Consider the following 144,179-nt stretch of genomic DNA (forward strand, 5'->3'; position numbering starts at 1 on the left):
ATGCCCGAGCAGTATTTCCTTACATGAGTCAACTAAGGCTATCAGTCTGCTGAATGCATATGCTTGAACAGAGTGAAATCAATTCAGAAAGAAGATAAACAAAATACACCTCATGAAAGATAGCCTCGGTGGCCGCGGGTGTAATGACATTCAAACACTGATAGAAATCAGTAAACACTCAGGAGCATAAAAATGAAAAGCAGCTCCGGATCGGGACAAACACTGGAAGGAATAAAGAAAGCAAAAAAAATACAGTGACGACTGGTGGAAAAACAGCCACCTTGAAGCAAGGGAAAAGGTGAGGAGAGAGCGTCCACCTTGAAACGAGGGAAAAGGTGAGGAAGACGATGCTTCTGGAGATAAAGACGATGATGAAGACGAGGAAGTGGAGGCACTGTGGCCATTTTGCGGTATCACTGGTGCCAGACATTCTATCTGGGGGGACATGTAGCCTCCATGCGCTTGTATGCCACAGTGGTCACACTAGGAGTCGGCTGGGGAGCAGAGGATGAGTAATTTTAAACCCCATTAACAATCACCATATTTATTTATGAGGCTGGGGCTGGCTTGGTATGTATTGTTGCCCACACTTCCTTACTTAGAATGAGTCCAGAGGACAGATGATCCTTGTCTGAGGCTTCCTGGGAGGAAGAGAGGCCCCACTTCCTTGTAGACTCTCTGATAGCATGAATTATTGAGAGGGTGTAAGGAGAAGAAGCAACTTAAATGTAATATGTGGCCTTGTTATTGGCTCCCACCTTTTGTAACCTTTCAGTTTTAATTAACACCGTGGGATAAAGCGGGGGCCGGGGTGCAGAGCGGAGGCTGGTGCCTGTCTGGTGCATATCTGTGGCGGTGGTAGTGTTGGTGATCGGAATGGTGTGTGTACGTGCATTTTGTGTGTGTGCATACATGCTTTCGTGTACAAGTGCACACGCGTGCATACTTGTGTATGTCTGTAAGTTTGTGTTTGCGTGCATGTGTGTGTTCATGAGATAATGGTTGTCAATAACCAGCCATCTGGGGACTTTGGCCATTTCCCCCATCTTTCCTCCATTCCCCTTTCACTGCCCATTATCCCCAACACACTCAACAAGACTGTGGATTAACTTACATCTTTATGACAGCCATGGATGGTTGTGATCCAAAATACTTTGATTGTTAGCCTGAATTCAAATGTTTCCCCTTACTGTCTCAGCACCACACTTTGCATCGAACCAATCAAAAAAACCACAACGCAGCTGCGTGCTCGTCCTCTCCGACATAAAGGGGAAAGTTCCCCCTGATCAAACACGCTGTGTCTGATCCTGCCTGTGTGTCCTCAACAACAAGTGCTGCCAATATGGCTGCCTCTCTCCACTCCCTGGGCGGGACGCTGCGTCACCGCCGCGCCACAATGACTTCAAAGCCCCCGGCGCGCCACACACAACTGACGGACAGGCGAGGAGGCTGCCCGATGTAAATAAACACTCAGGCATTTTACCATCAAAGGGGTTGAGCCATTGTTGTGGTCAGTGTTGTCTCACATGTGTCATGTTGGATGATGTGGCAGGGAGTGTGTTGGTTGTTTTGATGTACAGTGGTGCTTTTCATGACCTCTTAAAGGGTTGTGGGGAACAGGGCGTGTGTTCAACCACAATGCTGAACCTCTATTGATCAAAGCCAAGTGTCAAAACAGACGATTGGGTGATATGGTATCAGAGGATCTTCATTTTAAAACAATCGAGAAGGGGCTATGCTGCTTTCTTCGGGCTTTTAAAGATCTTTTGACTTCTTTCTCTCACAGACATGTTTCCACTGTGATACGAGGAGTCTTTAACAGGATTACAAAGTATTACAAAAAATAAATAAATAAGCAAACAAACAAAAAATAAATCTTTACTTCTCTTTATTTTTACTGGCTCACAAGGATCATTGGACATCATCTCTAGCAGAGAAACTATTAGACACACAAAACCCATTCTACAGCATTCAGCCTCTAAAAACAGGGTTTATGTTTCATGGTTTAGGTCTCCAGGCTGTCATTCAAGAGGTTTGTATTGTAAGCAGTTTTTCTTTTGCCCCCTTCCACCTTTCTTTGTGTGCCACTGGCGACCATCATATTAAAACACCTTTGTTTATGTTTTCTCTCTCAAAACCGCCTCTTCTCGCTTTTGCCCAGTTTCTTCAAAAGATGTGTCATCTTTTTACATGATAGGTCTGGACCTGCAGCAAAGCCCCCCTCCCCCCTGTCCAGCTGTTTTGTTCCGAGGGTAAGGGGTGAAGGCTGGGGAGAGTGATGGGGGGTCAATATGGGGAAAAGAGTGAGGGGGCGGAGGGGGAGCACAGAGCGATCCTCAAAGGGGAAAATGAGCAGAGGGCTCCTTCTCATCCTCAGTCAGACCATGTTAACCATAAAGATGTGTGTGTGTGTGTGTGTGTATGGGAGAGAGAGAGCAAAAGAGAGCGAGAGAGAAAGAGAGAGAGAAAGAGAGAGAGAGAGAGAGAGAGAATCCACCCAGCCCTCACAGTAAAGGCATTCCCATAGCAGGTGGTCTGGCTCAGCCGCCATCTGGAGGCCTCGATGGCCAGATAACCTTCGCTATTTACAAACCCCAAACTTTGTTTAGACAAACCCTCTAAAAGCCATCTGATGGCCAAAAAAAACGTCAGGCTCTTTTTTGTTTTTAACCATCGAGACCTGGGAAAAAGGAAAGTCATGCTGAATTTCCCCAAAACCACGATGAGAATACTTCTGTTGGGAATACGTAAATAAATAGTGAATTAGAATAAGAATGTGCAGTTACGTCTCAGACATTTTGCATACCAGAAATCAAAGTCCATACAGTGGAAATTCACGGGGCTGCGTATGAAGTAGTTTCTGCCTATACCCCTCCCAAAAGTAAAAATAATCATTTTAATTTAAACGCTGGGAATATAAGCAAGTGTAATTTTGTAGTATGGGAAAAGGTTTGACAGAAAATGTCTGAGAGAAATTAACAAAAAAATCTGGCAAAACATTATGTCATCTTCAAAATCATTTCCTTAATTCAGATAATTTTGTTCCTATTTGCTTTGCATTTCCTTAATTCTCTGGGATTATCTTGCATGAATACAGCCAATCATCTCAAGTGGATATTTCCTCACTGAGCACAAAGAACCTCACAATTTTAAGTTAAACTCCTGAGCTCCCTATGTAATACCCTTCGGCTTTGTATACAGCAGGTGAGTGGCTGGTTGTGGAGTTTTGCTGAAAACTAGGTCATTTACATTGGAGGCACACCTGAGTTCAACACACTTTGAATTTTGTTTGAACATCGTTTTCCCCATGCAGCTTCTCAGGGCTCAGTGATTGGGAGTGTAATACAGGCCGACTGCATTAAAGCCATTTCCGCTAAGTGAAATATGTGTCCCGTCAGTGCGGCTCATTCATTATTTATCCGTTTGCACACATCTGAAACAAACATGAAAAAAACAAAGCTGTTTATGGCCCTATGGGTTGGAGGAGCGCTCGCTGATGTCATCCAGGGGATGTGCGGCACGCTGATTTATTCTGAATGTTATTAACCTTTCCCTCCCCGGAAGGCTTCGCTCACCTCACTTATAACAAGTCTGAGTGAGGGAGAAAGGTGGGGGGAGCGGATGATTGAAAGGGGAAAAGTGTATCAAGGATTGGGTTGCTTCACGTTTGTTCGGGTCACTCTGGGCAAACCCTGTTTCCCCCAGTTCAAAGCAGATAGCATGTGGTTTTTCACTGTCCTGTGAGTAATTATGAATGGTAAAATAAAGTCACTATGATATTGCCATAACTGGGCAAGCTCGCTGTGGATGATTTCCAGATGTCGCTTATGCACTAATGCATTTGCTACAGCAATAAAAATACTTTCGATTATATTTTCATTTCAAGAATAGCTGGAGCTATCATTGCAACTGGAACAAAAGCACATGAAAAGGCAAGGGAAGATCAGAGGGAGATGATGAGAGGGTGAGATTCCAGGAAAATGGCATTATTGATAGAATTTTACTATGGGGTGAGAGAGGGGGAAAGAGCGAGGGGAGAGATGGACTGTGGCTTTCACTCTGCAAGTAGCCCAGAATTTATCGTCTCGTTGCAGGAGCGAGCAAGGAAATTAAGTGATAAGAAAATCAATTGCATACTCCTGGATCCATATAAATGTTGCTAATGTTTAAAATTCCCAGCAAATGTGCAGAGAATGCAGTGTGGAGGGGAAGGTAGGAGGGAAGTAGGAGGGTGAAGCAAGGGGTTGCAAGAGAGAGGGGGGGGGGGGGCAGAGGGGGGGGGTCGAGGGGCGGGGAAGAGAGGGTCATCAATCACGTCTGGGTGACACACAATGAAATCTGACCGCAGCCCAAGATGTTTTAATACGGCATCCATTAGAGCCCTCAAATAAATTGCAATTTGGAAAACAGAACATAATACCGGCCAAGTTTTCCTCATCCATCTTGCAGTGTGTCATGTAATGTAATTGCGTTGTTAATTTATCCAAGAATTTCCTTGGTACACCATTTCATCCGCATTGGTTAATTTCCCTGTAGAGTATATTTTCTCCCTTTCCCTCGGCCGGCCCTCCCCTCCTCTAGCTGTATAGCTAGCGGGGGCAGAGTAATGTTTCTGCTTAGCATGGCATTAGTCGAAGGGCTAATCAAAGCACTGAAGTCTGTGACACTTTATCAATGCCTGGCTGCGTTGGCTGTGCGCCGGCCGACCTCGCTGTAGTGCAGATCCAATCAGGCCTCCACTGCCTGTCATTATGTCTCTCTGACAGCAGGATCACTCAAAAATGCCTGTGGATTACATCAATATTATTGACAGAGTTTGGGGGCATTTAAAGCTGGGCAGCAGCACCAAATGCATGGCAGAAGACTGACACTTCCTGTCTGTGGGCCAAGGCAATAGAGCAAGCCTGGGAGAGGATGAGGCTGAGAGATGTATAGGCATGACCAGGGCAAATACAAAAATCAATACACCCCCTAAAATAAAAAAGAGAACTAAAACAAAGAGATGGCGTAAATTGAGGGCAGTGGGGATTACTTTGATGAAAGCAGACGAAACTGAAAACTTTGCAAACAATATTGCCATACCTCAAAATTCACCCACTACATCAAAATTGCAGTCACTTTAGGGGATTTTGTTTGAGTGGAAATACAGCGGCTGCATGTTGCAGGCCCACAATAAAGACAAGAGAAGCACCTGGGTGGTTTAGCTCTTCTCTTAACATACAGCCATTCTCCTCATTATCAATGTCCCGGTCATTCCCTGTCAGTGGTAATGGGCTAAGGACCTGTAATGCAACAAAAACACTCCAGAAACTGTGTTCATTCCTAAAATGTCTAAGTCCAGATGAGGGATTGGCACGTTTTGACGTCCCTCCACAGCAGCATGGTGTGATATCCACAGGTGCTGACCCTTGTCTCGGTTAGGGGAATAGCATGGATAGCGCATGGAGGGGGACTAATAGGGGCCTGCTGTTGGAGAAGCCTCTCCTGGTATCTGGGAAAAGCTGGGGTGTTTTCTTACCTCCTGTCACCTAACTGGGGATCATGAGGAGGGGGCTGGGAGGCGAGGGTAGGAATGCCCCCGCGGGGAGAAGCGGATGGGGTGGATGGGATACTTTTGTCTCACCCAGCGCAGTCCCGAACGCAGCTCCTCTCCCATCAGACCCATGAAGGTAGAGCGAGAGAGAGAGAGAGAGAGAGAGAGAGAGAGCGAGCAAGAGGCCTGACATGATCAAAGGATGACAGGAGAGCTAGAGGAGGAGAGTCGACCAAAACAAAGGCTCATTCTAAAGTTCCCTTGTGCAGGTTTCCATACAGGCTGACAGAGAGGGAGAGACATGGACTCCACCCCTCCACCGGCACTCATACCTGCCAATGGACACATCACAGACAACCAATTAGCCCCTGCTATCTGATTCATCTGTACGTTTTACATACAGGGAATATCTGGCATCAGATTCACAATGTGTGTGTGTGTGTGTGTGTGCATGTGTTTGTGTGTTGGATGATTTCATAGTTCTGCAAATGGCTGTGGTCAGGTAATTGCAGTGGTCAATGCTGGAATGTTGGCTATTTTTGGTCGCATTCGTCTATTCACTCTGGCGAAAAGAGATAAGCTTTTGCATTACACTTAAGCCATAATTCAGAAGACACTGGCTGCATGAGTCAGATACCTTCAAAGAGCATTTGAGGCTTTATTTGAAGCTGATCTGGTGATGCTGATGTCCATTTTGCTTAAAATTAGAACTACTCACCACATGGGACAGGTTGCCATGCATCCAGCTGAGCTGTGTTCTCTGTGTTCTACAGATCTATCATTAAAACTTCAGTGGTTTACAGAGAGGAAGTCTCACTACTTCCAGATAAATCAGTGAAATAAAGACAAAACCTTTCATGCATGTCCAAAAAGCTGCGGCCCTCCAACCTCACAAACCTCAAAGCCAAGGCTGCAGAAAGACATATTTATTTTCATGGTTTTGAGAGCTATAATCTAATGTCATTATGTGGATTTGGCTGAGCTGAATGTCTACATCCGAGTTGAATGGTTATAGTTTTGAAATCAGCACTGAAAAACACACATATCAATTTAAAAAAAAAAAAAAAGGCCCATACATATGCAACCGGGAGCATTAGCTATATGCGATAATCACACATTTCAATTTTCATTTTGCACTCATCAAATTTGTTTGATCAATAGATTTCACACAGTTCAGAGGACGAATCTGGCAAGGACAGAGGATTGACAGGCAGCACTCAGCATCCTCACCAGAACACCAACCCTCATCCTCCGATTCAGAAGGATATATTCTTATAGATGAAAATGATGCTGCATACAGTTTGTGGGTTTGGTTTTCTGTCTGGGTGGTGATGATCCCGTCTCATCCCAGAAACACCTCACAACTCATCTTCCTTTAGATGGATGGATGTTTTCACGGCCTGGCCTTAGAACCCACATCCCCAACCCCCGACCCCCAAACCCCACTATCTCTCCCCTCTATTTTTTTGTTTTTGTTTTATAGGAGTAAATGATGTCTCAGGAGGAGGAGGAGGAGGAGGAGGAGGAGGAGGAGGAGGAGGAGGAGGAAGAGGCGGTTGCTTGCTCAAATCCCACCACCTCAGATGAAGAGCAACTATACCATGAGGGGGGGGAGGCCTTGAAACGTGCACTCCGTCTATTTCCTCCACACAGCCTGTCACGGCCAATGCGGCTGAAGACGACAGGAAGGGCAAACAAGCACTTGTACGTCCGTCACCGTTCTGACAGGTGAAATAAAAGGTTGACAGGACTGAAATCTAGCTTGGCCCTCCAGACGTGGCCTCCTCAGCTCTTAGTCCAGACTAAGGAAGGGTGAGAAATAAATTAGTAATAGTGCTTTACCTGTCAACAACACAGGCACTCCTGGCTATCGACCCACCGGTGTGTTCAAGGAACACAACTCTGCACCAATCCGCATTCACCTACACTCTAAAAGTCAGCAGTGCACTAAAAAAAAAAAGGTTTCCATCTTTAATAGCACTAACATTGTACAGATAGTGAATTTAGAATATCTGAGCAATTTTTGAAATCTCTCAACAGTGGAAGAGTGATTTGTGTGTGGGCATTTTGTGTGTGTGTGTGTGTGCGCGGAATCAGACATTTCCAACTAAAGATTACAGTTACAAGCAAGTGGCCCATATTCAGTCTCTAAGTATTGAAGTAATATCCTGAAGAGAACACAGGTCCGGGTAATTATAGAAAGCATTTCTATAGTTAGCTGCACAGTGGAGCTATTTGTGTGACATAGTCATTACTCTCTATATTACCATTCAAAGCAAAGCCTTTTCATTTAGTCCTCTTATCCATAGGAAAATCTTCTAGCTTCAGGTGTATCAGATATCAGCCAACCTCTGAAATTAGCAGAGGAATTTGTCTAATTAAATTTGCAATCAACTAAGGTTTCAGCCCTGCAAGTCTCCTTCCATTTGTGTTCTTTGTAGTACTATTAAGAAAAATAAATGTGTCCACGAGCATGTTAAAATAATTCTGTATGACTGAAGTTGTAATTTGTGGAAATCCAAAACCTTTCTATATATATATATATAAAAAAAACATTTCCGCGTATTTATCTGGTTTCAAAGCTATCAGCTATCAACACTTACTAATTTATAGATGTAACGTTTTGTAATACAGCATGCTTGGTACATTTAGATGGCTCTTTGCAGGATGCTCTATTCCCCTCATTTTTAACCATCAGACTTCATGACCTCCTAAATCTTTCTGTGGGATTCTACAGGCTGGTAAAATGGTTATGACCTCTTTATCTGTTTTATGGACTCCCTGACCATTTCAGATGGGCAAAAATCAATGACATTTTTGACCGAAATCAATGGAATTTACTGGCGGTAATTTGAACATGCAGGGAAATAAGGGTGCTGGGGAATTGTGGGCTAGAAAACCGCTACCAGGGAGATTTCTAGCTTGTCAATAAATACTATACTTGAACTTCAGATTGAATATTTGAAATCTTGCAAGTTAAAATAACCAAATCATTGATAGTGAAGATAATCAAATCCGTACTTTGTTTTTTTTTTTTTTTAGAGCAGCTTAACATTCCAGAGCCTAGACATATTTTGTGAGTCCTCAATTTTATGAGTTCTCAAAAAGCAGACTAATTGTAATGCAAGGCTTCAAAGAGGAAGGGAGAGGGCATCTTTTTATATGACAAGACAAAGACATCATTGATCATTTTGTTGTGAAAGCCACATCTTGGTAATCCCTCTCTTCCTCGTGCCGTCGCTGCACTGTCTAATGATGCACAGATTGACACCGAGGCCCCTCCTCCCTTCCTTTCCTCCTCTCTGCCCATCTGTGTGAAAGATCCTAGCGTACAATACTGCTTCTGCATGTTCCCTTAGATGTGCCTCCCAGCCTGGGAGAATAAAGGATTAATGAGATAGATTTATCTTTTCTGGTAATACACCCGCCATTGTTTTCTCCATGCATGTCCTAAATGCATCCCAGAGTGCCTTGGGAGAGGGTTGCATCATTGAGTCCCATAGATCAGTGGTGCGGCGTTCTATTCTACATCCCCATTTCCCCTTAGAAAAAAAGCAAGACATGTATGCATACACATATATTATTCTCCCACCATTTCAGCACTTTTACGAGTTTGTTATTTTGAGTTTAAAAATGAATATACTGAAGTATATACTGAACTGTCTCTGATTTTCAAAGCTAGAGTTTCTAAAACACAACAATATTATTTCTATAATATTATTGTTTAACAAAAACTTTGTACTAGCATGTACCAGCATGTGTCCAATACAACAGTTTTACTAATGTTCCAACACAATTTCATTCAACAATTATATTAGTAACAGGATATAAATAAAGGTAAAAGCCCCATGCTTTCAAGTATATAGGTGTAATTAGGAATAGTCTTATTTTATCCTATATTCATGCCATATCTAACCATAAAAAATAAGGTCTATGTTTTTATGTAGCAAGATATAATTATAGTAGGCCAACAGATTTTCATTTTATCAATTAAGTTAAATGACTTCATTGATCAAATAATTTCCTCAAATGAGGAACAAAAATAGAGAGATGGGTTACTTTAATGCTTTGCTCATTACTCCTCAATCCGTATCAATACAAACTATGATTATGCGACTTACTGAGACTGCAGACAGGGAACTCATCAAAGAGCGATCTGAAACAACCTGGAGCTACTCATATACATGGATAGACAATTATAGTGTCCTTAGGAGAGTAGTTAAAAAAGGCTAAGAGTCAATAATGACTTACATGTTCTTATTTGGTTTTGTCAATGCTTTTGCCCTCACTGGGAAATTGTTTTGCTGCATTGCCTCAAGGTTGATGTAAATTAGCCAAGAGTTTACATTACTGCCATGCAGATGAATATTTGAAAGCTTCATCTTGGAGGGACAATTACTCCATTTATACAGATTGTCAGTGCAGCACCCATTTACACTCAGATTAATTGGCTATAGTACAATTTTAAATGAATTTTTGATGAAAAGAAAGATTATCTTCACATGTATTGTTTCATAAAATACGGTAAAATTTATCTTTCTTCTATTCATTTGCATAGTATGGTTACAGCAGGACATCCTCATTTGACTATCTGAAGAAACGTAAAAAGCCCTGTCAGGACCATCACACGTTTGAATAGTCAGCTGCTAAAAATGAGAGGACACACTGTAATTATCAGGGCATGAATCACTCACACAATCCTCCCATTGCCATGCATTCCTGCCTGGGTGGCAAACCAGAGAAAAACACACACTGACCCAGAGGACTGGTGGGTGTTCTGCTAACAGGTGAGGACCCAGCTTTCAGCACGTACAGATCAGGTTTCTGAAGAAACCTGGGGAGAGTGCAAGAGCATTGATGACTGTTAATGCTCCATGTTAGAAGTGTGTGCGTGTGTGCATATGTGTGTGTGTGCGCAGCGGCCCAGAGCGAATCAGGCACACATCTACCCCCAAAGCCCCTGACCTCCCAGTGTGAACGGCAAGCGTTGTGGAAATTTACAGCAGGAATGATTAGCTCATATTTAAATGCGGCTTAACAGCCAACTTCCTGAAAATTTCACAGGGGTGAAGTAGTCGCTGGTATTTAGGCATCCCAGTGGTAGCAAGTCTTCCTGAGTGAGTGGCTAAGGGCTTCCGTAATTACCGATTTAGAACCTGGGAATTTTTCTCTCTCGGCAAGAGGGGCCTGCACGAGACGTCAAGGTGAAACAGAGTGAGATCACATCCAAATATCTCCACTGTGTCCTGCCTGCTTATTAAACAAGGGATTTCACTCAGAATATCCTCTAACTACAGCTAGATATCCAGTGCTGCATTCCTGCACACCAGACATGCAATTGCCTTAGAATGGAGTGAGTTTTTGTTCATTTTTCGGTACAATGTGGTAATGAATGAACGCCTGGCTTTCAGATTCTGAGGTGAGAGAGACAGCAACAGCCATGTTCCTGCTGAAACCCTTTTCTGATGTATGTAGGTGAGGAGAGAAGAGAGAGGCTAAACCTGCAGAACCAACAACTTCCAGAGGAAAACAAATGAGTGATCGCTCCGTCGGAAGACTCACCCCCCGATGTCACAGCAACACGCGTGGCTGTCTTAACTTGAAATGGCGAAGCAACCGAAGAGGGTTTCCTTCCCTCGAATCCCTCTCTCCTCTCCACACATGCACAGCCATCAGCAGGTTAATTAACTGTGAAAGCTGCTCACTTGAAACCTTAAATCACTCATTCAGCGTTCTGTCACGAGCCGCCAGCTTAACCACGCTGACGAGGGTTCCGCCTTGTTTACCCAACACAGGAGACAGCAGGGTGGAGATGGGGAGGGTGGGGATTTAGGTGGCATGGTGAGGTATTGCATGGGCATCAAATTTGGACCCGTTTCTACGAGGATGGCAGGGAAATGTCAGTGAGTGATGTAAAATGAATGGAAGAAATATACCCTTGGGTGTCACTATAAATGTGTTGCTGCTCTTTCTCATATCTCTGTGATTGCAGCCTACCACTCTTTGTGCTCTGTGAAATGTAATCTGTCGATTCAGACTGTTTGAATAATAACAGGTGGATCGGATAAGAGGGTCTTGGGTATTTTGGAGGTGAACCAATCCCACCCACTCTACTGACATCCTCCCTGAACACACACACATCTCTTTCTTTGTCTTAGATAAATTCTATACTGAGATATATGTAAAGGCTGTATTTATTCCTCCTTATCTCTCAAGCCGCCCGCTCTGCTACAGAGGATGGGAGCGGGGAATTCTCAGCATTCCACAGTGGAGGTGGCACGGACGTCTTGGGTGAAGTCTGCCTGCCAGGCAGCCATGCAGCCCCGAGCTGAGCTCCTTCACACCCTTCAGGCCTCTTATTATTCCTGCCTCCATAGGTCATCCATAATATCCAAATGTGTTTGCATAGGGAGGGCTGTGACGTTTGGCTGTTTTCCCTCATTAGTCAAAAGGCTGCGGTGGGATAGGCCTCTCTTTCAGCGCAAGACCCAACAGAGCGGCTGTGTTCATGTCTGCTCATTTCTCCTTTTAACAGGTTGGACATCTCAGAGGCACTGGTTCATTTTGTTCTCACTGCAGGGGTATTGACCAATAATGGCACCCAAGGGAGGACTGGACTAATATGTAAGAGCTTTCAACAACAGCACATATCTGGGCCACAGATTTGGATTCACTTTTGTTGTGAAAGAATCCATTCATTTGAGAAAAGGATAAGATGAAAACCAAGTTAAATTTTGATGTGTGGCTTGAAAACAGTGTTTCCCCATTGACTGCTAAAGTGCTGACAGTATTGACCATAAACAAAGAGACCGGCCCCGGTGTGAGCATGCTCTCCCCCTCTCCCTCTGCCTGCCTTTATAATCCTCTGCCCTTCCTTTGAAACATTACCGGGGAATATCACATCCATAAATCAAACCGTGCATCCAAATAATCTCATAAAGTTTTTTACAGTGTAATTCATGCTGCTCATCAGCATTCTTTGTTTAACATTTATGTTTATTGATAAATGAAGATAGGTTTAAATAATTCAGACCAAACATTAGCTGTGAGCAGAGAGATTAATAATTGATGGGGTGTGTGAAGGGCTGGGCCACTCTGGGAATAGATAATATTAGCTTAATGCAGGGCTGTGTGAACAGGGGAAGTGTAATGGACCCGCCGCCTTTAACTGATGATGGTTATTGTGGCCTGAAAGTTGTTACAAAAGGGGAAAAAGGGGTCTGAGTTGTGCAGAGGGGGGAGGGGGTTGTGGGGTGGTCATAGATTTGGCTCATAGGAGCTGACAGTGCAAATTGTGGTTTTAATAGCGGGAGGTTTACACATTCTACAGAGAGGCCCTAATGGCCAGGCCTGTGCTTAGCGTAAAGGGAGAAAAATGGCCCTGCGCTATTAAAATGAAACTTGAGAAGGTCCTCGCTCTTGGTTTGGTGTTTTCTTTTTTTTCCCAGTCGAACTCTGTCTCTCCATCACTCATTTTGATCCCCTCCTGTCCATTTCCTGCTCAGGGTCTCACTTAAGTTTGCCCACACACCCTCAACATAGCGGCTCACAAAGTGATCCTGTGCACTGACCCTGTGTGTGGCAGGCAGACTCATTTATGCAGAAAACTGAGGACCTGACTGGCTCACTTATGAGGACGGGGAATGAGGAGACAGTATGAGCTGCTACGGCAGATAATATGCTGAGGATAATCTCTGCATTACACTTAATGAGAATATATGAAGAGAGATTGAAAACAGGATTTGAAACAGGAAAAGTCTTCTGTATGTGTGTGTGTGTGTGTGTGTGTGTGTGTGTGTGTGTGTGTGTGTGTCTACAACATTCTCTGACCATCTAAGGCCATACTACAAACTGTTGGAGAAGTGCACACTACTGTACATACACAACAAAGCCATATTATCAAAGCATCATTATTTCTTACATACAAAAGCACAAGGCAGCAATGGTAGATATTACCCATATGCTTATGTTAATGGCTGCTCAGCGCCTGCAGGTCAGCCTGCAACAAAAGGGCCTCATTTACTCTCCAAGGGATACTATTCTTGTTGTGCCAGGCTAGTAAAAAAAGATGCGGAGGGATAATGTGTATCAAAGGCATAGGAGGACCCCTTCATTCTATATTGCTATCACAGCAGCATATTAGCATCTAAACAAAGGAAGCAGAATCCCCTGCAGCGCAGCAGCGTTTCAAGTGGTCACTCACAGCCTTTATTTATTTCTCAATCCGACACATTTTATGCTGAGTAGCAGGATTCAACACACTACCCCCCCAAAAAAAATCCTCTTGTGTCTTCAGCACAAAAGTGTTAAAGTTGCTGCTTCTTCTCTTTTTTCTCTCTCTACTCTCTCTCTCTCTCTCTCTTTTGTTTGACTTTATCACGGAGCTATGACAGCTGTCATCGCTCCTCAGCAGGCCTCAGATCTGCATTTCAAGGTTTGCAGGTTCACCGGTTCACCAGGTTCTGCTTGGGTAGACAACATAGGCAGCTCATCTGAAACCCACCTTCTGATGAGTCCCTCTCATAGACAATAGGTCACACATACATGCACAGCATCGACCAAAACAAGAGAGACCTTACAAACATTCGTGCCATCTTAGTTAAGTCTAAGTATTCTGCTATGAGTGGTTCTCATTATTGACAATACAGTTTCTACAATATTCCCTTTTAGGGTAATAGCAACAATGTTATAGTAGTGCTAAATTAGGATCTTCTCTACAGTTATCCTATCCATTCATCATAAATAAATATGTGATACCATTACTTGATCACTCTTATCTCCTTGTGAGACCTGGTGCATGCAGTGTAAATTGGCAGTGATGGATGAATGTTATGATACTTGAAGCGCTCAAAACCATAAAAAAAAGACATTTAAATTATAATAAAACGATGTAAAAACATGAGTGTTAGTCGTGCATAAGAAATTGTATTTTGGAGGAAACATATCACGGTATTGCAAATATGTATTGTTCATACCCCTGTGGGCTATGCAGAGGAATGCAAAAGAATTAAAGAGAGGGTGGTAAGCCAGAGGCAGGGGGAAGGGTCAGAGTCAGGGAGCAGAACAGAGGCTCTTTTTGAACAGTGTTGCTGATCTAAGAGCATCAACTACCAGGGTGAGGAGGAGGGATGGGGAGGAGAGGAGTGGGGTGGTTAGGGGTGTGGTTGATATGTTTTATCCTCATCAGTCTGCTCCCCAGAGGATTTGATGGGCATTTGTTTCTCACCAGCCCTATAAACATGATTACTGGCATATTCGGCACGTTAGGCCTATGGTCTCTGATATGCCGTGATGCAAAGCTCCTGTCCTAAATACTGGTGTCTGTCAACCTGGATAATTGCCATCCACTCCAGCACAATACCCTCACAATAACAAGGTAGAGCACACTAACCATGCTTGCATTCAACCTTTCAATGCTTGTTGCTCACATTCAAAGACTGACACCTATTAGAAACAAGTGCAGTCAATCATTTTCACAGAAAAGGCTTTTTTTCCTTTTCAGGGATAAAATCTCTGGGTTATTGAGAGAGCAATCAGGAGCAGACAAGATTCCACACTCCTGTTACAGTACTGACAGGAGGACTAGTTTGTTTTCGACCCTGACTCTCCTCTAATGCTGTGACTGTCAGAATTGAAATGCCCTTTATGGCAACTGTTTGACTGGTCAGCTGGTGACCTGCCTCACAGCTCCCTCTGAACACTGGATGCACAACATGCTAAGACTTACCCCACAATTTTGAAGATCTGACTTTGACAGCACATTCAAAAGGATCAATAATAACCTGTCAGGAGACAGCAACCATTCCCTCTCATTCAGTGTTAAAGGTGAGTTCGTACTGTACCTCTCTGATGAGTGGCAAGTGGATAGATGGGAGAGGAGAACAGAGGAAAGTTGCAAATGTGTCTGGCTGGGAACAGTGGGAAACAGTTGGAGAATGCCATTTCCACCACAGTGCTGTGTTTTTATTTTTTTCACAAAAAAATAAAAACATATGCCCTCTGTGGTTATTTTGTGAGTTGAATCTGTTGTCCAGGCATAAACATGTTCACCCACACACACAGTGTTTGATGGATGTCACCATTGTCTTTAGGTTGGTGTAGGACCTCTGGGCACGGCAGGCCTGTGCATATGTAACCAGGCTAATTTACACAACGCTCCCAGCAAGCTTTACTCCATAATTCACAGGCTTGGTTTGTTTGAACCCTCTTTCTCCCCATCAGAGAGCGCTAGGTCTGGGCTGTGCACAACTTCAACTCCCAGGCTCGTCTGGATAGCTGCAGGCCTAGTCGGAGATAGATAATAGACAAAAGGTACAAAGGCGCACATATCTCAATACATGCATGAGAGGAAAGTGCAGGGTCGTTATGGGTAGTCTGAGAAGGCCCCGGTCCCATCCCTTTCTCTGATGTGAGTGTTAAGGGTGACATGTCATTGTCCTCGTGTTCGGCCTAAAGCGAAGCCCTTTTTATTATCATCTCTGAATGCATAAACACTACTCGTCTGGACCTCACAACAGAGGATGAGGCAATTATAGACAAAACACCAGGACATCTTGAAATTCTTTTTAAATAACTTTTTTGTTCATTTCTTTCTTTTCTTTTAGTACCTCTGAAACACTCAATTTTTTTAAAGACGTCTCAAAAATTTGAGTTTGAATATCTTCATGGAACTAATGCACGGATAGATTATAATGATCCTCAAAGGATTTGTTTTGATGGCAATTATTATTACATTAACATGCTGATTATCAAATGCATTTAAATTAAACCCTTTCAATTAAAGCTAAATCTAGGATTTTAGGTTGCTGCTAAACGAAATCTTGGAGCAAAACAACCAACAGACATGAAAAGTGTTTATTTGCTCTCTCAACTACAAATGGGAGCATAACATTGGGAAGATCTTGACATGATATTCCAGACTAAAAGCAAAACTCAAATTTCAGATCATCTGTACCACTTTGGCGAGCCTTCAAAACAAACTTCACTGCCGCCAAATCTCAGAAATGTTACCACGGTTCCTCTGTTCCTCTGTGAGAGTGTGATGACGAGCCGTTCTCCCAGTTCACAGCACTAATGGTGTCTGTGGAAGGCATGCAGCACGGAGTTCCAGGCTGGCAGGGACGCGCTTAGAGCAGTACACTTGTCACAGCCCATCATATGAGCACTCCTCTGAACTGCAGCCGTGAATAATTTCTTCAAGATCCAAAAGTCTTTCTTTTTCTTTTTTTTTCACACTATCTTTACAGAACCAACCACCAAGTCCTTGTAACTATTTCAACACTTGCAGTGGAGAAAGCAAAGAGATGGAATACAGTAATAGTCTCTCTTTGTTTAACTGAAGAAAGTTTGCAAAACTGGGCTCAGAACTTGACATTAAAAGAAGAGCTTATGTGAGCAGTCAGGCAGAAAGAGAGCCAGGGTGGCAGGCTCTGAAAGGGATTGTGGGTAGGAGTTAGCTTATCTAATTGTAAACGAGCACACAAGTGTGTGGACACTCATCATGTACTTGTCAAAACATGGCTGCCTGTGATTTTGTTCTGCTGTGGTTCTGCTGCTTGCGAGATATTTTGTTTACATTGAAACTGGGCTTTTATGATTCCAGTTTGAAAATGTGATTGCGGCAATTACTATCAGATAGGTACAGCTGGAGAAACAACAAAAAGAAAACATTACAATTATTGCCTCACTCTTGAGCCTTACTTTCAGTCTTTGTGCATCATCTTCGAAGCAAGATTTGCTGGCAAGCACTTTTCCTATTGTGACCGCAGACACATACTGCAAGAACTGAACTGTTTTGCATTTGTTTACCAAATCTGGTAGTTTCAGATCTATGGTGAAGATGAGGGATGTTACTGTTAACAGTGTCATTCATACAATGTGCTGAGGGAAAATACCACTATTTTTCATTTAATTTCTTGGGTCATTTTTTTTCCAGTGCAGTTGTAATACTGTACTCGTTATCTACAGACCATTTTCTATTGCAGGATTTGTAGTTGTGATTTTGAACAAGATCCTGTTAATTGAAAGGTCACTTATTGGTGATGTAATCATGAACACAAACTACAAAACAACAACACACTGGAGCTAACCTCAGCGGTGTTGACAGATCGCACACCTGCTGTTCCTGCTGATCGCACTGACTCAAATGCTACTTATCCGGGAAATCTTTAACAAATTATAAGCCTGAAAAGAACAAGGAAGCTATTTCCCGTGAGAAAGAGAATGTCTTTCAATAGGGTATTTGATGGAGTTTCAAATTCAAATTGGATCCTATGGGCAGTGGAAAATAATGTGACTTTTAATTATGTATCTCATGGGACGCTGTATGCCTTGAATAACTGTCCAGATGGGTCTCAAATAGTAGAGAAATGGTGGCAATGCACCAAAAAACTGAGTAACACAGGTATTTTCCTTAAAGGGCCTCTGCTGATGAGAGAGGAGGGAGGAATGTGTCCATGGAGGGGAGTGAGAGAGCAGGCAGATGGGCACAGGCAGAGTGGTACCGGGTTCATGTTGCACTTGATTTCAGGCCGGTGGGAGGGAAGTGAGAGCTTAGGGCAAGCTCCCTCACACAGATGTTCACAAGCTGCTGTCGGGAGAACATCAACATCTCAAAGAAGACACTCTGTCCAGGAGGAACGGAGGGAAGGTCTGAGAGCGCTAATACCTAATACATTTGAAGGAGACAAATCCCCACTGGCTGACAATGTAATGACCTGCATGCCTAAATACTGCATTCACTGGCACATCCTCGCTTACCAGGTGTCATCGGTTACACTGGGGTCAGAGTTGAAGGAAGGAAGAGGCAGTTTTGTTTTTCAGCAACAGCCTGAAACTGCTGATGGATGCACTTCCTAAGTCTTAGCATCCCAACACGCAAGCTGGAACAAATGGTGTGATTGTATGCTAATGTTCTTGCTTGTGGCCATGCATTATCTGCTCAACAGAGCAAAAGATTAAAAACAACCTCTATTCACTTGTGTTTTGAAGAAAAAAATATTTGTTTGACAGCATTTTGCACTTCTCTTTTAATGCCACAAGGCATTAATGTCAAGTAATGAGTCAGACTAATCCTTCATTGGTTTCTGTGGCTTTGAGCATTAAAACTTGATGCGTCTCCTCACTTCCCTGTAAATGCCTGTGGACCTCTTAATGTGCAAGCCAAATGCCCTGCTGGGTTGGATTGACCGTAATGGATTTGGTCCAACGACAGATATCCAGCACTCATAAATTGATTTGATCTCTGAGGACACAGAGCGAGAGATGATATTTACAATTGAGACATCAATGGAACATGGACCACAACAGAGGAGACGGGGAAAGTCAATCCCATTGAAACAACAGCTAAATTGGCACAGGAAAGATCAAACGTGTTACTCAAGTGACTAGTTATTATTAACTAGTATCTCCGAGACTGTTTTATTTGATTTGTTGTGAGAGTCTATAGATGTGCATAACTAATTCAATAAACCCAAAGCACTTCACTAGGGTTAATAACTATGAAGTATTTACTTTAGAAATGGTTGTTGCTGGAGCAATTACACTTTGCCTGCTACAGCATGTACAAATACATATTATTATTCTTATTATTGTTAATACTATTATCAGCATTATTTAGGGTTAAAGGTCTGTAATCTATCACAGGGTCTATTTTTAAAGTCAGTCACTCAGCCAGGCAGAGTCAGATTGCTCATAAATTCAGCATCGAATAAAGTGATCAGATTACATTAAATGCATTTTTTGTATCCGCAGCCCTCTGCCATAAATTAAAACCATCTGAAAGCGTCTGGAGTGCATTTCATTTTGCCTTGATTCATGTGCTGTAATATAACCCCTCTCCGATTCCCCGTGTGGCACAGGACAGCGAGGCGAGTGAGCTGAGTGCGTCAGGAGATTAAAACCTAACCGCGAGATTGGACTCAGGATGTAGGCATCAGATAATATAGTAGAGATATAATGAAAGTGTAAACAAAAACCTGGCACAACGAGAGAAACGCCTGCTCATAAAATCTCCTTCCCTCTCTCACCCTTGTCTTCCTAACAAAAGAGATTCCACAGGCCCGGCGCCCTGCAAGTTATTAACAGTTGACTGAATTACATAGTTCAAAATTTAAACTGATCTGAGTTCTGTCCCCCTTTTCAAATGTTGGACATGTGTAGATGTCGATATGAGGGCATGGTAGACAAGGAACGTTTTGTATGGCAGAAATACAATGAATGCACTCTTGGGGATCCACAAATCACAATTTAATCATGAAACTGACCCATGAATATATTGATAAAAAAGGCATGATCAAAGATAAGACAATTAAATCACTTACATCTAAGTCTATGAGGATAGACTGTGATGTGCAAAGCGCTCGCGCTCTGCCAGCAGGCCTTCTCCTCTCTAGACTGGGTTTGCACCTTTGTGTCCTTGTGTGCCCGGCTGCCGTAGTGATAGATTGGTCGTCGCTTTGACGTTGGGAGCACCGCTGAGTGAGTCGCCAGCCGGACAGCTGTGTTGGCACAGACTGCGATCCAGGCTGCCAAGTCACAGAGCCTTTTTACCCCCGCTGCTCCCTGAGCACTGCTCAGTGCTTACCGTCAGCCCCTTCACTGCCATGCTTCAATGACAAAACACACGTCAGGCTTTAACAGCTCACTTTGCACCGGCTTGGCAGGCCAGGTCCGGTCTTTGTGTTATTGGTTAGGTCACCGGCTAAGGTGTATGCTAGGCCAATGTAGCACACAAGATCATATATAGTCTCTGAAGAGGCTGACGTGAATATTGTTGATATTAAAATATTGAACAGACTGACAAATCGAGTGGCTGTGATCAGCGCAGAAATCTATTTGATGAAATACCAAAGACTGTGTGACTTTGTTGACATTAATATCACCTATCTGTTATCATTTTATCTGATGTTTAAACAATTTAATACATGCAATGCATGTTAAACACGTGGCTGGGAGATACATCATAGTGAGCTTGTGGTGAAATATTGCAGTCTGGTTTCCAAGACCTTGAATTGAGACGTACTCTTAGTTACAGTAATTGAAGAAGTTAACATGAAAAATATAGAGGGATGTAATATATGATTAGCATTTTGCTCTGGCACCAGACTGCATTAATAAGAGATGATGAAAAATCAATAGTAGTCATTACACCACTATGCAGGATAAAATATTAACTAGTTTGGAAACTGACCTGAAGAGATTTCTTTCCCTCCAGCAGTGAAGGCTTGATATGGTTATTGGTAATAAACACCTACAGTGGTGCAACTAGCTGGGGAAATATCATATTTACCAAAGACAGGGGGGAGATGAGTGGTTAACCTTGAATATAATTAGGCCGACCTGCTGTCCTAAATGTTTTGTCAAACCAGTACAGGGAGACAAAGGTGTTTCTGCATAGAGTGTTAGGTAATGCAATCCATGGGAAATTCAGTTCATGCATTTGTATGCTTGTATTGATCCCAGACTCCAGATCTCAAAAAACATATCAAAAGTATCACGGCTTTGTGCAAACATCTGTCAGTGTCATATTGTATAGTATCACATGAATGAAGATACTTTGATCACTCCAAGCTACTTCAAGTGTGAATGCAAAATCTGTTTCTATGGCCTGTTATGATTGTCTATATGAAAAGCATAAGTCTGAAACAGGAAGCAGATGATGTCATTAACCAGATTCTCCATACATTGTTCCCCTTCTCACTGTAGTTATCCATCTACCGCTCCCCCGAGTCCGCCTCTCTCTATCTTTTGTGAATGGATTCCCAGCGGTAGGATCGACAAGGATTTCACAAACAATTTATCCTAAATTGCAGGAAAATTGGCTGCAGATCTTAGGGAGAGGACAGGGAAAAAAAGTAGAATGAGGTTAAGATGATCCACAGGGTATTTATTCACTAAGGCTCTCATGGTCGTTCCACAGGGTTCTCCCCTTTCAAAATAACCCACAACCCCCCTTTTCAACCCCCGACAGCCCCCCTTTCATTCGCCGTTTCAAATGTATTAATGGGCCGGAACCTTCCTGGATGATCTTGGCCCTCTCCCTAATGAAAACGCTCTGCGGCTGGGTCCCAGCGCAGTAATCAGGCCCTGGCCTCCAGAGCACCGGGGCCTGCAGCGTGCGGAGCAGGAAGAGCCCCAATGTGACCCCACACTGTGTCCCTCAGTCACCCCATGTTGCCCTGCGCCCTCTCTGGCCCGGGCCTCTTCTCCTCTAAAGCCCCCAGCGCCAGGGGCCGCAAGCCTAGATCTCTACAGGATGACGAGGAGAATCTAGTGGTTTGATGGACTGGAAACATCACCCTTCAACAAATTTACTGTTTATGTAAACTCAATGATGTGTAAAGCTCTGCAGTATAGCAGTTATGTTTCTTTTGTTGCAGGCAATTACAGCTTGAAGAAATCCCAAACATTTTGAATATGCTTTGATATACTGTAATGCTGTTATAGGCCGTTTGCTGCAGCTCCCTTTCAGGAAGATAAGATGCATCAGACAGTGTTTACTTTGACTTGAATTTGAATTAATCTTATCTCTATGAAGCAAAGTTACTCTTACATATTTCAAATAATTACATCATCTTTGACTATGAAAGCTGAGTATATGTTCCCCTCTTGGTATCTCAGATGCATCATCACACCAATACCCTCCGCTGCCGTAAACACAAGCTGGCCACATACTGTAAACACTGAAATAAAAGCCATCTTCACTTCTGCTCTGTGAGGTGTCATTTTGAAAGGCTGATGGGGACAAAACAGAAGCAGCTCTCTGTGTTTAGCCTGTCGGTAGCCGGCAAGCCTTTGTTTGGTCTGTTCTGACAGGTCTCCTTTAGTCTCCACTGTCTGTCCCCCCAGGCCCCAGCCTTCAGCCTCAAGGTAAGCCTGGCCAGATGTGGCGACCCAGGAACCTTTGCAGCTGCATGTGTAGCAGGGCACCAGAGTGATGGGGCAGTCGCCACGACGCGCATCATCTGTTTTAACTTGTCTGTCTTCCCTGACAGACCCGCTGAGTGCTGTTTTCATTCCCCTTGGATAATATCTTTTACAGTTTTGCAAAACTGTCAACGGACCTAAAGCGTTGAGCCCCACCTGCCTGTACTGTTGCCCATCACCCTAATCACAACCAGACACCCTCAAAGACGGGGCACTAAGGTGCTAACTACCCCACAGAGCTATAGCTAGCACACATTTGCTAGCTCACATTTTCCAACTGGGGCCTAATGGGCTGATTTTCTCAGATCATTTTAGGTGGTTGAAGCTCATATGATTCCGCTATCCTTTTCTTGCTTTGAAAAAAAATATATACATTCCACTTTAAGATAAGTGTAACACTTTGGATCCCCTTTCCCCCCAAGTAAACATGCAGCTTTTTCTATCTTGGGGTTTGGAAAAAATCTTTCAGACCAATTCTAACAAACACAGAACATCATAGGTGTGTAATAATCTAATGGAGGGGTGATGTCACTCAAACTCAACAACATTAAAGTAAGGTAAACTCTGAGGGCCATTTTCTCAAATCATGAAAAACGGCCCTCTTACTTCAGTTTATGTGGGACACATTTATGTGTGAGCACTTCTTCAGAGCAATTTATTTGAGAATAAAAGAAGAGTCAGCCTTCACATGTGTTAGTGGAGCGTGTGACAACTACACTATGGTCTGCATTTGTTTTTCTTGGGCACTTCCATTCTCTCTCTCTGACCTTGGGGGAACAAGGACCGGCGGGCAATTGTCTGGTGTCTTGACTAGTTAAGTCAGACATTTCGCTGCTCTACAAAGAACCACAGCCCCTTTAACTACTGAAGAAATTATGGGGAAAAGATAATGAAAGAAAATCTGTCAGATCTGAAGAAGTCTCAGCTTTTTAGTGTCAGTGCTCAGCCAGGCATAAAATGCTCCATTTAGACTCCTCTCCAGAAACAAAGCTCTCTGGCCCATCCTCACAGGTAATGATTGTCTGAGAATGTAGGGAGAGATTTCCATTTCATGCCAGCCCCCCCCCCACCCACCCCCCCCACCCCCCCTTTTCCACTACACATCCAACCTTTTCCCCTCCAGCCCTCCCTCTCTCCTCATATGAGACTGTAACGTTCAGCAGTTCAGCCTGGAGTTGAGAATCAAACTTGGCGAAAAGCAGCGGGAGATGAATCTCTTTAAGTCCCCTTGAACAACATAAAACAGCCTGGGCTTCCATTATTCAGGGGCCTGTGCTGCTTGTTTACAGTGGAGTGGGCCCGCTGCACCTGCACTCCGGATGGCCTGACAGCTTGATGGGCCCTTTAATGGTGATTCACTGGCCAGATCTATGGGGATAAAAATGGAATTCTGGGAGAGCAATCTAATAAGAAAATAAAGCGCTGAATGGTTGCCATGGCTGTTGGATGGGCTTGTTGGGCCATGTTCACTGGGCCATGCTGGCTGGAAATCAAATCCAAACTTTGATCTTGGGGCTTTATTACACGCTATCACTTCGGCTACGGGTCTCTTCAAATAGAGTGTCACAGGGTCAAGTAGATGGTACTTCAGTTTTACCTTTTAAAACTTGGGCCTTAACCTCAATGCTCCTCTGTAAACAGGAATTCAATTCTAGACGTGACTGGACATTATTTGGACGTCTTTGGCAGTGCACTTTTACTGTGAACTGTATATTCTCTGCAGAGCTGGAATAAGACTTCTGGCTGGTGCCGGGCTATGAAAGTATTTCTAAGCCACAGTCCTTCACACGCCCTGTGCTAAACACAGCTTATTGGGTATACTGTTGCTGTACTTTCTGTATTGCTATATATATATGTAGACTACAGCAAGCAGATTGAGCCCACACTGAATTTGAATTGTGGTGTAAAAATTGTGCAGGAAATGGCCACATCCGTTTTTCAACCAAAAATAAACATATAAATAAATGAATATTTTTTTTAATGTCTCATATCGTATGGTAGCTCATATTGATTTCTGTGGGGCAATATTATATAAGTCAAATTCAATTCAATGATCTATCTACCTATTTACTATTTTGGTAACGGCAGCAGCTGATGATGAAAACTGAGTTGGTTCTGCCCTATTTAATTCACATTTCCTGATAGGATAGCATGACATGACTGGTGCTTTCTGGATCCTTACAGTCTTGAATTTTGCTAATCGTCAGATAAATGATAGTGTGCTTGAAGTAAAAAAAAAAAAAAAAATGACTGCAAAAATTCGACATCATGCACACTGGCAAGGCAAATGGTTTATAAGGTTCTCCGGCCTCTTGGGCCCCGAGGCTTCAAGCCATGTGATGAACCAACCTTGATTCTCTGGGTAACTGGAGGAATTAACTGCCTGAGCTTCAACAGCAACCTAGCCTGCTATTCCCAGCCTCTCCTCCGTGAGGTGTAATGTATCCAGAGGCAGTCCAGTCTGTATGATGTTCAACAGCATGTACCCATTAAAGGCAGTGCTTGGTGCGGCGCACACACACACACACACACACACACACATGCACACACAAACACACATGTATACACACGTGCACACACACACACACACACAAGCACACACATCCAGGGCTCTAACCCACAGTCTGCATTGATCTCCCCTGTCATATATCATTAATGAGGGTATTAAATCCATGTTTAGGAAGCAGAAGGCTGGCTTTAAGTGGGGTTTGCTGGAGCAGCTCATAACGCCAAAGACCCCCGCTGAAATCCCCCCCAAGGCAGGGCCACTCTCTAGCTCTCTTTGGCTGAGGAGAACATTAATGGAGTGATGTCATGGTAGCTCATATCACTGTTACTGTCCAGGGACAGAGAGAAAACTCAACTCTCTGACCCACAAACTGACCCTGGACCAGCTGGGGATGATGGACAGAAAGCCACAAAACTATCACTAAATATTTTATGCAACAATGTGCCACCAACTTTTTGAAGAAAACAGAAAATTCCACTTCAGCTTGAATATACTACCAAATGTCATTAAAAATATTAGAAGTCATTGATTTACCTTGGTTGTCACTTGCCTTCACATGTGACATTGTAGGGAGCAAGTGAGGAGAGTATGGGTGTATCCTGATAGAATCCTTGTCATAATGTACACCAGCTGTATTGATCAGTCTAAAAATCTCCCCTATGCGCCTCACCCATGGGTTATCATAGCATCATTACCATCCGGAGTTTGGGGAGACGCTACAGTATGATACGGCAAATGGACTTGCTATTGATTTTGCGTGGCAGAGAGGGAGAATGGCAGATGGAGAAGACGACGAAAGGGAACATCTGGAAGGGGACAGGGAGGAAGGGTGTGTGAAGGGCCTCGGCTGTTAGACGATACAGGAGGCCAGTCAAAATCAAGTGCCATGTCGGAAAAGGGTTGACAGATTCAGTAGGACAAACACTTAAACCTGTGCTGTCCAAAGTACCAAAAATATGTTGAGATTTGGAAATTTCACATTCTTTTTACTTGTATTTCACATTATCGTTATCATGATTACCAACATTATTAAAACAGATAAACGCTCCTTTTCTTTTCTTGTCTTTAAGAAAAAGCGAAGGCTATATAGCACTTTCCACCACATTAGAAAACACCAACTTTGCTCTGACTAATCCCATTATGAGAGTGAGTCTTTGCTTTGGAGTGTAGCTGAGGTGTTAATGTGATAAACAGCGTGAGAGTTGAAAAAATAAAATGGGGCAATCCTTCCTTTCAGGAAAGGGATATCCTGAGGCACGGCTATATAGACCTTAAGTGCTGACAAAGAAGATATTGTATTTTTCCAGTAATCCTTTTAAACACCGCAGGGCAGAGGCATGCAGTTCATTCCAGACTAATGCAATGCTGTTAAATTTCATTAAAGAAAGACTGCTATTGTGATTTTATCATTCATATATTTCAATCTGTAACTGCAGACAGGTTGATGGAACAATATTCATATTCTGTGTACTTTTGGAAAAGGAAAATTCTGGAAAAGTAAAATAACGACAACCATTTCTTTCAGAATCCGGTCATCCACGCATGCCAAAAGGGCAATATTTTTTTCTCCTTTCTTCCCACTGGCTTCGTTTGTTTTGTTCTGCTTGATTAGCCAAGAATGCTGGAAACTGTATGTATTGTTTCCGCGCCATGAACAGTGTCTCAAATATTTGCTGTGCATTAAATACTTTAGCAGACAATCAAAATCCTTTCAGCACTCCCCATTACTGTGAATAGGCTTAGAGGGGAAATAATGTGCTGGGCATGCTGGTTTCGGAAAACATGTCAACAATTCATCGTCAGTGGAGTTTCTCACTGTCAGGTAGAGCTTACTAGGGGCTACGATTAGTACGGATTTGTGTGATGCACCATAACCTTGACACTGAACTGTGAAACAGCTTCACGCAACATTCCAAAGCACCTGTCAATCAACTCACACCTACAAGGATAAATATCCATCTGCTCAGGTGTTGCTTTGAAAGAACTGGCATTATGAGTACTGTGTGACTGCTTTAGTTACATCAGGGAATACTTTCGGGAGTGTATTTGCTGTATTTTCTGCTCTTACATCACAACTGACATCGTGGCGTGCAGAACTCAACGCTGCTGTCAAACTGACCCCCGGAATTGCCTATAGGGATAGATTCTGGATGTTGTGGTTGACTTTAACAGATATCGAGAAAGAGTGAAGCATTAAATATCTAATACTCTCCTCCCCCCTGGGTTTCACCTTCCTCAGTGTGGACCTTGAGAAGCTACAGCCAGCTGCATCGGATGTTGGCAGGGCCGCGTCCTCGTCATGAGACCCTCCGACTAGACCGTCTTCTCATTACCACCGGCGCAGGTGGATCCTCACTGTGCTCGGCGGCTGTTTTTCAAGCCCCGTCTGCTGCGAGAGCGCCATTAACAAGCGAGCGATAGAGGTTATGTGAAACGCGAGGGGGAGAGGAAACACATTTTTCAATACATTAAATTTCGGGAAGCATCTTTCACAAATGTCTCCGTTATTAGTTGACCTGTGGGGAGGGGTCGTATGAGTTTCACCCAACGTTCAAGGTAGGGTAAAAGTACTTCGGAAGGGCGTAGGTCAGAGAGCACTGGCTTTCATAAAACTCTGACTTTAATTACTCTTGTGCCGCTTACGCTTTGGTTGAACTCCGTGGTTGAGAGAATGTGTGTGTGTGTGTGTGTGTGGAAGAGAAATAAAAAGAGTACATTTTCTTCGTCTCCACCTGGTAACAGCAACTGCACAAGTTGTTCTTCAGCATTTGCAGCAGATAAATTGGATGCTAAGACAGATTGACTACAGTAGCCAAGAGGGAAACAAAAAGGACATAAACCAATTAACAGCTAGTCGTCTGTTTGAATTTATAGCAGGTTTTAAAGTGGACCTTTTCCCTGCCCAGAACTACACATATGCAGTGTTTCACGGCTGAGAAATCCAGGAAGTCTGGTTGCTCTGCCAGGGGAAGCCGGGGGAAGCCGGGGGTGTCGTAAGGGCGTCCCGCTGAGAGGAAAGATGGGCCGAGGTGTGGCAGAGTGGTCAGAGCACCTCACAGGGGAGCAGAAAGGATTTCACACCAGTTGTGGCCAATTGTTTAGTCTCATCCTCAAATTTATCACTGGTTATTAACAACTCCACCTTAACACAGGCAGGAGTATGAGAGTAAAAGACGTACCCACACTATACAGTATAACACTGAAAAAAGACAATTAATGCAGCTTATGTTCAACGGTAACGTTATAATTGTCTAGAATGGACTAAAATACGCTTTTTTAAAAAACACTGAAGGGGGTTTGTGTTGTCATGGGGCTAACACTCACAGGATTAATACCCCGGCCTCGCCTCCCACCATTCCTCTTGGATTAAGGCTTTGGCAGGGCGGCGGAGCTGTCAGTCACCGGCATGTCTGGACTCATCATCCACTAATCATCAGAGTTTATAAAAGTCCCTCACTTCTGACAGGTCGGGATGACTGATACCTCACAGCGGCAAGGCCCCTCTGTCTCAACATGCACTTTAGATCCCGTCAGAAGCCTCCCTATCAAAACAGGATGAAATGGCCACACTCCTATCGCTGAGTGTTTGGAAATAATTCCCCCATGGGCAGATTAATGAGCATTTTTTTTTTCTGGTTTCTGCCTTGATGGGAATCACCATGTAGACTTTGACAAAGGTTGGCATTCTCTTTGACGCCTCTTCGTGGTGCTGGGTGCCATCGGGGCCCTGGAGGGCGGGAGATGAGTGGCATGGCGAGGTACACACATGCCTGCTGGTCTGATGTAAGGGCAGTGTTTATGCGACATCATAAATATGCATGTTGCTTCGTGTTATACAGGGGCATTTATGACAGTGGAGTGACAGTGTTTTTCACTTTCAGAGGTCATTTACCTGTCATCCTCTGTGACAGTAGGGGACGAACAAGGCAGAAGACAACCAGGCTTCACGTCTAGTGGATGGGATCATTTTAAAGGCTTAGAATGGCTGAGGGTGTCTAAGTACTGTATTCATGAAATTAGTTCTTGGCACTTCACACACTGTGAATGCGATTACAAGTAACTTTTCTAACTTTGATGGTAGGATTAGATAGAGATTTTATAGGACAATGGTAAAGTTTTAAAATATGGCGTACATGCACACATGCTCACACGCTCACACAGACACACATACACACACACACACACACACGTGCACAGAGGACTATTAGCACTATTACTTCACAAAAACCGGCCCCTCTGGGAGATCCCCTGGATGGGAACACTATGCCTGGAACATTTTGCGTCGGGAACATGTGAAAGGGAATGTTTCAGATGTGGTGACCACAGAAAGGTCAAGAGACGTACAGGAAACAGAATGAAGAAGGAGTCTGGGGGAGGTAAAGAGGAAAAAAAAAAAAAAAAACTTGACTCCAAGTATTTATAATTCTAGCCCCAGGAATATCAGTGCACATTGTAAAAAGCATCCAATCGGAAATAAATCACCCAAGAGTGGCAAAAAATCAGGGCATTTGGAGAAGTGTTCTCCATTCTATTTATCGTTTTTTTTCCAATCACTCTCTCTCTCTCTCCTCTCTCTCTCTCCAGGATACCATCCATAAGCTGATTGGGGTTAATGCACCGGACAATAGGCGCAACGCTGCACTTCTGTTCCACATTACGCTCCTCTTTTGGGGCAGTATGGTGCTGCTTTGGAGTATACATGAGCCCTCGCCTCAAAATAATATTTCCCAGACCCCAACACCAGCCGCAGCATGTGGTATCACTCTGATGGGAGAGTAGCTTGGCTGATATCATCAAGCCTTCTGACCTGAAGCTTGTCCTATGAGCGTATGAAACCATTATGGAGCTCTCTGGGCTATGACGTTGCCTGCTCACCTTCTGTGAACTGTAGCCCCGCCGTCCTTTCTTTTTCTAATTTGGTAAATAAGCATAATTTATAATGCATGAGCACATTGCACAAAATTTCGCCAGTGGTAAAACAAAAAAAAAAAAAGAGATAGGAAGGAAAAACAGGTTACAGATTAAAGGAAGTTTTGAGTGCTGTAGAGTTAGAAAGTCCTAGAGAGTCAATTTATTGAGGTAAATAACCTTTTAAAGTACACTAATTAACTTTCTGTGAGGATATTTTACATTTGCATACAATAAATTTAGCAAGTAGGACAAAAATATTGCACATGAAGACAGTGTCAGAAATTAGCTGCCAATGTCAGTCTAGGAACTAAACATAAAAACATCAAATATAATGTTTATGTTTTTGGGTTGGTTTTTCTTTGAGAAAAACTTCACAACTGTGATGTCATCTTAGAGGAAAGTGGTCCAAGCAGAGATGGACGATCCTCTTCCTGGGTCAACATGGGGTCAGTCAGGGGAGGTGTTGATCGGCCAGGATGCGCACTGGACACCCATGTGCCCTGCACCCCCCCTCTACTCCCTGTCCCGCCTCAGATAGATCATGTGATGTGCAGAGCTATGTCCAAAAGAACACAGGTGCTCTGATTCGTCCTGCATGTTCAAGCACAAATCCAGGCATCCAGGGAACCGCGCTACCCCTCCCCAAAGACCATCTGCCCCGGGGAGACACTGATCCCGTGGATCTAATGTCAACACCAAGGGGCTGTTAGGGAGTAAGGGTGGAATCTTAAGTATTGAGTCAGAGGCTTGTGTGTGTGTGTGTGTGTGTGTGTGTGTGTGTGTGCAAGAGGGCAGGGTAGGGGTGCACTGGACTGGGGGAGGTTTTCTTTGAAATCAGTGAAAAAGTATTTCATCCATTTTTTTGTGCAGCAAAGGAGTTGATGCCAAACATAACAGCTGAAAAATATACAATGTATGCAATGAGATATGGGAAGTTGTTTCCTTTAACAAACAGAGCTCTGTTTAACTTTGCAGGATTTTTCTCCAAAGATGGATGTATTGTATTCTTGTTGGTTTTGCTCCGTCACTAGGTTTTATCAATGGTTAAAAAAATGTGTGTTTAATGTTATGATGTATCAAGTTAAATAGTGCAGGGAAGTCATACGGGGAAATAGAGTGACTACCAATCACGCGTGTCAGTTAGCTGAGAAAATGATAAAGCCGACCAAAACCAAACCCTGCTGTGCTGAGACTTACAATAGCTCACTGTTTCCCTTCTTAGATACATGTCTCGACGGCCTCCTCTCGCTGGGTCAGAGTGTTACATGGCACAAGCCCAAACACGGGCCTAAACGGAGAGGAGTGCTTAAGCCTCAGAACCCTGCTGTGGAGGGAGAGAGACTGTTTGGATAGGCCCTCCTCCTCTCATCCACATGGACTGAAATGTTGAATTGATGACCTCATGTGCGGCATGATAGATTTATCTCACAGCGCTGCTCCATCCCCCGCACCCCGTGCTCTCCGGCATGCCCCGAGTCCCCCGCCACAATATACAGGCACTCGCCGCACACTTTGAAGTTAATTTGGAAAAGCAAACAACTGCTCGGGCACTTGAACCTGAGTCCATGACAGGCGGAAACATTTATATGATGTTGTCTTTTTTGTCTGTTTTTTCCTTGTTTACTGAGCTAGAAGGTAGGAAGTGATAGCCTAAGGCTTTTGCTTGGAGTTGGTCCATTGTCAATGTGTTACGAGCTAACAGGATTAGCTCTGTATGTGTGTGTGTGTGTGTGTGTGTACGTACTGTATGTTGAGAGTAAATTGTTTTGGAACAATCTCAAATAGTACACATGCCCAGGGGGAGTGAAGTAATACTTACATATACTGTGTATATTTACTGTAAAGAAAAATCGAGCAGGGAGGAGGTGGTTGCTTAAAAACCGTTTCCCCATTCCTCTCACTGCCTGAGGCTGGGGCTGATCTGTCCCTGGCATGGGCCCCAGGCACTGAGAGTGGAGATACACTCCCTAAAATTATCAGCCTGGAGAATAAATACAACTCTATCATCGCTCAGCTGAAAGACTCATTAGGATGAGAAGGACAGAGGAAAGATGGAGGAGTTGGAGGATGGTGCATGGTGGTTGTGTGTGTGTGTGTGTGTGTGTGAGTGAGTGTGTGTGTGTGTGAGTGAGTGTGTGGGTTTGAGCAGAGCGGGAGAGAGTAAGATCAAGGGGGGGCACAGGAAATGATGCAAGACTGTAAAAAGACAAACTGTCGGTGATGCTTATTTTCACTGCTCTCACCACTATAAATGGACTGAGGCCTATGGCCCTGGAAGGTTGAGGCTGATGCCTTGGAAGTGGCCCGACACTAAAAATAGTCCCCCTGCCCTCTCCGAATGTCATTGTTTGAGTTCCGCCTGGAATATAGATAGTTCCTATGGGGTCAGGATCCCAGGAGATGGATATTTCCCTCATGTCCATATCTACAGAGGGAAGGAAAGATGAAACAACTCAAACCACACACTGATATTTCTGCCCACCACTGTTTGGAGTGTTTCCTGTCTGAAACCTAGCAGACCCAGGGAACACAGCCATATACAGGAGCAAAGCCAGCTCTATCCTGCCTCCAAAGTCTATCTTTAAACAACATAATGGAGAGAGAGAGAGAGAGAGAGAGAGAGAGAGAGAGAGAGAGAGAGAGAGATGATGGAGTCAGATAGAGACAGAGAGTGCATTTACACAGAAGAGCTACTGTAAAATAATTTCTCAAACGTGATGGAGGCAAAACAAGAGGCAGTAGACATCAAACTGTCAGTGTCAGTCTATATGGAGCGTCTCCATAAACTGCTGGATGCAGACAGGCCCAGCGTGAGGCCAGGGCCCCCAGTCTGTGGAGCGTTCCACTATAGCGGGCCCAGGAGAGGCCGGGGCCAGGTAAAGTACTATCCCAGCCGCAGCTCTGTCTTCTGCAACTAGAATCACAACCAGTCTAACGGAGGAGACAGAGCACTTCCACCACTGTCTCTCAGAGTCATTAACAACCTTCACTCACAAAGATTTATAACCTCATGATAAATGTGTGTGTGTGACTAAATACAATAAAGACACTTCCAAGGATAACAGTTTATTTTTGTTCCAGTACTGGCTGACTGTGTTTTTCTCTCTGCAACACTGAACAAAAATCCCTCTGTTTGCAATTCATACAAAATGCAAGACAATGCCAATTCTTGTGAATCATTTTCCATTTAGTAACGATTCCTTTGGACTAATATAAACACTCTAGATTTAATATGGGTACGTTTGATTGCACCTGTGCTTAACGCTAGTACACAAGAGTTGCATTGCTAGTCTAAAATGGAGGGGATTGTAAAAGTAATGGAAACCCATAAAGCGCATGATGTGCAGCATAAATGTGTAGTTTTAAGTAATCTGATAGGGACATCAACTGTAGCAAACCTGCAGTAAACACACATGCTCTCATGCACGCAAACACCCACGTACACACACACACACACACACACACACACACGCACACGCACCGCTATCTGGCAGAGAACACGGCAGGTAATCTGAAGCAGTGCCAGGTCTTAGTGCTGCTTAAATGGCTCCATGCCTTGAGGGCCTGCTAAACACTGCTCCCTTGGCTGAAGCCCTGGAGAGGAAGAATGAAGGAGAAATCAGTGGGAGAACTCATCCAGGCCTGCAGCACAGGCTAATACCACAGCTAACCCTCACCTGTCCATGGAGATCCCTACCTCCCTGCGTGCGTGCGTGGTGTGTGTGTGTGTGTGTGGGGGTGTATTGTGTGTGTGGGTAGGCATGTGTGTGTGCTCATGTGTTCGCTGAGAAAGTCCTTGCCAAAAGCACAGCTGCCTTCATTCTGACGCATGGTTCCATTCCATCTGATCTATCTATCCAGAAAATGAACAACCCCCTTTTTCTTTTTTCCTGTGGCGTCTTTCTCTCTCTCTCTCTCTCTCTCTCTCACACACACACACACACACACACACAACCGCCCCCCCTCCTCCTCCATCGCAGTCTCTCTCACTTCTCCCTCCTTTTTTCTTACTCCCCTTGCTCTTTATCTCATAATTTCTTCCAGTCCTGCTGTCTGTCTCTTCCCTCCAGTCTCAAACTGTGCCGGGGACACAACCTGGAGCCCCAGCCTTCCTCTTGGAATGCCATTAATCCCGACATTCCCATCTCCGTCTGAGTGAGATCATTAGACCGCTCACTGGCTGTGGAGTTAAGAGACATATTCTGATGAGAACATCCTGCTGTCCGCTCCTCCTTTCTCCTCGCTCCATCCTCGCTCCCTCTATATCTTGCCGATGTGGGCCAGAGGGCCTGGATGGATGGAGAGGCAGGAGAAAGGAGGTGCGGTCTGCCCAACTCCACTCTTCCTTTTCCAAACATCTGCAGAAAAAGAAGGTACTCTAGCTGCTAATGGAAAACTGAAAAGAAAGACACTGTTTGCTTTTTTTGGCACCGTGCACGTTTCTGAGGATTTTCTTTGCATAATGTGCAACTTGATCGCAAGCTGGCATTTGCTCGAAAATAAAAAGGAGGTTCCAAGTCAGAGAGTGCTGGGCAGGGACACTGTTAGTCAAGAGGTGGATGCCTCATACAGACTCCCTCTGGGTGTATTAATTACAGTGTTTGGTGCATCACACTGGATTGAACATAATGTTTAGTCTGAATATTTCCTTGTTGCAAAACTCTCATTTACTGCTTGGGGAATTGCATCAACAGTGAGAAAAAAGGCTACGCTATAGTTCAGATCAACTTAATGTGCATGGGCTCCCAGAGTCTGAGTCGAACATTGTTTTTCCATCATCTACTATAAGGCTAGAATGTGAATCCACTGAAATCAGTTCCAGTTGGCAACAGAGAGAGAGAGAGTATGAGTGTACAGGGCAAGAGCCAGTGACAGTCAGATTACTTCAGCTCCCACAGGGAGAGCAAGGGCACAACACAGCACAGCACATGTGACTGAGAGATCAGACTCTTTGCTTATTGATGAGAGCATGGGGAGAGCGGGCGATGAATGGAGGGAGGTGGAGGGTTGCAGTTCAATAGCCGAAGACCCGTAAGTCCCTCTTTGCTGTACAAATGGACTCCCAAATTTGCTGGTCTGTCGTCACTGAGGGTCTGGGAGGCCAGATGAGAGTGATTTTCTGTGGATGGCTGATTGTGCACGGATTCTTGTAGGGATATGCATGCTGCAGTACTGAAGAGGAGAATATATGTAGGTTATATAAACAGCTTGGGCACAGAGATGCGCTTGCATTGGGACTGTAAATGTCATCTGCACAATGAAAATTCAACAAAACTCATTTACAATTCTGAAGCCTGTTCTCACTTTCTCTTTCTGTCTCTATCATCAATAAGTAGCCTGTAACCTGACTTCTTTTGTAAGCATACCTATAACAAATAAATTTTTTAAAAGACTTTAAGCATTCATTAATACTAAACAATGCTCAGATGAATAATTTCAGCCTTATGTATGACGGTACGTTATTGTGGTATCTGATCCAGACCAAATGAACAAATAAGAACCTTTTACAGTACACACTCTGACTCAATTAGGCCCTTTAACCGAACCACAGCAAATAAATCACTTTGTTGATCAATGTCTTCAATAATTAAATGCTGGGCAATAGCTTTTCTGTTTGGCTGCTGTCAATACTGCTGAAATTTATTTCTCTCTGGCTGTACAGGAAGTCAATTTTTACAACCCTTCGATTTTCGACTGTGAAAGCAAATAATTTGAATGCAGCAGTGAGGGGGGAATTAAAGAGTCCTGCAGTGTAACTGCAGATTGTGATGTCTTTACAGGGGCTTTCGTTCTCTTTTTTTGCTGCAAGGTTAATCAATAGTTGAATTTAGATATACCCTGCAGTCCTAAACACCATACACAACACTCTAGGAATGTGGGTGAACAATGCCAGAGACTCTGCGCCGAGATATGAATATGATATAACCATCCAATGGCGGTGCTATCCGCAGTAGTAATCTAACATGATGAAATACATCCTCTGAAAGCATTTCAGAAAGTTTTCTGCAAGGGGCTGATTGTGTCTCATGCAGTAGTCTCCCTCTGGACAGGACTGTATATCATTATTTTCCCCTAACCTCGGGCTATTTACTACACTTTACACTGACGAAATAACTTACTTTCAATCGGCAACCCTTGCCCTCTTTGTAAGGTAATTTCCCATGCTGAGAACGCAGCAACCAGAGGAGGAAGCAAAGGGACAAATTATCCTCAGTGTCTAGACGGGTACACGGGCAACAACAAAGACTAACCTCTGTAGAGCGCAGATCTGAAGAACAGGCAGGCACACAGTCAAGTCTCTAGGCTGCAACCCAGGGTTTACACAAAGTCTACGCGATATTCACTACCTAACTGCGCTAAAGCAAATAATCACAACAAACAAAAAATAAATAATGAAGTTGTCAGGCGATGGGAAGGAAGAGTGTGTGGGGAACATAAATCACACAAGTATCACAATGCAGCGCCTCCTTCAGCATGACTCCCTGGGGAGGGGTCTGGGCAGACTGAGATCCTGGACTCTCTCACAGCTATGTAAATCATACCTGCCCTACTAGACCCTCCGCCAGACCCCAACAGCCCCCTCCAGACACAAGTCATGGCTCCCCTGCTCAACTGTTAATTCAACCCAGAAATCGCTACAGCCGCAGAACCCATAGCTCCATCCCAAGTCTCAGAGGAAGCGCTCTAACCTCAGCCACAAAGCCCCAGGTCTCTAACCTCGGCTCCTACGCTACAGCCCTAAGCCTTTAACCCCAGACCTAACTACCCCAGCTTCAGTCCTGATGCTGCAGTTCCAAGTCTTAGTAGCGTCTACTCTACACCCCTAAATCCAGCCTGAATCCAAGCTCCAGCCCTTTCAGTTTTAAGTCCAATTCCCAAACACAAACAGAAAATGCAGCATGAGAAGGCAGCACTGTCATTTAAACACCAACGCTCGGTGCTCGAAAGGACAAAAATAAATACGCACCTCTGAAGAAAAATATGGTGGGTAGGTACAGAGAGAGAGAGGGAGAGAGAGGGAGAGAGAGAGAGAGAGTTAAAACTGTTTAAGGCCATATTTGATCCTTCCAGACACTTCATTGGGAGCCCAGCAGGAGGAAAAAAAAGAGCTGTTGATGGAATGCAGCCATTTGGTTGACCCCGTGGCCCTCTCAGGGAGGAAGGCCGGAGACAGGTAGATATATGGCCAGTTTGTTATTGTGAATTCCAGATCCTGTGATTATCTCCGACTCGCAACCTTCTGGAGTTTTTTAATCTGGGGATTCCTGAGACGGTTCACTCGCAGCCGCTGACGTCGCGTCTTGCTCACCTTTCTCTGACCCCCCTCTTGACTACCCCACCACTGCCGCGCACACACACACACACACACACACACACATGCACACGCACACACGCACGCACACACACAACCTGCAGGATTCCCAGTTTAAGGAAAAAAGAAAGGAGGGAGAAAAAACAGCACCTTACAGATTCCAGGGCCAGGGTCAGGTTTCGTTTTAATGTCCGTTTACATGTGGATGGGGGATTGGGGGGCGCAGGGGGGGTGGGGGGGACTGGGGAAGAACAGGGGTTAGTGTGGAAGGGTGTGGGGTTAGCGGGAGTTCCCCCATGGCAGCCGTCCATTCTGCACATATACACCCGCTGATGTCACACACACACACACACACACACACACACACCACTCCTCGATAGCTGGATGACGAGAAGCAGCGGTTCACTCGCTGCCGCTGAAGCCGCCTCTCGCCTCACTGTTGACCGAGAATTCAAAATACCTTCAGCTCTCAAAGAGGGTGATGGACAAGACAAACAGGAGACCCCTGATAGCGGAGACTTCTAGACAAAAAGGAATCAAGTTTCTGCGCCTCGCTCCAAACGAGAGGCGGCTGATTGAAACCAGATAAGGTTCAAATGGAACTGTTAGGTCCAGTAATGAGATTCCCCGAGTGTATGTTTGGATTAGGTGATTACAGACCTTGCCTTCCTCCTCACAGTCACACACACGCACACTCACACTCACACACTCACACACACACACACACACACACACCAACGGCCAAAGCATTGAGCATCATAGGGGGAAGAGTTCATGAAATGGTGAGATATAACTCTGTCTTCCTTTCTCTGCACTTTTATAGGGAGGTGTAGTAGAACAAAAGGAAAATGGGTTATGAAAATAGACACAGCTGGCAGAGCCTAAACAATGGGCCAGCTGGTTCTTTTTGGAAGTAATGATCCTCTCGGCTTCTCGCAGACGTGACAGGGTCCGCCGAGTTACTGTTCTAATAAAAGTACGGCTAAGATTAAAAGAAGAGGAAAACTCAATAACGCAGCCCCCGCGTCAAAGAGACACCTGCTCTCATGGAGGTTAATGTCAGGTTCAGGGCGCAAACTCCGCTGGATCGGGTTAAATATGAGTGTAAAAAAAAATAAGATAACTTTCTTTTATACCATCCCTTAAAATATATATATATGTTTTTGAATGATATTAACCATTAGGGGATTTCAATATTTCATTTGAATTCTTTTCCAAAATGTAATCCATTGTTATACAGTGTGAATCCTCCTGGAGCACTTTCCCCCATCCCGCACTGGCATATAAATCTTACTTTCCTCCAATGTGCCCATGCACGGAGGCACACTGCAAAGTATATTGACATACGTTGAAAGTTTGTAGGCTTAAGTATTCAGAGAAAAATGTGGCGTGCATAATTAGGTGATGTTTCCATTTTTTAACTGCTGGGACAACACTGTCAGAGAGGCTTGCAGCAGCTCACTTCAATAACGGTGTGTCTGTGCATTGTTCTTTTGAAAAGTTTGTCACAGTGACAGCGTCACCGGGGTTTTTGACATCGCCTGTCATGCTGAAGATCTCTGCTGCCTCTGTTGCTGTCACTCCTTATCAGCACTCATTTCTTAAGTTTATGCTTGCAAATATTCAAAAACCATATTACCATACCTACCGCTGCCAGGGGGGCAGAAATGAAAGGAAGCAATAATCTCTCTCTTTCTTTATCTGCGAGCTATCCTTCAGCAAAGTACTCAATGCTAGGAATTTTCAGCAGAGGCTTATAAGAGTGAGAAGGATATTAATGTTTTGATTGTCATCTTTTTTTTTCAAAATGATCCAGCTTGTGTTCTCTATGGCAAACACTCTAAAGTTATTCTTTTAATACTCCTCTAAATTATTCTATTTTACCTCGGGTTAAATGGCAATGTCACAAAAGAGCGTATATAAAATTATTAAATGCAGCGCACAATAGTTTGGGGAGTGTGGGGGCGGCTTACATGCACATTTAATTGCATTACAAGACAAACACTTAGCACCATAATGCAGAATCACAGCAGTACAATTTCACAGTGCTTCCACACAAAAACACGCTGCCTGGCATGCATTTTGGCATATCCATCACAATACCCCTATCTGCAAGGTGCAGGGTAACCTGATTTAAGGGCAACTTATTGGATTTGTGGGAGGGACTGAGAGGGGTGGAAGGGAGAAAAGAAAAACAAAAGGGAAGGATTAATCACGATGCAGCGCTATGACAGTGCCTACAAAGGCGGCCATGAAACAGTTGCTTGACGAGAGAATGATTGCAGGATCTGCAAGTAACCGGCTGCCACCGGCGATGTTCTTCCTCCAACTCAACTTGTCAGGTGTAATCATTTTGTTCAGCTTAATGTTTTATGCAAATGCACTTGGGGAGAGTTTTGTCAGGGGGCTGGTTGTTGTTTTTTTTCTTCCTCTGTTGTGTGATGCATGTGTGGGTATGTATTGTGGTTACGTGTGTGTATGATGTGGTGTGTGCGTGTGTGTGTATGGGGGGGGGTCGGGGGGCTTCTGTATTTGGCGGTGTGTGTGTGTGTGTGTGTATGGTGTGTGTAGTATTGTTTTTTAAGCACTCTGAAAATATTTGCATTCCTCTGAACACTGCCTGTGTTGCCCTGATTATTTCCTGTATGCATCAGGGTTTTCTCTCATGGAGATCACACGGCTCAAGTCACATCACACGCTGCCTGGAGAGCTGGGGGCCAGCGCTCACTAGAGCCTGCCTGCTCCAGTCTGCACTCCTGCAACAGAGAGGAGAGGATGAAAGAAACGATGAGGGAAGAGGAAGAAGGGAGGAGAGGAGAGGAGAGGAGAGGAGAGGAGAGGAGAGGAGAGGAGAGGAGAGGAGAGGATTGGTTGTGGCTCAAGAAAGGTCCTGTATGTTAATTCTGTTCCCTGGCTGCAGATGGAAGTTGATTTTCCACAATGTATTGACAAAAAACTCAATGTATTGACATGTTCTCATTATGATATATAGAGGCATGTGACCCGTTTGTATGTTTTGGACTTTGATTGAATCCAATGCAGACCGTCAAGGTGACCAGGAAAACTCCCAAGAATGATCTCATTTGTCTGTTCAATCAGTATGTCGATATCAGTTGGTTTTTCAATTTTGTCACCGATAATGTGCTAGACCAGGGTTTTCCAGTGCTCTTTATGGTGATAGCTATGACAACTATACTATATTATCCCAGTTTTAAACCGACAACAGGTCAAAGATGTGAAAGGTTTCAGTTTAGATGGCGAGAGCAATGCCAGTGAATCAGATATGCCCAGACACGTAAGATCCAGCAGATGCAAACATCCAGCCATGCTAACTCCCTCAAATCAAAAATTGTTTCATCCATAAATATCCAAGGTAATCATCTCTAAAAGCTAGCGGAGGGAGAAGAAATGCATTGGCATGGACCAAACTTAACACGGCCCTCAGGTCCTCTTTATGAACTCGCGCCTTTTTGTACTTTTATTGAGCTATATCATTTTTTATGGTTCATCATCATCATCAGAGGATCTCATGTGAGAATCAAAGTCTAATGTCAGTGTTGAGGGAGGAAAGCAGTCAGGCTGAATGCAGTCTTAGCCCGGGGTTTCATTTTCAATCGTCCTTTTTTTTTTCCACACGTGCCTTAATTCGCTGCCAGATGCAATAAAAAGGATGTAGCCTGTGGAAAGCGAGGTGGCTGTCTTATCTAGACGATGATATTCACTGCCTTGCCTTTTTTATCACCTTTAAAACTCCCTCGTACTTTTACACAGCCGCCCGAGTCCTATATGGAGCCGGCTCACTCTTCTTCACTTCCCTATTTCAGTCAGTCAAAGCCAGAGGAGACGGAGTAAAATTCATCTATGCTTTTAAACACTTCAATGCTTTGAATGAGATTTGACAAATTGGAGGAGTTACGCTCATTTGTAATTCCCCAAAGAATATATGCCCCTGAACTTTCACTCTATAAGTTTAGGCTACATCTTGTTCATCATTGTCTTGCGCTGAAAGTTACTGTTTTGGATGGGAAGTCGAATGTTGATGAATCGTGACTTTGAAAATTATTTTTGTGTCAAAAAAGGAAAAAAGCGGTATGACTTTTAACCCCGGGTTCTGTGGTGCATCTCCCACGTGCATACAAGTCATGGTGAAAATATTTGAGGATCCTGTTTAAACTGACATGACCTATGGAGAGGAAATAATAGCACAGGGAGGGAGAGAGCAAGAGAGAGAGAGAGAGAGAGAGAGAGAGAGAGAGAGAGAGAGATCTTGGAGCTTGTTCTACTTTATGTTTAACTCCTTTCACTTCTTTTTTCCAGAAGCACAGTTTGTTTTAGCAGAAGATCACACTTAAATGGATACACATTTCAGTCAACAATGTTATTCCTGTGTCCGATGTCTGTAGAGTATAATACATATTTAAATATGAAAAACCGTATCCCAAAACCAGAATCCAGAGAAGTGACTCTTGAACCTGTGATACCACCAAGATGTACAATCTGGAGCTGCCCCATACACATTAAATTAAATTATTATTATTATTATTATTAAATTGGTAAAAATGGTAAAGGTGACTGTAACAGCAGCAAGGAATATTTTTTCAGAAGATAAGGCTATATTTCCATCTTCAGAACTGATAACATTAGAACAGAATAAAGCTCATTTGGAGCATAAAAGAGTTCAGCTGTAGATTTTGAAGTTTTTAAAAATTGCTTTACAACGTTGATCACAATACACAATCCATTACAGACTATCATACAGTATATTAATAATCCCAATAAATAAGACAAAACACAGTGCTGTGAAACTGAGATTAACCTGGTCAGTGATTCAGAAATGATGACTGTCTCAAGCCATTAACCAGTTAACGTTGCGTCTTGACTATTAGCCATCGGACCAAAAGCTACTGTGAATCTGAACATGGGCGGAGCCAGAAGTACACGCTGCTCTGTTTCTCATCAGCGTTCGAGCTAATGCGAGGGTTGTTATGGAGGAAAGGCCACCTAGCAACCGCAGATGGTCGCCACGTGCCGTCTGTCCGTCCATTCATCTTGTCAGCATGGTTCAGTGGGAGGGTTACTCAGGGACTGGACTCAAGGAAAACACCGCACCAGAGGAAATGACACTCAGGATCAGATGTGATGAATGGCTTCTTCTTCTCTGGACTCTTCACTGTATCTGCGATTGAGCTGCATTTGCTAATGATCCTAAATTACATATTAGTCTCCATTCTTGATTGTAATGAAGTGTGTGGCATCAAACATCAGCTAACAATGACAATATTGTAGAAAATCCACACAGCAATAAGTGTGTTAATTGTACTACTACTAAAGTAAGAGTACCATGCAGTTGTTGTTTCTTTCATTCTAACAGATACACTGGGATACAGGGGTGCAGGGCATCACTACACGCTGGAGAATCAGCCTGAGGCACACACACACACACACACACACACACACACACACACACATACGCGCACTTAGGCACGCACAAACACAAACACATGTACGCGCAAATGCTACACACACATTCACTCTGTCCTTGCTCTGCCATGCTGGTGTGTACTGGGGTTAATATTCATTCTTTTTGCTGGGTGGTTCTGATGTCCCTCCACCCATAAGTAAGCAATGAATAAACTGTAGCTTCCAATAAACACTGGACGGTGTGCGAAGTGGATTTGAAATATGGTAATAATGGTGTGTGTGTGTGCGTGTGTGTGTGTATATGCAAGTGTGTGCACGTGTCTGTGTGTATTGGACATCAGTCGGGCGGCTAAACCAGACCACAGAGGACAAGCAATGTTGCAAATGACAACAAAGGACTTCAATACCATTGCACAGGCAACAATAAAATGGCATCCATGGGCGCAATTACAGAATTACTAGAGTGGTGTACCGGCTCTTTCTCATTAGAATATTACCTCTGGCTCCCAACAGCAAGTTGAACCCCATTAAGATGACCTTCACTCGTACACTGCTCATTAAAGAACGCTGAAATGCTCTTTTTCATCTGTGGCCGTAATGAGGGGACCAGTGTACATACCAATATGGAATCTTATCAAGAAGGGCCCAGGCTGCAATTATGAGGACCTTTTGAAAAGTTCACTTCTATTATGCCCCTCTACCACTGGTAATGACATTGTGGCCATAATCGCTCCTCCAGTAAGTTAATATCAAATATGAAACCAGATATTAACGGCCCCAGAGAGTTTGTGCATGCTGTGTGTGTGTGTATGTGTGTGTGTCTGCATACATGCGCCTCTACAGTATAAGCGTGCGCGTCCTTCAGTGGTAATCTATCCCGCCTTGCATTGTGTCTTTAATCTTTTGATATTACAAGCCATTCATCATTTCATCCTGACACCTTCATAAAATAAAACATACAGTAATTAATTTTGTTAGACGTAGAGAGAGAGACAAAGTGGGAGAGAGGAGAGGGTGATGAGAAGATGAGGAGAGGATTATGGAGAAGGGGGTTTGGGAGTCCTGGATCAAGATTGAACATATGATATTTTATGCGCCACATCCAGTACAAAATTATTTCCAAATTTCGGATGTGTCAAATCAAAAGGAAGAGCTGTTGCAATGAAGCCAATGGGGTTTAACGCGGATGTGATCCACACATAGCACGCTTAATTATGAATCCTTAAATACATCTGATTTCTGATTTATCTATATGAATGCATATGATTCTACCATGCCTACCAGATTCAAACACTGAAAACAGGCATGTCAAAATCGGAGCATAGATAATATCCACTAAGTTATATTATGCTCCTTGACTGTGTGTCTACCATATGGTTCCACATGGATTCAATGATTTGCCATTCAGTGGGTTTTTATGCATCTGGTATGTGGTAACATGGCACTCTGCATATCTATCTTAAGCAAAGCCAGTATATTATGTCACATCAGGAAATATTACACAAGTGCACTAAAGCACAGCTTGCAAACTGGTTGGATTGATTTTGTGGAAGCGCACAGGAAAATACCATCATCATTTAATAATCCTAATTAATACAAACCGTTGAATACATTTTGTCTAGAATATAGAGAATATACAGTTAAGAAAGCTTACTGTGTGTACAGTGCTGTCTGTTTCAGGAGATCATTACTCCATCCCGTTTCTCCCTGACAGTTGTGGGCTACACATCGGCCCGTTTCACGCCGCTACGCTCTGAACCCTCTAACGGTGCTGCAGACAGCGGAGATGGATGCTTACACTGTGGAAAGTATGAAATTAAAAGGGAGCGTCTGATAAATTGACAGCAGGCACCTCAGGATAGAGAAGCAGGAGATGGGATGATCAACCTGACGTGAGGGTGGAGCGCTGGGCCGCTGAGGAGAGGCTGATGGATATGTGCTGTTCATACAGCTGGGTAAGATGTTTGGCTGTAAAAATGTTGCTGATTCTTTGTTTCATTTGGGATTTGCATGTGTATACTGTATGCACACTTTTTTATAGCTATAGGTATTATTTAGAAACCAATAAAACTGATGTGCCTGCCTGCGTTGCCTCAATACAGTTTATACATTTCTTGTTACTATATGGGGGAAAAAATGTATGCATTGATACATGAATGATATCTACAGAGCATTACAGAAAGGCAGAGCTTCTAAAGAATACATTTTGACACGAGAGATAACTTTTCCATGAATGATAGAGATAGAGGTAGAGAAGTTTTTCATTTCAGTTTCATATCAAACGCTGCAGCTTTATAAGCTGCTGGGACTGCTAAAGGGGTAAAATGTTTCTAATCAAAATATCTTAAAGCCACACGAGCCTACCAAAAGTCAGAATACAAATCAACTGGAGATAAAATGACCATTTTTCCTCACAGTAGAAATTGTCTGAAATACTGCCACAGACTTATGGAAGCCAGAAGCTTTGTAACTTGTCTACATGGCTGTGGTTCCCTCAGTAACCTGCTCCCTAGACTGAGATAGAGACTACATCTACTCCACTATTGTCACTTCAGAGCCAACTCCTTACTCAAAACATATGATATAGGATAAGAATTCCTTTGTTTGAATTTGGCATCAGACAATCTTAGGGGAAAGATTGTATCAGCACAAAAATACAATTGGGAGAGATGGCTGAGACTGACTCATATTTCTGTAATATTTCTGAATTCAGTTTACCATGATGTTACCTTACCCCTTTCCCAAAGATATAATTCTGTGACTGTCCCCAACTAATGTATCTGCATGGCAAAAGCACCTTTATATCCCTGTATGTGTACAGCCTTCCAGGTTGTGCTTGGACTCTATAGTGCCAGCCCCTTTATGTTTAAGTTTAAGGGGCGACAACCGGGACATAACTGTAACTAATTTCCCTAGACTTCCACTTCTCAACACCAAATGGCTAGAATGGATTTGCCTTTCCGACTATCCCTACTGCACACAAGGCTTTGTCCCTTTCTCTCTCTCTCTCCACTGCCCGGTTCCTCACCCCAACCCAGGTGTTTCCTATTGCCAGTCACAGTCCCTCTCGCCCCAACACCAACATTGGTTTAAGGCAAAGGACTCTGGGCTCCTTCCAGAGGCTTCTGACAGGCCATCGCGCCCATGTTTATCTGTGTGCATAAAACTGCATGCATCGTACTGTCTACTCGCTTGGCCTCTGGGGACAACACATGGTTTTAACATCAGTCCATCTCTCTGAACGGAGAAAAGGAGAATCTGTGAGGCCTTTAGCCATCAGGGGAAGGAGCTGAGATGTAGGACGGAGGACAAAAAAGCAGATTTAGTGTTCTCGAGCAACAGGATCATCCACTGTATACAGTAGTAACTTTAATTATTACTTTTATTGTCTTTCATTGGGAGCCTGATGGAACAAGTGCAGTGCGATTAGGCCAACCGTTACCATACCTGAGTTAATGGAAGCAGCATGCATGCAGTCATCTTGATAATTTAATTTGAGTGTGCCCCGAGGTGGAGCAATCTTTATTTCATCAGCTCAAAGCAGTTTATTTCATTAAAACGTCTACTTGTCCATCAGTAAGAACCTGTTCCTTTTGAGATAAGCTGGCGGAGTTCATCATAATTGCAAATGTTTGCACGTAATGTAAAGACCTTGTGGGGTCTAGTATTCTTTGAGATGAAAAAGGTTGTCATGCATACAAATCAGAACAAGTGACAGTAATTCCCACCAACATTTTCGATTAGTAGCAATTCATAAAGAAGTGTCAGAGTTGCTTGGATCTGCGGGGCATTCTAATTTGGCCACACAGCTTGTTTAGAGTCGTTGCTTTTAAAAATATTTTTTTATAATATAGCTACTGTATGTGCTTCCTCTAAAAGTTGGGAAAAAAATCGGCATAAAGTTTTCTTCTATTTTCTTTTATGTGACTAATATGTAAAAAAGAATTACTGGACCTAAGGCTTTCATTCAAATGGCAGTTATGCATGAAAATGAGTCGCATCCTCCTCCGCCTTCACTCCTTATTCCAGCTTCTGACTTCTAGATCTCGCCTCTCCCACACACACACACACATTTATAGTATGCACATTAATGTACACAGAAACACATGTATGCCCACACAAAACACACACACACACACACACATGCACGTCTACACCCACACCTCATGGCATGGCGGCTGAAAAGGGACTAACTGACAAAGATTGCTGGGTAATTCAAGCCAACGTGATTGACTTTATGATCACTTTAAAGCCGCAACTAGTCGTTATGCTTTCAAGCGGTGCCAAAAGTTTCCAGCACAAAAGTGGCAGGGAATCAGGGACGAAGGGAACAAGAGGTAGAAAACCCTACGACTGCTTCACTTCAGAGCCCACCTCCCTCCCCTCCTGCTTCCCTCGCTCTCCCCTTGGCACTTTTAATGGCATGGAATTATGGGCCTGCAAGAGCAGCAACAACTGTCTAGGTTTAAAACATAATACGTTGACAGGAGTGACACGGCCATTTTCTCCTCCTCCATTAGCGTTGAGACGTGGCCACCTCCTCTGCTCTTAAAGAACCAACCACGCTGGCAGGCCATAGTTGTCACACGTCACTTCCTCTGTCATTACCCGCTGACACTGACGGAATACAGAATACAGAATACAGAAAAAAAAATACAGAAAAAAAACATACAACATAAAAAAAAATGGAGGGGGGCTCTAAAAGTACTATTTCCAAAGTGGTCTCTCATTATTGTCACATTAATGCACGCTGATCGCTGGAGGGATTTGAACATTTGGAAACATCAATAACTAAAAGTCTCCGACCAGATCTGAAATTATAGATAAAAACAGTGTCTTGGGAGAGGGCTTCGCTATCTCGGACTCATTCAATACCAACAGAGAGAGAAAACAGATGGTTATCTTAAATGCCATGAGGTCATTCTTCACGTCTGTCAAATGTTGTATGACTTCATAACTCACTTATTGTCAGAACTTGCATTATCTATGATTTCTTTTCCTGTGAAAGTCATTCCTTTCCCAACCAATCATTCAGTAGTGTGCAGCGCAGCCTGCGAGACCCCAAACACATTTAGCACTAATCAGGAATAGCAACTCCGACTTTATGTTTAGGAAACGATACAATAGCCAACCTGATTTGTGAAAATGAAAACGAATCAATAGTAAGCAAATTGCCTTTCAGGCTGATGTTCACGAAAGTACTTAGTCCATGCAGCTTTATGCAAAAGATTATAGGCTTCCTATCACTTGGTACTAAAAGATCCAGGGCCCAGTCAGAGAGAGATACAGTGCTGCTCTTAAGCCATCAGGGACACTGGCCTCTGCTCTCATAAGTCCCTCAAATGTGTCGGCGGCATTCCCAATGATATCATAAATGTTATGTTGAAAAATCCCCCTCCGTCACCACAGGATCCCAGGCCCAATCCAAACCTTGTCTCATCCCTGATGCGGTGACGATCCGGAGCATGAAATCCGTCCCACAGCGCGAGGGCCTCAGCTTCTGAAACTGTAGATCTATCTGTCAGCCAAACACGTCGACCACATTCTGTGCTGTCCTCTTCTGTGGCCTAACTTTCTCGCCTAGAAAAAGACAGAGAGAAAGGGAGAGAGGGAGAGAGGGAGAGAGAGAGTGAGAGAGAGAGACGGAGAGAGAAAGAGAGAGAGAGAGGGATCTATAATTCAAATAAACAGGAAGAGGATTATAATTTTCAGTGGAGAATGTTGGTTTGTTGAGACCATAAATAAACAAGGTCTCTACAGGCTTTGGAGAGAGGAGCAGGACCTCCTTGTTCTGTTGTCGGTAGCTTGTCCCAAGTTAATATGGGTGTTATTGTTGTTGTAACAATATTCTCCCTTACATGCTGCGTTGTCCCAGTAGCATAGCAGTGCCAAAGCCTTTGTTTGGCTAATGTCCTGTGGTGGCTTCTGATTGGTCTAAATGACCTGTGACACCTCATTAGCTCCTCAAGTTGGCCTCCCCGCATCATATTATTAATGGGGACATTGAAAACAGCAGCCATATTAACCACCTCACACTTAATGGTGTTGGTTTTGATTAACGTCACCAACACTAAAATGACAGTGAGGTTAATGGGAACTTTGAACAGGACCCCTTGTGCACACACATACACATACTGTAAGCGCGCACGCATGCACACGCACACACACACAGACTCACACACACGTTAACATCGTTCCTATCTTGGCTGATATCATCTTACCGGGGATTTGGGTGGCTATCATAGTGAGCATGAAAAATAAGACTGAGCTGCCCAGGAAGCCTCCGCTGACTTGTCTATATGAAGCCTCATTAGGGACATTGATGGATGGGCTAGTGCCACCACCAAGCTCGCCCAGAAAAGCTCTGGGTATTATTAGTGTTTGTGTGTTTATAAACTGACACTTAATTACAGGTGCAAAATCATACCACATGCATTAACGAGTTACGGCCCATTGAGTATAATGCGGTCTGGGTATGGATATTTAAGAGAAAGAAGAAAGATCTTTCATTGGAATTACTGTACTGTGACCAAGAATCGGTCAACGCTTGATGATTTAATACTCAAATGACATAAGGGGAGAAATAAATAATGTGTGTGGAGATTTATAGAACCTTTTCGCCAGTGTTTTACAGCAGGAAATATAAATTTTCAGTCAACCAAAATTAGAAGTGCTTCCTGTTGGGAAAATAAATAAATACCCTTTGAAAATTGAAATACAGGAACTGGCAAGGCAGTAGTACTCACTTTTTTTATTTCCAGTTGTGGAAGCTCACAATGTTCCTCCAGCCTCTTCACTCTGTACCAATTATTGTATCAAGTTTTAAATAACCTCTCAAAAACCAGAGAAAAATAGTGAAACGGTATCTTTTTTTCTGATAAAGTGTCTGAAAATGTATCATGTTTTTATCAGTGGCCTTGGTAAAAGGAAAATCCTCCCTGTGCAAAACTGCTATAGCAGCAGTAAAGGAGCAGAAATCACAGTGTTAGAAAAATGAAATGCAGTGCAATTTTGTTTCCCCGCTCTAAGTTATCCAACTATTCAGCTTGAGTCCAGATGCAAACTCTGTTACTCTCTTGTTTTCATGTTCAGCCAGCAAGTTCGAAAGACAAAACAACCGAACAATGCAAGCATATAGGAAGCAGACCTTTAAGTGTATTGGCAATTTTTTTCTCTATATCTAGGGAATACCCTCAATACCTCTGCTTTCATAAAACATTCATTTAATAATATATATGTATAAAAATATATGTGAAAATGTAATTTCCCACGGCTGCATCAGAATTGACTTTACTGCGAGAAACAGCTGATTTTTATTTTACTAGTTTGGTTTATGTCATACCAAACCCAGTTTTCTCCCTCTTCACACACACTACTGTAGTTGTGTATCGGATTTACAGCTGATAGTTTACTTTTATACCAGAGGAGGTCATTCGATATGATATTTTCTGTTTCCTAAAATGGCTTCAGCCGAGGGCCCAGACGTATAAAACATACTCCTGACAGCGATACATTTCACGTGATGACACTACTCTGAAACAATCTCGATATTGCCTTTCCCTGTCATAAACAAAACCTGGCCGCAGTTTCTGCTCGCTGGTGTGTGTGTGTGTGTGATGGTGTGTCCAGTGTGTGTGGGGAGAGAGAGAGAGAGAAAGAGAGAGAGGGAGGGAGAGAGAGAGACCAAAACTCTCTTATTCTCAGTGGTAGACAGAGTAAGTAGATAGATTCACTCTGGGGAGAGGAGTGGGAATGGTTGTAAAATGCACAACTCCATGGTAACTGGAGGAGATGTGGCACTGCTGAGAAGAGGAAAAAAGTGTGTGAGAGAGAGAGAGAGAGAGGGAGAGAAAGAGCTGGAGACAGGAAGGAGCGAGAAAGGGAGGAAGGAGAGAAGGAGGAAGAGTGAAAGGAGAAAGAAAGAGCGAGAGGAAGGGAGGTGAGCAGACAGACAGAACAGGATGGAGCAGACATGGGGGAACTCTGGCAGGTGCTTCATCATCTGCTTAGGCATTCTCGGGCCGCCCGTAAACAGTCATTGGGCTTCTCGAGGGAGCAAGCTTCTCCATAACTAGCACAGGTATAAATCTGCCTCTTAGCCCACTAAATTAGACGCATTCTTGAGAGAGTCTCTCTCTGCAAATGCTGCACAAACCTGAGGGAGGGAGGCAGGCAGAAAATTAAGGTAATCCACTGAGGTTACTAAAGGAGGTGTATGCATAAGGTAAAAAAGAAAACCTATGTGAATTTCACCAGATGGCCACTTTGATCCATATGAAGAATTGTTCATGTTTTCCAAAACAAACCTGTACTGAATAGTTCTTTACATTGAGCAAATATTAATTTCCCCAATATCTCAAGGAGCTGTCGTTGCATCATGTGTAAGTGCCTGCTGTGGCTCAAGGCTGAGGCCCGAGTCCAAGGTCTGCGCTCTGTCAACTCCTCATAATGTTTATCCTTCAATAACACTCTCAAAATACTGACACACCCATGGCTTTTTTTTTTTTTTTTTTTTTTTACAATAAATTTTTGTAACCTGTGAAGTGGCGACATTGTGTGACAACATGACACTTGCATATTGTTTTTACACTTGTAGGAGTGGGTGAAGGGAGGAAAGGTTGGGGCAAAATATACCAAGAGGGGTGCTCTAGTGTTCTGACCACAGTTAAAGTTTGTACTGCAGGTGTGTGTGTGTGTGTGTGTGTGTGTCTGTATGTGCAGCCACGTGTGCATGTGATTCACCCCTGTCAAGAACATTAAGTTACAACCATAGCAGAACTATACATAGAATAGACATCCACAAAAAAATGGTATGATTTGTTAAAAGGAAATGTAAATAAGATCTCTAAAAAAAAAACTAGTTGTTAGCAGGCAAACTGTCACACACACACAAATATTCACACACATACATATACACACATACTTTTATACAACCTTATGCAATGTAAATGCCAAGTTAAGCAAAACAAATGAAAAAAGGCACTAAAAAAGAATTGTTTACATGGTGTATATTTACACTCCATATCTGCACCACTGAATGCTATCTGCTGCTCTGAACAACTTTTCTGAGGTCGGAGGTGAAATCTGTCATTGCAAACATAATGCTGGAGTGCGCTGCTGGTGTGTTGTAACAGGATGCTAATCTCCTAAACACTCCATATGTATTTGCTAAAACGTTGCCTCACTCACACCCTGTTTGCTTAAGTGTCACTTTACTCACTCCAGTCTTCAGAAAGTGCCCTGTGAGGCAAAGGAGGAAAATGCCGGCTAATAGTGATTATAATTTCTGTAATTGATAGATATTATCTGCTGTGCCTGAAAACTGCTTGGACACATCAACAAACTGTCATTATGACAAGATTGTGGCTAAAAAAAAAATGAGGCAATTACACACATCAGGACCATCACCTTCAGGTATTAATCATAGATAACATTTTAATGGGAATACGTACTGAGTTTCTCGGTGTGATGGACAAACATTATTATTTTATCCTTCAAAGTGTCTTTTGGTGATATCAGTATGAAGAGCAGATGAGCAAATTGGAAAACTTGATTTTTAATTTTTTTAAAGTAGCTGTAAAAGAGGACACAAGTACTAATTTAAATATAATATTATCAAAATAGAACTTAATAATTTAGGGTAAATAATTACAGCAGTTTCACCGCGGAAACTCGCAGATGGAATGTGCAAGTGGAAATCACCAGACTTTGCATTAGTCTAAGCCGGTAGACTCGGCCAAGGGCGTTGTCAGTCCTCCAGTTTAGCAGGACTCCTTTACTAGTTCTCCTCTCACAGAGTTTCTCTAAAAAATCCCCAGAGGACTTTTTAACATTCCAATAAAAGTATTTTACAGAGTGGCGTGAGTGTGAATTTTGGAGATGATGCCGTGAAAAGAGAAAAAGAGGTGAGCACAACATTGTTAGAAACAGAGTGAGGGACAGGGAGAATAAAGCAAAGGTGGTGAGCATATTTTACCCATAAATCAATGAGACACCATATTATATCATAAGGTAAACTGGAGGTGGTTTAATCATGCTGAGCAGTGAGAAAAAATTACCATCAAAATCAGATCAATGCACTCTGTGATTTAATACAGCAATGCACTTCAGTATAAATAGAATTTTGTAAAATAAATAATCATGCTTAGTTAAAAGTTTTTCAATTTGAACAACTTGAGTCTAAAAAATATATATATTACTCAATGAATTTCAAATAACAATTTTTAGTATCAGATTTATTTTTTGTTTTATCCCATGGACAACACTGCATACTAACTCAACCAAGCTATAATCAACCTTTGATACAATAAGCCCAGCGCTGACAGAAATAATCCACTGGCCACCTTCTTAATGAATAATTGATGCACATCTTAACAGGCTAATGAATGAATGTGGTTTAGGTTTGAGTGATAGCCCTCTCGTTGGAGAGCTATCCCAAGAGGCACGGGGCACTGGAGACGGAGGTGCCATCCTCTATAACCTGTATAATTGGTCATTTGACATGAGTGAGTTGACTGTGTGTGTCCGTACACTGCCAGTGGAGACTGACCCTTTTACCCTGTTGTTTATTAGCCCCGTCCCAGGTTATCACACCAATTAGGGCTGGAATAACAGCGATCAGGACAGGGAAACCAAAAAGTATAAAAATACATACTATTAGTTGGGAGAATGGCAGAGCAGCTCAATGATCTCAAACATGAGAGAGAATGCTCTTCTTTTCCTCCCTTTTTTGGAAATAATTATAGGATGGAAAAAATGACAGACAGTGAGAGGTTTCTCTTTTTTTAACACTCGACACTATTCTTGGTATGATAAGTTATGTTATGTGTATTTCAGCTTAAAAAAAAAAAAAAAGCTCTGTGGAGAGGTGACAAGGTTACAAGGCTGTTCCCTCTGCGCATTTGCGTTGGGCTTGTCCAAACAATCATACTTACATTTTAGCACTATTATGTGCACACCCTATTCCACAGGTCTGATAACATTCTCACTGCAGTTTCGGTGTGGCACTCTGACTAAACAATACCTTATTGACATGAGCTCCAGCCTCACAATGGCCACAAAACATCAGGGTTCCTGTTTTTGTTGACACTGTTTGAGCCCTCCATTGAAGGCAAAGCCACTGTGGACACAGCAATGCATAATTGGAGCTCTCTGTCATACAATACAACAAATCAGCCCTTTAAATGTTTGAGCATGATAAGGCAGAGAGAAGGCACACAGAGGGGGAGCGGGGGAGCGAGAGGGGGAGGCAGGTGAATGGAAGTGTGGAAAGTTGATGGAAGTGGAGAGTTAGAGAGACTACGGGAGTCAAACACCACTAGGGGACAGTAGTAAGTCATGGACGGCACAGCAGTGCGTGTGTGTGTGTGAGGGTGTGTGTTTGTGTATGCATGTGTGTGTGTGTGTGTGTATGTGTGTGTGTGTGTGCGGCAAACGGTGAACAAAAGACTTTCTTTGTTGCACTCTCAGATAATAAAAGAATTCAGAAATAGCTACTTGACTGCTTTACAAAAGATCTTGACAATGCGTTGGCCCGTAATGCACAGGAACAGCTCCAGATTTACATAATCATATGTAATGTAAACCACAACGAGGCTCCATAGCCAACAAACAAACTGGGTGACAGAGAGAGAGGGATCCACTTTCCCCTATGGACTTAATATACTTACTAAAAGTACATTTTGCATGATCTGCTCACAACAATAGGACAACGTTTGCAAATTTAGTTTCTGTGGTGATGATTCAACAGAAAATAAGCTTCTCAGGTATACTCCAAGATATACTCTAACCACAGTTAGAGTGCTACCAGTTTTAAGCAGGAACTGTAGATTATTTTTTTTTATTATTTACTACAAAAATGATTTATGGCTTTAATTAATGCAGTTTCCTGAAGAAATAAGCACACAATATGATGCTGATCCCACATTGACAACACTTACAACAGCAGAAATTATATCTGGTATAAAAAGGGAAGCCTGTGTTAATGAGACACAAAAATACAGTGTCCTTTTCTTTGACCATAGATCAAGATGAATGCTCGCCGTACCCCCCCCCCCCCCCCCCCCCCACACACACACACACACACACACACACACACACACACCCACCTCCCAACACACACACACACATAGAAGATTTCACATAGATAGTTGAGGAATTACTTCTTATATCTGCGCTCTTTATGCAGTATGTTAAAAAGGGGCATTTGTTTGGTGACTGGTTTAAGCAGAGAAGTTAACACTTCCATGTACCTCTGACATTAGATATAACTGTCAGGAAGGAATCAGTGTTTCTTTTTTGCTATGGTAACCAAGCACGTATATACAAAACATGCCTCCTCCTCCTCCTCCTCCTCCTCCTGCAGCAATTAAAAGCAGAACAATAACAATATTCACCAATGACGGCGACGTCTCTACAGTAGTTATGCCCTTCGTTAGTTTCACAATGCTCCTCATGAATTAGTTAAGTCTGTTAATTGCACATTTATTACACTCAAGGCCACAGAGAGATACACTAAATGGCTCTGGAATAAAATAACACTTGAACACATATAGGAATCATGAAAAATGAATTAAGCTTTTAGATTAGAGCTTAACCTTGTGAGGCAAAAATAAGACCAATAAATTTTATTTACATGCTATTACATTGTGTCTTTTAGAGCGAATGGAAATCTCAACCAATCAGATAATTGAAAAAAAACAAAACAAACAAAAATTACCCCATAAAATGTACAATTACTAACACATTTTACAATAGCCTAAATATATTATTAACAATATGCTTGCTGAACGGAACTGAATGTAAAATCATAGGTTAATAAATTGCAAAGTTAAATTAGAGCAACTTTATTTTCAAGTAAAAAAAAAGCTTAGAGCCCTAACCATTCGCCGTAGTTATTTACATTTATCTCAAGTGCTTCCAAAACAACATAGTAACCACCATATTTATTCAGAGACGGGAAAATAAGACAAATATCAAAATCATCCGGCAGCATAATCTCTTTGTGTTTACACTTTATCGTCGCCTTTTCTGATCTCCAGCGTGTTTCATTATGGAGTGACATGTTTGAGTGACACTGCGCCGGCTGTCACAGCCATGTGCTGAGGTTCCCTCTCATTTCCAGCACCAACAATAATAATGACTATTCTAGTGCTAGCCCCACTATTTGTGTTATTGTTGTGGGGTGTCAGACACAGGCCCTGACGTTTGCTATGCTATCAGCAGGAGTGTACAAATACAAACACATTTGCCTGAGTTATTGACCTTTATCTCCCCACTTTCTTGACAGCCTTCTCCAGTTATTGACAATACAAACACACGGGACGACGCATAACCTTTCATTTACAGAGCTCTCTCTCTTTCTGTCTTTCCCTCTCCCTTGCTCGTTCTTTCCCTCACTCCGTTTCTCTCTGCTCTTGCAATTTGTTTAAATAAGATGGGGCAGACAATGGTACTGCTCATTTCTGCCATTTCTCTTTCACTCCAAATTTCAGAGGATAATATCATTAGACCGATACAATGGCTGCTATTCAGCCCTAGATACACAGATATTTCAAGTATTCAATATAGTTTTGACATGCTGACATTAGGGCAGAGTGTTGTTTCCCTATTTGTTTGCTTACAATGTCAATACTACCATAAATCTTAGATTCCTAAGGCAAGATGTTTATCCTTATGACTTTCAAATTACCACAGATATATATACAGATGGCTGATATAGTCACACATACAACACTGGTGAATATGCTAAATATGCACAGATTAACATAATTCTGAAAAACTACAAACTGCTACTGTTGTGGAAAAAAAAAAAAAAGCATATATACAATATATAAAATTTAAGTTTAAACACATATATAAAATGCAGCTATATAGAGCAAGACAGATAGATGCATTTTAAGTGTAAACAACGCTTTATGCAGAATGAGGCACAAAATAATTATTCTGAAAATGGGATTGGATCCATAAACCCATAATAAACAGAATAATTTACTGCACCTCAATACAGCGTTGAATAACAATGGTCATAAAAACCACTAGTATTCCACTAATGATTCTCCTCGAGGATTTATTGTGTTTTTCAATGTGTGTCCTCTTGCATTTCAGTGTGAAAAATAGCATACATAAAATATGGGTGTCCCCACCAGCCAGCTACTCTGCAGGTACTTCAGAGCCCCAAAATTAAATTTTAAACAATCCAGACCAGTGTTTGGTGACCATGGTTAATCATCAAGAAACAAAGACATCAAACAATATTTGATAATGAGAAAAATGCCTCCAGGATATTAGGGGATGGGGAGAGAGCACAGCGTGAGCCTCGGCAGCAGAGCTAGGTAGAGAGGCCAGACCAGACACAAGCCGCATTCACATGTCTGTGTGTGGCGATGGTGGTGTCTCTGTGTGCATGTGTGTGTGTGTGTGTGTGTATGCGTGTGTGTGTGTGTGTGTGTGTCTGCATGTCTGGTATCCTCCCCACCTCCCTGAGCAGGAGGGAGAGGGGGGGTGGGACAGAAAACACACCAATGCGCACAGACACAAACACACACATAGACACACTGACACACATATACTCTCTTTCTACACAAACAAACACATACTCTCACTTTCTATCTCACGCACACACACATGTATGTACACTCACGCACACACACACACACACACACCTCTTATGGAGTTAAAAAGCCATTAAAACATTGCCTCTTTTTTTAAAGTTCATGACGAGATAATTAGAATTCAGTGCATGGAGCCAGTGGTGAGATTACAGCTTTGTGAAATTGTGCTTCATTTTGAACTTCACTGCATCACGACTCAACCCAATTATCTGCAGTTAAAATGGCTTAGTGAGGCTCCAAACTGTGATGCTCTCACTGACAAAAATCCAGAGGAAACCAAAAAAAGTTTTCTTTATAGATAAAAGTGATTTTTTCCAACTCTCCTAAAAGGCTAAAAGGCTATGCTTCTATTTACACTGCTAAATACACATCTCATTCAAGCTAAATATCATCATCGTGTACTACTCTCGTGTACATACTCTTTCATATATCACGTTAAAAAATGTGTTTCTTAATTGCAAATAAAACATTTCAACCATTACAGACATTTAAAAGACACAGCATTTTTAAAATACATCCATTTATATTTTCAGTAATCTATAACACCTTGGTTTCATTTTTCATCAGGCCAGAATAATTAGTGCTAACTGAAATCAGAAGTTGGGTAGACAGGGGAAGAGAGGGGGGGAGGGAGGGGAAGGGGTGTTGGGTAATGAGGAGAAAATGTTTTTTTTTTTTCCTCTTCCTCAGTCATACTATTACAGGGTTATCCTTGATTGACGCAGCGTTAACGGTTTGGCCAAATCGAGGCAGATCCAGCAGCCTAGGCCGAACGGCAGCATGTGCCGCCACCTCGGTCATGCAAATTGCACCCGGGCAACCCGTTGACTATGATTAATGAGCCTGGGCTGCAGCCTTTGTTTCCGCGTGCAGCCGTTTAGTGTGAAATACAATCCCAAAATATTATCAATCCCCTATTAATCCAGTAAATTTGTTCACACCACACATGTTGTTTAGAGCAATTTACAACCGGAGGTGTATGTGTTTGTGTGTGTTTGTGTGTGCATGTTTTGGGGGGGGGGTGAGCACAATTGCATTTAATTACATGTCCTCTAATTAAATTCATTAAAGGATAATAAAATAAATGAAAGAAACAGCTTTGAAAGCTGGAGTGAAACACATGTGTCTTGTCTCCCCTGATGTAAAATATGGATGTGGGATTTTCAGGGGCTGTCGTGCTGTTCAGGGGGGAATGCATGAATCTGATACCTTGCTAATACTACAGGCATTTCCTGGTTATGGCTTGCCTCATGTTTAAACTGTGATTTTTAGAGCTGAGAACCCAGACTCCCTGAAGATTGGAGAGCAATTCTGTGGTGCAGAGGAGTGAAGTCACTGACTTCACAAATAGAAAAAAAGAAACATTATGACAGTAGTGCTGACGATCCAGTGTAACAAAATGCTCTCTTTGTATGGTGAGTAATATTACTGGATATGGTAAAGAGGGACTAATGTGTGAAGAGATGGGAGCTCTTGCAATTTCCTTAAACAGTGTGATGTGTAAAGGAAATTGCACAACCTCACAAATCTTAGATTCATCTACAGAAGATAGGCTACTATCGATAAAAACTCTCTCTCTCTCATGCTCTTTCTCTCTCTCTCTCTCTCTCACACGCACACACACACATTCTCCCCTCCACAGCCCCACACTCTCCCTCTGCTGCAAGCGAAATGTAAATGTTTCCCAGGCATTAAGGTATATAAGTGCCATTAGTGGCACAGTGCTTAGCACTACAATGGTGTGCCGAGAGCAGTGGAGCAGAGATCAGTGCAGCGTCTCCTGGATATCAGAGGGAGACATCCTTTGTAAATTCATCTCCCACTGTGAGCAGGCTTCACAGCTGGTTAACGGCACTGTGTGTACCGCTGCCCTGTTTACATGCAGCCTCCAAAGCGCTCGTCTTTCTCTCTGCATCCTTTCCCCCTATCCTCTCCATCGCCTCTCTCTCCCCTTCAGCTCTCATCACAGCCCGCTGTGGCTCACATAGCCATCAAAGATGCAGAGACACACGGACACAAACTGACTCATGCAAGGGTGTGCGTGTGCACACACACACACACACACACACACATACACAGACACCTACACGCACAACAAAATCTCTGATCCCCTAGCCTTTGGAGCCATTACAGTACACTGCCTTTCCAACCCCTTCTCTGATTTTTATCTTTTTTATACCATCACATTACACTGATCCTTTTATACCTATTACACACGCCGCTCCCCACCAAACCCCCTGATCCTCTGATACCTAGATGGGTAAACTGCTCCTGCTGCCCCTGACCTCAGCCCTTTGTAGCAATCAGACCAGACTTCCTCAGAGGCCCTGATCTTATCTGGCCATACCAATCCCAGTACACAGCTCCCTTTTGTAGCCACCACAGAGCGCTGAGCCCTTTTAGACCCGGGGACTGTGCCGGTGAACACACAGCCCCAGACCTCAGCTCATCTCAGACATCATACTACACTGCCCAACAACAATGAGCTCTATTTTCTGATGCACCACAGGTCAGATAGAGCCCTTCTGCTCACAGATGCATTGTTCACCCACAATGGGAGAAAATAGCAGTGCAGGTGTCAAAGAATGTATGACTCTACAATACAATTATTTGATATAGTCATATGGGCTTGCAGATAATAATGCAAATGTGAGTTGATAAATACTTTACACATTTTAAGCAAATTATTTTGCTATGATATGAAAATTTCCTAAATTGTGGAAAGAATGTCTGACATATTATTTGATGTGATCTAAAATATACAGGAAGAATAAATATATCCTGCAGAAGAAAAAAGTGAAACTCACCATAAAATGACTTCAGGATCCTTCTGCATCTGTGTATGTAGACAGAATGTTAAAGAGAAAATCTATTAGGGCAGACTGAGGTTTAGCACTGCTCAGAGAGCAATTACACAATAACTGTAAAATTATTTTGATCTCAGGGGATATTTTTGACAAATTAGCCCTTAAAGATAATAGGGCTATTTCAGTGTCATCTATAATAAACACTCCAGAAAGAGCCACTCATACATTTCTGAAATCATGAATCATCTATTCATTATTTCTCAAAGATCAGCTTGCATTTGTACACAATTAATTATGAGTAATCTATGGCATGGCTATTTTCACTGAAATGTAAGAGCTTTTGAGTTGCAAGCTCAATGTTACAACTTTAGGCATATAGCACACACTTATTCTTTATTCTCAACAATATTCGTTTTACAAATCTTCTGAGTGTTTTCTACTGTATCATCAACCCAATCCCATTTAAGTGTTTCTGCCAGGGGCATTCAGAGTATAAACTGTTACAAGGGGAAAGAAGATATATAACAATCAATGATGTCTTGCTAGTTAACTTGTTACACTCTTAAATCTCCATTAAAACCATGTAATCCAGTCGGTGAAAAATAAAACAAAAAATAAAAAAAATGTCTTTCAATCAATGCACTCTATATGGAAAGTAATCTTTGTGGAATGAGCAGTTCAAGATGCTGGATTTTGGAGGTAGTGTAAAATGAAGACGCTCTGTTTCAAATGGGCCCTCCTCTTAGGGCTTGCAGTTCTTTCAACTTTCAATTTGTTAATTTCAAATGAAATAGAAAAGGGCGGCAGGGAGTTGGGGGTAGTCTATTAACAGCATATAACGATGAACAAAACAGCCAGGCCACTGAAGTTGTGTCTGTGGCTCCATGACTGCCCAGACAGGCGAAAATATATCAGCACTTCCTAGTCTATTTCCACATATTCATCAGTTTATTTTTAAATTTCTGTCTGAACCCTACATTTTATGTTACTGCAGCAGGCTACACAATGCGCGCATGCACTCACACACCTGCAGTAGGCTACATAATTTACCATGGTCATAGCAAAAGAGCATCCCTGTAGATTTAGGCATAGATATTTTGGTGTTGCTGCCTCCCAAGGAAAAAAAAAAAAGTACGTAAGTGCAGGTATAAAACCAATATCCTGCTGTCGTGAAAAAAGAAAGATGCTGTGAAAATATTTACACACCAACCCTTCTTAATGAGCAGTAACTTGAGTATAGTTATTACTTTAAGTCATACACATACACAACGCAAAGACGCACGTGTGCTCTCTCTCTCTCTCTCTCTGTGTGTGTCTCTCTCTTCCATGGATGTATTAAACTGCTCTCTTCCCTTCTCTCTCCCTCAAACAAGATTTTCCCCAACCGCACAGTTGATTTATTTCAGTGAATTTTCCCCTGTCGCACTTGAGAGAAGTTGATGAGTGCTGAGGAAAAGACTACGCCTATTCATTCCTAATACCTGCTTTTGTAAGCACCGCTTGCAGTCGACGAGAGAGAGGCAGAAATGCTTCGGGAGTGCAGTGCAGCATGTTTTCGTTAGTCCTCGCCCTCGTGCTTCCAAGTAACCAATCCACTGCCGCTATACTCAGCTCCAGCGACGACGCGGCCAATCAGAGTACAGCTCACACCAACGTCTCTGCTTCAACTTCCTAGCGGGAAGCTATCGGGAAACTGTACCTGGACAGCGAGCATTTATGGTAAATAAACATATTTACTGGTTAATTTGTGTCCTGGAATCATATTTGACAACTTCTTAAATAAAACATCCATGGCTAAAATCCTACGTAGGTTAAACATCAAGGTTGATGCTGTATTACGCCTAAAGTGTGTAGCGCTAACCATAACATGAAGCTAGGTTTGGTTAGCCATGCAGGTACAGCTGTTTTTGACAGCTGTCAGTCAGCTGACACGTTGTTTACCTCTCAAAACCTGACACAAGAGCATCAGTTCATCAACCTCTCGCTTATTTGTATAGATACACGGCCGATCAGAAGAAGATGAGACTGTCCCGAGCAGAATATAAAGAGATAGTGAGATGCATCGAACAGCTGAGACCTACGCGCCAGTGTATGAAGATGCTGAAGGAAAGATTTCCAAAGTAAGTAGTTACTCACTGGAATGTAAGTATTCATGTCTTCGGAGTGAGGTTAGGTTATATTTGTGAGTTTAGTTTTGCATCTCTCTCTGTCTCTCTCTCTCTCTCTCTCTCTCTCTCTCTCTCTCTCTCTCTCTCTCTGACTGGGGGAGAAAATGTGACCAAACTGCTGCATATGAACTGCCCATACATGTGCACTGTAAAGCAGTGTGAGGAATGGCCAACTGCACATAGCAAGATGTGTTTAGAAAAGAAAAAAAATAATTTCTTCTTCCTGCTTCTACTTCTCTCTTCTCAGTCTTATTGGTATAAGAGCAAGTTAAGGTAAACTCAGCGATGACTTAATCATAAGTCTAGTAGCCTACTATTAACTCCTGCTATAGTTCGCTCGGTTTTTTATTTTGCTTTTTGATGAGCACAGTTATTTAACAATTTAATTGATATGTCCATGGTGCCGGATTAATAGCAAAATGATTTATTCCCCTGTTCTTTGTTTTATCACCCATAATTAAATATTAATTCTACTTAATTCACTCATCATAACCACTGAATAATGCCTTACAGTTTTTTGCATGGGCTTCCATTACAGCTTTGGCCACTGTTTCACCATGCAGCTGCTGCGCATTCAGAAATCGAAGAGAGGGGTTAATGGTTGTGTTTGCGTTTCTCCTTGACACTGAGGGCCCTCTCTTTATTGAATGTAACACGTGTAATCCCCCAAGGCCACCAGGACACCACGGCTGATCCCGTCGAGGTCACTTACAAAGTCGCATGTATTTGGAGCTTCCTACTTCCATTGTGTCCTAATCACCAATCTAGAAGAAGGTATAAGGTCCCCAAAGGGGACACAGCCTACCTTGAGCTTGCCTTTGTTCTCACTGTCAGCATTTTACAGAATATGCCATGCTTACAAAGTGCATCCAACATCCTGTATGTTTAGGCACCAACACTAAGAACTCCTTCTCATGATTATTGTGAGATCCTTTCTCCTTTTGGTTTTCTAATCCAAACTTTAACCAACAGTCCAAATACCTTTTTTAGAGAGGTGGTGGTGGGGGTAATAATTAAAGGAAAACATTGGACCGTTTTCATTCCAATAATTCTGCACGATCCGTCCCTCCCGGAGGTGCTGGCTCTTTTGTTTAGTCTTGCCGGTTATTGTTATTATTTCGTTCACCATAACCAATCTTGGGGAGGCCCCTGCTCTTTAAAATCCCTGAGTCTCGTCACTGGGCCTGACAGACAGGCACGGCAGCAGTGTTTTCACAGCCTGCGAAATTATTCTGGTTGTCCAATCAGCTGAGCTGGGCTCTGGAGGGTTAGTGATTGGACTGGCAGGAAATCAGGCTCTTAAGACATAACATATCGACTAGGCCATCCATCATCTCTTAGCATGCGCTCAGGCACGGCAGTCAACCGCCCCCCACCCCACCCCCCTCCTGTCCCCTCGGACTGTGTGGGAGCCCTGCCACTGCGTAAATATTGGCCAGGCTGGGGCTGGCGGGGGGGTTGGAAGGGGGTGAGGGGTGGGTTGTGGACTGGCCTGCGCCGAAGGAGTGGGCACAAGATCGGGAGGGGGATAACAGTCAGAGAGATAGAAAAGACAGGTATCTTTGGTTATCAAATCATTTCACATTACACTGGATGACTTACAAATGATGCAAGCTATATTGAGTAATCTGTAGATTCATGTGTTGTCTACTAGTGTCCTGGTAAGGCTGTGCTGGTTCTTTTCAGGTAGGATGTGCCATATTCTTGAGGCAGAGGACACAGGCCTATTATTTTGTTATGTTATAATTTTATTATATACATAGCTTTTTTTCATAGCTTTTTCCATACATTGACCAGACTAACTTAGTCTGAAAATGTTGCCTAGGTCATAAATGGAAATGTATGCTGTTAATATTTATTTGGAATTAATGGAGATTAATAGGAGTGGCCATTATCCTCAAGCCTCTGAAAGCTTTTCTGAGTACAAAAGCATTTCGTAATCATTGCTTTTGATTGGTGACTCAAAGGGAGGAAAATCAAAACTTTGAACCAAATGATTGTGATAGGCCATTTCAAGGTAATTTCCACGGAAGGTCTGTCAGTCTTTCTGCTGTGCTATGAGTATGGGTAGTGGGAGGAGAGAGGGAGGGTCGCATAGACAGATAGAAAGAGAGAGAGCGATGTGCAGTCCCTCATCTGTAACGCCTGCATAACACAGATGTTGGGAGTCATCTGTCAGCCTGGCCTCTCTTGCCGGGCCCGAGCTGCTCTGAGGGGAAAAGAATTGGACACGGTGCTGTCACTTTTTACCCCCACTCACAATGGAGGGACATGCAAATATCAACCCCCATTCTTGCCCCCTCTTCCTTGCCCTCCTCTCAGCCAGCCGTGATGTCCTGCCTAGTATTTGGGCCGCGACTAGCAGCTACAATGAGAGCCAGGCAGGCAGCGAGGGGGCGGGAGGGCTCATCGCAGGCCGGCGCGGGGAAAAATGTGACATCAGTCCCATCAGGCCTTTCTCTCGCCACGTATTAGAATTGGAAATGATGGGCTGCTCTCTGAGGCCTTGCCTGACTTCCCTCGGGTCCAGAGGGGACCCCAGTCCTTCCACCCTTTGTCCCCAGAGAGAGTCTGTGTAAGGAGGGCGAGAAAAAGAGGGAGGGAATGTGAGAGTCCTCTGGCTCCTTCTGTGCTATATTATGAATGAATTTGGATGTAATGATTACTCCCCTCTTTAAAATGCCATTCAGCTCGTTCCTCATATGGCTTTCGCAAATTTCAGGGAAGTGTTTGTGGGTGGGTGTGCAGAATGAGGCAGATGCCTCTGTTTTGGAAAAATGCTTAAAAAGAAAAGTGTGAAGTCCCCCCCCCCCCCCCCATCACAGTCAATGTCTCTCTCTCTCTCTCTCGCTCTCTCTCTCACGCACACACACATACACACATACACAGCTCCCTGGTGAGGAGTCCCTGAACGTTTTTCGAATCGGGCCCTAATGTGCCGTTTTCATCAGCAGTGAGGCGGGCTGCAATATGGTGCTGTGGCTCGCTCTGGGAATATGAATGTTGATTAAGCATGCGTTCAGCCTTTTGAAATTCTGAAGAAGTGTCAGAATAATGGATGTTGAGCAAATGTCAAGCATTTGTTAATTTCTCTGTTATTTGGGGTTTATCTAGCATGATCTTGGGGAGGAAAGCAGAGGCCAGGGTTGTTGTGGCATGTGCCATTGATATGGTGATTTCTTGGCTACAGACACTTTGTTTTTGATGGTAATATCCAGGCTCAGGAGGAAGCTTAGGGACTTGCTCATTGATTATTTATTGTGGCTATGGTGTTTATCTCTCTATTACATGCTGGTTAAACCTAAGGATTTGGTAAAAGGCTTGATGCATTAAATAGACATGCTCTTTACGGATTTATTTTTACTTCACAGTTACAGTTCAAGGAATCACCAAAAAATAAAAAAAAAACTTGACTGATCATAGTTCTACTTTTAGGAATCATCAACAAAACTTGTATATTTATGCACATTTTTTTTATTTTTTTATTGTTCTTTTCTATCGGCGTAGTATGATTTACTTCCCATGTTTACAGTACAGGGTTAATTGCGGTTTTGGAAACCCCTTTATAGTTATGTTCACACAATTGCCAAAAACATAAAAACATTCAACCCTCACACTTTGAAGACCTGGGATTTAGCAGGCACCTGAAATCCCTTTAACTTCTTTGCAAACTACCCAAAAAAAACCCCCCAAAAATCCCTTAAATCACCTAATACCTTGTGGGATATGGTCAGGGATCGATGCTCCAATCAATTGGCCAGCAATCAGCATCAGAAGTGGACTTTTGGTGTCGAGCTTACTTGGATAGTCCAATTAAAATTTTGGAAAAACAGAAAATGAATCAGCTTTCATCAAACCACTAAGCATGGTGGCCCACTTACCTGAAAATTCACATTTACTACCATATATCAGTTACATGCATACAAATTAAGCTTTCAGTATTTTTTTCTGTTCAAGCAGTACTAAAGCTTGCCCAGATAAAGTCTTTAAAAGGTAAACAAATGCAATTGTTTATGGGGGGGGGGGACTCTAAAGACAAAAGCCAACTTTTTTAATACATACAAAATTATAAACAGTGTTGGTACTAAATGTCCCAATTGAAGCATTTCTAGATGTAGCTGTAATTTCCATCCTCTTTTCCATGGAATAGGTCAAACTGCTCTGTTGTGGCTGTTTTGAAGGTAGAATTCCATGGCTGTTGTGTAGCCTGGAAGTGGCAATGACATTACCCAGAGACTGATCCTGTGCAGAGACTGTGAGGGCAGCCTCCAGTGCACGGCCTCACACTTCTGGCTACCCATATAGAACAAAACACAAACTGGCAGTTGGGGCTTATGGGTACAACCCTCGGAGGCTGAGAAGCTGGCGGACTAATTCCACAGCTTTATGTGGTTAGATGAACATTGGAAGGATGAAGGGATGGATGTGGGCTAAGCGGAGAGAGGAGAGAGCTGGAGGAAGAAGAGAGGAGTGAGGCTGTGCTGAGTTTACAACTTCATGTCAGGCTAAGGAGTTCATGAATAATAGATGTAATCAATTACTTGATTAGGAAGCACAGGAATGATCTGCTTCCTCCTCATATCGTAGGGACGTTGTCCAAGCACACTCTGTAGATTGTAAGGCCTTTTCGGCTCATTGGGCTAAAAACACTGAGGTAAGCAGCCCGTTGCTAAAGTAGGGTGCGGTTTAAAGTGATTATAAGGGACACTGCAAAAGGGACACTGCATAATCTTCAAGGTTCAAAAAGCCTGCAATTATTGCATTGCCACACAGAATAAGGTGTAAATATTAGTAGAGGAAAATAAGTGACTCTGGAATATGGGCTATTCTGAATAAAAACAATGTATTAAGCGCTATATTTACAATAGTATGTATCAGCACTGTCCCCCAACCCCCTACCCACACACACACACACACACACACACAGAGGGAAACGTACAGGACGGTCTACCACAGTTCAGCTGGGCAGCTATGGTGGAGTCTCTTGCCCCAGGTTCTTTTTGCATACCGAGATCAATTGCAAAAGAAGAATGAAACAAATTGCCCAGAATGGTACAAGTGCCGTAGCCGTGCTTGAGGGAGTAGGCAGTTGGTCAGTGTAATGTGTTTTCTTGCCAGACCAGAGGATGCTCGCCACTTGACGGATAACATGGACCTCATTTTCAATTTTCCACGAGAGTTTGCAGAAATGGCAATGATAGTAATTACGCTATAACAATAGCAACGCGCCATAATAGCTATAACACGTTTTGTCACAGATGGCGTCATGGAGATCCCTACCTTTCAGGAGGAATCACAATTAGGGCGGTGACTGTGGTATCAGTCCCACTCTTTTTGCCACCATTATATAACAGTCCTGACATCTTGGGGCACCTCTGAAGACACAGATTTTAAAGATTGTAATAAAGTGAGGGTGGGGGAGGGCAGGGTGGGGGTCATATTTTTCTTCTATTAGGACAATTGTAGGCAGTGAGATGCCCTGTTGTGCTTCTGCTAAAGCCATTTCTGTCCACGTTCCCCCGCAGGCTGGTAGGTCGTCTCTGGCCTCCTCAGAGAGAGGGGGAGGGAGTCAGTATCCTTCAGTGCAGTAGAATATACTTTTGAGTTAGACTTCGGAGAAATCCTTCTGCAGTTATAGAGACTGGGAAAATATTTGATATGTCCATACTTAAGTTGCTTACTTTGGTCGCCACCTGGACATAATAATAATAATGATAATAATAATAATAATAATAATAATAATGAGAAGAACTAAAGTGCTTACTAGATTAAATACCATACTCATACATATTAAAATTATCATTATTATTACTAGTAGTAGTAGTAGTAGGATTATAACAGCAGCAACAGCAATAATAATCATAATCATAATAATAATAATGGTATTTAATCTAATGGCAAGAAGACACTTCAGTTCTACAGAAAAACAAGTAAAACCAACTTGAACTGTAAACACGCGTGCTCATTGTGCAAGTATTTGTTTGAAGCTGCATGACTCTGAGATGTGTGTTTGTTTCTATGTGTTGTCAAAATATATTACATTTATACATTAAGGCCTAAAGATTTTTTTTTTCCCCGCATTTGTCTTGCTGCTGATGACGGTAGGCTTAGCTGAGAAACAGATGTTAGCATTTTGCCTATCAGCATGTGTAATTAGATACATTTGCATATGCAGAATATTTAACCAAACCACATTCAGCTATTTTTCTCGATATAAAATCGTGATCTATAGGGAAGGAAATGCTTTATAATAGTTTTGTGTCAATATTTTGCTTTCATATGTCTCAGTTAAGAGTCCTAAGGTGAAGTATAAGTCCTAACTGTTCTGTGACAGCATGAGCCACTAATATGAAGAAAGATGAGTGGGTAATAGTTGAGTGAGGTATTAAAAGTGCACAATATTTCCTCACACTTTGTAAGACTCATTTCATCCATATATTTCCGCTCTCAAAATAGCTTCATTGCCATTATTAAAAATATGTGCCATGCCTCAATTAGCTAGTTCCATGCCCTGAAGAGTCGCACCATGCACCACTCTCTGCATGCAGATCCACCAAATGCTAAGTACTGTCGCAGCATATGATACCAATGCCATTAGCCAGGTGGCTTTCATTACCTAAATTACTGCTATCGTTTATAATTAATTATTTGTAAATAGGAAGATTCTGAATATAATTGATTGCTTGAAGATCTTCCCTCCCCTATTAATTAGCTTGACAGAAAAAATTCAAGTCAGTATTTTCACTGCTGTTTTTCCTGAATGCTTCAGACATTGATACACTCTGGCTAAACTGAGGAGGCGATAAGGCGATGCAACACTCAAACTTGACTTTGTCAGATTCATAACCAATGGACAGGCTAGCTTAATAAAGCCTAAAGCACTGACCAGACAGGCATACCAGCTCACTGACAAAGTGAAAGTCCCTAATTGTTTTAATCTAATCTGCTGCTTTACTATTTTGGGTGCCAGTGCATATTAATGCTCTGTCTTATGTTGTAGGGAAGGGTAATTAGGTTGAGAGTGAATGATTCCCTAACCGCTCTTCTGTCTCCCAACCTTCTGTTTCCCCATGTTCTAAATTATATCCAAGAGGGAGGGATTTTTTTCCTCACACAGAGGTCAATGTAGGGATGTGCTGCAGTGTCATTGACTCTTTTCTAAATGAATTTACAATCATATTCACTATTTGCTTTTGTAAATAAGTGCTATTTTCAGTCATCAAAGACTGAGTTGAAAACAAAGTGATCATAAACTAAACTCCTATTCATAAAATACAATTCTATCAAGTAGGCCTTTCAAATGTTTATTATATTAAAAAATGCAACCATAGTTTTTCATGTCTAGATAAACTAAAGACAGGGATTGATTAGCTCAATTATTTATCTAGACATCTTACTAAGGCATTAAATAATGAAGCTTTATCTGTGTATTTACAGATAGTCTTCAATTAGGGGTCAGGTCTTCCCAGGCCCTGCCATAAACAAGGGATTATTATAAGCTCTATTCTGGGAAATAATTGGTTTAATCTAATAATTACCTTCATCAAATGGCATTTTGGATTGGATGGCTCATTTTGCTTTTCCTTTTGTTCGATCTATTTTGGTTTTGTGATCCATTTTGACCTCTTCACTATCTGAAAGCTATGGAAATATAATAAAGGGGTGAGCACATGGGTACAAGATTTTATTAAGACTGAGTAACATTCAAGGTGAAAATCCAAAATCAGTTTCTCTCATAACATGCAGATATTGAAAATGTGATGAAGCCAGCAACGTTACTCTTAAATACTTCAGGGTATCTGCAAGGAAACTTGATGTTTTTCTACCTTAACCTTGTTACCTAGTTGTGAATCTTACTACTTTCACATTCTGCCATATCATAGCATAATACAATGTTCTATTCAGGGACTGATCCTTCTGCTCACAGTGTGTGTACAAATCTGAATTATAAGCTAATTATTAGCTTAAGGCTCAAAAAAGGAATTGTATTAGGTTGAGCTCAGTTGAGGAATATATTTAAGTGTTTTTGCATTGGTTTATTTATTTTTTTCTCACTGAGAGTCTTTAAAATCCTTGTATTATGAAGCAAGAAGGTGAATGAATTACATTGGAAATGTAATGCTACTGTTCAGCAGGCAAGAAGATCAGATCTCCATTGTAAGACTGCGCTTGGCTCCATATTTTAGCATGAATTGAGCATACTGTGCCCAGGAGAGCACAGGTTGGATATACATTAATGTAAAGCCTGCAGTAACTTACTATTAATGTCTGTTAAATGGAAAAAGGGGCATTATACAATATGGGTGCAGTGTAAAACTTGACAGACTATAAAACCCAGACAACCTTTGGTTTGGATCCAGTTAGCTGCACTCATCTCTTCATTACTCTCAGCTTTTATCCTCTTCAAATCTCACAATATTTGGCCCTGTTGTTTTCGCCTGTTTTAGTACTTAGTTGTTTTTGCTTAAGTTTTGATGTCAGCTGGCAAAATGTAGACTGAGGTGAGAAAGAAAAACAAAAGTCCCTAAAATTCTTACTGTTTGAAACAGATATGTTTTCCCAGATATTAAGAGCAGTTTATGTCCCTTTAAACTTAACAGGGTATAGATTTAGCAATTAGGCAGTAATCATGCTCATTATAGAGAGTAATCCATTTAAAACCTAACAGATGTCTGTTCCAACAGGGGGATGGCGATGGTCCCACGCCAACAATAAGCCTGTAATGTTGTTGAAATGCTCAGGTGCAAGGTTGAAGTGGGAAAGAATATTTTTTTTCTCCCTTAAGTGTCCACATGTTGACAGTTGACCATTTAATGGCCCACTTAATTGCAGTGGCCCCTTCGTCCCCACGCATCATTGTAAATTAATGCTGAGGTGGCAGTGTTTTGTCTGAGACTTTTTTCCCCCTTCCCCTTTTTCTTGAAACATTTTTTGCCTTCTCTTCTCTTGTAACTTTACTGAATCCTTGGTGGTTGATGGGACTCATCCGTATGACGGGTCAAACCCCAGAGACTTTGAATTGTTGAGCATTAGCTGTTCCGTAGCCAGAGCAGTAAAACTGTTTACTACTGACATCTGGAGAAGCTAACATGGCGGCTTTGGTGGGGTTAAGTCATTACAAACTGCTAAACTATTCCAGTGGTTGAAATGCTTTTATTAAGATATGGTCTCAGACTGAGACTCTAGACAGAAATCAATGCTTGAGATTCCTCTGGCTTTGTTTACATGTCACATGGTTATTTCATGGTTCATCGTGATTGATGTGGAAGGCCTATATGGACTCAATATTTCAATGCAGATAGGAAGCTCGGGCTTCTAGTCAGTATTTACATTCCATTCTCAGGTGACTTGTAAAGAAAAGTCCATTAAATGTAACAATCAAATGTACTGAGAGCAGTATATGGAGACACAAAACCACTGGAGACCATCGCAGAGCAGTGTGTGTGTGTATGTGGGTGTGCATTCCTGTGTTTTTGTTGATATGTAGGGTGGAGGTATGTACCATCCAATTAGAATAAAATCTGTCACTGCTTTAAATATTTTCAATTCAAAGGATGCTGTGGGGGTTGGGGATGGGGCATCGGAGGGGCTGTGAATCCCTGTCGGAGCTGCCTGTTTTCCAGGTTTGCCTCTCTGCCAGGTGTTTGACATTGACTGGAGCTGGAGATGAATGTAGCTTATGGCAACCCATGGAATTGACCGACTCCTGGGAGTCCCAGCTTCCTGCAGTGAAAGTTTCCATTTTCAAAGCCCATCAGTTGCAGTGGGAGGGCTCCAGAATGTCCCATATGCCAGCACTGACAGTGAGGCAGGAAAACTTTCTCCTATCCATGTACCCCCCACCACACACCGCTCACTACACAAACAAATACACACACACATATTGTTCAGTCCCCTTTGCAAAGAGACATCTCCCAAAAGAGGGCTCCCTCATTGCTAACAAACTGCATTTCAATATGTTGCTCTTGAGTGCAATGTTCCCCACAGCTAATGGAGTTGAACCCTATCAATTATTCGCATGAATTTGCTTTGTTTCTGTCCTATTTTGTTCTCTTTAGCTTTGTTATGAGTATCACTGCCTTTTGTGCCGTTTTACATCAGCACAAAATGCACTCAAATTAAAAACAACAATGATAGACTACTCCACTCGTGCTGGAGAGAGGGTGAAAGAAGATGGTATGTATGATTGAGAGAAAGGGGGAAAAAAAAGAGCACGCTATATTTTCTCATCTCATACCACACACACAACCTCCCCCTTTCTCCCACCCCCAGACCATCGCGGCAGGAATCCTTTGTCGGAGGTGTTCATCTGGAACAACTTTGCCACACTTGTTTTCATGTTCTTTTAGATTACAGGGCAGCCGGCCCCAGCTTTGAAGCTCCCCCTCTCCCTTTGTCTCTGTGCAATGCACTCTGGTAATTAACTTTGTCCTTCTTTTATTTGTTCCAGTCACTCGCAGTCCACTCTTCTGAGCATCTTCTCCCTGGAGTACCAGGTTAGAAGTTTTCTTCCTTTGTGAGCCCTGACAGGTGCCTAATTGAATGATGAATGTCCCTTTATTTCTTTGTAATTGAACTGCCAGCTCTCTGATTGGTTTGGAGGATCCCCCCCGCCCCCCTACAACCCCTTTACTTCGCACCCCCCCTCCTCCTCACGTTCACGTTGAGGGCCCTTGCCTGCCTGAGCCTCAGTGGATGTCTGCCAAGCCTTCCCATCCATCTGTCTAATAACATCTAGCCCCTGCTTATTTGGTGGACCTGTAATAAATTATGCTAAACCATTATTATTCTGACAATAATAATTTCCCCGTGTAGTGCGGCTGCGTGTGCTAAATGTTTGCTGACTCGCACTGTCACTGCTGCTTTCCACGGCTGACAGCGGATGATGATAAATGGCCGCTGCCGCCAGTGGCAGAAGGCAGCACAGGCAGAAAATGGAGTCATTTATCATCCCCCTGACAGGTGTCACTCACACCGCCCGTCTCTGTGGAATTACATTTTTTGTGTGTAGTAGTTTTTAAATAAGTTGTTTTTTAACCAATGCTCTTCCTCTTTTATCCCCTGTCCTCCTCCTCCCTCTCGGTGAGGATGGCAATTGAATCGCATGGAAATGTCAGGGTGTGGGATGTGGAATGGGGTCATTGTTTGATCGAAAAAGGGGAAATGAATACAAGGTTTGAGTGAGGGGGGTGGAGGGTGGGGGGGTTGAACAAGGTTGCATTGGCACACTTTGACCCTGAGCAAACTTATTGAAATTAAATTACTGTGACCCGGGATCTCTTGCGCCTGTTCATGTACAATAGAGCTTGAAAAAGCCTTGGCTGAACAACTATTTTTATTCATTTTATTCATGTGTACAGACGAGCTTTATGTTTTTGCCTTCTCGGGTCACACACCATTATTATGTGAAAATTGCTGGTGTACATTTATTATTATTATTATTAGCAGTAGTAGTAATAGTAGTAGTACTAGTATTATTATTAGTAGTAGCAGTAGTAGTATTATATGTGTTAAGATTGTTACTATTAAGATATTACCATCAGTATGCTCTTTGTAACAGAAAAGAACAAAAAGAACAATCTCAAGACACCATGCACCAGATGTTATTGAAAGCCACTACCAAAGGTACTGTATTATTGTATTACTTTTCTCTCTTTCTCTCCTCTCTGTCTCCCTCTCTCTCACACGCTATCTATCTTTTTCTCATCTCTCTCACTCTTTCTCTCTTTCATCTCTGTCCCACTCTCATTTACTCTGTGTCTCTCCCTTTCTCTGTCTTGAGGAAGGGACCTGCTAAAGTCACGCGATAGTAAGTGGACAGGGCTGAGAGTTTGTGGGCCACCATGACAGATATAATCTCCTCTAAACAAATCACCACCCTCAGGATTCATTCCAGACCTCCACTTGCACCTGCTAAGCTTTCACAAAGCTAAGGCTCTGTTTTCCATGTCAGAATGAAAGCAACAGAAAAAGAAAAAAAAACAGCAATTGGACATTTGCCTTACACAGGCTTATGATGGGCTGATTATCCGTAATTCAATGGAAACGAATAAATAAGAAAAAAGAAAAACAAGCTGTAGGGGGGAAATCTTCTTTGCATATTGCAATTAGCCTTTATCTAGCTTATTAAGTCATTGTTCTGGAGAAAACGAGGCTGGATAATGCACTTCTAATCCACTTACGACAACAAACCTCAGAGATGATCTGGGTAAGATCTGAGGGGAGCTGCAGTTTTAGCTGGCGAGGGAAAAAAGCCTTTTTGGGCGGCGGGGGTTAACTAACTATCATATGCTTGTCTGGCTTCAAGGAAATTTGAAGCCCTCCAAGCAGTGCCGTTTTAACCGCACCGAGCCTGCCATATGCCACCTAGGGCAAAGTCATCAGGGACATTAGCATGTCTTGGCTAGCCTGGTCTAGTCCCCTCTCCCCTTCTGTCTGCCTTTGTGGGCCATGTTTTTTTTCACTGCTGTTGTTGTTCTTTGTTATAATGAAGGTATCTGAGTGAAGCCAAGGCACGTCCCACCTCTCCCGTCCTGCTGGAGTTGGCCAATGAGGTAATGGCATAACCTCATTTTTCTTCTTTTTTTGTCCTCTTTTTAAACATTTCTCTTCCATCAGTGCTTACTTTATTTCTTTTTTTATTTGCGTGTTCAAATACACAACAACTGGGATATATAGATAGATAGATATATAGATAGATAGATAGATAGATAGAATGTTAGATAGACAAATACAACCTAAATTCACCATATTTCCAAAGTTGGCAGCAGTTTCAAATTTTCTACCCTTGTCTGTTAGTGATTATCAAAATTGGTAAAATGGTCTGCTCTATTATCAATTATTTAATGTAATTAGCTCTTACCTCCATTAAGCAGATGTGAAAATACTTTTGGTGTTTTATTATGTAATTTTCCAAATTGGCGTTCAAACACAGTTGCTGCAAACTGCGGACAGGTGAGGGCAGGGTCAGCGGTTAATTCCTCTCTTCATCACAGTCGTTTACTTCAGTAGCTTAGCTTGGGTTTTGTACTCTTGTTGATGTAGTAACAACAATTGCTGTATTATGTATTAATACATGAGTTCTATATTAAAAAAAAAAAAAAGAAGAAGAATAAATAAATAGTTAAATCTAGGTTAGCCAGTGGTACCTCATGAAAACTCAAATAGAGGATGGTGGGGGTTTGTGTAATTATTAGAAAATAGCCTGATGTTCTAGGCACTTAATTGTTACCCCTGACCAGGTTTCTGCATATTACATTAATAAGAATTAATCTGCTCAGTGACAGCTAGTGTCTCTTACATGCTGCAGCGAGTCAGTAACTTAACATTGCCATTAGGTTAGTCCCCAACTTTAAAAGGAGATACATTCACATACTGTTCCTACTCATTGAAGGAAATGAAGCAAAAGCAGTCATTTAATTAAGGGGACTGAATTACTCTAGATGTGTATTCACATTATGGTTAATTGATATAATTTCCTTTTAGATTATCATACTATTTTTATACTACATGTTAGCATGGCTTGTAAAGTCAGATACTGAAATTTGGGTCTTGTATTTTGTTTGTGTCATTTGAGTACATTGTTATTCTTGCAGTATCCTCTTATTTGAATTGTTTGAATGGGCTGTGTAACCTTTTAAAACATTTAAATGCCGATTTAAATTTTTATTGCTGCTTATACCAGGCAATGAGATTTTAGGCTTTCTAAATCTAAAATCAGAATAGTTCACATGCATCAGTGGCACCTCAAAGCTAACTGCCATTATTCATTCTCCATTTAATTGACACATGATTTTTTTTTTTTCCAAAGGATTAAATTCAGCTCAGAGATAACTGTCTATGAACCATTTAACTGTCATTTTAATATGCTACTTAACATTTAAACCAAGCACTCGTGGTCTCCCAGACAGCTAATTGATGTAGTTTCATCCCTTTATGAGACAATATATCTCCAACAGAGGGAAATGATTAACAATGATGAAAACTATTCATGGATTTTTTTGCCCCCAGAAGTCTTCCATGAATATGGATTCTAAACTATGAAGTCGCTGTTTTTTGTATGCTTTATATGGCGTTTCATGTAAAGGTCAGTTAAACATACAGGCTTTAGGCCAGAGGCGGTTAGGCCGTGTGTGACACCCGCTAGCATTGGGGGCTAATAAAACCAAGACCAGAGTTTTCTCTGAACAGTAATTATTTTCAGCAGGCATTCAAGGGCCTGTGAATCTTAGTCACATGTTAAACTCATGAAGTGCTGCAGTCTGACTTGAGAATGGAGATGGACTCATGATTAATATGAAAATTAGGGAGACGCAAGTACCTGAACTAATCAGGTGGTCCTTATTCAGGCTGGGCCAGCGTTGGTAATGTCGCCATTTTTCATGTGTCAGCCGTGATGCGGGTTACCGGGAATCTGACGCTCTCTCGTTATCCAGAGGTGTGAATGGAGTACAGGGCAATAAGTACAGAGAGGAATGGATTGAGAAGAGAGAAGAAAGGGAGAGAAAATGAGGAGGGTTGGACAGTAGGGAGAGAAAAGAGAGCTAGCTGCAGGCTACATATGCAAAGTCTGAAATGCTATCTCAGAGGTCTTAATGAAGATATAGATTCTCTGCTCACCCCTTAATTATTATAGACATGTTTGGTCCTTTTTACAAACTGCCTTCATGCAATATTATGGAGATGTTAACAAATACTACCGCTGGTAAAAAGACATTGTTTAGACAGAAACCTCTCTGCTCCTAGCGCTACCAGGAAGCATCACAGAAGAGATGAAACACTCCAATCTCACTACAGGCTGAGGGCAAATTCACTTTTGGTCCCCAATTATGCTAACAAGAGAAAATATGCTCTCTGGCTGCAAGAACGTTGCGTTTCATAACAAAGTAGCGAGGAGCGGCAAAGTCTACCAGCGATGTTTTAATTCCTTCCACACTGAAGAGGCTATGGAATTTAGCAAGTAATTACTTCAGCAGTGAATCACTTCATGTGTTTTCTTATTTGCACCTTATATTGTGTTTTGACAAAGTCCAAATGCAGCTCCATATGTTTGGTTTGCCTTTAAAGCCTATACATTTGTCTTTTTGCCTTTTTTGTTGCACTGAATAATCATCATACTGTGCTGGCCTTAAGCATAGCTGTTGGTTTTCCAAGCCATACTCTTATAACACTTGAAAAAATACGACCCAGTGTGATAGTACCATATATAAAATGTGTGGGAAGACAAGTGTTGATGGGGATGTGGGCTCTCAGGTTGGTTACCGGATTCGGTGCTGAATCAGTCAGGCAGACGGCCTCTGTATCAGTCATTAGTGCTCCCCTACCTGTCAGGGCTTCTCCCTGAACTCCAACCAAAAACACCTCACACCTCTCAAGGTGTCTTCATGTTCAAAGACCGCTGCAGCCATGGGTTCTCTCCTTCTTATTAAGGGTTGCAGTTCCCACAGTCCCTCTGGTGCGTCCTGTTTGGTTCCTGCGGTTTTGCCTTAGTAATCATCCTATGATTAAAGCTCTTCATTGTCTCTAGCCTCGGCATATTTTGTGCTGCTTTTTATATGAGATGAGAGCCTACCATCTTCCATTTGGTCTTGACAGAGGCGAAGGCAATTCAGCTGGGTAGCTCGGCTGCATAATAGGCGCTCTCTTGTTCCTGTGGGAAAGGTTAGTGCACAGCAAGGCTCACAAAGACCAATTTGCACAGGGATTGTCGAAAGTTGGGTCAAGGTTTTGAAACAGGATAATATCATTTACAGCCATTAGAATCATTATTATCTATGTGACATCAGCGTAAGGTAGACTGGCTGTGTTATTTCAGTGCCGTAATTCTCTGGTTCTTTGAAATATGTTCACACTTCCAACTGGATATGTGGGATTTACTCTGAAGGTTTCTCAATGGAGCAATTCTCTAGAGAGGAATAACAATTCCACACTACCTCTATTTTGAAATAGCCTTAACTCCCCATTGACGCCATAGCCTGGTTTTTATTAGGGCTAATTCTCTTTTTTCTTGTTCAATCTATATAAAGGTGGATCTGTCTCCCGCACTGATGGCTCGTATCATCCTGGACAGGTTTCTGCAGGACCTGGAGGGTGGAGTGTGTGAGTAACACCTTTCCATTTCCCACTCTATCTTTTCTATCATTCTCTCCATCAGTCTTAATTGTAGCACTTCGTCTTTTGTATCCCTCTCTGTTTGAGTCCCAATTCCAGTTCTAGGACCAACGTTAGCTGCTGTATTTTCAGCCTGTCCAAGCCTAATGAGAGACAGGCCACTTTTAGTTGTTACTGCAACCTAGGGCTCATGACTGGCAATTAAGCACTGGGAGGACCACCCACCTCTCACAACTGCAGTGTGGATCAATGCTAGCTCACCTCATCAGTGTTATTTATAACACCCCTGATTTCTTCCCTAACCCTCCTTCATCCCCCCATGCATCCATCTACCCCCTACCTTCTCTTCTTCCCTCATCCCCTTCTCTTTCTCCCACCCTACTGGGGTCCACTAAGGAAATTGAGTTGAGGGGAAAGTGTGGCAGAAAAAGCAAACCGTTCCTAGGTAGCGCTGATGGATACACTGAGGGAGAGCAAAATTCCAGACGCAAATATTTTTGTTGAAAATCTCACAGAAATTGTCCAGAAACTGTGTGTGAATAATTGCTTGGTGCATTGTGGTTGTTCTGTTCCGTTTTTTTTTCTCATGGCTGGAAATTTCTCAGATTATCTACTGTGATATTTTATGGCATAGTGGTCTAATTTGCAGTTACACTTAAACTTTTTGCATGTGACTTTAATTTATTGATTCAGTTGAATGATAAAAAAAAAATCTCTCTCTCTCTCTCTCTCTCTCTCCTTTTCTTTCTCTCTCTCTGAGACTCCCAATCTCACATGCACACATGATTCAATATCATTTCAATAGGCCCATCCAGAGGATTGGGTGTACATGCATGTGTGTGTGTGTGTGTGTGTGTGTGTGTGTGTGTGTGCAGTAGTCGGTGCTTTGAGAGTGAATCACATGATGTCAAAAAGACGTGCCTCCGATTTAATCAAGAAAGAGATTAAAGTGGATGTGTGTTATTTTCAACTTCGCCACAGCACAGCCATTTGTCAAAGTCAGAGATGTGATTGCTTTGGACCCACCGTTATCCACTGCCTGTCAAAATACTAGTCTGAGCAGCTTGTAGAACAGGGCATTCATCCAGGAGAAGCATTCCGCCTCAGATAATAGCAGACTGCATCCCTCCATCTCCATACAGTGGAAACATGCTCCAGTATGGCTCAGAATAGATTTGTTGCAGGTGAAACTTCTTGGATGATCATTGTTTAATTTCAAAACAGTATTGTAACCGTACAGTATCTGATGTTTGCAGGCTGGGGAGTTAAAGAGAGGCCTTTGATCTGTGAGGTGCTGTAAAGGGTCCTGGTCATGTTTCTTTATTTCCAAGCTGGTTTCAGTCATGACTACTACTGTAGGATAGTCTTTGACCGAGATTAGCCTAATTCAGCCTACATGGTGATTATATCTGCAGCTGTGAAAATAATCAAACTCTTTATATCAGATTATTTTCCACCATCGTAACTGGTATAAAATTGTTTTTGAATTTTATATTAAATATTATACATTTTATATTCATATACCAGGTAAATAGTCAAATAATGATGCCATTATACTGTACTTTTCCACTGTGGCCAGCTGTGAGGGCAGTGGCTGTGAGGGTGACTTCTGTTTTTGATGGAGCTTCTCTGCATCCGCTCTCAGCAATGACCCGCTTGGCCTTTGGCAATGAATTGCTGCCCACATGGGCTGCGCGGTCAAATCATCCAATCTCCCTGTGTGTATATTAGACTTTAGTAATGTGTTTCCATTATGAAACAATGCAAGGATAATTGTCTTTGCTGGCAATTAGCTAACAGGTTGGTTCAGTGCTATTGGCAGGCATATCTATCATGCCCCCCACCCCCAGCCCCAGACTGCACTGTTGTGTGTATGTGGGCGTGCAAGCGTGTGTATTTGTGTGTTTTTGTCTGACTCCAGAGGGAGGGCGGGCAGGCGTACTGCGAAGATCAATAGACTTCTATATAAGGGACATTACCCCCAACTGGGTGAGTGGCTTGCCTTTGCCTAGCACCATCTTTTTTTATTCCCCTTCTCTTTCCCTTTGCATTTAAGAGACACAGGAATGGGGCCTTTGGGACTGTGGAATATATGTACAATCACTAGTGCTGGATCAATACAGAGTTTTAAATTGTTTTCTGTCTCTTCCTTGTTTTGTTTAGCTGGCTTGTTGTTGTTTACCCCCCCCACCCCCACCCCCACCCACACACACACACACACACACACCAGCCCCCCCAACACCACCACCACCCCCAACCCCCCATCCCCCCTCCCTGCAGCAAAAGTATTGGAGAGAGCATCAGTCAGGCAGGACGAAAGGCTATCTGGTGGCGCATGTAAATAAATCAATACATTCAAAGCAGTTTTATCACGTATTGAATATGATATCAACATCCATAATGCTCCTTGTCTCATGAAAACAGACTGGGCAGTAGGGAGGGGAAAGTCATAAGCACTTTGTTTTTACACCATGGGAGCTAACAGCATGGGAGATGTTTTGCTATTTTGTATAATACAGTAGCTAGAATTGGGGTCTGTTTTTATCCACTGTGTACTGATGACTAGAATTAAAGCTGCACTAGGCATGACTTAAAAATACACCCATCCCCACTAACTGAAATGCTGTAGATTCACCCTATGTGCCCAAATTCATTTCAGGGGTGTCGGGTATGGTGACAGGAAATCTTCTCTGCGCACATGAAGTGATGAATCAAAAATACAAAAACTTTTTCTTAGGCAGCAGTGAACAAGCACTCTGTCCATAGAAAGCTAGACTCACCAATGATGATTCAGCCTGCTGCCAAGAGATTTTTTTTTCACCATGTACAAACCTACCAGCCACTAAAAAGAAGAAATTAAGTCCTGAAGAGTACGTGGTTTACTGACATTATGTTACATTATTTCAAAAACGAGCCCTGATATCTCCAACTACTGTTGTCCAGACACCACCAAGAATAATGTAAAGGAGAGGGACAACCTAGACGATTGGCACACAAAAAAAAACACTGGTATTTTCCTTTAAAGTATTAGAGTTTTAAAAGTTGACCAGAAAAATGACTAGAAAAGTAAATTGTAAAGTAAAAGTAATTTCTGATGCAACCTTTTCCTCACTGCTCAACCAATTAGTTGCACTTAGACTGCATACAGTTATATTTTGATCCCTGCTCTATAATAGTAGATGTTACCTCTTAGAACTCACTGGATTGGGGGAGCTCCTGCTCTTTTTTTCCCCCTCCTTCTATCTCTTCATCTTTCTCTCTATTCCTCCTTTGACACGACTTGATGTGCCTCTAGATTTAGACATACTTTTTTTTGAGGAGGCAATTTTGCTAGCTATTTGACCTTTTCCATTTTCCCAAGGCCCAGCTCCAGATTAGATTGCTGCTCCATGTTTTGTAACTATGTGATTCGACCGCCTTTAAGATTTATTGTCACATTCCTTTACAGAAGCCTTGTAGGCAAGGTTATAAATGTCCTGTGTTTGATGTTAACACTGTGAGAATGTTAGTGTCTACAATGATCTTTGGTTCCTTGACAGAATTCATAATAGCTTCAGTGTTTTGCAGATCAGATGTGTTGATAACTGAATACTGTATTAAGTTCTATCCAGTAGAATCTCAACTCGGTATCCACTATCGTTGTTATGGTTCCTCCTCTCTTGTCTTCAAGTGCTCCTCTCTCCCCCCTCCCACTTCTCCAATATGGCAGAGCTGGTGTGTATATGCAGCCTTTCTTCAAATAATGAGAGCGAGGGCACTTCATTAGCAAGGAGGAAGTAAAGAAGCATAGGCGGAGTGAGTGTTTGAGTGTGTGTGTGTGTGTGTGTGTGTGTGTGTGTGTGTGTGTGTGTGTGCATGGGGTGGGTGCAAGGGAGGTAAGCAGCAGCGTGGCACTTCACTTGACAAGTATACTAATTACTCCTTTTCAGCAGAGAAGCTCCAGTCAGCCTCTGCCACAGTCTAATGGCCTGACCTGGGAAGCCTCTTTCTATGGCAGAGCCTCCCCAGATCTACTATTACTACGGCTACACACACACACACACACACACACACACACACACACGCACACAGACACACACGCACACACACAGAAACGTAGAGTCTCATTTCACCGCTATCAGGGAGAATCAGGTGGAAGCAGATCAGTTCTGCCCCAGTAACCTCTTCAGGGACTGGGCTCCTCCTGCACAGGAGATACCACCTCATATCATCAACTAGCACCACCACACCACCACAGACAGTTAAAAAAACAACACTGTTTTCTTCCCCCTTCCTCTCCTCTCCCACTCTCCCTCTTTCCCATCTTCTTTTTTTTTCAATACGGGAGGATAAATTTAAAAGGAGTAAATTGGAAAATCAAATGAGGGCTTTAGGCAGCCGCAGAGATTTGCAGAGCTGTCGGCCAGCGTCTGAGAGCCTCATCCATCATGTCCCACAAGTAGTCAATTCCTCTAGTATCTGTAAATGTTTTCAGATATTAGCCAATTTATATGCTCCGAGATTCATCATGGAAAATCAGCTTTAGCGGCGCGCATTATCAGGACCCGTCTCTCCCTTGCTCCATGAAGTTTGATGAACGAGTGCCCCTCCACAGCTCAATGGCTTGTGCATGGGAACGAGGAGGGGGGGTTGGCGGGTTGGGGGGGTTTAGAGGATACAACTGGGGGTGGGTAAATGCCCCCCCACCCCTGGAAAAAGTGGGTTTTTTAATTAATAAACAAACTTGCAGAGGAGCTCATCAGTGTCAGGGGCAATAACGATCGTCATCCGTTATTGTTTATTACGGTCCTCCCTCAACAAATGTTGCTGTCTAATGAGGTTTCTCGACATTTTTTTTTGTATTTCAGATAATGACTTTTTCACCCTAGTGGAAAAAAGAGGAGTAGTTACAAATGACACAAGTAAGCGATGAGAAATCAAACCAAGGTTATGTCGCTGTTAGCTTGCTTTGTATAGTTTATCTTGTTTTGGAGGTACGTATGAAAACAGGCTCGTGATTTGTTTACATTGGCTGTTTTCTTTAGCAAATCCCAATGGAGGCGTAGTGTTTCCCATCTATTATTCTCCTCTTCTCTGTTCCTTCTGTTCAGATGTTGACGATGTGATACGGTGCCTTAGTCAGAATTTATACCAACATGGGACAATTACAGTAAATTTGGTGAATGTTTACAAGGTGCGAAGTCGTGCTGCAGGGCTTTGTTCTCTGCATCTGGTTTTCTTCAGATTATGCTTTTTATTTTCCTCTGCGTGTTTTGTGTGCGAGTCTGTGTGTGCCTTTAGTGTGTGTATTTAAAGAGCACGGTGTGTGTGTGTGTGTGTGTGTGTGGCGGGGAAGAGCTCAGGGTGTCATAGAGGAGTGCTGCCGTGCAAGGCGGGGGCGTCTTTAATAAATGTATGCTGATGTTGGAGGCTGCAACGATGCGAGGGATGCAAGGGCCCTGTTGTTATTTACTGCTGTGTTTGTGCACAGCGGCGAATCCTGGGCCTGCAAATGGCATTACAGCCTGTGATGAATGAGCATTAGGGTAAACTCATTTTAAAAGCACCCTGATTTATTAGCGGCCTGGCCTTCCATTTTCATCAGGTCAATGCTTGGCTGAAATTCCACAATGTCAGCGCCAAGGTCACCTCTTTATGGCTATTTTTAACCCCATCCCTCAAAAAAGAGCAGGAGAAAGGGATCCTATCACTTATCATGGCCATCTACCAAAAATATCAAAGGGCTGAACAGACGGAGAGAGAGAAGTCTAGACCTGGGGAGTTGTGTGTGTGTGTGTGTGTGTGTGTGTGTTATGTGAGAGACCAAAATGTGGTGGTGGTCAACCTCCAATTATGAGCGCTAGTAAGACAAGAGCTTTAATGGCTACCGTTTGCCTTCGGGGAGGTTTATTACACACTACTGTTTTGCAGAAGCAGCGTCAAATCTATAAAACGACCATTAGGAAGGGGGAAAAAATCAATCAAAATGCCATTAAAGTGGAATAAGTTGCCAATATTGCTGATGTGGTTGCGGGTCCTTTGATTTTCTTTCAGATTATTAGGCACAGTCGAGTAGTGACTTTGTTAAGGGAAACCAGTGTTGTTGGGGAGTAATATGTCTCCTGGCTTCATAAAGTTTGCTGCCTCATATTTCCCGCTTTATTGATTATCCATTATCATTTGTCATGAGGTGTCCTAACTCAAGGGGAAAATATAACCCTCTTTCTTCACCGCCGCCCGCACTGCACAGGAGCATGGTATGGATCTGCGTGTGAAGGTACCAATCTCTGAGAAAAATGAGCAAAGAAATAAAGCACAGTCCTGTGCCTTGCAGCTCTGAGAGGGAGGGGGGGTGTTGGGGGGAGGAGGGGGAGGGGAGGGGAGGGGAGGGGAGGGGAGGGGAGGGGGGGGGGGGGACCAGGGTTGGGAGAGACTGAAACAGAGAGGAGGGAGCAAGAGAGAGAGAGAGAGACGAAGAGACGGCAGAGAAAGATGGAGACAAAGAGGAAGAAACAGAGAGAGAGGAGGGAGTGCTGAATGGGCTTTGTTCTCCCTCCACCCTCCTCCCTCCTCCCTCTTTATTTCAACGTAAGGTAGAGTAGAGATGAGGGATCACAGCACTGTTTGTCCTTCCTGTGATAGTCTTCTCAAGGAGTAACACCTACAAAAGACAAAACCAAGGGGAAGTGAGGACAGATAAAGGAGGTTCTGAGGTGTTTACATGTTCTAGTAAATACATTTTTAATAATGAAGTTAAACAACACAGGCTTAATGATCCAGGCAGCATTTATAAAATCTAGACCTGTGTCTTTTCAGTTGACTCAGTTTCACTGGGGGGGGGGGGTTTAACTCCTTATTCTTATCTGTTTCTATAAATCTTCAAATAAGCTGTCCTGTCTTTAACAGTTATCTACACAGTTATCTAGATGAGCTTAGGAAGCTCCATGCAGTGTTGGTATATAGGCGCCATCCATGCCTGAAATGTGAATAGAAACATTCCTGATATTGTCAGTAATGCTGCAAGTCTGTCAGGACCGTGTGTATATATCACTAAAATGGCGTGCCTCAACCATTTCGTCACACAATGATACAATCCATTTAATCCAAATCTTTTTAAGAAATGATTTAAGGAATTTTTTGCTGTTGCAGTACCAGGAAATCAATCCAGCAGGCTTCCCTTGCTGATTTATAATGTTAGTAGAGCAGGAATGGGGATGAGAGATGCAGAATAGTCATCGTTCATAACATAGATAAACTACATGGGGCTCTTGTGCTCTGGACTGAAACATTTATCTATAGAAAATCTGTATAGACACCAAGCAGCCATCCAATGGACTAGCGCAGAAATACTACACTATCAGTGGCATGGTGAATAATGTTAAACCTGTCTTTTGTCTCTATATTTTCACTGTTTGCACTTTCACTGTTAGTATTGACTTTGTCACTTTCCAGTCCATGCAACGTTTAGAAAATATTTTTAACATCTGTAAGTAAGACAAGCTATGATGTTTGGTGTCATTCGCACAACAATGTCTCAATTCTGTATTTGTGTTTGTATCTCTCTTGTCTATCCGTCTTGTTCTCAGCCTCTAAAACAGTCGTCAACAGCATGCTGAAGGAGCCGTCATTAATTCCCAACCAAACTCTGGCCAATAACATCTACCAAGTAAGTGTTTTTATCTTTAAATTTAAACACAGACACGACCATTTTCATGTAAATTGTTTTGTGTCGTTGCTTGATAAACAAATTTTACTTTCAATGACATTTTTGCATATTCATTTTTATAGTATAAAAATTTTAAGTATCTATTGCTCATGTACAGCGAGCTTTTTAATGTCGCTGTTACTGTACCACCTGGCTGACAGACGGCATCAGCCGCTCATGTTTGCTGATGAAGTCACGTGAGAGCCGGCGGTCATGCCTGCCAATCCGCCGGCGTCTCCCGTGTTTTCTCCCTTCCCAACGCTGTTAAACCGGTGTATGGGCTTCCTCCTTTCACCCCCTCCCTGCACGCCATAATATTTCTTCCCCCTCTTTTCAGTGCACAATAAATGACTGCTGTTATGGACCGCTGGTAGACTGCATCAAACAGTATCCTATCCCATAAAATTTTAAGCCTGAAATTGACGAGGAGCTATTGAAGGGGATGAGATGTGTCTGGCTTCACCTGACATAAAAGTTCTGCTTCACAGAGGAAGTGTTTCATTCCGCCTGCCGCCCCGCTATCACCGGTACAGGGGCTGGAAGGCGATGGAAGGAAGAGGAGGAGGAGGAGGAGGAGGAAAGGAGAGGCTGATCTAAATGCATCTCCATGTTCACGCAGTGGATCAGGCCCAATGTTCTATGCCACAAGAAAGGAATCGGCATTCATAAGCCTTGTGATGTTTATCATATTCACATTTCTTTTGTTTGGTATTTTGTTGGCCACAACTTGTCTGTTATTTACGCAAATCAGGGGGGAAAAAAATTTTAAAATATGAATTCTTTTTACATGTTTTAAATTAATAATTCTGTTTCATTTGATTGCGTTTAGTTGTTATATTTCTGAGAGGCATCAGCACCATGGAGAGTTCTTGGCATGTCAGTCCAACCTGAACTATGCATATTTTATTCCACATTAGTTTTATTTATTCCTCATTCGTTTTAACTCCATTACGTTCTCAGTGTTTTTCCTTCCTTTGCTGCCCTAAAAATCTTGTGCTGCCTCTCTATATCTTTTCATCTTTTTCCCTCTCTCTTTTGCTCTCTCCCTCCCTCCCTAGTAGGGGCTTGGCCTGGACCATAAGGGCGGAGTTGGAGTCTAGGCTATTTAGGGGCAAGCAGCTGGGGAGCAGACCGGCCATTTCCTGGGGGAGGGGGCTTACTTGAATGAGTGTACATGTGTGTGCATGTGTACGTTTGTATGTTATTGTGTCTGTCCACACATTCATGTGTGCAGTGGGGGTGGGTTGTTCTGTTTTAGGTCCTCTGTTCATAGCCGGTCAAGCCTGTCCCGCCCTGCCCTCTGTCCTCATCCCCCCTTTTTACCTTTCTTTCACAATCCTCTCTTTAGTGTCAACTTGCATTCAGTCACTCCGCCACAGAGAGTTCATGATAACGCCCCACTACTATGTGCTTTGGAACGACTCCATCTCCACATCAGAAGATTGGCTCTTATGTGTGTGTGCCACTCAGGGTATGCATGTATTAATTGCAAGGCCTTTTGAGTGATTTGTGTGTGTTGGGGGTGGTATAATGCCTGAAGGAGTTTTCTCTTTTTTTCCCTTTTTTTTTTCCCCAAAAAGCAAATTATGCATATGATATCTGGCCTTCGTAAATGCAGAATGCCTTCCATGGCATCAGCCGGCATGTCTCCTGATGCAAAATGGCATTTATTCTAAAAGCATTTTTCTTTTTAGATTTTAGAGGAATGAGTCGAGTAGCTAGTCCAAGGGCTATATGCATTTTGCCAAATTGGCATTTTTTTTCAGCCTTCTGTTTTCCCTAAAAGTTCTGTCTTACTCATTTAGGTAATGCACTTGGGAGATTTGTTGTGAAAGCTGATTAAGTTTGACCTGAAAACTTCTACTCTGATTGTGGTCTCGCTATACACAGGCATAAGGAGAAGTGGCTTTCACTTTGCAGCAAGGTAGTGGTTGAGAGAAACGGATACTACCTTAACTGATGTCAAACAAATACACACACACACACTGTACACACCCATACTTGAGCGTAGGCTACACCTCCTCAACTCTGCACTTATGTTGTTACCACAGCAACCCACAAACCACAGCAAGCGAGGCTTGTGGTTTCCATAGCAACCCATCTCACAGGTAAAATATCTGATTTTGCTGCAGAATTTTAGGGAGGAACTTTTTTTTGTGTTATTTTATTTAAACTTAAGATTTCATTTTATTTCGTTGTCTCTGATGAGCCTACACTCCACCTAAATGTTTTGTGTGTCAGTATGAATAAATATAGTGTATACTTCTGTAGCTGTATGTTGGAATCCTTGACTCTTTGCCCTCAGTGCTATTGGCCAGGAGCACGAGGTACTGCTCCGTGACAAACTGCAGGAGAGGAACCTATCCTTCCTGGGTAAGCCATCCCCCGACCTTCTCGTCACGTTACTAAACTCAGTCTGGTCATGGCGTCTGTGTAGCCTTTTTGTAAGCTAGGTAAAGGGAAACCTGGACATGACTGATGCAGTGGATGTTATCTCCCATTGATTTGCTAACAACCAAGAGCTGTTATCAAATATCCCTGAATGTTTAATTTATACACTAGCCTATAATGAATATTTAAAGAAATAAGAGCTTCAAAGGTAGCTCCTAATGTTTGCTTAGCTGTAATGACTGATCCCCTCAGGTTGCCGGTCACCAGTATGATTTGTTTTCAGAAATGTACAAAAATTTGTACAAAATGTACAAATTACTTTTAATATTATATTAATGCCATGAAAGGGATCTTTCACTGCAAAAATACTGCTGCCATTTTGTTTGTAATGGGTCTTTTGTAGGGTTTTATTTAGGGACTTTGTTTTTTAAAAAGACTAAAACTTCTCCAATGCAGCTGTAATTTCTAATCGTCTTGGCCGTTTCAAAGGCGCAATCAAAATCACATCAGTTTTTTAATAATGGATTGTTTTCTAAATATCTTGTAGTTTCCTGACATCATTGTCTTGTTCAGACAATATTAAATCAAGGTAGAAAGTGTCCAGGTGTGAAATTGTGTAACAGAAATTTTTAACCCCCTCCCCCCACCCCACCCATCACCATCCGCATCCCATCACCATCCCCTAGGTCAGATGAGTGATGAAGGATAAAAGTCATTCCCTCTGTCATTAAGACCATATCATTTATTTGGGCCTGGAGTGCTGACCTTTCTGCAGGTCTGAGCTGAGGACTGTTCTAAAACTGTCAGAGTTCGGGGGGCATGAGGGCCACTGAGGCAGCCTCACCCCGTCTGATAAATGGATTGGAAATAAGCTACCCAACAGTGGGGACGGGCCATTAATTTTAATCAAAGGTGATGTAAAAAGGCGATCAGAGCCGCATGACAATGTCAACAGCCCAGTAGGTGTGAGGAGAGGACCCACAAAGCCCCCGTACCCTCCCACCCCACCAATCTGCGCCCGTATTACCCCACCCATGACGCCCTTCCATACCACCGGCCTCTGGCTGCCTCACTGACCTCGCTCAGCTCTCTTTCTCCACCCGTGGCTGACGCTGCCTCCTCACCACCGCCAACACCGCCACCCTCCGCCTCTCCTCAATTCCCTTCCATGCCCCATTAGTTGAGCTTGGCTGGAGACAAAGAGGCAGGCCCCTGGAACTGAATGACCTGGTCAGCCTGAGATTTAATGGAGAAATCAGGTGTTGTAGGGATAATGGCTGAAGCGCGCCAGGAGTCAAGGACAATGGCTGCAGCCTGTGCAGGCAGGGGTCAGGCTTACAGAGGCTATAATGCCAACCTTGTCCCCTCACTCTATACTTTATGAAGCTCTACCGAACTGCAAACTGGAGAGCAGCACCGTAACTGGGCTTTACAGGTTTTTGTGCAACGGCAGCAAATAAGTGGCAGATGTAGCTAATAGTTTCACTGCGCCTGCTGTCCTCTGGTGTTATGTCTTCTGCTTTGCTAACACCAGGGGTTTTGTTATCACCACCTTGGTAAGAGCTATTAGGTTAGTAGCCTGTGTGTGATGGACGTACAGTAGGCTGCTAACCAAACAGGTTGGTGCAGTGAAGAGTACAACTTAATATCAAGTAACATGCTGCATGCTTTTTTTTTTTTTTTGTAAATGTATCAGGACGTAACTGTTTCCGAATGTTAAAATGCTGCACTTTCACTCCTATAGATGAAAATCAGCTGAGAGTTATGGGCTACGACAAAACGCCTGACATTATCCTGGAGGTTCCAATTGGTTAGTATTTACATTACAAATGTCAACATTTTATTTGATGTAAAATAACTGCCTGTTAAGCTCAGCTAGCTCAGATTTTTTTTTTTACACTTTTCTCAAATATGATTACTCAACTGTCAAGTCTTTGTCATGTTAATACAAAATTGTATTTGATTTTTAGCGAATTACTGAGAAAACCAAAAGGAAAATATCACTTGTCCCCTCCGGATCTTGCTTCTATGCCTTTCTTTGTCACAGTTTTTCTGACTGTTGCTGTGTGTTTCTCTTCATGAAAAGCCGTGGAGGGACACATTGTCCACTGGATCGAGAGCAAAGCCTCATTCGGGGACGACCACAGCCACCGCACCTACCTCACCGACCAGTTCTGGAGCTACTGGAACAGGTAATTGATATTATTCTTCTCTTCTCTTCTCTTCTCTTCTCTTCTCTTCTCTTCCAATCAGTTATGGTAACCCCTTTTTGTTTGCTTTATCTTTATTAACCATATATTTGACTTTACTGTGTGGCTGCTATTTATCCCAATCTGCCTATTGTTTATTAACTTCTCCTTTTTCTGACCACTAACCACTATCAGCTTTTCTCAGTATTATGAAGGCGGCTCATATCTTTATCTAGCAACACTAACCACTTCCTCCCTGGCATAGGCCACACTAACCCCAGACTTCCACATTTGACATCTGCACATCACACTACTTCCATTCCAGGACCTACTTCAGCTCTCTAAGTCTGCGCTGTGGAGCCCCGGCCTCCTCCACTCTGGTCATTGGAGCCCTTTACAGCCTGAATGGCCTGCCTGTGAGCCTGATTGTTTTCCAGAGTACACACATTGTTTGGGAAGGGAAGCAGGGAAACGGGTGATTAATTCCTTGCATCTGTTGTCATGAGAACCTCTGGACAGGAACGGGCCTTCGTGGTCCCACGCTGGGGGAACAGAGGTGTGTGTGTGTGTGTGTGTGTCAGTGTGCGTGTGTCAATGCGAGAAAAGAATATATCACAGCACAACATACAGACCCATTTCATTGTCTCTTGAGAAAACATACTTTTCTTGCATCTACAGATAATCTTTAGAGAATCTCCCCATGGAGAACACCAAGGTTTTTTGTTTTTTTTCCACACACTACGGCGCTGTTGAGAACATGAGGTTTAAGGGGGTGCAAATAGCTGTTTGTGGATTCAGCTGTCTTTATTTCTGTAATTCCTGTCTGTGCACAGAGAAAGTGGCCATAATAGCTTCAGGAAATGGCGTACATTTGCTCTTCGGGCCGACTGATGGTGATTTAGGACAATCTTTTTAATTACATGTAAATAAGGTTAGACCTGCATATCGGTTTGCTGATATATTGGGTTGATATTGGCATTTTATTAAATATCGGATATTGGCCACAGCTACATAAAAACAGTCTATAAAACCTACAATTAAATTTTGTTTTCTTTCTATTTTATTTATGAATTTAATTTTGAATCCTTAATTTTAAGGCCTAATGCATCCTAGAGTCTCCCTGCCATTGAATAAGTGGGGTGGGTCGCTCTGCCACTCTTCATTAGAATGAGTAGAATGAGTTTTAGTGTCCCATGCTGTTCTAAATGCTGTTTCTGGCTTTTCCAACCTGCAAATAATACATTTCGAGGGGTAAACACTGAATACTTGTCATTTTTTGCCACAGAGAATGTCAAATTTAAAGATATTGAATATTGGCACAACATATTGGCTACTGGCAGCTTCAGCACAAAAATATCAGTATTGGTATCGGCCTTCAAAAACCCATATCCGTCAAACCCTAGATGTAAACCCTCGATGTAAAAAAGTTGAGTGTGTTTGAGAGGCTTGATCAATGCCTTTTGTAGTAAATAACTGGTAACTGCATTATCTAAAGACATGTATAACTGAGGCTTTCTGGTATATCTGTAAAAACGGTGTCCACTCAACCTGCCAGCCTAGATGTTTGGTAGGAGCTACAACACTGATTCAGCGTAGCAACTGGTGCCACGGTGCTCAGTGTCATGTAGGCCTCCTTTCACAAGTGAAGTAATCAGGCAGGGAGACTCTTAGTTTATTTGTGTCGGGGTACGGAGCACACATAGAGGGTGGGGGGGGGCAAGAGCATTCACGCATGGCCTCTCCATCCCTCCCACTTCCCTTGACCGGGGCTTCCAGACACACCAAGCTGAAGAGTCACCCCCGCTGCCTCCACCGGCCTCGCTGCGGCCCCGACCCCCCTCAGCTGTGACGGCCGGCTGACACATCGTGACATGGTGCTGGAGCACCGAGAGGTTCCAGACTCCTGAGACTGGAATCTCCATCTCTCTCTCTCTCTCTCTCTCTCTCTCTCTCTCTCTCTCTCTCTCTCTCTCTCTCTCTCTCTCTCTCTCTGTCTCTATCTCTATCTCAGTTCACTTCAAATCTGCTTTATTGGCATGACAGGACAGAAATCTGTGTCGCCAAAAAAAATATAGTGTATCAGTTCAGGTGATGTTATAGACATTAACAGATGCCTAATAATATTTAGACAAAATCAATAAATATCAGTGTTATCGGCAACAATATATTAAATAAATATTCAATAATAATTTGATTCAAATCAATTCTCTTCCATTCAGTTAATTATAATGTCCTCACTGTATATCCTCCCTGGATATATATAGGATCATATTTCTGGATTCATGGAGACCACAACACAGAACGAGAAGCTGTTGAGTTTGAGTGAATCACATGGATACTTTGATTCAGAAAGGTGCTGAAGTTGGCACTTAGTTCATATTTTCTGTTAGCGACACGGTTATGATTCTTAAAACAATCCTGCGACTGTCAGCCTATCAAAGTGATTCTATGCCAGAATAATTCTCTATTTACTGTATAATAAATGGTTATTTTAAGTAGAATTAATTTCCCAGTTTCTAAAGGCATTTCTAAAAATATGTTACAGTTGATGCTTATTTCAAAATTAAATTAAAGCAAATTGAGATAAACAGCAGATAATGGTTCCACAGTCAGAGAATTTTAAGCCTGCTTGGAGATGAATGACTTCCTGATTCACTCAGAAGCTGCCATCAAACCAAACATCTGATTTCCAGGGAGGATGATTCATCCGATTACAATGAGCAGTTAAAATGATGGAGATGAGGGATGATGCCAAGGTCATAATCAGCAGTGTGTTTTATTTTCTCAGCATAATATAGTTTTATTTGGAAACAGCCTGCTTTCAGATTGAAAAGCTGTCGTTTTTGATAATATTGTTGACCTCAGGAACTCAAAGTCACCGAGGTGTGACCTTAAAAAGGGCCCATCTTTGATGGTTACCATCTTTAGTCGGCCTCATTAAAGGCCTGGAAAGTTGTTGACCAAAAAAAAAAGAATGCTTGGCCTACGCTCCAGAACATTCCTAGACCATGAGGGACATTGCTAACATTTAATGAGAAAGCACTTAAATGATAGCTGTCCCAGTCAGTCAAGTCTGAATGATATAAGAGTCAAGTTTAAGAGAGGGAATTTTTTTGTTCCCATTAGGTCACATGAGTAGTAACATGGGCGGCATGACAACCAGAAGATCACATGTCTAGATATCCCTCTGTATAAATCTGTGTGCTGTCTTGGTTTGGATTGAAGAAAATGGCATCCGTCTGCCTTTGTTCTTGCTCATCGAGGTACTGGTGGCATTAGATTGGGTAAAGATATCAGAATACTAATGAGCTGATCGAAGGGTTAGGGTTAGACGGAGCCTCGGATATCTGCCCACGGGTGTCTTTCATTGATATTCACTGCGGCGGCCTTGTCCAAGTGTATTAAGGAACTGACAACGTAGATTCCATCATGTCAGCCAACAGCCCGGTCAGATAAACGCTGTCGTGTCAAAAAAAAATGTCAGTCCCTTCAGACCCTACCTTTTCCAGCACCCTTGTAATTTTTAATTGACATTTACTGCTGACATTTCAAAATGTGCCTCATCCTTTCTGTTATTGTTAGGCCTCATGCACTGTAGATGCAAGTGTTAATGTCTGCGCATGTGTGTGTGTCTGTGTGTTTAAAGTCGAAGTTGTGTGTGTAAAAGTTGAAGGCAGTGAATATGGGGTCAATGCTTCCTTTGTAGTCACAAAAACATCAACGTACAGAGAGAGGAAGAGAGAGAATGATGGGGTGACATCATCCTCCTTTCACTTCTCACTAGTGGTATCATTTCGTGAGACGGGTCCTGGAGGGCTGAGGGCTACGGTGTTCATCCATTCCTCCGTTCCCCCATTCCTCAAAGACAGATTTCAGCGCTCAACTCCCAACCTTTTGGTTTCCTTTTTGACTGACCTTGAAATGGCACGGCAGCGTTTGTAATTACTTCATTGCCCCTGATTGACATTTCCAGTGATTTGCTTATTTTTCATGAATTCCCTCTTTGCTTTAACTGAACTGCTTCACCCATAGCTCGTGTTAATTGTTCTTGGTTTGCCCTCAAGCCTTGCAGAGTGAGCAATGGGGACATGTTTTCTTGGAAGGAAAGAAAAAAAAAACACATAACTAATTTTCCCTCCAAAGCCCTCACCAACTGCATTTATCATCCAAACAATAGTCTTGCCAACACACTAACCCCATAATGAACCCCTCTTCAGTGGAGTGAGGGGTAATGACGCTTCACCTACAAGGCTCCCAAGAAAAAAGAGAAAAGGGAAAAAAAGGGAGAGAAAAACGGTCTTCTGCCGAATCAAACGGCGTGTTCAGGCCCAGTGCCTGGATGAGATGGCGAAGCAGCAGCTATTGGTGTCTTCCAGCCATCAATCTTAGCTGGTGGCGTTCCAGAGCCGGCGAGCCCTCTGCTCTGACGGATGTTCAGATAATTGAGTTATCCATCTCGCCCAACTATCAGAGTTGCATAAAAATTATTCACCTGCTGGTGAATATTAAACACATAATGAGCCTCTTGTGTGTTTTAGGAGAAGTGGGTAAGGTTAAACACAGCATGTAATGAAATATGGACCCTGGCGTGGCACCACCTTAACTGCCCCTCCCTGATCGTGGCATACTTAAATCAATTACGGTTGGCAAAGTTGCCCCCATAACTCTCCTTGTAGCAACCAGTGATCTGGCCTTGTGTTTGTCTAATCAGTTTAGCTTGCCTCATGCTGTTCCCAAGACCTATGCAGATAATGACCAGTATTTGCTGACTGCCTGAATATTTTTGCACTTGAATTGTTGGGATGTATTTGTCAAAATTATGTTTGATTAGTGATTTTGGTTGGTGTCATGTCATTGGTGTCATTGTTTACGGTGAATCATGATTCTGCTGGTGGTTCCTGTGAGCTTCAGTCGCTTAATACGTTGTTGTCAATCTGTAGAGTTCCTTAAAAGCTGTGCATCTGCAATGGAGGACAAAAGGCAGTGGAGCAGTGTTGATACTTGATGGATGGATGGATAAATAGATGGATCAATAGATCAACGATTAATCTTCATTGTCTTCAGAGTGTGTTTTCACAGCCTGTACAAAAAACACTAAAGAATCACCAACAATCAAAACATTAACACCACCGCCTTTCACATCAAAGCACCTCCACAAAGCACAAACCCGACAAAAAAAGTACCCACTATACAGCGTTCCTCTTAAATTGGCCTAATACTTGCCTTTCTTATTCCATTTCCGAGATGTCTAGTCTTTGCTTTTTTTCAAAGTCTGACAGCATCTCTTCTCTGAGAAAGTCTGGAAGTCCACTCACTATTAATTTGTCAGATTATGAGGGATCTTGGCGCCCTCAGTGCAGCAGTTGTGTACAATGGCAGAATCAATAGAGTAAATCAAAATATACTGTTTACCCCAAGACAAGAAAAAGATTTTCTACAACAAAGCCATTTTGCACCACAAAATAACAGATTAAAAGGGTAAATGTAGAGTTAAATAAATAGATTCAGAGCCGGGTCTCCTCTCCCTCCCCCATTCCCCCCCAACCCAAGACGATGGACGGCCTATGTGGAAATGAGCGTTGTCGCCAGCTTGCCCCCTCCCAAAGTAAATCAGCTGTGAGATTCGTAAACTGCAAATGTGTCAGAGTTGAAAATGTTAGCACTCTTAATGGAGGCTTGAAAAGGTTAGATCTGATAAAAAGCTGTCAGCCGTCCACAAAAAATGATTTATAGCAATATAATGGGACAGTATGGCTCATTTCTCCCTCATATGAAATGGGGGTTAAGACTTTTGGGTTTGCCGTTATACATCATCTGGCTTGACCACTTGGAAATTTGTTGAGACTTGAATGCACACACATGCATTATGTTGTATTTGGCTCTTTTGTTCTCACAATTTTTGGAAGTGTGTAATGTTGTATCAGAGATAATTTATGTCCTCCCATAATTACCAGGAAATATCTTGCTCATGCTCCAAAAGTGCATATCAATCTCTGTTCAAGTCTGATTTGTGCAAATGAGATTCGTGTTTGTCTTTTGTTTTTACACTTTTTGATGTACATAATGGAAACTAAGCAAAACTTCAATTAATGCGGAAGTCATAATTCTCAAGACTCTCATCAGACCTTTTCTACAACATTACTTATCTGCTTGCTGACACATTGGCTAACGAACAGATAGAAAACTGATTTATGTGATGTTTTATATTAGTTGACACAACTGCAATCAGACATCTTGAGTTCTTTGTGAACTTTTTCCAATTATATCTGGTACTGTATGCTGTAGGGTTTACAGCTGAAATTGCATGATAATTCTGTTATAGTCTCAGAACAGTCAATCCATTTGCTGTGACATCAAATTAATTTTTTGATGCAAGATATTGCACAATGTAGTCCTTTTTAATGGATATGTCCATCATTTTTGTTGAACTTCCCAAAGCAGTGAGGCCAGGAATGCCTAATTAATAGAGTGTAATGACTTGCTCTTTTGTAGAACAACCCTGTTGAGTTCAGCTGATTGTGCCTTTATCTCTGAACCAGGTGTTATGGCTAGACGCTGAGAGGCAAGGATCATTTGCTTTCATGTGTATGACTGGTTACATAGGAATTCAGGCATTTCCCTCTTTTTAATATCTGCGCTGTAACTACGGGATGTTTGGGTTATGTTTGCTTACATGGGCACACACTTGCAAATGTGCATAATGTGTATCTATGTACCTGTATGCGTGTGCTTGCAAATAGCCAGGTTATGTGGGCCCATTTCATGCAACAGTAACATAAGCCGCAGCAGTAGCGGGGCCGTCATAGAGCCGGAGCAGATAGGGGATGTCACCTGAGAGAGGGCACCCAGGGGCCGCGGCTGCTGCTGCTGATCCAATGAGGCTGGACATTACAGGGCCGTCCCCGAGGACAGGTACTGGCGCTTCTGGGGTGACAATGTGACACCTCCAAGACCTGTGCCCCGCCACACCGCACCTCACCTTCCTGTCAGAGACGCGGACAACAGAGAGGGGGGAAAACAGAGATTTCGCCATGGTGACAGTGGCCTAAAAATAAATGATATTCGCTATAATCAGTGATCTGATGTATGATGTGAGAGGTATGCGAGCAACTGAAGCCAGAAGTGTGTTCAAATTCTCAATAGCCTTCCTATTGTTATAAGGGTTGTTTAGGGCTTTCAGGGGGTATAAGGTTTTAAAATAATTTTGCTACCTTGTCCTAGAGTTCATATTCACTTAATATGCAAGGAAATACAAGATGTGGCTTAATTCCCCCCCTGTTTGTTTGGAAGCAAAGACATCAGCTTTTCTGGTAAAGTGTCAGAGCCTGTGACATTGTCTTCCTCCTGTTTATAATGTTACGGATACCCCATGCGGTGCAGGAACGTGGCCTCTTTTATTGTTTCCTTTGTTATGACATCCTCTTGTAGAATATTCCACAGCTAGAAAAATAGATATCCACAATGGTGGTTCCTTTAGGGCTTTGCAAGTGTTTCTTTTAGGGCACAGTAACACACAGAGGTGCAATGCTGGCCCCCAAAGCACAAGCAACTTGGAATACTAACGGCAAATGACAAGTCGTCTCTGATGCTTCAAGGATTTCATGCTTTTAAGGATGCACATTTGGGTGCATTGTTTAAGGCGTCTGGGGTGTAATCCGCACACTCAGGTCTCCAGCAGCCTCAGGATTTAGCTCTGGCTAAGCCTCCATGTCTCCTATTTATTTTAGTAGGGTTGTGTGTGTGCATTATCCAAATTTGTCATTTACCATTGAGTCTGAGAGCGGCTTTGACACGGCCGCTGTGTGTATAAACGAGGAGCGGGACAGAAAGCGGCACTCTAGCGATATATATCCCTCCTCCTGTCTATCCGCTTGCCTGTGACACTCTGAGATGGAGAAGAAAGCCTTAAGTAAAATGAGGCGCGAGCATGTCTGCGCCATGAATTCCTGTTTTGCTATGGAACTTTTTTGAAGATGAACTTACATTTTTTTGTCAGCTTTCACGATGTATGTCATCAGACTTGTAGAGACACACGTTGTTTTTTTTGGGGGGGGGGGTTTCTCAGTCTCACTCCCCTTTTCCCTTTCTCTTTTCCTTTACATTGACCTTCTGGGTTTCATTCCAGGAAGAAGTCAGCAGCATTTGTCATCTTTGTGAGATCCTGTCTGGAGGCACAGAGAGTAGTGGGCAAGGATTAGAATGGCTCTTTGTAAAACTCAATCTAACAGGAGAATTTTGATGGCTGGAATGGTTTTGAGCACACACAGGCCGCTGACCCCCCAAAGACATTCAGGCCTACGTTATACCAAATGCGACGGGAGACATGCTGTGTTATTTTCCTGACACAAAGATAGCCTTGTGACAAATAGATTGTGCGCACCGCGCAGGACGCTTGCTGTACATCACACACAGGCCTGTGTGTGCACACACATTGCTGTCGGACATGTCCACATCTATAGAAAGTTACAGAGAGATAACTGAAGATAGGAAGATAATTATAGGGGTGGTTGTTATCGTACGGAGGCTGTGCTTTTGTAGCTTGCTGACTGAAGCCATTGTAAAGAAAGGCCAAAGGGAATTTGAAGAGGATTTTTTTTTTTATAAACACATTCACTCCACATATACACACACTCAAGCTCAGTAGACATAAAGCTACAACACAAATATTTAATGCTTTTTAAGGACCCTCAGTTCATGAGGCCTTTTAAGTATTTCATTTCATGCGCCTCCACAGCTGCTTCAAAAGCATCTTAAAGCTGCCCTATTAAAGAGCTTAATTGCATCTTAACCTCTCAGAAGAGGGGGATGTCATCAGATGATTCCTCCAATGTCCTCCCAAGGCCTAAGGAGAGCATTGGACCATGAGTCCTGTGGCCTGTCACAGGAAATGAAGGAGACCAAGAAAAGGGGGGAAGAAAATAGCGGGGTCCATGCCCCTTGCCACGGCACGGCTTTACAGCTAAAATATAACCAATTGAATGGAAACAATCTGGTCTTTTGTTCCTCTATCAGCCAACATGGCTGTGACATTTTGTTTTAAGGAATAGAGGGCGTAGAGGGAGAGGGCTTTTATTTCTCCATGGCTCAAATGGATAGAAGGGGAATGCATATTTTAGTTCTGGCTGTGCGACTTCATGTCATGGCAAGTGTTTAACAGCTTTTTGGGGAGGATTAGTTTTTCCCTGGTATTTTTTTCTGATTTATTGATCTTTCTGGTGGCATTAAATACACTAGTATTATTTCACTGTGGGTAGCATTGGTCTATGTTTGGTATAGGTTACTTGTACTCCGGAGCTACTTGTATTTAAATTCATGATACATCCTGATAACCAGTTTATCTTAGCTTTGATTTATATTGGTTATTTGATTAGCAATGCCTATTGTGCTTCTGGGCAAAAAAAAAGCAGTAACCACTCTTTCTATTTCGGACCATACAGCAAAAAGAATACATTTACCAAATGACAGCTAAGGAAACAATGCTTCATATTTCTGCCTTTGTGTTTAAAGAGCAGCTCTGTGTGTACCAGATAGTGTGCTGGTACTCGTGGTCTGTGGAGGCCCATCACTCACAGTGTGGAGCTGGGCGCTTGTGATAAGTGGTTCCTTATAGATAACCTAGACAGTAGGCTTCTTTTTATAGGCTCACTGTCCCTCACATAACCTTGTTGTTTTCCCCGCCCATGCTTATTTTCTTTCTTTTCCAGTGATTTCACCTTCTTGTTTAGCCTTCAGACTTCTTTCTGAAGTTAACATCTTTTATCAGTCTTGTAATCCCTAACAAGTACTGAATGAATTTCCGTGTGGACAGTAGTAATCTGGAACAAATTTGGTGCTAGCGGAGACGTAATGCCATACATAAGGTACACACACATATAGAAGTATGTGCATGCACACACACTTTACATCTGTAGCACTACAGTTCAGATATTGCAAGTTTTCCAAGCAATATCCTGGCTGAGTGTGACCTCAGTGTGTATTGGCCGCGGAGTGATCCTGATGAAAGGCTTTTGGTGATTTATACCTAACAAAAAAAAAATAAAAGCTTTTGATATTCCAACCCAAGAGGGCAAGGTCCTCCCAAATGTTTTCCCTTTTTCTTGCCGAGCTCTTCCTGTATAAATCATAGTTAGCGAGCAAGCTTACTGTGTTGTACTCGGTAAATAATGTAATGCTTGTAAACAAAGCTGTAGATGAAAACATATGCCACCAAAACACCAATCAGCCTCTATATCTGTACCACAATAAATGACGTCAAAAGCGGGGAGGGATGCTGTTTTGAATTTGCAGCCATCTTGAGAAATTATTGTCTGTTTACCCTTTTACTTTTTTTTTTTTTCTTTTTTTTTTAAAAGATTAGTGGAATAATTTAGATATTGTAATTATCCACCCAAATAACTTACAAATAATGGTTTCAGTCGTTTGTTTCAGTATGTAAGACTTCTATCTGATTGTGCCTAATGGCAAGCTTTTTGACTGATGTACCATAAGTCAATGAATTTAAATACCAGATGAAGAGGTATTTATTTTTATGAACATTGCTTTATATTTCAGTATTCATTTACTACAGTATGTGGTTGCCAGAAACTCTGAAAGAGATACAAGTACATCCGAGTATTTCCTCACCGGCCTGGCATTTGTTGAAGAGCTTCGTCGAGACCCTCTTCCCCCTTCTCTGTTCCCAGGCAGCCCTCTCCTCTCCTGTCTCTGGTTTGAGTTTCACGTCTCTCGGCGGTCTGATTGCCTGATAGCTTAAACATCTCTGCCTGCCTATCCCTCGGCGGGAGTGTGTAATCAAAGACACATGAGGAGCCTGTGTCCAAGTGCTGACCTTCTGATTTTGCTCATCAATTCTGGGGACTAATGTACAAGATCTATCGGGTCAACAGATTTGTCTCTCCAAGCCGTGTCACGTGTATAAACCATTAGAAAAAAAACGTGTTTGGCTACTAAACCCTACTAAAACTTCTTACGATAAATGGTGTACTCACACATGACTGCTAATATGTTCTTTCCTCTCTTATGCTAATTATGCTAATATGTTTTCTTCTATTTGTGTACTATAAATGAGCATCATAAACCAGACCTTTGTGACCGGGGCTTGAGGGGTTAACAGGGGAACGGTATGATCCACATTCCAACTCCGTCTGCTGTCGATGTAACGTTTCATCGTAGGCGGGAAGTTGAAACGGACGATACCCAATCCTTTCCTTTGGACTGATGCAAGATAACAGGGGCGTACATTTTTGAACAAGTGAAATATAAACTCTGCGCAGAGTTTTGGGGCTTCGAGCCGCCCCCTTTGAATGGCGGCCACGGAGACGTCAGAGAAATCTATTTCTCATTTTGAGTGATATCTCTATCAGCTGGCACGTTCACACCATGAATCCTCCCCCATGTTAAACCCAGAATCTGTCTCTTCAATGACGGCTGTGTGTTTTAAATGACCAGTCTTATTTTTTGTTATGGGTGTCTGTGTGTCATGGAGGTTACAAGTGAAAGGGCAGAATAGAGCCGTCTGGTGAAAGGCCTCTGATAGAAAGTGCCACTTCAATTTAAGCACAGCTGCAGCTAAGCCCGGGCTGGCTCACTGTCCGGCCCGACACTTCACATTCTCTTCTCCTCCGACTGGAATGGATGTGAAAACTATTAACTTCAGACAGAGTTTGGCCCTGTCCATTTCTGATCCCATCCCCTTATTCACTGCTTATCTTTCTCTTGTTTTCTCAGGACTCTCAGCTCTACAAAGCCCGTCTCAGGCAACATTTACTTTTGTTTATTTAAGTTTTCTCTCTCTCTCTCTCTTTTTTTTTTTTTTTCTTTTTTTTTTTGTACTTGGGCTCGACATATATTCCAAAATAAAGTTGTGATGACATTAGACCCTTGCAAAAAAGTATTACTATCTACTGTCCCTCACCATTAAGTTAAATCTTATTTTGAAAATGATGTTTCTTGATTACATTTCCATTGGAGAGGCCAGAGGAGTACACCTTTCCTAATTTGGTGATGAGGGGGTTTAGCAGTTTGGGGAACTCTATCCCCCGAGCTGCTGACAGTCCTCCGCCCCCCGAGTCCCTGCTAAGGACGGAGCTCGTGGTTAGAGAAAAGACTACTGGCTCTGTTTTGAGTAATCGTTGTGGTTTGAATTAGAAAGGGGATAAATTCCCTGAATAATGATCGCAAAACATTTTGCTTCAGCTGCCCGGGTGAAACTAAACACGCTCGCGTAAAACTTTGAACCGCTCTCTTTTTTTTTCCCCCCGTCCGTTTTGTTTTCAAATTGTAGCGCTGAGTTCATGGGAAACTCGCTCCGAGGTTACCTGCGCCCCTGCAAAGTGATGGAAAAAAAATGATCATGGCCGCGAGAATGTTTTTGCAGTTAGTTGAAATATTACTAACCTTGTCAAATGTCATTTTGAATGAGAAAGCAAACATATTTTAATCAGGGTTTTAGAGGCAGGGCCTTTCAAACCGTTGACTCCGGGAGAAAGGGGTCAGCTAATTGCAACGTTTGATGTCATGTTTGGTCTCTCTCTCCATTTTGATGCGACTGCCTGGAAACTTATGCTCTCTCTATATCTCTCTCCCTTTGTTCTCTCTCACTCTCTCTTTCTCTCTCTCTCTCTCTCTCTCTCTCTCTCTCTCGCACACACTCACAGACAGAATGAAAAACTACTGAAAGGTCTTAGCATTCTCAACGCTATAATCTTCACAGTCTTTGCTTCTCTTTCCTGTCAGCCCTCCTCTCAACTTCAACCTCCAACCTCTCCCTGGATGTAGCTCTGAAACTTAGTCTGTTCCACATAGACCCGGCAGCGCTGAAATCTGACTCAAAATTCTGCAAATGCATGTGTATGGCGAGTGGAGTATATCAGCCCTCCGTCTAGGATCCATCTCTCAGACTGCCTGTCAAAATATGAACTCCGCTTTGGACCAAAGATATGTGCAAAGCTCTCCCACCAAGCCCTCCAACAGGCTAATCTTCCAAACGCACAGTCCCATATCTCTTTGGTTCTCATAATTACTGTTTTAACAGCAACAGCGGAGGGGGGGATATACATTGTAAATTGTGTTTGACAAGGTGGGGTTAGTGGTTTTGTCGTGGCTTGTCTTTAGTTATTACTCATACTTCCTCCTGCCACAGATAAGGTCTGCTGGTGAACATACCAAGGTGAGCATTGGCGCAGCGCCCTTATCGCCAGCATTGATTTAGGGCAAGAACCCAGTGACAGAGGTCATTGTGCAGTAAAGCTATCCATCATCCAGGTTTGATTTCTGCTCAGACCTGTCTCCAGGTTGTCTACACGTAGGTAGGCTGCTCACGAGGAGTAGAGGCCGCAGGAGGGTTGGAACGGTGGGAGGTGCGATCTGGAGGGTATCCTGAGGAACACTGGGGTAATGCTAACAGTCTGTTTAGAGAAGGCAAGAATTAAGCATTTTAAGACTGTTATTACAGGTTGACTTGTATATTTTAGAATCTTTTTTTAAATATAATTTAAAATGTAGGGACCTTTTTTTTTATCCTCTAATTACTGTATGGAATCCACAAGCTATTTATTTCACATTTGAAGGTTTGACATAGTTCAAATTTTTTTTACTATAAGCCTTAAATTTTACAAAAATGTCACCAATTTTTTTTTCTCTGGTAGCTGATTTGCCTGTCTTTCCACAGTTTATTTTGCCACTTAATTCTCCATGTGTCCTACAGAGATTTCCTGGGGATATGTTTGAGCTGCTCACATTTTCCTCTATTTAAATTCAAGGTAGTTCTCCACCCGTGGTAAATAAATTTACAATCATAAACACAGGAGATGAGTATTTTCCTCTTTGCAGGGGTATTTTTTCAGATGTCTGAAGATGGGTATTTATTGCTTTTAATGTTGTTCATGGCCTTCATGGCCAGACTTGTAACTTTTGGCTTAAATGTTCTATTTATCCTGGCATCAAATTGGGGAACTCATACTTTCAAATATGCTATGAGTCATAATATTGATTTGTCATGTAGGTTATTTATTGCGCTTTTTCTCTAACTTCTGTAAAAGTTGGAAGCTGTCAGAGATTCTCCAGGAGTGATTGCGTGTAAATGGTTGTGAAATGGCCGTGCTGAGTGCTGAGGGGAAAGGTATTCCTGGAGAATGTAATGGTCCCGTTAGTTTTGCTGAAATAGCTACCTAGGATGGTGGTGCTACTCATTCCAACCCTTCAGAAGATAGCTTAAGTAATTACACTTCAGTCTGTAATCAAACCCGTGTCAGGTTGTCTGAGAACCTGGATTTGTATGGTGGATTTCTGTTAAATACAAGGGCAGCTTAAACATTTTTATGGTTCTCTCCTCAAATTATAGTTTTTTTCCCCCCAATCCCCTCTAAAATGTGTCACATCCCATTACACAAATTTGGATATGCTAAATTAGCGAGGAGAGTGCTTACACCATGAATATGTTGACTTTTTTTGTACTGTGTGCAGAGGGTTAGCTTGTTGGGGGTTGGGGGTTGTCTTTAACTCTAAAAAGTTGTCTTGAATTTTCTCCCTTCGGAAGATGATGCGTTTTTGCAATTCAAATATTTGCTCATTCTCCTCTCCATTGCAAAGCCCCCTTTGAAGCGGGAGAGTTCTATCAGGACCAATGACAGTGTGAGTGTGCAGCGTGACAGCGCAAGAGGCAGCGCTGGACTATTTCTAACTGCATATTTAAATAGCAAGGAAATCCAAAATCAAAAATGTATGCAAATGATGGCATGTTTTGCATGCTGATATTTTTATGATTTGGAGGGCTTGCATATTCAGGTAGTGCTCAGTACATGCCTGGCTTTAGCAACATTAATCAGAATTACTTCATGTGCTCGCCGCATCCTTGATCTCCTTCTAAACAAACATTTCTGGGGGTGGAAGGCCTGCAATTTGGCAGATTTACTTTTGATGAAAGCCTTGGTTAATGTTTTTATGGTCTGTTTTAAGTGGAAAGACATACTTTAGGCCTTAGGCTTTACAGGAAAGTGGGAAAGCAGGAAACTCTGAATACTGTTAATATGATTTTTCTCTGCTGCACATGAAGGAAAGACCTAGTCACCTGATCTCTTTTAGATTCATCACAGCTAAATATATGGCTTCTTCATGTTATGTGGGAGAGCTTCTTTTCACGTAAATGAAAATCTTCTGTGGATTCATTTTACTGAGCATATGCACCAAGACGCTGTGTCTGGGGGTGCTTCTAGAAAGGGATGTGTGTGCCATATTCACCTCATCTCTAGCTGTTCATGCAATGAGCAACATATCAAGCCCAAGACTAAGCCCTCAAAATGGGCCTAAGGCCTGCCTGTCCTCCCTAAGGTATAGAAAATATAAAATAATTAATCGAATTGTCATCTGTATGAGCAGCCCTTGCACTCTGCACCCTATAATTCCAACCTCTTTCTCCCCCTTCCCCTCACCACGTTTTTTTCCTTCTTTTTTTTTCTAAACAGCAATTAATCTCATTTTTAGTCCAATTTCCAGCCCTCTGCTGGAGTCAGAGCGAGTCCCCTGTTTTGTTCCTATTTGGCTTGGTTCCTCTGCATAGTCATTAAGGGCCCAATTAATGTCACCCTTTAGCTGAAGAGTGCTCATTTTTATTGGGGAGCTGACAGTCGCCGCCATGAGTGCCGCAGTGTAATATGCATTAATTGCCCCGTAACACTGGTAATTACCAGTTCTTCAAGCCTCTCAGTAAACTGTCATGCCCAGACACGACTGCTTTGAAATAGATTACTCATTAGGGGGACCTGCCCTGTTTTCCAATGGGGGCTCGCTGGGTTGGCATAAAGACGGAAAAAAAATCTGGTGCTTGAACAAATAGTTGCCAAGAGCAATTTCCTATTACAACTTCCCGGTGACGGCTTTTCTCTTTCTTTCTTTCTTTCTTTTTTTTTTTCTTCTTCTTCTCAGATGGCATTCCAGCCGTCAGTTGAGGTGAGGATCAGAAGTAGAGACAGAGGTCCATCACAGATCTTGCTGATAGCGGCTGGTTTGCCTTCTCTTCCCTCCTTATATGAACACCTGCCCCGGGGATCTCACTATTCAGGATATTCCCTTGCTTTTAACACAGTTCTCCTACCTTGAATATTTTTTTTGTTTTCTCTGATATTGCACAACATTGCCCTTAATGCCCACAGAGTATATAACTCCATTGAAAGTGTCAATGTTGTTGCTTGATCTGGGGCATTTTAGGGCCTCTGTACATAAGATCAAGGCAGCGTTGATGTTAAGAATTCTTGTTCAAATATTGATGCTGACCTTGCTTGGGTCTTGTGTGTGCAAACTGTGGAATCTCGGCTTTAAACATTAGACTATGCTTCGCAGTTCCTGAAACGTGTCCTACGTAACTGGCAAAAAAGGAATTGATAGTGAATGCAAATAGATGAATTAAAAAAAAACGGTTAGAGGACAAAAGCTGGGGATGTAGTGTGGGTGTCGCCGTTGTACTGCGATAAGATAGTATAAAGGAGAGACCAAATCAAACAATGTCAGCTATCGCACATCCTCTGCAGAGAGAGGTGTTGGCCTGTTTAGTCATGCTAGAAACAATATTTAGATTTCACCACAGCTTTGTAAACGCTCCAAGTGTGCACTGGGCAGATTTCTCTCTCGTCCCCATTCTTTTTTTTTTTTGTGTCATTACCCATTTACCATAGCAAGGAAAAGAACAGAATGTGAAGACCAGAGAAAAGCCTCTCTTGCGCGCACACACACACACACACACACACACAGCTTCACAAAGGTGCTGCTTTTGTTTTATCTCCCTTATAGCACCTGCTTCAGGCAATCTGCTCCCACTCGTCTCAAATGAATTTTGTCACGGCCCTTCAGATTCTCAGCCAGCGATGCACTAATGAAAGGAGATAGTACAATTTGAACTGACCAGGTAGCAGCCAGCAGTGCACAGCTGAGAGCAGGGGACGGGGACACACCCCGCCTTGAAACAAAAGACAAGTCAACCGTCCGCTGATATACCCATTACACTTCTCATTAATACCCCCCAGACCTCGGTGTGTGTGTGCGTGTGCGTGTCCGCGTGTCTGTGTGCGCTTGTGCGTGCGTTTATCTGTTTGTGTTGGTCGAGCACTTATCGAATTGTTTATGACAGGCCTAATTGGGCTAATTGAAGACATTAAGATTACCTGTCAGCTATGTGTATCCAGACTCCCCATCTGTCTGACAACTCCTGACAAGTGAGGGACCCCGTAGCATCCGTCATGATGGTGCCTTCCCAGGCCGTAATAGGGACAATAGGGGCCACTCTAATTTGATGTGGACAGCCTTAGCGGCGCGTATCAGCCTCTGTGTGTGTGTGTGTGTATGTGTGTCTGTGTCTAAGTATAAGAGAGAGTTGGGGGCTTTGGGCTTGGCCAGGCTAATGGAGTCCCCTCTGGCATTCTGACAAAGCGATGAGGCAGTTTGAGGGGAAAAGTGAAAGGGGCCTTCAAGTGTTTAGGGACATGAGAGGGAAGGTGCTCGGGGTGACGGCCTTCACAGAGTGAGTGACAGGAGAGAGGAGCTCAGACATCTGTGTGTCTGTGTCAGTGTGTTTGTGGCTGATCGCCCATACTGCTGGATCAGGGACGCCCAAACTTTTTGACATGGAGGACCAAAGCCCGAAATGTAACCATGGGCCCCACTCTGGGCGATCCTCTATTTGATAAAAGTGTGTGTCATGTCATTCACCGCAGATACAGAACACAGTGACAGAGAAAAAATATGCACATACTGTTTTCATATGCATTCTGTCTTTGTTCTTAAGACTTTTTAATTATTTCTGTGCACATGATAGCTATAGTAGCTATCAGTGATTGGTTATTGGATTGTCTAGCTTATAGGTTATTGCTTATTGATATTAACCCTTTATTTTAACAGGAATGCTCATGGAGCAGTTATTATTAAGTGGTCCTTGGTTGCAGGCCCCCCCCCCCCCAGTTCCCTCTGGTGTACGTTTATTGATTCCAGTAATCAGTCATTTGAAAGTGCAGATATTTGTAGATTGGTTGCCAGGTCTTAAGCAGAGCGCTGCCCTATCTTCTTAGGCTTAAGGAATGTGCCTGTGTATATCTGTATCAGCCAACCCCCTGCTTTTCCTCCCCTGCTCCTCTCGCCTGTGTGGGCATTGTGTGGGGCTTTGCAGTGTCATCGCTACGACAGATCAACGCTGTCAGCCCAGGAGATCCCTCTGTTTGTTTTTTCTTCTCCAAAAGGGGTTAAACTGTCAAGTTGACAACTCGCGAGACCCTTAGACTCTGCCCTACTGCCTCCCTCCCTCTCTCTCGCTCTCCGTGCCTCCCTCCCCCTGTCCACCTTCATCCCCAAACGAGTGAAAATCAATACCAGATTGCCTGAGGACCACTGTTTGGTGTGGGCCTGACCCCTAGATGTCCCCCACTCTGCTTCTTTCATTACATGTAGCCCAGTATTTAACTTCCAGCCTGATCCCTCGCCTAATTAGTTTCGCTGTGCTCTGAGCCTCTCTCTCTCTCTCTCTCTCTCTCTCTCTCTCTCTCTCTCTCTCTCTCTCTCTCTCTCTCTCTGTTACACGTGCGCTCACACACACAAACCCAGATGGACACTTGCTTTCTTGCCCTTTGAAGGGACACTCTGGGAGACACTCTGGGCTGGGAGTAATAAAAAGACAAATCCCAACACACACACAGAAGCCCTTGGTGACTCTTGAGCTGGGATCATTGTTTTGTTTGCATAGCAAATTTTTAAAAACTACAATGAAATTAGATTTGCACCCCAGATCATCAGAGAAAACACTGGGGATATCCTGTGTAGTGCAAAGCTAATGGCGCTCTGTGGTGGGCCTGTTACCGAGACTCTGCCCTCAGTTCTGTGGCTTTCCACTAGGCCTCCTCATCGGCCCGGCTCTCTTCCTCAGCCTGCTGTTCAATAGTCCAACTTCCAGTCACTGACAAAGTAGCCATTGATATTATGTTGCTGATGCTAGCTGTCTTTATATCTGGTTCTTTTTCAATTTACTAATGTTAGGCCTGGTAAATAATTGATTGGCACAACCACAGATAACAGAGAAGTTTCAAGGGTTTGTCTGCTGGAGGCCTGTGTGTGTGTGTGTGTGTGTGTGTGTGTGTGTGTTTATGTACCACCCACATGTCCAGGTGCCGCCACTGCGCCGGCTGGCCAGTCGACCGCTGACAAGCCCCAACGACATGTCGGCCCCCCTGCTCTGCTCCCCCCGGGGGCTAAAATTACCCTCAGGAATGTAAACAGACTGCCGAGTAAGCACACGGCTTTCTGTGGCCCTTCGCCTGTGTCCGTCTCCAAAAGCGCCCCCCCAAACTGGGACAGTTCCATTTTGGAATCAGAGGCCAAGGTTGATGACGAGGATACCATAACTTGGAATAGGCTTTTTTGTCACGGCAGTTCTCTGTCCACGCAGTCGGCCTGATACTGTGTTTCTGTGTCTGGTGATGATAATCATATTGGCAGACTGCAAATGTTCTAGCATGCAACAGACGAAAAAAGAAATGTGCTTTTTTTTTTTTTTTTTTCCTCTTTCTCCCCATATCTCTTTTCCCGTTTTCATTTTAGTAGACAGATCGGCATTTGCACCAATTCATTAGGTGTGCGGGGTAGCTGTAAGCAATGGAGTCTGGGTGGAGAAGTTCACTGGGCCGGGCGCTGACATGTTGATTTAGTGGTGGTAACACGACTGCACTTCCAAAGGTGCTGACTTGGACGAAAGCCAGGCCCCTTTTTCTCCCAGGGAGACATTAGAGGCCGCACTCTAATTTTGGGGCTGGGTTCTACTCATAGATGCAGAGGCCAGGAGGCCCTAGACAACAAACATTCACACCTGCCTCTCCATGCCCAACTATTGATTCAGCCCTCACTGAAGTGGGAGCAGAATTTAAGATATTACACTTATTCTTGAACCTCATCTGTCAGAGAGATCGAGCATATGGATGCCACATACTGCTTGTCCAGAATGGAAATGCAAAGTTCCTGTGCAAACTCAAGAGCAGTTAGGAGTGATAATGAGACTTTACAATGAAAGGGCATTTGTCCCTTTGTAAAATGTCACCCAAAAATGTAAAATAGCCATCACAGCCGGGTATATCCTCAATGTTCTTTGAGCAACTTAGTAAACCATTTGTTAAAAATTAATCAATTTGGCTCGCTCTGCATTCTGACCACAACAACAGAAATTATGTTTGCTATCTTTTCTGTCTCCAGCGATGATTGGTGTTTCCAAAATATGTTTTAAAAACAAACGTAGGTGTGTGTGTATGCGTATGTGCATGTGTGGGCATGTTAGACATTTATATGTTTATAGAATAAGATGTGGAAGACAAACAGCCATATGTCAGAGGCACACATCCTATGACCTCACATATAAACATGATATCACACACACACACACACACACATACTGTTCCGTGCTGGACGCATCAGTTTTGCAGGCGCCTGGACAGGCCAAGCCAGCCCTAGCAAGGGCAGATAGGGTTACAGTCCAAACTGTTGTTGATTAGGGCCGTGGCTGTAGTGGGGGATCATCCCAAATTGAAAACACATTAGCCGGCAGGGTTAAGGGCAGGATTAGGTCCGGGGCTGCGCCAGGCGAGGCACAGCGGCAGACACAAAATGGCCGTCCCTCTGCCCGCCTTTGACTGTGTTTCCCCAGAGAGGGGTGGTAATTATCGGCTAGGGCTGCTGGGAGTTCACAATAACAGGTTAAAGGAGCATGTATCCCCTTGACGCTGTGGTCGTCTCTGTCTGCAGAGCCCCCCAGCCCCCAGCGTGCTCCCCTGCCACCGCAGGGAGCTTCCTGTCTCCAAGCAGAGCTTACAGACATGGAGACTCATCAAAGGCCAGAGGGGCTTTCTGGACAGATCTCCAAATTAGCACTATGGCCAGTGTTTGGCCTAATAAGCCTCATATGAAACAGTGAAAGCCTCAGAGACATGTCTTTTTTTTTTCTTCTGTTATTTTTGCTTCCCTTGTTTGATATAATCAAGGGCATCTCAGTCTTTCCTTACACATTATTTGAAATACGTCCATTAGAAATGCATTTACACATATACAGACACACACCTACTCATGAGTTCAGTTCTGTACTTGCATGGAAGATACCATTTGTGGCCATTGCCATAATAAAAATTAATTCTAATAGCATCAGCATCAAGTCTTAATGAATACCCACTCAGTGTGTCATAACTGAAGGGAACAGTCCATTTTAATGATGTAGAGGGCCATTATAGAGGGATGGAGAGCCAATATCTGAGAAAGGATCAGGTGAACTCTGACTGTCTGACTGTTAGCCCTTTTAGAGACAGAGAATGAAATAGAGAGCGAGTGCATTCATATTAGAAAGGCTGAGTTCAAAAGCGAGAGAAGTACAGATTGCTTGATTGATGTGAAAGAAGGAATGATGCACAGAAAGTCTAAAATGTATGGGAAAGGGTCATTGAATTTAGTGGGGGGTCATGGGGCTGTCGGCACTGTTCCATAGTTCCCAACCCAACAAAAATGTGCATTGTTCTGTTGTCATCATGGAGTTGTTGCTGGTGTGTTGTTTTGTTGTATGCAGTGTCCTCAGTGCTGTTTAGACCAAGTTCTTAACACTAAACAGACAAAGCCGAGGCTAGACCACACCTCGTTTGGTTTCGCTCCACATCCAAAGCAGACCAGAGTGTGTCAGAGCGCGTTGGACCGTGACGCCGTAGATCTGAGAGGGGACCGGGACACATTACACACAACAACACACACTGGTCCCTCAGTTATGTGTTGCTAATGTGGTAGGCGACATGCTTAGTTAAGGGACTTAACAAGTTCCAAACATTGATTAAGACTCCTCCGTTTGGGTTGAGGATGTTTGGGAAGCATGGTATTATACAAACCGATCCTAATTAAGACCAAATGGTGTTTTGAGGCAATGCATTCTATGGCTTGCTATTGTGCCACCAAAATGAAAATAAGATTTGTGTTTTATGATGCATTTTAGCTCATCCACAGAATCGTGCGTTAACCAGGTTATCAATACGGCTGATTGATACAGAATAGGGTCTGTCAGATTGTGTGTGGTAGGTGATAAGATTGTAGGTTGGTGTGAGAAGGTGGCTGGGGTGATAGGAGGTTGTGAGTGGCTCTGAGGTCAGAGAATGTGATAATACGCCAGTGGGAGATAGAGGCTGCAGAGTTTTCAGAAGGCGTCGCATTTGTGGAGACTGATAGTGCTGTGAGAGTGTTAGGGGAACTTAAGGATGTTAGGGGTTGTGAGATAGGGGTGAGGTCAATAAAGGGCTAAGATTTGATGCTCTCATGACTGGTTATTGGAAAATGTGTACTGTTTATCAATCAGAAATATAGTGAAATAATGTAAGTCTCAGAAGTGGGTCAAATGGAATGGAATTATAGTTTGTTTTAACCTACTTACAGGTTCCAGATTGGTGGGTTTGCCACATAGGATAATGCAATGAGTGATAGAAAGTTGAGACAATCATTAAAGCTAATTGTGTACGCTAACTAACGAAAGTCATTGGTGTATGCTTCTTTGTGATTGACAATATGATTTTCCTAATGCAGTAAACGGGTTAGACACATCTGGTACTCTAAGCAGTTCAGAATGCACTATACTGTAATTTGTAAATACCATTTGTCTGGTAGGCCTTGATTAATCATTTTTGTGAGTTTGGATGATATGCCAGGCAAGGCACAGCAGCAGACACAAAATGGCCGTCCCTCTGCCCGCCTTTGACTGTGTTTCCCCTTTGCCGTTGATGGCAGAGTGTATCATGGTGTCCCTGGCTACTGGTAGGTTAGGGTTGAGCCCTGACTAATTTTGTGGTAGGTCAGAGGGCTGAGGGCAGGTCCTGCTCCAGAGGTTACGGTGGTTGCTATGGTTTCCAGATAAAGCACTGTAATCCTCCTCTAATCTCCCTGCTCATATTGGCATCCTGCACCAGTGAGCGTAAATTACCTCCTACTACAACACACACACACACACACCCCAACATAAACTCACAACTCATTCCCTCAACTTGACCTCCCACACCCCTCATGCTCACACATTACACCTACACTCCCTCATGTTAACCCTCCCAACACCGCGCTACACAAACATATGTACACATAAAACACACTCGCTACCTCCAACAGCCACAAAGGAAGAAGAACCACATCCGCGTCACGTTCCATTTCCATAACCCATTGACAGAAAACATAAAAATGTCGAGGAGAATTACACCTGGCGGAAGATGTTTTATTCTTTATTGCCCTCTATCCCCCCTTAATTACGGTGCTTGTGTACGTTTGGGCGACTCATTTACCGTGCAGATCGTCTGCTATGGCCGCCTTGTATTTGTGTTTTACATACCTGAGCAGAATTGAACTTTTCCTTGGCCATAAAGATGAAGGGGGAGGTGGGGAGAGAAGGCGGTGTTCTATTCTTAGCTCTAGTCATGTTAATAACTTGTCTGAGGGCGGCTGACTCTTCCATTCAACTCCTGTTATTTATGGACAGTAGGATGTATAGTATGTAGCCGGGGCTTATTTACCTCCCAGTTCGAGGACACCCCTCCGGGCAGAGCCAGCCTTTAAATATCCTGTTTGTGTGCATGGAGGCCTGTGTTATCAGGGCTGTCTTCATCACCAGGCTGTCTGACTTAATACAGACCTCAGACTGCTACTGCTAAGCCATTGAAACACCCAAGCTGGATGTACAGTGGCCTGCTGGAAAGGCCATGACACCTGACATGCAGGCACAAACTCACAAACACACGAACTCAAGCTCAGACCCAGTAAATAAACTCCTATTAATCTGCTGCCTATAGCATGGACTGACCACGGGCGTTTCTTACTAATATGATGTAAATGATCTCGTATTTGATGTATAGTATGTATATGATGTAGTATATGATGTATAGCATGTATATGATGCAGTAAACGATGTATATGAAGTATGTATATGACCTAGTATAGTATGTATATGATGTGTATACATATGTCGTATGTATATGTATGGTGTAGTATGGTATATGACATGTATATGATGGTATGTAAAGCCCTTCGAGACTTGACTGTAATAAAGGGCTATATAAACTAGACTAGACTAATACACACACACAATTTCTGTCTTTTGCCATTTACTATGTTCCTCTACCTCCCACACACACAGACTTTTGTTCCCTCTCTACCTTTCACCCCCTTCGCTGTCTGTGCCTTCTGCCTCAGAAGAGGTTGAGCAGGTTCCATACGTGCAATTCAGGGAACAGAGAAAAGACTGACTAAAGCTAATGTTTGGCAGTGCGTTACCGGTCTACCTTGTGACCTGATGTATGGATGCCGAAAACAAAGAGGTCTTTGTGGGGAGACCTCAGACCCATAGAGTTCACCGTCAGGTAGAGGCTTATGCTGTCTAAATCATTGCAGGGGCGTTTGTTTAAAATGGGTCTGTGTGGTATGTAAAATGAGGTGAGAGTGTTTTAAAGTCGAGCGTAAATTCATCTCGATTTTATTGATAATTCATCACGTCGTGTAATGTGTTTTGGCAGAACTGTTCGGCCTCTAGTTTTAGTAAAGCTTTTTCTCACCAAACGTGGCAGATCAAATTAACCTTGATCTGTGTGTTCAGTAGAAATGTTAAATGCCGAGTTTTAGACCATGCTCCTCCAGGGAGCTCAGACTTTTGAGAAAATGAGAAGGGCAGAAATCAAATCAAATAGTTAACACATTTTTTGAAGGTTACAATTTATAGTTAGTTGTATTTTAATTTCCTTTTGCAATTGATATTTTGTTTTGATAGAGAACTGTGTGTGTGTATGTATGTGTTGTGCATTTAAGATAGAGATTTTATACAGTGTATGCTTAGCTCTGTGTGAGTGGTGGCTGCACGACTTGCTGTGTGTGCAGGCAGGCACTAATAACACTCTCTCTTCTCCATTTGAGGGTTTTTGTTCCTGAATGCCTTGCTCTCATTAAGCTGCCGTTGTAAGCTGCTTGGCACCTGCTTTAAAAGCGACCACCACCCGCTCATTAACACTAACGACAGCATGGCTGGCAGCCGCAATCCACGCCCAGGCTCGTCAAGCGGCCCCCTCGCTGAAATTAGCTACATTTCACAAACAATTTCACCAACTCGTTACATAGTTAGGTGTTTATTGGAAGATGGCTGACTTTGACTCTGAAGTGGTGTGTATAATAAGCACACGCCAGGTTAAGATGAGCCGGCCCACATAATAAACCACAATTAGCCTACAAACTCAAACCGAGCCTCCAATCACTTCGTCAGCCGTTACAACACATAACTTCAGAGGGAGTGTAGAGAAGTATATAGTGCATCCTATATATTTATATTTACTCTCTCCAGTGACTGGAACTTTTTCTTGAGAATCTCATACCACAGTCATCAGACTCAGCCTTGACCCCCTGACCTTTCCCTTCCCCCCCACCCCCCATCACTGTTATTGTTTCTATCCACGTCTCTGTGATTTTTACCTCAAGGTCCCTGCAGTATTGACTTGTATTAATTCTGAGTAGGATTCAAAGTCCATTTATTTTCTTTACGGTATGGAAAGGCCTTGGTGACACTGCTCCCCTGTGTTTATAATTTTGCTTGTTTCAATTTGTGTCTGGCCTCCCCTGACAGACCCGGGACATGATGTATCGTACACCGCCGCCTTATCTGTTGATGTACAGTTTTAACCTTTTCAGAAGGTTGCCTCTCCACTCTCGGCGAACCGGTCCCCCCTTTCTCCTCTTTCAGCCTCACCTCCCCATTCCACATCCAGAGCGCAGGAAATACATACGGCGCGGCGGGTGAATAAAAAGAAGAGCATAACCCCTTTTCCAAAGTCATCTAATGTAAATGTTTAGGTTTTGTTTCCATAACATTTCCATATTAAGAGTTGGCGGCCATGTGCAGCGGCGAACCGTGGAAACGATGAGAGGGGAAAGGGGGCTCGAGCTTTGTGCAGTGCTGAGAGGCTGAGCTATGTGTGTGACATTGCGGTGAACTTGCAGTGTGCATCTGCGGGCTTTCTCCAGGGCTGTTAGCTTTGGCCTGTTTGCTCATAGATACAGCACCGTAAATCACACACTGTAAAACACAGAATGCAGGATGGGGTGCAGGGGCATGTACTGCTTTAAGAGCCTGTTGGAGAGCGGGGTAGTGTGTGTGTGCGTGCGTTTGTGCATGTGAATGTGCACATATAGTCACATATTTTGTCATGCATGTGTCTGTCCGTCTCTCTGCATACATGTACTGTATGTAGAACATGCACCGCCTCAAGGCCCAGGCACAGCACAGCACAGTACGTGCATGCAGACGGCAATGTCATGACAGCTGATTCTAGCGCTAGTATTGGTAATTTATGTGGTTAAAATACCTCGTCAAAGTTCTAAGGTCAACCATCTGAGTATTTATAATAAGCTCATAAACTATCACCATGGGAATGACTGGATGATGATCCTATAATTATTATTAGGGGAATACCATAGGGTGTTTGAGTCAGTATTTTTAATAGGAAACGACTGATCACAAGTTAAGTTTTATGCACTTTACCTTGGGGCTGAACTTGTGCTGTTCTCCGTGGCCCTTTGGCCAGCTTCCTGTCTAGGTCTCAGGAGACCCCACAACACTGTTAACTGTCTGAGGATAGAGTGTCTGGGACCAGACCACGGTCAGCCCCCTGAATCTGTTTTTGCATGTGGGGGCTGAGGTGCTCTCTGCTCAGAGTTCAACTGTGACATGTCTTTATGCATGGCAGCTAATGTTCAAAGAATAGGTATGATCTATATGAGGCAGAGGGGGCTGCCAGTGGCTCTTCGGGGCATAATAAATAGCTTGAAAGATGATTTATCGCTTTTGTCAGGAGAAGTAGTGAAATAACGTTGCACATCCCCGGTGAAAAACTCCACTATTTTAATTGTTTCTGCACCTTTCAGCAGACCTTCAGATGTACAATAGTGCCTATAAGACACAAAAGCAGCAAAAGATGATAGGTAGAGAAGAGAGCAGGACAGAAGAAAAAGGAAAGGAAAAAATGAAAACACCTTGCATTTAAATATTGTTTGAACTTGACTTCTCAGCCGCTTGGCAAGTAGTCATTATTTATAGTTCTTTGGGAACTGCAGTGCTCGCCAACTAAGGCAGAGTTGCCTTGGCGTTCGAAGTGAATGTGAATGAAACAGCTGGACACTGTTGGACTGGCTAACACTAACGGATGCAGTGTTTAAGTCTTAGACTTTCTGTTGAACTCTCCGTGGCTCTGCTCTGTGCCAAAGGCTTCCGACGACAGGTTCCGGTGGCCTTGGTCGAGCTTTGTTATTTCACTGATTATTGTTATTTCAGTGCCATTGTAATGTGATCGAGTGTGTATCACTCCGTCAGAAAGATCTTATCTTCCTGGCGGCTTGTTGTTTGATTCAGCACAAGTTTCCTGGATGGTGATCAAAGCAGTACACCTCAGCGACCTTATCTCTGATGCATCAATCTCACAAGCGTTCCATCTTTCTATCTCTTCTCTTACTCTATTTCTGCCAACATCTCACTCTGTAAATACATACAGTCTCCCTTTATGTTATGTCTCCCAAATCCAAAGTCAACAGCCGTAAGCTTTTGGCAGGTCTCATTTTAAAACAACTAAAACTAATTGATAGCTACTTAAGAGCTTTCTAAGATGACAGCAGTGATGAAGTACTAACAAATGACTGGTTGTGTGTCTTTTGTGTTGCACTGCAGGTTTGGTCCAGGCCTTGTGATCTACTGGTACGGTTTCATAGGAGAGCTGGACTGCCAGAGAGACAGAGGGATCCTGCTCAAAGACTGCTTCCCCACTGACATTGTCACCCTGTGCCATGGCACCCACCAGGACTGACTGCCACAAGAGCCAGAATGAGGACAGTGAGAGTGAGAAGGGATTAGTAGTGGAGCGAAAAACACAACTGCCATTCGGTGTGGGAGGGAGAGAAGATGGGAGGATGAGAGAAAGGAAAGCGGGAGGGAGGAAGGGTGAATAGGAAGGGTAAATCTGCGCTGTGCAGGGGTGGATACCTAGAGCCGGAAGCAATTTAGCTTTCCTGCAGTGTGAGACTACTGGCAAAAAATTTGCCCTGAACTCCAACTGACCCTCTTTCTCTCTCTGTCTGCCTGGCTGTCTGTCTCTTTCTCTCTCTCTTTCACTATCTCTTTCTCTGCCCCACCCCACCCTTCCCACTTCTACCACGTATACATACACAGCAACATTCTGTATCTCTGCCAGCATAGGGTCAGACTCATACCCTTGTGTGAAAACGCTGTCTTGGAGCCTTTCCTGGCTGCGGTCAGCTCCTGGCCCCTGTGTGGCCTCCTGCAGCGGACAGCCAGGGCCAAAGCAGGACATCAGGCCCTTCCTTATCACACCCAAGGCCCTGGCCTTTGTCACTCCTTCCTCCTCCGTTCCATAGGCAGATAAGAGAGGTGCGGTCCGGGGGCTGGGAGGACGCCTGTCTTTCACCTGCGTCACTCACTGCCCTCTCAGTCACACTCCAGGGGGGTAAACAGGATCATTTCTGATTAAGGTTCGACCCAACAGTGACCTCTTTTGCTTGCATTATAAAATCTGTAGAGGCTTGTGAACGTTGATGGTTGATACATTTTTACTCCTCCTTGCAGTTTTAGCAGAGTTAGTACCCAGAAGTATGTCAGTGTGCCTTTATGTCTGTATGCTCTAGTAAGTCTACAAAGTATGTAAATTTATTCATGGTTCAGGTCAGACAGGTGGAAGTGAGGCACTTCACTCCGCAATCAAATTTCATTACAGTGTGATAAAAATCATTTTTTGCAAATCATGTCTGCTCTTCGTTGAGCAGTATCCAATTAATAAAGGGAAGTACCATTTTTTTTTATTGTGAAAATATAACTAACTATAAGTCTTCACATCTGGGGTACAATTTTACACACAGCACCCATCGCAAATGAATTTCAGTGATGTCACACAACAGGAGAAGATGCTTCTGGGTTCTTGATCTGTTCTTGATTCTTTGGACTGCTGCAAGACATATGGTGTTATACAGTATATAGGCATGGTTAAATCATACTCTGGCATTTTATAATAAGTCACATTGTTGTATAAGCTGCACTTCTATATTGTATATACTGTGTGTAGTATGCTATAAGCTGTGTTAGCTAACCGTTGCTAACATCAGCTAGCAAGCCAAGTAGTCTGTTACAGTATTCTCCATACAAGGGATTAAGACATCTGTTGAGCCAGAGAGCTGAGGTCACATTCAAATAAACTGCTAATTAATTAGGTCTATATGTCATCACCATGAATGTGCCCATGAATGGGACTGTACAAAATCTGTACATATGTTCTGCCCAACATTTTAGCCTGTACTTTACATTGTACAGTGTGATTTTGTAAATGCATTTTCTATTGATAAATAAATAATTCATGATTTTGAATATTTTCCTGGCATGAATATAAACAACAAACATAATTTGTACATGGAACTGTACTTTGTAAACTTAAGCCATGTGAGTGCCAACAGGTACATAGAAACACCTGATGTCCATGTAAAGGTGTGTGTGACTGTCCAGCACTTGTCTGTTGCACATCTTTACAGCCTCAGTTCCTTTTATGAGCAGATACTAATGGAAGAAACACAGCTGGGCTGGGGGAACCAGAAGTGAACATAAAGTTGAATGATGCTTTTAGGGGCAGATATGCACTGCCTACAGGGGGTCCCTGTCCTGTCCTCCTTTTTACGGCACAGAAAAAGGATAAGAGCAAAGAAAGAACCTGCCACCATGTCGGAGAATGCATCTCATGATGAGTGTAATAATTTTATGCACGTAATGTATAGTGGCTTCTAACTGAATCATTGAAACGGAGTAAAGAAGAGTATTCTCATTTGATAACTTGGATAGTGCCACTCTAAGAGATTCCTCATGATGTAGACCCATGAGTCCAGAGGCTCCACAGCTGACCTCCAGTATTGACCTATTGTCCTGCAGAGAGATCAAACCAAGCAGACCACTGTGAGATATGAGTGAAGTGAAATCATCACGTGTTCTCTCTTCTTCAACCCTCCTCTCTCCAGCTCTCATCCTCCTCCTCACCGCAATATAATCATCCCCAGACCTGACCCGCTCCACTTCTATTATAGGAGAGGGGAACACTCCCCCATATAGAACAGAAGTAAACCTTATTGTGTGTGTTTGTGTGCGCACGCACGCATGCACCAGTCACAGAGTTAGAGAGATATGGCATGGGGGGGTTAAATACCAGTAAAGTGTTGCTTGATTTGTTACCCTTAAACCTCTAACCCTCAGCCGGCTCCCATCTAGGCCTTGATCCCTCCATGAGGAGGCCGATGGGTCACCGTGGGGTCGCCAGGCGGCCATGGCTTCCTCTGTCAGGCCCCCTGCTCCATGTGGTACAAAACAACTGTCCCCATGTGTCCAGTTAAACTCAGCCCTATTGCCTGGCCATGGAATGCTTAGACATCAGTTTATGGCTCCTCTTGGACACAAAAACAGAGCTATTTTACTCAGGGAGGGAAAATACTGTGTTGAATAAGAACAGAAAAAATGGAAAACAGCAGATTCAGTTCCTCTCAGGTTTCAAGCCTTCCTGCCATTGTTTTCCAAGATGGCTGTCGCACAAAAGAGGAGCCAGGGTCAACTCCTATAAATTAGTTTCTGCACACAATGCAAACTAAATACAGCTTTTTTTAAACCCACTTCAAAGACAAGGGCCCGCCATCCGCGTCAGCTGACAAGATTTCCATGATGTGACTGCAAATACAGAAAAAAAAAGCTTCCATCTGATGATTTTTGAGAGCCAGACATCTTTATTTTGTGTTTTCCTTGCCCTTGTCGGCTGTCTCTTTTTAGATTCATTGTTCTTGTCACAACAATGGGGCACTCGAACACTCTCCAAATATGGCCGGTTTGGAGAGGCTTGCTCGCTTCCTGGGGCCAGGAACCCAGTGTTCTGGAGAAATGTGATCCTGGAGAGGCAAAAGCATCCACTGGGAGCAACAAGCAGTAGACTCAGTTTGCAAAATGCTCTCTGCGCTCACAGATTTCAACATACAGTACTTTTTCATTAAAAAAAAAAAAAAAAATGTTGGTGTAGAGTAAAGTATGAGGATTAGTGGCTTTCTATGTTGGGTGAAGGAGGATAAATTTGAAAACATTATATTAATTATAATTATATTATAGCTTGCTATATATATAATATTGCCAAGAAACTACATGGAAAATAATTTAGTAACACATTTTATTCGGCATGCTACTATTGGTTACATGTGTTAAATCTATGAGTCCCATGTGTCAGATTAGTGTGGTCCACTTCACGGCGTCCACTCGATCTGGCTTGGGCCCGCAGGCTATTGGAAGTCCACTATCCACTCAGATGTACATCTTGGCCCAATCTCCTCCAAATCCTGCTGTTTTATGCCTCTTCAGCCAAGCTGCTAGATAGACCACTGAGACAGAGAGAATGTGAGAGAAGGAAAGAACCAGAGAGAGACAGAAGGGTTGGTTCCATCCCTCCAGCAGACCACCAAACGGACTTCCTCCGAGGTACTGGGTTATTTATGTGGAGAGCGCTCTGGCCTGTTTCTGCCCCGGGCTGCACAGTGCTTTTAGTGGGGATCCTCTCAGCCTCCTCCAGCCAGCTAGACATCACAGGGTGGAAATAAATAAAACCTCTCCTGGAAGAGTCAGCCGAGCCAGTGAGAAATTAAAAAGTATTTTTTAGAGGGTTTGAATAACAGCACTGGGAAAATGGGGTCTCTGTGCACTGAGTTGAAGTGGATACTGATATGCTAAGAGATTTAATTTTTGTTTGGCTTTTATTTTTAGGAGGCTCTGCACATTAATCAGAGCTTATTATTTAAACAACAACAGTGGATCATGAGAAAAATGGTCTGGGGGGATTTTAAATGGCAAAGCAGTGGAAGTTTGATTGACAGGTGGAGGGCAGATGGTATGTTTGAGGGGAAATTGAACAACTATGACACATTCATCCACTCAGAGAGGTGGGGGGTGGGAGGGGGGGCTAGCTGTAGTTTAGTAGCTATGAGTCACTGGCAGTGTGGGACAAGCAGAGACACAGCCAAGAGCTTCAAAAACAGAAACTTCAGAGCTCTGAACACCCTGCAAAAATCACTCCTGTCACTGATGTGACACCAGATCACATGCACCCAGGGCCTGGCCATTGAAATATCCCCTTTTTTGACAGCTTTAAATGAGCAGCTCAGAGTATCAGTTAAAGCCTTTCTGGTAACTCAAGTCACTTTCCGTTAAAAGGAACAGCTAGGCAGTGGAAACCCAAATATCTCCGATGGTATACTATGTTGAAGCATTTGAAAGGTGTTGACTGGGCTTCTTGCTAATTGAGGTATTCCATTTAGAGCCAAGCTCCCATTTGTAAAAACAGTGGCGCTCGAGGTGTAACCCACGCCCTCAAATAAATCCAGGAAGCATATTTGGAGTTCCTCCCAGTGAGACATGATACACCGTGTGCCTGTGACCAGCGTCAGGGCCTGTGACGTTCCTGGGTTTAGCCGAGATGTCATACATCAGCCGTATTTACAGCGGTTATATTTGCTTGTCGGCTTTGATTTGTCCCTATTGCGGTAACGTGCATTGTCATGGATGAAAAAGGAGGAGGGGGATACCGCAGAGGAGCGTGGGGGGTTGAGAGAGAAAGAGGCCTTTCAGAGAAACGGAGGGAGTGTGCGTTCGTGGTTGAGACCGCGGGGGTGACAGCCCGCTCCAGCATCGGCCATCGGAAAGGTCAGCCCCCCTGGGTGGCATTTGGACCGTGACAGAAGTGACCCAGATACTGTGCCATCTCCTGTTCTCAGCAAGGGTCCAGAGCAGGCCCGGTGACATCCACAGGTACAGGTACAGGCCAGCGTGGGGATGGGTGGGGTGAGGGGACTAGCAGGGTGCCGGTAAGGGTAGAGGAGAGGTAGAGGAGGAAGGGACGGCTGTAGAAGGGCAGCTGTAGAGGTATGAGTGCTGCTGACATTGTAAAAGATGAGAGATTTGAGGGAGGAAAATGTGGTTGTGGAGGCAGTGAAAGGGTTAGCTGTGAGAGGCTGGAGACCGGATTTGATTCAGAAAAAACAAACCCTGGCTCGCCCGTCCACTAGTCCTCTATTTGCGCGCGTGATGAGAGCTGTCGCAAGCTTGTTATTATGAAATAAGTGCACTTAGGAGGAGGCGGGGCTACTGTACAGGGGCGGTGGTAGCCATGGAGACGAGCATAGTTATTATGGGATGCATCAACCACAGGCTTTGATTGGTGCTGAGAGCAAAGCTCGGATCCAGAGCATAATCAGAACCACTAATCCAGTTGATAACAGTGGGCCTGGCCCTGCATGCTGTGCCGGGCCCGCGCTCATTCATAAATACCCTTGCATTTGTCAAAACAAGCCTTATGATCATTTATCACAGTGCAATAAATCCTGGCCTGAAATCCTAACACACAGAAGAAACGACTTCTCCATTATGTACGGCCTCAGCTTAATTTTGGAAATATTTGAAAGAGCAGATGTGATTGGTTATTTTATTAAATTGTTGCCACTGGCAACATAATATTTTTGTGCTGGAAAATTGTAGAGGGCAGGGATGGAGGCGGCTGTCTAGCCAGAGGAGAGGAGAAAAAGAAGAAGCGGGGGGGAGAAGGGAAAGAGGTTGACTGGACTCAACTTTCTTTGTGATGCTTTATGAGTATTTTGTTGGGCCTTCACTGTGCTGAGCAATTAACTGTTTGGCTGCAAGCAGGGTGCCAGCTCCAATGCTCCTCAGCTTGAGAAATGTGGGCCATTTATCACTTTTACAACTCATTTTCACCCCCAAAACACTCCACTCTGGGGCTGGATACAACCTCGCTGCTGCCATGTCCTTGAGTTCCTGGTGACAGGTAAATATACACTTCCATCCAAACACATATCCCACATCTTCTATATTTGACTTATGGGAGGTCAGCCTGCGAGGGATCGATGTTGCGGTTCATTTTTAAAGGGGGCGATGATGTCATGTTGCAGGTTATGGATCCATGAACCTGTTGCTGCAAGAAGGCTACAACCATCGAAGCTGTCTTGGCTGAGCGTTGGTCACATGTGGATGTACTGTAGTGAATATGCAGTGAATATGCACATCATTTTTATGCACACTGAGAGAAAAAAGATGAATGAATTGGACTGTGCACACTTTAGACTTTCAGTACATCCCTCCACAGACAACATCCCAGTCCCATAGGGATCATAGTCAGGTCACACGAGAGGGAAGAATGAATGGAGCGATGTGATTTTTGTCATTCAAATGCAATGGATCACTTGAACTCCATTGCCCTGTTGTAATGACCCTGTGTAAAGACCTGTAATGTGGTTTTCCCATTGGGTTCCAGAGAAACCCTAGCCAGGCCATTCAGGTGCGCAATAAAGTGCTTTTCACTTTCTGAGGACTTCCTGTCTCCAGTGGCGTTCTCCATTAACTCTTCACAGCCAGACAAGAGGCTTTCTATTGGCCCAGACTCTCTTTATCGCAGCAGTTATTCCCCCAGGTACGGCGCTACCTGGCCCGCAGATAAGATAGGTAGCCGGCTGCCTGTCATTATTGGCAGACGAAGGCTATCTGAATATTGACGACAGTTTACACTCCTTGTTGAGAAACAAAGTTGGACTTGTTAGACAATCGCACACAGGGCTTTTATTGTGCGGTGGAGGAGATATGAAAACCCCGGGTCCCCATGGTGTCACACCCAAATAGCCTTATGTCACAGCTTGGTCGCCCCCCCCCCCCCCCCAGTGCTATTTATTCCCACCAGCTGTGGTGATGTGCTAAAAAAGTTCTTGACACCGGCTATTGCTTTTCAACACTGCAGCTTCCGACTGCTAACAGGGACAGAGCTAGCTTTCTGCTAGAGCCATGCCTCTCTCCTTTGCTGTGTACTTTTGGCTGTAGCTGCAGATACTCACATATTGGGATGCACACACACACACACACACACAGGTCTCACAGAGATGTTACAGTCAGATATGAATTGTGTCTCTTTTTTCTCTCTCTCTTTCTCTATTCTTTCAATCACACACAAATTACACACACACACACTTCCCTGTCCTCACATCATCACCTGTGAGCTATTAGGCATAAAACACCTGAGATGCCAAACCCATAAACTGACAGACTGACCAAGAGGAAAATCCTAGTTGTCCAAGGGAAATATTGGAGGTAAAGTTTCATTCTCAAATAGTTTGTTAGCTCATCGGATGAGTATCAAATGGTCTCTCTCTCTCTCTCTCTCTCTCTCTCTCTCTCTCTCTCTCACACACACACACACACACACACACACACACACACACACACACGCACACACATATGCCGATGCTGCAGTTGATGCAGAGGAAAGGTCTCTCCTCCTTAAATAGCACCGTGGATGCGTGTACGTTGCGTGACATTTTTTGTAACCTAATCCGAAGTGAAAATCAATTCCACAATTTTCCGTCATTAAGCAGCTTGAACGTTTCATCTGAATTAATTTTGCCCTTTATGATAATACAACAAAACGACACGACATCGGTCAATGCTGAATGGAAAATAAAGAATTTGCCGATATAATCATATCTTCTCAATGTAAGCAGACTCGTTTTAGGCGACTGCTTTCAGACCTTAAATAAAATAAATTTAAGGTGATAATCAATCAATCGCTTTGTAGAGTGGAGATAAAGGAGATGGACAGAGCTAGAAAGTAAAATGTTGACGAAGTCGTTACCGGTTTTAAACACAGCCAGAGGACTGCATTTTTTTTTGTCTTTTAATCGATTTCAAAGTGGATGAAAGCTTCATCTTTTATACTTTCATGGTAATTAAAAATGCGTTTAGTCTCATTTCCAAACGAAATTATTATAATTCGTTATTATTTTATTTTGAAATGAAGTATAATAATAATAACAAAAACAATAATAATAATAATAATAATAATGATAAACGCTACAGTTAATATGTATTATTATTATTGCTGTTGTTTTTATTGTCGTTATTGTCGTTATTATTACCATTATTATTGTTGTTATTATTATTACTATTATTATTAGTAGTAGTAGTATTAGTATTATAATTATTTTTATTTGTATTATTATTGTGTTATTGTTGTTTTTGTTGTTGTTAGAATTATTATTATTACTAGCCTATTACTAGTAGTAGTAGTAGTATTGTTGTTGTTGTTGTTGTTGCTGTTGCTGCTGTTAGAATTGTTATTTTTATTGTTGTTATTATTATTAAGCCCAGACGAGGCTGCATCTTGGACCATCTATTACTGTGTGAAACTGTCCGAATGAGAGCTTGCGCCCTCTCTGTCTCCTTGATGTTTCCTCCAGAGGAAACGTCAGGCTGTAACTCCATCCAAGTGTCACCAGTCTGCCTCTCTTCTCCTCTCCTCCTCTCCTCCTCTCCTCTCCTCCTCTCCTCCTCTCCTCTCCTCCTCTCCTCTCCGCGCGCTCCCTCCCCCGTCCTCGGCCCTTTCTCTTGTATAGACTTCTGCGCCATTACTTTGTTTTGAAAAATAAGGAGAGGTTTTAACTGCCATCCGAGACGATAATGGTTACCGATTCTATACTTTCAGTCATAATCTTCAAGTGGGCCGTGATTAATGATGTCAATGTTAGCGGGTCCTTCAGGCTCCTGGCTGCATGACTTCAGCCCCGCTGCCCTGCTCTTGAAGCTGCCACTCCTGCAACTGAGTAGGGTTAGTGTCTCTCTCTCTCTCACACACACACGCACACACACACGACACACACGGACTCACAGAGATGCTACAGTCACATATTATGAATTGCGTCTCTCATTTCCCTCTCTCTATCACACACACATTACACACACGCACACACAGGAAGGAAAGCCCGGCAACAAGTCCCCCGGTGCAAAGCATAATATTGACCCTACAATCCATCTTTATTGATTAGACCATCAACGTGGCCGCCTAATACATGCATAAGGAGCTTTATACCTGTGAGTAAATATGAGATGAGAGTCTTTAGAGGTCACCTTTACTGTAGCAGGTCAGGGGCTTTTCATTTTAGAGGATGGAGTAGGATAAAAAAAACTGCCGGACGTCGTTTCGCATGCATTTTGGGTATAAAAATAACTCAAACGGCTCTCTAACGGGAGTGTGGAGGAGCTGATCAAGCCTTTTCAATGTTTAAAACTGATAATGAATGAAACGCAGCGGGAAGTGGTGTCACAACAAGTGCGAGAGAGACAGACAGGCCGCTTTGTCTTCTCCTTCTCTCAACACATTTACTTTGGCTTCCAGAAGGGGTCGCCATGATGTAATAACAGTGCGCCCAAGGGTGGGGGGAGAATCCCCTGCCTTCTGCATAGTCTCTCTCTCTCTCTCTCTCTCTCTCTCTCTCTCTCTCTCTCTCTCTCTCTCTCTCTCTCTCTCTCTCTCTCTCGATTCAGTTTCTTTATTGGCATGACTGTTTATCAGAAATATTATTGCAGTGACAAAATGTAAAATTGCAACACCCAACGAACAACAACACTTTATATAAAAAAAAAATAGTGCGCTGAATAATTATTTGGTTTGAAAAAGTGCACGAGACAATAGTACATAATCATCAATATCTAATAATGTAGGGCAATTCCATATTTTAGGAAATGTAGTCTCTTTTTCTCCCTCTCTCTCCCTCTGTCTCTCTCTCTCTCTCGCTCTCTCTCTCTCTCTCTCAAATTCTCTGTCCGCCTCTCTCTCTCTCTCTCTCTCTTTCTCTCTCTCTCTCTCTCTCTCTCTCTCTCCTTCCTCCCTCCATTTCTCCATCTCTCCTGCCCTTCTGTTATTTACAGTTCTTGTGAAATGTCTCACTTTGCTGCCCTCGGCTACCCGCAAGATATTTCTAACCTTTTTTTTTTAGGTTTCAAGTAACTGCAAGAAATTAAGACTAAAAATTCAACTTAAGAAAACAACCGATAAATTCGGGCGATCGATATTTTCGCCGTTTACTGTTAGGACTTCCGTCTTATAATGGAATAATGCGAGATTTATTTGCGGATCTTATGGGTCCTCAAGCTATGAACTGTGATTATTTCAGTGGAAAAACCGGTCAAATGTTGACAACCTTGGGGCCGATGTAACACAGCGTTGGGGAAGGCAACATAATGAGAAAAAAAGAGATGGTCCGGCCCGAGGCTTGCCTAATTAAATCTTAACTGATTGAAATAAAGGCTCAAGTACCTCAAGGCTTGACTAAACTCCGGCTATTTCCCTTTTTATTGCGCTTTATTTATTCTGCACTCAAATGCCCCCTTTCTTGCTTCTCCAGCAGCCTCACAAATGGCCAGTGCAATGTTTCAGTTTCTGCTAATTCCAAACCCCTGTAGCTATGTTATTTCACTAGCCTAATTATAAAATTTTACATCATTATTTTTTTTAGGAGGAGGGGGGGGGGGGGGTCTGTCAGTCATTTTTAAGAAGACAAGCACCGCTGGAGTGTGAAAAAAATCGCCTCTAATTCAAGCACTCGACCAAGCGCAAAAACTCCTCAATATCACCCTGCTAGTTATTAATCTGTTTTTCCCCTTCCAAGCACAAATAGATACAGAATAGACACTCGTCTTCATTTTCATATTTTCCCCTAAAACCGTAGCAATTTTCATTTTCTCCACTGTTTTGTTAAGGCCGTGTGGTGTTCAAGCTTTTCAACCTGACTGCCAACTGAAATGCCTCACAACTATAATGCTCTGTTGCTGTTAAATATAAGCTAATGCACAAATGCTCTATCTGTTGAATTTAAAATTTGGCGATTTTGTCTCCTTAAATGATTTAGGTTGGTATTTTATTGCAAAAAAAAAAAAAAAATAGGCCTAAAATAAACATTTGCGTTTGGGTTTAAGTTTAACTTTTGGCCTACTGAGTCATATTTATAGCTCTATTTAGTTGGTATTTTTATTCCAATAATTTGTGTTTTATTTTGAAGATAAAATGCTTGGCTTTGGTAATTTGTCATTTTTTTATTTAACAAAATATTATCAAATAAACTACTGCATATGAAAAAGGCTGAAGCTATCAGTAGGCTAGGTCTCTCTGTGAGGAAGAGCGCTTTTCTCCCTACATTGTGTGAGGAAATACTATCATAAATGATAAATAGATAATGGAGCTGTCTCCTGCAGACACGTTCATCAGCGGTAAATGGGAGCTGGCGCGGAGCACCACGGAGAATTAGGCGAAAGAGTTTGCAACATTCCTGCAGGGGATAAGTTGTTGACAATTAAAGAACACACACACACTCACACACACACACACACACACACAGAGAGAGAGAGAGAGAGAGAGAGAGGGAGAGAGAGAGAGAGAGAGAGAGAGAGAGAGAGAGAGAGGTCAAACATCCATTTCCCTGCACACTGACCGTCTTATGTATTTTGTTTATTTTCTGTGTATTTTTTCTTCTTCTTGGCTAAGAGACAGAATCACTTTTTTTTATTTTTTTTTTTATCTGGCTTTTTAATTCAAGGTTTCTCTCGTCAAGGCCGAGTTGATTCTGGTCACTGCATCAGGTGTTGCAGACACTTTGTGGTGTAAACATCGTTATTGCCATCAGGATGCAGAGGGGAAAAAAATATAAATTGAATGTTTGCATCTTAAATCAAACCTTATAACCAGTGATATGGTGATAAATAAGAAGGTGGATAAACTGTGACCTCCGCTTACTGATCATCATAAGGCATCACAACCATTATAAACAAAAACCATCTAGACCAATATTTCCAGAAAAGCTTTAATTTATGTTTTCACCAGAAAAGGCCTCATCTTCATATACCGTCGGTTTGATGCCACCTACTCTGATGTGTAGCCTACTATGAATTTAAATCGTTAAGGTTTTTGCCAGCCTAAAAAGGTGGATAAACTCTATTCCCCAAATAAAAAGGTGGCCAAAGTGTATTTAGGTTCCCTCCACTGCGTGAAGAAAAAATAAACCACGCAATGCTCCATGTCAAACAGAAAAAAATAAAAGAAAATACAACAGAGCCGTAAAAAAAACACAATCCCCACCAAGCAGACTAAGTCAGAGGGACGGGCTGCACTAAAATCTCTACACGAAATCTGCGTCAAAATGAAGTTTTGCCTCTCACTCGATTATCTCTCCGGAGTGTGGATTGCGCCATGCGCAGATCCGCCCTGCCCGGTTTTATAAAATAAAACAACAGCGAGTCCTCCCTTCCAGAAAGCCTTTTCGGCGGTGCTATAATAAACCATTTTCCCTGGGCTTTATTGATCAGTCACTCTGAGCTAATGTAATTATCCTCATCAATAGGGGGACTGCAGGGAGAATCATTATGCGGTTGACATTGATAAATGATCAGCCAAATGCGGCCCTTTTCTCCCAGGGACCCCCGCCTCTGACCCACTCACACAGGCCTACATAACGTAGTCATAGAAACACCTTATGGCAAGAGGAGAGAAAACTGCTGAAATGTAAAAAAAAGGAGGGCAACACACACACACACACACACAACCCCGCCCCCCCCCAGAAAGCGCGCACACACACACACACACACACACACACACACACACACACACACACACACACACACGCACACATACACACATAGGCCTACATACACAAAACCTAAAAAACTGTCCCCCAAAGCAAGCCATTTTGGGGAGAGCCAGCTGCAAAGCGAAGGACACGCAGCCCCCTGTGCGCGTCCATTTTTATGACCACTGTCCAAATCAGCATTATAAAAGAAAAAAAGAAGAAACAAAACTTTTTGTTTTTTTTATATTTCCCATAGCCAGCAGATGCGTTCGTGTATCTAAAAATACATATTTGCAGGAGGCCAGTTTATCTCTCTCTCTCTCTCTCTCTCTCTCTCTCTCTCTCTCTCCTCATCACTGTCCCTTGCAGATCCAATACCCCACTTTACCAGATGCTCTGCAGAAGAAAGCAAGAGCCAATGTTATCATAAGCATTATTAACATGTTGCCTCTGTTACACACACACACACACACACACACACACACACACACACACATACACACACACTCTCGGTCTTTCTACTGGGTATAAACTGCGTGTGGACTTTTAATATCGTCGCACGGGCGAAGCGAGTGTCTTCATAGGGGCTCTGAAGACCAGGCTGCATTGTGCAGCAGTGCAGAGGGAATATATTCCTTATTTTATTCCTGCAGCAGCAACCCGGACTGGCTTTGACAGGGAGGAGATGAAGGGGAGGAGTTGTTTAGCTCGGCTGGATCATCCATCATCCCTGTCACACCGAATCGGCAAAAGGAAAGCAGCAGAGGCAATCTACCTTCTGTCTCATCGGAAAAGGGAGGGGGGGAGAGAGAAAGGGGAAAAAGAAAAGAAGAAAAAAAAAACTATTAATATTAAAATCCCCTCCATCCACAATAATCCTCGCGTTTTCTCTCTTTTTCATCTGATAATCTCCGCACAAAACGGAGGGCTTCTTCCTTCCGTTTTATCCACACAATAATAGAGCGATGAAAAAAAAAGACTTTTTAGGTTTTAAATAGTTGAGAGGAGAGGAAACATCATCAATAGACTGCGTTGTGATACGAATGAAATATAAACATTTTTTTCGACCTGGTTAAGTCACGTAACCAAACAGCATCATTTTTTACGGGTAACAAACATTCTTCTCTGTAGGAATAATTTGTGAATAACAAACAAAAAGGGTTGTGTAGGTTTTAAGGTTTTATGTTATCTGTAATTCCTACAGGCTTAATGCAATGGTCCACAGATAAACTATGTAACAATCAGGCCAAATACTGAATGCAATTGAAGGGAAAATAATGTAATAATATTGTAACCATCAGTAAATAGGTAGGCTACATTTACAGTAGCCTAGACATAGCCTACAAACTGTTGATCTAGGTATTAAAATCAAAGCCACACATTATGGATCAGGCAACATAAGCGTTTCCTGCACAGAAATGTATTAGAAATATTTAGTGCGTAAAAGTGATGAAAATCACACAAATAAACCTGCATGTTTTGTGGATTTGTTTTTTTTTTTTTTAAATATAAGAAAGATAGTAAAGCCAACAGTCAAATAAATAAACATATCTGTAAACGAAATCACGTGCTCGTTAAAAGATAATCCCAATTACGCATTAAAAAAAATGATATTTTGGGAATTTTGAAATTTGCAATTTTGAAATTTGCAGTTGGTAAAACGGGTCAGCATATTTAGTGACATTAAAAAATACAAGCAAGTGGCCGCTTGCTTTGCTGAAAAAAAGTGATGTTCTTTCTGCAAGCCACTGGGTACAATAAGGCTGAACAGCTGAGTTTATAAACGGAAAACCCACTCAGGCCTACAGCTCATTAACTGAAGGACAAACAGGCAACACTGTAGTTCTACTGCGCAAAGTAGAAATAATAAAACATTACACACCTGCTTTATTATTATTATTATTAGTATTATTATTACTACTATTATTATTATTATTATCATTATTATTATTATATTGTTATTTTATTTTTATTATTGTAATTGTTGTGCCAATTATTATGAAATGTCTTGATCCAGACAGACTGGGTCAGTGATGAGCTTTTATTTCCAGTGTCTGCGCTGAAAAAAAGAAATATAGCAAGCCATGAAGCCAACACAGTAAAAGTTTAAACCGCCGTGTGAAGGACAGAGAATATTTCAGCCGAAGTGATGTTGTCATTTCTGGTTTTAGGCTATGACTTGGATGGCCGCGGGCAAACACAGGCAAAGAGAGAGCAGAGATAGCCTATCAAAGCCCATCTGTGAAGCCTGGGCGGCGGTACCGGATTCCACCGACAGGCGGCGCTGCAAAGCGGCAGAAATAAACACAGCACACAGTAAAGGCCAATCATGGTTCTCACTAGGAACAACTATTGCACTGGGGACAAATCCAGGCTCTATTGTTTGAAAGCCAGGGATGCAGTGGAGGGTAAACCCACCTAAACTCACTTTACTCACTTTTTTATTTGTATTATAGTTTATCCATCTTTTTAGACTGACATAAATGTTTATGACATAAACGTATAATATTCATGTTAGTAAGTAGTATCAAGCTGGTGTAAGTTATGTGAGGATAGATCTTTTTTTTTTTTTTTTTTTCAAGAAAAATAAGTGTAAATTAATGCTCTTCTGAAAATAAAACTCATTTTTGTTGATATTTTTGCTTCCCTTATGATGATCACCAGCTAGAGCTCATAGTTCACCACCTTTTAATTCACCACCACATCAGTGTTGAGAGATAATCTTTTGGTCTAACACAATGAGGTGATGGTGAATTTGCTGTGTAATTTGCACTCTTCATTTGCATTTAAGAGTTATTTATCATTTGGAGGAGATATTTGTTTGCCTAGAGGAATTGCCATGGCAAAATATCTTTCAACCACAATTAGTAATTGTCATTTTAAGAGGGCTTTCAATAGCAGTTTAGTTGAAACAAGTCTTTGTAAATAGAGTGCAGGATATTTAGTAAAAATGAGAATCACTTGTTCTATTTTGAAAACCATTTGCAAGTAAAATTAAAACCATAGCTGTTGACAGGCAACCAAGAAACTCTGATATGCTTTCTGAACATTAATCATAATAATAATAATAACAATAATACTACTAGTACTAATAATAATTTAGCGTACTTGTATTAAAACTGGGAAAATGGATAAATGCTCTGTTTATAACACAGTTAATCACACAAAAATCTAACAAAAATCAAAAATGAAATATTTATTACAGCATTTGTGACTGAACACCTTTTAAACATTACGTCACAGTCCTCATACAAGTATTTAATGTATTTTTGACAAAGCTTAAGGGAGACGGCATCTTATCATCTAGTGAGGAACACGTGCTGAAAAAGGAAGGAATTCATGGACATACAATATCAATGCCACAGCAGATCTGAAACTAGCAAAAACATTCTTTTTCAATTGAGGTAAACACATAGAATATCTAACATGAAACAATTAATAGACTGAACTCTGTACGAAGTTTGTTACAATATTCTCTCAGCTTTTTTCCCCCCCCAAAAGCATTGAGTTCATAATTTAAGTTTTTTTCTTTTTTTAGTTTTAGGTTTTTTGGTGCATCAACCATCATTTGCTTCTCCAGTGCCATAGAATCAACCATTGTGTCAGTATTGTCCTTATGGCAAGAATGTTGATCCGTAGACAAAGAAGCGCCGTAGGATGTTGCTTTTCCACTATTAAGCTTCCTTCAATAGGCTCTTACCAATGAGAGTCCAGGGTACAAAAAATAAAATAATATTAAAATAAAAATGTATAAAACCAACACAATCCAGTGCTTGGGCAATTCAAACTAAGATTTTTTTCCTTTAAAACCTACAGGGCAACATTCATTCATGAACCAAAAAAAAGAGGGGCATGACAAATGTTCAAACTGAATCTTCTGGAGAGATCCGGTGTCATTTAGCAGCCTTTTCCCATCATGCCCTGTTCTTATGGGGGACAGGACCTGATTGCCCTCTGTCGTTTGGAGCCTTTTTGAGATGTTCCATCTTCTTATTTTTTTCTTTTATAGTGCTGCGCTGCCGAGACAGTTTCTCCTCCAGGTAGGAGCACACACAGTGTGAGAGAGAAAGGGTTAACCTTTAATTCTAAAACTAGCTCAGGAAACATAAATCATGTGATCAACGAAAAATGCACAAGTTTTAACTTAGTTATCTATACTTTTTATACTACAGTAGTTATAACTCTTGGAGTCTTTTTGTTGTTTCTTTTTTAAATCTTCCAGAGTGATTTTATTTTAGAAGCGTTTGAGCGCGTCACATGAAAGTGTACTGAACATGTTTATGATGGTGTGTGAGTGTGTGAATGTGTGTGTTTTTGAGTGTGTGCGTCAGTCCGCTCTTTGCACACGTGTACGTCAAAACATCCTCTGTTGATCTTTACCAAAAGCCCAAGACTTTACAAAGTGTTCTTGTCAGCTTGGTCCTCCGTTTGGATGAAAGTAACAAAATTGACAAGTTAAAAAAAAAGAATCATCACAGCTCATCTGGAATTCTGTTTCTTTAGTGTCTAATTCTGGTCAAAAGGGTTCGCTTTTTATTCTTAAAAATAGTCTCAAAATAGGGTTTGTTGTGGGTTGCTGCTTTTTTTTTTTTTTTTCTCATAGTAGCTGCTGTTGTCGTTGTGGTAGCAAAGTTCCCTTATACTATTGGGCGTGGATGTCCAGGCCTTGTCCTCCAGCACTGGGGTCAATTGGAGTCAGCAAGGGGGGTCTCTGTGCAGACATGGTCATTCCTGGGTGCGAGGAGGGTCCTCCGTGCATCAGCATGGCGGGGTGGGGGTGGTGGGCGTGGGCGTGGGGGTGTCCGGGCAGGTAGGGGTGGAGAGGGGGTCTGTGTCGGAGCTGGGAGGGGTGAGAGGTCATCTGATGAGGAGGGGTGTAACTGGGTGGGGCCATGCTCATGCCCATAGGACCGCTCTGAGGTACGTACTCCCCTGGCATGCCTGGCAGACCTGAGAGAGAGAGAGAGAGAGAGAGAGGGAAAGAGAGAGGGAGAGAGAGAGGGAAAGAGAGAGAGAGAGAGTCAGATATATTTACACAGACAGTAAAACAATTTTCTCACTGCAGCTTAGACATGTTCCTTCTCCATTAACACGGCTGAATTCAATTTAGACACAGCTTTACCAATGAAGAGCACAGTAGATTTTATGACATGGCGTCATTGACTACAGCGCTTTTTGTTTCTGCAAGGAAAGAGAGACATTATTGCACTGGGCTATTTTAGGCTATGGTGAGTGGTTTACAATGCCCAATAGCGTTGTGGTCAGGTCTCAGGTTGGAAAATGATCCTCAGCCATCCACAGACACTGTAGTCCTGGAGGATGTGAGGAAAACCAACCAGCCGCATTGATGTGGAGGAGCGCTAATACTTTTACAAGTGGAACAGTCAATTCCCCTGCTGAATTTAGTGACAAACCGAACAGGCGCTCTCTCATGGGGATGTGCCTCTGTGAACATATTTGATTTAGAATCCCTTAAAGAAGTTATTAAATAATTTACTGACTTAGCTAACTATCACAAGACGCCGGGCTTAGTTCTACCCCTCAATGAGAGCATTTTAACCAAAACAAAGTGCTGCTCTTAGATGTATGGGAGTGTGGATTTTGGAGTATAATAACAACAGCTTAAGTAGAGAGACAGTAGGAGACAGCAGCAAGACAGAGGGACGAAGATAAAAGGAAGTAGAGAGAGAGGAGAAGAGAAAGAGTAAGACAGGGGATGGGGGGGGGGTGTGTTGATGTCCCTTAAGATGGAGGGCAGGACCCCTCTTCATATGTGCAGAGACCCCAGCATGCTGGCATCTCTCACACCGTGACAGAGCCGGGACACACAGCCGGCTCAGCGGTGCCACTGTTTGGCTTTTCACGGGGCTGTTGGTTGTAAACAAATAGAAAAGGGTAAAGATGCGGGGGTGTTCCTGGAGCCTGGGACTGGAGTATGGGAACATGGCTGCCGTAGAGGCCCGGACCTTGGGGAGAGACAGGGGAGAGCTGGGGTCCCGCCGGAGCCAGGGGGCCCGGGTCTGGGATTGGGTCTGGACCGGCCTGCTTTGTAATGTGAACCCCTGGGGGATTAGACGCTGTACGGAGGAGGGGAGAGGTCGCCGCAAGGTCACTAGGCATGCTCACTCTCTGCATTCCTCCACCTTAGTACACCGCAATTAAGAAATTACACTGGAGGGCCCCGGTGAGGGGAAGAGGAGGAGGAGGAGAGAAAGGAGAGGGGGGGAAAGGGACAGCAAAGGCCGAGATTAATGACCAATCTCATTGGCTGAAAGCTGTGCCATTTTCTAATACTCCCTTTCCATGTCAGTTCATTTGAAATGCACATGTTTGTCAGAGCAGGTCTCTTAAAACCTCACTATTGGGGTCATAAAATAAATAAATCATTGTGGGTGCTGGGGTATGAGGGGTGCCCTCACCTCCATATAACCTAGAGCAGCTCCTGTTAAAAGGCCCAGCAGATGTTTTTGACACTGTAAGCTGGTAATCTCCAGTCTTGTAAGCTGCAGTCATTCCGTTAAGTAGATCTGAGACCCCCCCTCCTTTATTAACAGGAGTGGTAAAACCATCTGAAGACAATAACTGGGGACTGACTGGGCCTCTCTCTCTCTCTCTCTCATTCTCTCTCTCTCTCTCTCTCTCTCTCTCTCTCTCTCTCCGCATGCCTGCCTGCCTGCCTGGCTGGCTGTGCACTTCTGTTATGGCACAGCAGTCCTGCTCAATGGCTGGCCATAATTAAGTACCAAATATACCATATTGTGTGGCTGTGTAATCAAATCAAGAGAGGATAATATTCCTCTGTATTAAGCTATTAATGTAATTGGTCATGAAGCATAAAGTATGTTACGTAATTAAATAGTCTCAAAATTATATAGCCCTATATTAAGAATTAGCCAACCTGAGCAAATGTTGTCTCTGTGTGGCTGTTTTAGGGAACATTGCTTCCTGCTTTTCCTTTTTTTCTGCCGCCATTAGCAAAGACAGGAGGGGATGAGAAAGGACGAGAGAGAGACAGAGAGGAACAGAGGGAGGGAGAGAGAGAGAGAGAGAGAGGAAGAGAGGACTAGAGGGGTGAAATGATCTCTGTCGGCAGAATCGCTGCAGTGACCCTTCGGAAAATCCAGTCTCCATTTACATATAAAGGGTTCTTTTAATCAAGGTAAGTGTTATTATATTGTGCCTCATTGGGCAAAGGAGTTTAGGTGTTAAATAAAATCTCTTCTGCCCTGCCGCCTTTGGGATGTGATATGTCTTGATTTTTCAAATGTCAGCACTGTGGCACTAGCGGGAGGCGGAATGGCCAGCTTAATCAGACTGCCGCCATTTAGCTGCACAGGGATTGTGTGTGTGTGTGTGTGTGTGTGTGTGTGTGTGTGAAAGAGAGAGAGGGGAAGAGGGAGAGACAGAGATAAAGAGAGACTGTATCTGTATGTGTGTGAGAGAGAGATCCCCTCCCTTTATATGCAGCCATGCCTAATGTCTACAGCCCTTTAAATTTACCTCAATGTCTCCCTGCTCTTGTCTGTGTGTGTCTCGGGTCAGGCTAGTCACTGGCCCCCGCCCCCCCTTAAATCGTCCCCCTTCCAGTAAAAAATAATCAAAACACACAGCACCCCCCCCCCGCCCCAACACCACCATTCCTCCCTTTACACAGCTCAAACCAAAACCCCCCCAGTGAAGGATCGGCCATGTCACCCACGGCCCGTATATCTCGCTCAGGGACCGTAATGTACTGCGGTGTTCCCGTCTTTGCATATAAGATAATTTGGGCATCAATCCTTCCCCAGACAGATTTATGTCACTCGGAGGACAGTTTCACTTCTCCTTCTTTATCGCTTCACTGGAGCCTGCTTAATTTCTCCCCGTCAGCCCCTTCCCCAGGAGATGTTATTTTTTCCCTAAATGTCCAACATTTGCATTGGCTGTCCGAGATGGGGAGAGCGATGGCGCTGTTGTGATAAATAAATTTGCGCGCGCCATGCCAGGTTGTTTCTTCCCCTCCTTCTTCTGTTGTCGTTTCTGTTGTCTGGCGCCACAAGTCGGCCCCTCTCTCCCAGGACGGCTCCCCCTATTCCCAAGTCTTCCATTCATCCATGGCTACTGCCCCCTCCCCGTCTACCTCTTAAAGCATCATGCTAAAACAGCCCTGCATGCTAACGGATAGTTGTTGATGCTGGGGAGTAGGGGGGTCGGAGGGAGCTTGCTGTAAAATTATGGCCAGGGTAGGGAGGGGTAGCTGTGGTGAAGTGAAAGGGAATTGTGGGAGAAAAACAAAACAAAAAAACAACAACCCACAAGCCCCAAAAGTGTAAAAAACCAAGGAAAAGAGCCCAGTACTTACTTCCCCCTTTTTCTTTGCGTTTTGCTTTACAAGATGGATGTTACATGTAGTGCCATTGCCCATCCATGCCCATATTCATCCCCATTCCACTCATAGGCCCTAGAAAGAGAAGATAAATGCCAGAAAAGGGTCAGCAGGAGGTTGAATCACAGAGGGGTCAGAGGAGACCGGCTGATAGAGAGAAGGTGAGGTTGGTTAGGTTTTAGATGGGAAATGACGATGGCGGGAGGAGAGCAAGATGCGGTGAAGTAGTGAAGTTGTTTTGATTCTGTACCACGCCCCGCAAATCCCTTTTGGTTACGATCATTTGTGAGGGATTTCTTTTTCCAGGTGTGATGGGTTAGAGAGAAGACAAGCAATGCAAGCAGCAGACAAGGGTGCAGGGTGAAGGGACTCTATCCAGGGGTGATGTTATTATAGTAGTGTAGCGTTAGTTAGGGTTAGGGTTAGGGTTTATGTGGCTGCCATGGGGAGCTACGCCATGCTGAGACGACTAAATCTCATGCTATAGACAAGAGGATCAGTGTTGATGTGTGGCAGCTCTACAGTAACAGAGGGTAATGCTGGTGACTGGTGTAGCAGGCATGGCGGTGGGAAGAGGGACGCAGGGAGGGAGATGGAGGGACTTACCAGCTGGCCGGATCCCCATGTGTTGCTGACCGTCCAGCACGAAGCTGCCCATTGGCTGGCCCTCCGGACTGTACGCTGCTCCTTGGCTCACTGAAGGATCAAGAAGAAAACCTGATTGTAGTCAAAACGTGGACACGAAAAGGGGGGGAGAAGAAGAGAAGACACACCAGACAATCAGCAATTGTCCCAGCTCCAGCCCAAACATACTGTAAGACATTGTGCTCATGTTTATGGACCGCAATGACTGACGCGTGGCATGCAAACACGCATACAGTATGTCCTCGCACGCAAATATACACACGCATGCACACACACACACACACACAAACACACACACACATAGCTGGTGTCATTCAAAAACACACACACTAATTGTTGCATTAGAGAACAGAGGAGATGCATTGTTCTCTAACCAAGAAAAGAAAGCATGCAGTTTGACAGGATGAGAAGAATTTCTGCCAAGACAAGCAATTCACCCAACCAGTGCTCAGATCAGCAGTCATTAGATAGCACATACAGAACATATCTTCACTCATATAGCACAATCTTATGAGTAATTGGCATTTACTGAAAATGTAGATAATTATAAAAAAAAAAAGCCAAATCATTATTATGCATGATTTACCTGATTATCTATTATCAAAAGTGTATCCATTTATAATGATGATGAGCAATCAATTTGCTCAGTTGTATCTTGTATTGTCTATTATTAGCCCTAATGTAGTAATGCTCTTTGGAGTCTGTAACAAACAGTATATTCCAGGACTATAACAGTATTATCCTGGGTAATCTGTAAAGCTTAAAGATTAGGGGAAGCTGTTAGTCATGCTGTCTTTGGAGAGATTGCTGATTGCCACACTGGTTGTGCGCTCTCAAATATTCCACACAAGAGCACAATAACTGTAGAGAGAGTCGCCCACATTTGAGAGCGCATCTCATTTCAATAATTGCTCAAGTTAATTTGCACAATCTCCACCCCAATTTGTAGGGACTTTCTAGAGAGTGAGCTTGCTAATCAACAAAAAAGCTTTTCCCTCTCAAAGACAAATTACTCGGCTTCTTTTTAGTAATGCCATAGTCAATGCAGCTTAGGGTGACTGCATCCATTCTACGGGATTTTTTTTTCTCGATCTCAGAGTGGCATGTTTACTACTCAATTTTTCAGTGCTTTTTGTCATCTGACCACCGCAGATATGGTAAATCAATGCGTTATCAATTTGTAATATGACGCTTGCCATAATCCGTTCCAAAGGAATGGAAATCTCTCCCTGCCTAAGCGTTAACTCAGAACATCAGAGATCAATGCATCATATAAAACTCATTCTCCCTCCTAAGGGCATTTTTCATGACCGAAAATAAATTAATTGATACTGTTAAACTGAAATATTGACGTATATAAGCCATCGTGAGCTAAGTAGGGGCCTTGATATTTCAAATGTGCTGAATGACTACTGAAGATCAAAATTCAGAACAGCGACGCTTGAGGGAATAAAATGAAAAAAGCAGCAAAAAAGTGAGGGAAAACCCCCTCTACCCCTAGACAGGAAAAAAACACAAAACAGCCTAAAAAAGGAGATAACTCATAAATTGCTGCTAGCGTTTCTGGCGCTCCTCTTGTGTCCAATTAGTAATTCACAGAGAGAGTGCTAATGTACCTCTCTCTCCACTTAGATTGGGAAATCTCCAATTAGAGTCAATCAGCAAACGGCTCGCACCACCGCTGAGCACATCCCATTGAGAAAATGGGAAAGGGGAAGATGGGAGGCAGGAGAGGAGGAGGGAGTAGAGGGGTTGTTTTTTGGGGCGGAGGTAGGGTACTCCCTTAAAAATCTGGGCTCCAGGCATGATGTGCATGCCAGTAAAGGATTTGGAAAGAGTGTCGGCACGCTGGGAAAAAAAGGCAGAAATGCTGCATTCTACTGTATGTTGGCTGGGTTGTTCTTAGTTTTTTTTTTGTTTTTTTTACCTGCTCGATTTGACTGGTCAATCATGGGCTGTACTATTCTTCTCCTGGCGTTAATGAACCTGGCAGAGAAAAAAGAGAGAGGAGAAAAACAAACGTTAAATCACCCGGCATTCACACACAGAAGGATTCATCACAAGCCACCACAAAGACAAAACAGTTTTGCATGACTTAATGGCAACATTAGCCACCGAGTCCTTGAGAGAGGCGCTCACAACAAAACAGCAACAAACAAAAGGGCAATTGTGTGCTGACTTGGGAACCCAGCGAGGGATACTTTTAATGTTCCTTATGATCTATTCCCCCCTCGTTTAATAAAGCTTTTGATTACGTTTGGTTGCTATGGGCACCAGGGAGACATTCCTCAAGTATTAAGTGCAGCTTGGGCACAGAGGAAGAACCCTCAGTGTGGCACATCACTCTCTCTCTCTCTCACTCTTGCTCTCTCTCTCTCTCTCTTTCTTTCTTTCTTTCTTTCTTTCTTCCTCAATCTTGTACAGACACAATTGCTACCACACACACACACACACACACACACACACAATAACCAACTTTATACGCACTGTCCTCTGATCCTCCTAAAAAACAATGTTATTCCTAGAGAGTTATCACTCATTGGAATTTTAAATACGTTTTAAGTTAGTGAAGTGCAGGATACAAATGGTTCCTTTCATTACTCCCCCGCACCCCCCGCCCCACCCCGCCCCACCCCACCCTCACCAAGACCCCCACTCTGGCTGCATTGTAGGGGGTTCTGCTCCCCTTCCAGCTGTCTAGAAATGAGGACCAGGCATGGCCACTCCGCGCTTTCACAAGGTATTGTTATGTCAGCGAGCCCATCAATTAGGCTGTCTGAAGTTTTATCACCACCACAGCGGCGAATAAGTGCAGTTCCACAAAGCCTCCCCAGCCGGCCTCGCTCCTGTGGCTTTTCCACTGTAGAGCCGGAGGTCATCTGGAGGTGACTGCCAGCCAGGGGCAACCTTTTTAACTTGGAATGGGACGCCTAGGGCTCTGTCAAAGACAAGCTGGCCACTCCGGCCGAGCAAGCTCTCCACCTTTCTCTCTTCCTCTCTATTTTTCCCTCTCTCTCTCTCTCTCTCTCTCTCTCTCACATACTGAAAAGGCAGTGAGGACTTAGCACTACAGGTACCCACATGTGGTTGATATTAGAGAGAGGTTTCAAATCATGGTGGAGCTGTCCAGCATGGAGCCCATTGCTGGTTCTTTAAAAAAAAAAAAACGAGAGAGAGAAAAAAGAGCCCCACCGCCTCCTCCTAACGTACGGGGCACGGCACCATCAGTACGGCTAAAGGACTGGTCATTAGAAGGAAGGGAGGGCTGGAACCAATTTGGGCTCCTAATCCCCCATGAAGCCCTGATACCTGCCCTTACCTTCTCCAATGAACTTAAACGCCTGTAATCTGCCCCGCTCAAAGTGACATGGTTAAACGTACAAAACGCACGGTTGGGAAAAGAGAGACGCGGTGCTCATTTGCCAGGGGGCATCCAGAGTGCAGGTACGCAGGGGTGCCGCGGGCCCCAGAGAGAGAGAGATGAAACACATCCATATGAGAGAACGACGGGGGGGGGACAAGTGAAGGAGCGAGGGAGAGAGACAGAGAGAGAGTTAAATTGGAAATTATATGATTGAAGTGCATGATTTGTGATTCAGGGGAGGAATGAGGATTAAGTTTTATTAACTGTGAAAGTGTTTTTTTTTTTTTTGATAGAACAAAAAGGAGAAAGCATCCTTAGTTATCTATGCTGTCAGAAACGCCCGCGGTGCTTAGGAGAGAAAGAAGCTTCCAGCATCAAAACCAGCTGAGCAAGTAAACAGTAAGACATTCCTGCTATCACACTCCCTGGGCAAGCTCAAAGTGCAAGGCCTGCCAAAATATATGTCCTGCTTTTTCCTTCCCTAGACGCACCAAGGGGCTCAAAATCACAACCATGTGCATTCTTACCTATTCTGGGACATAACCATAAACACATAATATTAGGAATGTTCTTCCCAGGTGCTAAATTTGCCCATACGGTTTCCAGTGCTGCAAAGCAAATCCTCTACACCCGGAAGACTATGATGTATGATTAAAGCGCCTTGTCCTGATTTTTTTTTTTTCTAAATGTGGCTTGAAAAAACAGCGTTCTTCT

The 144,179-nt window shown here is 43.0% G+C and overlaps 2 protein-coding genes across 9 annotated transcripts in view; one reads left to right on the top strand and one right to left on the bottom strand.

Annotated features, from left to right (window-relative positions):
* Nucleotides 1-61,698: 61,698 nt before the first annotated feature.
* Nucleotides 61,699-119,956, top strand: cdin1 (CDAN1 interacting nuclease 1). Of its 3 annotated transcripts, XM_071902214.2 has the most exons (12): nucleotides 61,699-61,750; nucleotides 62,029-62,151; nucleotides 72,650-72,695; nucleotides 73,760-73,824; nucleotides 74,693-74,753; nucleotides 78,225-78,297; nucleotides 85,875-85,954; nucleotides 86,331-86,380; nucleotides 88,299-88,366; nucleotides 90,129-90,194; nucleotides 90,471-90,576; nucleotides 118,295-119,956. In XM_071902214.2, the coding sequence occupies exons 2-12, from the start codon at nucleotides 62,051-62,053 to the stop codon at nucleotides 118,428-118,430; spliced, it is 852 nt and encodes a 283-aa protein (XP_071758315.1). In that variant the 5' UTR covers nucleotides 61,699-61,750; nucleotides 62,029-62,050; the 3' UTR covers nucleotides 118,431-119,956. The 3 variants fall into 3 exon arrangements, with proteins under 3 accessions (XP_071758315.1, XP_078145635.1, XP_071758320.1); XM_078289509.1 differs by lacking the exon at nucleotides 72,650-72,695; XM_071902219.2 differs by lacking the exon at nucleotides 62,029-62,151 and having other exon boundaries at nucleotides 61,720-61,750.
* Nucleotides 119,957-134,272: 14,316 nt separating this feature from the next.
* Nucleotides 134,273-144,179, bottom strand: part of meis2a (Meis homeobox 2a) — an 83,401-nt gene continuing 73,494 nt past the window's right edge. For 2 of the 6 annotated variants that reach the window (XM_071902191.1, XM_071902190.1), the window contains exons 10-13: nucleotides 142,029-142,087; nucleotides 140,063-140,173; nucleotides 139,433-139,531; nucleotides 135,903-136,041 (exon numbers count right to left, since the gene is read on the bottom strand). In XM_071902191.1, coding sequence (XP_071758292.1) covers nucleotides 139,473-139,531; nucleotides 140,063-140,173; nucleotides 142,029-142,087 — 229 coding nt within the window. In that variant the 3' untranslated portion in view covers nucleotides 135,903-136,041; nucleotides 139,433-139,472. Of the gene's footprint in view, nucleotides 136,042-139,432; nucleotides 139,532-140,062; nucleotides 140,174-142,028; nucleotides 142,088-144,179 lie in introns of all 6 variants that reach the window. The other 4 variants (XM_071902188.2, XM_071902187.2, XM_071902192.1 and 1 more) reach the window with 3 other exon arrangements.

This window comes from Centroberyx gerrardi, chromosome 17 (assembly GCF_048128805.1).
Source record: "Centroberyx gerrardi isolate f3 chromosome 17, fCenGer3.hap1.cur.20231027, whole genome shotgun sequence".
Taxonomy (NCBI): domain Eukaryota; kingdom Metazoa; phylum Chordata; class Actinopteri; order Beryciformes; family Berycidae; genus Centroberyx; species Centroberyx gerrardi.

What these genes read in the sequence shown, in the direction of transcription:
- cdin1 (XM_071902214.2), top strand. Translation starts at nt 62,051, where the DNA reads ATGAGACTGTCCCGAGCAGAATATAAAGAGATAGTGAGATGCATCGAA. An exon ending in GAGGAACCTATCCTTCCTGG is followed by an intron (nt 88,367 to 90,128) that starts GTAAGCCATCCC and finishes TCACTCCTATAG; the next exon opens with ATGAAAATCAGCTGAGAGTT. An exon ending in TTCTGGAGCTACTGGAACAG is followed by an intron (nt 90,577 to 118,294) that starts GTAATTGATATT and finishes GTTGCACTGCAG; the next exon opens with GTTTGGTCCAGGCCTTGTGA.